Source organism: Oncorhynchus kisutch, linkage group LG18 (genome assembly GCF_002021735.2).
Source record: "Oncorhynchus kisutch isolate 150728-3 linkage group LG18, Okis_V2, whole genome shotgun sequence".
In the NCBI taxonomy this organism is placed as follows: Eukaryota; Metazoa; Chordata; class Actinopteri; order Salmoniformes; family Salmonidae; genus Oncorhynchus; species Oncorhynchus kisutch.
The window spans coordinates 76,731,185-76,850,015 of NC_034191.2; the positions used below are offsets into that span (position 1 = coordinate 76,731,185).

The following is a 118,831-nucleotide window of genomic DNA, read 5'->3' on the forward strand; positions in this document are numbered from 1 at the left end:
ATGTATATACTGTACTCTATATCATCTACTGCATCTTTATGTAATACATGTATCACTAGCCACTTTAACTATGCCACTTTGTTTACATACTCATCTCATATGTATATACTGCACTCAATACCATCTACTGTATCTTGCCTATGCCGCTCTGTACCATCACTCATTCATACATCTTTATGTACATATTCTTTATCCCCTTACACTTGTGTCTATAAGGTAGTAGTTTTGGAATTGTTAGCTAGATTACTTGTTGGTTATAACTGCATTGTCGGAACTAGAAGCACAAGCATTTCGCTACACTCGCATTAACATCTGCTAACCATGTGTATGTGACAAATAAAATTTGATTTGATTTGATTTGATTCGATTTAATGATAAGCAGTAGGGGATGAATACAAACATGAGTTTTGCAAAGGAGTGAAAATTCCTTACACAGATCAATGCTACAGTGGTCTAAGTGACATTAACATGACCAAGTGTTCAGCAACAGAGAAAACAAAAGACACAGTGTTAATAATTAGCTTTATACAATATATGTTTGGAGGGCCAAATATACTGTCAAAGCAGTCCATTGATTTAAAAGGAAAACAGTTTCACTGATTATCAGTGGTTGGTGGTCAGGAACGAGTCTGGGAAGATGTGAGTAGCTACTGCCATCTAGGGGTTAAATGACAAACAACTTTAATTTCTGCCTTAGAAAATACAGTACTTACTGTATCTGTGTATGGGAAAGGGGAATTCCTAATCAGTTGTACTAGAAGAGGTAAATGTATGCCTGTAAATATTAGAGCGAGCAATGTCAGAGTCTGGAATATATATGGACAGGATGGTGTGTATAGACATTATGGACAGTATATATATATATACAGTGTATCACAAAAGTGAGTACACCCCTCACATACGTTTGATCTCTGTAATTGCAAACAAAGGTTTCTGTACCAAATATTAAGTTCTGCTTTTCTGATGTATCAAATACTTATGTCATGCAATAAAATGCAAATGAATTACTTAAAAATCATACAATGTGATTTTCTGGATTTTTGTTTGAGATTCCATCTCTCACAGTTGAAGTATACCTATGATAGAAATTACAGACCTCTGTATGCTTTGTAAGTAGGGAAACCTGCAAAATCGACAGTGTAACAAATACTTGTTCTCCCCACTGTATATACACACATACATATGAAGTGGAGAGCAGTAGTTATATAGGATGAACCAGGACTAGAATACAGTATATACATATGAAGTGGACAGCAGTAGTTATATAGGATGAACCAGGACTAGAATACAGTATATACATATGTAGTGGACAGCAGTAGTTATATAGGATGAACCAGGACTAGAATACAGTATATACATATGTAGTGGACAGCAGTAGTTATATAGGATGAACCAGGACTAGAATACTAGAACATTTGAACATCTTGGCCATGTTCTGTTATAATCTCCACCCGGCACAGCCAGAAGAGGACTGGCCACCCCACATAGCCTGGTTCCTCTCTAGGTTTCTTCCTAGGTATTGGCCTTTCTAGGGAGTTTTTCCTAGCCACCGTGCTTCTACACCTGCATTGCTTGCTGTTTGGGGTTTTAGGCTGGGTTTCTGTACAGCACTTTGAGATATCAGCTGATGTACGAAGGGCTATATAAATAAATTTGATTTGATTTGATTTGAATACAGTATATACATATGAAGTGGGTAAAACAGTATGTAAACATTATTAACGTGACATAGGATACCAGGTCAGACAGGAGAATTATACCAGATAGGACAGACTGACCCTGTCCCCCCGGCACAGACTATGACAGCATAGATACTGGGGACTGACGGGGGACACTGTGGCCCCTTCTAAAGTTAACCGGGGACGGGGTCAACCGGGCAGGATGTAACCCCACCCACTTTGTAAAAGCACAGCCCCCATATCACCAAAGGGATATCAAGAGACCACTAACCTAATACCCTGAGACAAGGCCGAGTATAGCCCACGAAGATCTCCCCACAGCACAAGGGAGGGGAGGGGGTGCAAAACCAGACAGAAAGATCACATCAGTGACTCTACCGGCATGGGAGAGCGAGAGCAAGCCAGTGACTCAGCCCTGGTGATAGAATCTCAGTGGCGAGAGGGGAGCCAACCAGGAAGCGTTTATTTTTGTTCATTATTGAGTCAGTACAGAACCTTTAAATTGTGTTTTTATTGTTTTAAATATATGTAGTTCTGTCCATGAGATGTTCTTGTCTACTAATGCTCTGTATTTAGTCATGTTTTATGTTTTGTGTGGTACCCAGGAACAGCTAATGGGGATCCTAAAAAAAATACCAAAAAAAGAACAGGGAGATTAGCATGTCTTGGGGGTATGATCTTTAACACTGATTCAGGATTATCCGTAATCATGGTAACATCCAGATTAATGGAGGAGTGTTTAGAAACATATTCTATTCTTATTTACAATAAAAGTGACTCCAAAATGACACAATACATTATTTACCATTAATTTCTGTGGGGCATAAAATAATCTGAAACACGACCAAGATACAAACTGCAAATGAATCCAACAAGTTTGTAGAGTCACAAGCTTAATGTAATTATTGCGTGCTAGATATATGTGACCAAATACTAAACTTTTGACTACTTTAAATGGGGTGTCAATAATTCTGACCTCTACCTTTTTGAGAAAAAACTAAATTTCTTTCTCTGAGCAATTGTATAAATATAAAATAATATAATTTCAAAAAAATGTTGAGCATACGATATAGCTCAGTATTTTAATTATTTATTTTATACAGTCTTTATTGCTCATCTTCGTCAAGGGCGTCTCGGACCCCACTGTACCTCTCTTCCCTCGCACACAGGAAGTCTGAGAAAATCTTAGTCTGTTTCAGCCTTTATTTTCTAATAATAATAACATCTTTATTATAAATTTTTAAAAGTTCAGACAGTCCTCCTCTGGGTGCTAACAGGCTGCATGAACCTGCTTGATTTAAAAACTAATATCAATGTAGATTAAGGATTAATAGGACAGGCTGATTAGTATTTCTAACAAAATGATTGGTCAAATGATTGACAATCATTACCCAACTATATTACTTGGTAATCTATGAACACCTTGACCATGTTCTGTTATAATCTCTACCCGGCACAGCCAGAAGAGGACTGGCCACCCCTCATAGCCTGGTTCCTCTCTAGGTTTCTTCCTGGGTTCTGGCCTTTCTAGGGAGTTTTTCCTAGCCACCGTGCTACTACATCTGCATTGCTTGCTGTTTGGGGTTTTAGGCTGGGTTTCTGTACAGCACTTTGAGATATCAGCTGATGTAAGAAGGGCTTTATAAATACATTTGATTTGATTACTTCTTACATTGTATTTCCTTTTAGAGCCAGCCACTCACTGGTCGTGGTGAAAAAGGTAACGCTCCCTAAAAGCATTTTTCAGCAAAAGGTTGTTAAACTGATTTCATCAATATTCTAAAACTCCCCATTGTGACGTCAGCACTTCCAACTGAAGTTCTTTGTATATTGGGCAACACCCCTGGTTATATCTCTCTGTGTTGACCCTCTACTACACCCGTGGTTATGTCTCTCTGTGTTGACCCTCTACTACACCCCTGGTTATGTCTCTCTGTGTTGACCCTCTACTACAACCGTGGTTATGTCTCTCTGTGTTGACCCTCTACTACACCCCTGGTTATATCTCTCTGTGTTGACCCTCCACTACACCCCTGGTTATATCTCTCTGTGTTGACCCTCCACTACACCCCTGGTTATGTCTCTGTGTTGACCCTCTACTACACCCCTGGTTATGTCTCTCTGTGTTGACCCTCCACTACCCCTGGTTATATCTCTCTGTGTTGACCCTCTACTACACCCGTGGTTATGTCTCTCTGTGTTGACCCTCTACTACAGCCCTGGTTATGTCTCTCTGTGTTGACCCTCCACTACAGCCCTGGTTATATCTCTCTGTGTTGACCCTCCACTTCACCCCTGGCTATGTCTCTCTGTGTTGACCCTCCACTACACCCCTAGGCAGAGCCACTGGGCCAAGTGGATAACAGTCTTAGACAGCATGAGGGATGGCACTGGGTCAAGTAGATAACCGTCTTAGACAGCTTGAGGGGAGTATTCTCTTCACACTGAAGAGTTGAGTCTAAGTCTAGAATAGGTTCCTGTTAATATTAGCCACATTTTATCCGTCAATATGAGTCACACGTGGGAGTCCCACATATGTCTGAATGATGAGTAACAGTTAATGCATGGGTGACATATCCTGGTGGAAATCATTCAACAACAATCAACACGACATTAAGATGTTAACCAGTAACACAAGTTTTCCACAAGTGTAGGGTCATCATCACAATCTATGCCCGTTGACTTTAAATGTGGGGGTGTGAAAGAGAGTACGGTTTCCTGTCTTATGGAGGCAAAATAATACCCTTCGAGGGAATCAAATGTCACCTTTTTGTGAACCTCAGAGGAGGGTAAACCATGGCAAAAGTTAAAAGACTGCATAGTCACTGAGGAACACGCAGTACCAGTCAAAAGTTTGGACGCACGTAATCATTCAAGGGTTTTTCTTTATTTTTACTATTTTCTACATTGTAGAATAATAGTGAAAAAATCGAAACTATGAAATAACACATATAGAATCCACATATTCTTCAAAGTAGCCACTATTTGCCTTGATGACATCTTTGAACACTCTTGGCATTCTCTCAACCAGCTTCATGAGGTAGTCACCTGGAATGCATTTCAATTAATAACAGGTGTGCCTTGTTAAAAGTTCATTTGTGGAATTTCTTTCCTTCTTAATGTGTTTGAGCCAATCATCTATGTTGTGTCACGGTAGGGGTTGTATACAGAAAATAGCCCTATTTGATAAAAGACCAAATATATGGCAAGAACAGCTCAAATAAGCAAAGAGAAACGACAGGCCATCCTTACTTTAAGACATGAAGGTCAGTCAATACGGAAAATTTCAAAAACTTTGGAAGTTCAAGTGCAGTCGCAAAAACCATCAAGCGCTATGATGAAACTGGCTCTCATGAGGACCGCCACAGGAAAGGAAGACCCAGAGTTACCTCCGCTGCAGAGGATAAGTTAATTAGAGTTACCAGCCTCAGAAATGGGCAATTAACTGCACCTCAGATTGCAGCCCAAATAAATGCTTCACAGAGTTCAAGTAACAGACACATCTCAACATCAACTGTTGAGAGGAGGCTGCGTGAATCAGGCTTTCATGGTTGAATTGCTTCAAAGGAATCACTACTAAAGGACACCAATAATAAGAAGAGACTTGCTTGGGGCAAGAAACACGAGCAATGGACATTAGACCTGTGGAAATCACAGGTCTAATGTCAGGTTCTCACCGTGAAGCATTGAGGAGGAGGTGTGATGGTGTGGGGGTACTTTGCTGATGACACAATCAGGGATTTATTTAGAATTCAAGGCACACTTAACCAGCATGGCTACCACAGCATTCTGCAGCGATATGCCATCCCATCTGGTTTGTGCTTAGTTGGACAATCATTTGTTTTTCAACAGGACATTGACCCATAACACACTTCCAGGCTGTGTAAGGGCTATTTGACCAAGAATTACCCGACCTCAAAGCAATTGAGATGGTTTGGGTTGAGTTGGACCGCAGAGTGAAGGAAAAGTAGTATATGTAGGAACTCCTTCAAGACTGCTGGAAAGGATTCCAGGTGAAGCTGGTTGAGAGAATGCAATGGGTGGCTAACAAAGGGTGGCTAACAGTTTTTTTTGGTTACTACATGATTCCATATGTGTTATTTCATAATTTTGATGTCTTCACTATTATTCTACAATGTAGAAAATAGTAAAAAATAAAGAAAAACCCCTGAATGAGTTGGTGTGTCCAAACTTTTGACTGATCCTGTATCTAAAAGTTTAATATTTAATAAAAAAAACGTTTCACTTACACGTTTGTCTAAACAGGAACATTTTTGTCCTCCAATCATGACTCTCAAAATACTTTCTTAATCTTAATCTTTATCTCACCGTGACATAAAGATGAGGAATAGAATCAGCTGGGAGCACTTAGCAGAGTCATGGATGCAAGACTGGCTGGCAAGTGGCCAGGAATGTATTATTTTAATCTCTACACTAATCTGATGTCCATGTAAGTAAGCATCAACAAGTAAGCTTGAGACACTTCGACAGACGCATGACAATTATTTTGATAGCAGTGTCACGCCACGACTAGCTATAAAAGGCCTATATGTGACACTCAAGTGTATATGCATACTGCATACTGTACGTGCATAGATATGGTAACTGGTTTCTATGTACAGTGTTTAAGCACGATCAATATGTCAACATGTGAGGAGAGAGAGGGGACGGGGTAGTGTGGGACCATGCTGTGCTCTAGCAGCCCAGTGCTGCCTCCATGCAGTAGGGTTGGGCAGCCTGTCTGTCTCCCCTGGTATGTCAACCATCCAATTCCTCTTTGTCCACCTCTCAAAATAACCCAGAACAGCTGAGACAAAGCCTGAGAGAGCCAGGCAGGCAGAGTCCGGTCCAATCCACTCCGCAGGGGCGGAAAATGGAAACAAAGACCCCCAGGGTAGTGATCTTAGAGGATCTATTAAATCAATAATGCTCGAGGGGGTGTGGTATATGGCCAATATACCCCATGGCTAAGGGCTGTTTTTATACCACAAACCCCCGAGTTCCCTTATTGTTTTTTAAATCTGGTTACCAACGTAATTAGAAACAGTAAACAAGTACCCGTGGTATATCAGCTTTCAGCCAATCAGCATTCAGGACTTGAACGACCCGGTTTAAAACTAAGCGATAATACATGAGAGGCCATGTGTTATGACATTTCTATCATGGTTGTGAAGTGGTCATAGCAACGAGGCGAAGCCGGCTATTACACTGACATGAATGGTTAGAGACCCTTTTTACACAGTACATGACATACAGTAGGTAAAAACAAATGGTTTTCATTAACATGCCACACACTGTAAAAGAACATAGCCAGCACCTGGCATTCATTCCCCCAGGAGTTATGAGAGCTTGGGGGCATGCACGTCAGTGAATTTGGAAACACAGAGAAGGGTTGAGCCCTATTGCATCATTTCCTCCACCCCCAAAGGTTGTTTTGATCCATCTTCCAGGCCTCTCTTTTCATTGTGACCGGGGCCATCACCGCTGTCACACAGCCCACAGAGAGGCATCGGGGCTGGGGACATCACCTCTGTCACACAGCCCACAGAGAGGCATGGGGGCTGGGGACATCACCGCTGTCACACAGCCCACAGAGAGGCATGGGGGCTGGGGACATCACCGCTGTCACACAGCCCACAGAGAGGCATGGGGGCTGGGGACATCACCGCTGTCACACAGCCCACAGAGAGGCATGGGGGCTGGGGCCATCACCGCTGTCACACAGCACACAGAGAGGCATGGGGGCTGGGGCCATCACCGCTGGCACACAGCCCACAGAGAGGCATGGGGGCTGGGGCCATCACCGCTGTCACACAGCCCACAGAGAGGCATGGGGGCTGGGGCCATCACCGCTGTCACACAGCCCACAGAGAGGCATGGGGGCTGGGGCCATCACCGCTGTCACACAGCCCACAGAGAGGCATGGGGGCTGGGGACATCACCTCTGTCACACAGCCCACAGAGAGGCATGGGGGCTGGGGACATCACCTCTGTCACACAGCCCACAGAGAGGCATGGGGGCTGGGGACATCACCTCTGTCACACAGCCCACAGAGAGGCATGGGGGCTGGGGACATCACCGCTGTCACACAGCCCACAGAGAGGCATGGGGGCTGGGGACATCACCTCTGTCACACAGCCCACAGAGAGGCATGGGGGCTGGGGCCATCACCGCTGTCACACAGCCCACAGAGAGGCATGGGGGCTGGGGACATCACCTCTGTCACACAGCCCACAGAGAGGCATGGGGGCTGGGGACATCACCTCTGTCACACAGCCCACAGAGAGGCATGGGGGCTGGGGGACAACAGCCCACACTGACCCTACTGCTGCTGCTGATGTGGCTGCACCAGAGAGGAAACATCTGAGGACCCTGAACCACCACATTTCATAACCTAATGATGGAGGATGCCTGCTCATGCATTTACATAGCCAGTCAATACAGCCATTGGAGCACGAGTGCACACACACACACACACACACACACACACACACACACACACACACACACACACACACACACACACACACACACACACACACACACACACACACACACACACACACACACACACACACACACACACAGCAGTCCCCTCTGAATAGAGAACACCCCTGGGATTCAGTTACAGACAGGATCCCATCTGCAAGTAACCTCCCCTCCCCACAGCTGTGTGTTGTGACAGAGAAAGCACAATGGCAGAGCAGTGTGGGGGGGGGGGGGGGCGTGCTGAGAAAAGGTGCCTTTCAGGGTACTGTAGTACTGTATACCGCTGACCAACATTTATACATCATATCTCAGGTTATTACACTGACATGAAAGGGCAACCTTAGAGGTCAGAGACCCTTTCTACACCCGACATACACAGGATTGTGTCACAGTAGTAGGTACGTCAGATAGGAGTCTGCTAAGATTCCCAACCTATTTATAGAATCTACATAGCAGATATGCTATAGCAGGGAATTATGGCGATGTCCTACCTGTTTTAGATTAGAGGATAGAGTATGGCAAGTATTTCATAACCAATTCATCCTAAAACTAAAGCTGTACAAAGACAAGCCTGAGCTATGTATCACAACAACAGAAATATTGCATTTATGGTAAAGCATAAATCCCCATATAACCCGATAACAACTCACTCCTCTTAACAGTAGAGTGAAACTAAAGTGCCGGGGTAAGTAGGACAAACGCATCCTCCAAACCACCTAACAATCCCCTATTAAGTGACTGTCAGGAAGCCAATTTGTTTTATTTCCTTCTCTGAAGAGTCGAGTCACTATGACAACAGCCATCGGAGAGCACTAGAGTGTCAAGAGAAAATTAAGGGGTAGCAACCATGTTAGTTACGACTCCTCAGTGGGCAGCGCACAGTCTGGTGCTGTTATGAATTGTGACAATGAAATACACAGTAGGATCTACAGAGGACAGCATAATGTCTTAGGCTAGATGTTCTTACCAACTTCTTTCCAGTGTTGTAATCTTTCATCCCGGGTTAGCACAGAACTAAAATCTGGTGTATTGCGGTCAGTCTCTCCTAGATAGTCTCTGCTCTTGTAGGTTTTTCTTTGGCCCTATACCCTACTGTCTCATCCTCAAGGTACAATTAGACTTGATTTCTGTTAGGCGACACAGATAGCTATGCATTGCATACAGTATAATTTCCCTAAATAATTGTGCCTTGAGCTACTGTAATTTGACCATAGAGATGCATTTCACACTTTCATCTGCCACATTGGGTGTAGCCGCCCTGCAACCACTGGCACGCCTGTTCCTTACCCGTGTTCTAATCTCTATCACAACTATCTTAAATAAGAAACACTTTACAGCCTACAGTAATTGATACCAGCTACCACTTAAGTTTAATTGAGTAAACTGGGAGTAAATTTAGCATCCTAGGAGGAGTGATGAAGGACAAGCTACCAAAATGAAGGCCTTCACTGAGACCTGGACTACTGGATCCACCCAGTAATACAGCCAAGTGTTTGAGGAAGGAACTCACGGAATAAAACCACATAAAATGTATCACTGTCTGGATTGTGGGTGGATTGATTCCCTTTGTGTATTAGATCCAAATGGATCTGTCTATTTCAGACATTTTAATGATATGCCCTAGCAGTGTCTCCTTCTGAGTGGTCTACTGGAAACCTTCCCCCAAAAATATTCAAAATGATATAGTCCCTAGGCATAGTTTACAAACAGTCTACATGCACATGACTCAAAAGACAAATAAAGGCCTCCTTCACTCCTTCACTTGTAAACTCTAGTCTCGTGGGCCTAGTTAAGAGTATAAAACACACTGTTAAAATGAAGGCAAAATGAATAGGTTAAACCCCCAAAGAAAGGCTAAATGAAAAGTATCCAAATCCAGTAGGCTAAACCCCCCAAAAAAGACTAAATGAAGTCTCCAAATCCAGTAGGCTAAACCCCCCCCCCAAAAAAAGACTAAATGAAAAGTCTCCAAATCCAGTAGGCTAAACCCCCCCAAAAAAGACTAAATGAAAAGTCTCCAAATCCAGCGGGCCAAACCCCCAATGAATGCTAAATGAGTAGTCTCCAAATCCAGTAGGCTAAATGTCCAATGAATGCTAAATGAGTAGTCTCCAAATCCAGTAGGCTAAATGCTCAATGAATGCTAATTGAGTAGTCTCCAAATCCATCAAATCCAGAATTTCTTAACTTTGGTCCCACCTTTCATGTAACTTGGTTGTAGAGCGAGGTAGCGGTCTCAGCACTCATCTACTGTACTTTCAGCAGTAGCCCTATGATGGAGACTAAGGAAAGGCTACACTCAGCTAACATGTTGTGGTGGCGTAAAGTTGCTCTCTGTATTGGGAACACAGGATATGAGAGGAGAGTGCTACAGCAATATCTTTAGGCTCTCTGTATTGGGAACACAGGATATGAGGTCAGTGCTACAGCAATATCTTTAGGCTCTCTGTATTGGGAACACAGGATATGAGAGGAGAGTGCTACAGCAATATCTTTAGGCTCTCTGTATTGGGAACACAGGATATGAGGTCAGTGCTACAGCAATATCTTTAGGCTCTCTGTATTGGGAACACAGGATATGAGAGGAGAGTGCTACAGCAATATCTTTAGGATCTCTGTATTTGGAACACAGGATATGAGGTGAGTGCTACAGCAATATCTTTAGGCTCTCTGTATTGGGAACACAGGATATGAGGTCAGTGCTACAGCAATATCTTTAGGATCTCTGTATTGGGAACACAGGATATGAGGTCAGTGCTACAGCAATATCTTAATGCTCTCTGTATTGGGAACACAGGATATGAGGTCAGTGCTACAGCAATATCTTTAGGATCTCTGTATTGGGAACACAGGATATGAGGTCAGTGCTACAGCAATATCTTTAGGCTCTCTGTATTGGGAACACAGGATATGAGGTCAGTGCTACAGCAATATCTTTAGGCTCTCTGTATTGGGAACACAGGATATGAGGTCAGTGCTACAGCAATATCTTTAGGCTCTCTGTATTGGGAACACAGGATATGAGGTCAGTGCTACAGCAATATCTTTAGGATCTCTGTATTGGGAACACAGGATATGAGGTCAGTGCTACAGCAATATCTTTAGGCTCTTTGTATTGGGAACACAGGAAATGAGAGGAGAGTGCTACAGCAATATCTTTAGGCTCTCTGTATTGGGAACACAGGATATGAGGTCAGTGCTACAGCAATATCTTTAGGCTCTCTGTATTGGGAACACAGGAAATGAGAGGAGAGTGCTACAGCAATATCTTTAGGATCTCTGTATTGGGAACACAGGATATGAGAGGAGAGTGCTAATGTCTCCTAAACCTCACACTTACTATTTAATATTTGATTAAATGCCACTCAAACTTGTTTGTCGTGTTTTAGAGCGGCAGTTTTGTTGTTAGGACTTTGTTAGACCCAAGGGAGAATTAGCCTATCATGAACGCGAACAAAAAAACCTGACAGACGTGGTTTATTTATGTAGCCTATCCGTTGAATGAGTACTGAACAAAACATATAAACGCAACATTCAATACAATTTCAAAGATTTTTTCGGAGTTACAGTTCACATTCGCCTCACTCCCCTCTATCTGATATACCTACTGCAGCCCTCATCCTCCACATACAACACCTGTTCTGCCAGACACATTCTGTTAAAGGTCCCCAAAGCACACACATTTATTTTATATTTATTTAACTAGGCAAGTCAGTTAAAAACAAATTCTTATTTTCAATGACAGCCTAGGAACAGTGGGTTTAACTGACTGTTCAGGGGCAGAACAACAGATTTGTACCTTGTCAGCTTGGGGATTTGAACTTGCAACCTTCCAGTTACTAGTCCAACACTCTAACCACTAGGCTATCCTGCTGCCCCAAATCCCTGGGTCGCTCCTCTTTTCAGTTCGCTGCAGCTAGCGACTGGAACGAGCTGCAACAAACACTCAAACTGGACTGTTTTATCTCCAACTCTCCATCATGGACACACTTACTGACAGTTGTGGCTGCTTCGTGTGATGTTTTGCTGTCTCTACCTTCTTCTTCTTGCCCTTTGTGCTGTTGTTTGTGCCCAATCATGTTTGTACCATGTTTTGTGCTGCTGCCATGTTGTGCTGCTGCCATGTTGTGTTGCCGCCATGTTGTGTTGCTCCCATGTTGTGTTGCTACCATGTTGTGTTGCTGCCATGTTGTGTTGCTACCATGTTGTGTTGCTACCATGTTGTGTTGCTGTCATGTTGTGTTGCCACCATGCTGTGTTTTCACATCTTGCTGCCATGTTGTGTTGTTTTTCTTAGGTCTCTCTTTATGTAGTGTTGTGGTGTCTCTCTTGTTGTGTTGCTGCCATGCTGTGTTGTTGTCTTAGGTCTCTCTTTATCTAGTGTTGTGGTGTCTCTCTTGTTGTGTTGCTGCCATGCTGTGTTGTTGTCTTAGGTCTCTCTTTATCTAGTGTTGTGGTGTCTCTCTTGTTGTGTTGCTGCCATGCTGTGTTGTTGTCTTAGGTCTCTCTTTATCTAGTGTTGTGGTGTCTCTCTTGTTGTGTTGCTGCCATGCTGTGTTGTTGTCTTAGGTCTCTCTTTATCTAGTGTTGTGGTGTCTCTCTTGTTGTGTTGCTGCCATGTTGTGTTGTTGTCTTAGCTCTCTTTATCTAGTGTTGTGGTGTCTCTCTTGTGTTGCCACCATGCTGTGTTGTTGTCTTAGGTCTCTCTTTATCTAGTGTTGTGGTGTCTCTCTTGTGTTGCCACCATGCTGTGTTGTTGTCTTAGGTCTCTCTTTATCTAGTGTTGTGGTGTGTCTCTTGTGTTGCCACCATGCTGTGTTGTTGTCTTAGGTCTCTCTTTATCTAGTGTTGTGGTGTCTCTCTTGTGTTGCCATCATGCTGTGTTGTTGTCTTAGGTCTCTCTTTATCTAGTGGTGTGGTGTCTCTCTTGTTGTGTTGTGTGTTTTGTCCTATATTTTTATTTTATTTTACATTTTTAATCCCATTTTGCTCATACGATATTTTTCTCATAGGGCCTGCATTCATTTATATCAAGTTATTTACGTGTCAATAAAAGTAGGGTGGATATAGCTGTTCTAATTGCCCCAAACATGACAAACAATACTTTGTGTTATATCAATTCATCAACAAAGACATTAACAGGTCTTTCATAACCAATTACCCAATTCTGAATTATATTTCGCACCGGTTTGCGAGCCCCCCCAGCCAATGAGAGAACACGAAGGGATGGACACGCCTCGAGTGTAATCAATCGAAAGGATTAGCGCGTGTCCTGTACATTGTCATCCTGCTAGTCGACCGGACTGGGAGTTTCAATCACAACGGAAAGCCGGTTTCAGACTGAAGTTTTTCTCCACGGTGAGAAGTGTCATAAGGGCAGACGCAGGAGGGTCATGAGCGAGAGGTTTGTGGTCGTCCGTGTCGGTCAGGATGACGACGGGGTCAAAAATGATCCTGTACCTGATAGCGGAGGGGCTGAAGGCGACTCCATAGACCCACAAGATTCTGTTCCTATCCTCGAGTACAGTAGAGAGCCCAACAGATACGGTAAGATTTTACCTGTCCCCGACTCAGCCCGTTATTATCTAGTGGGGATTAGCTATGTATTTCACTTTGGGTTGTTTATGGTTACGTAACCCCGGGTGTCCTTACAGAACTTTATGTACCGCACTTTCCAGATACATTAGGCGCGAGCTGAAATTACGTCTGTTTATCGTCCAGGGTACAGCACGCGCAGAATTTACCTATTCGATTTTCTGAGTGATCATAGCTAATTCAAGATATCACTAATGAACCTACTTCTCCATGACATCAATGCTCTTTTTGCTACATACGTGTTTCTGTTCTCCTTTTAATGCACAACTGTAGTTGATGATAGTCATAATTAATAATTTTGTCACATTTAATATTATCATAGCAATTATGTATAACATTAGCTTTGCCTGTTTGCGTCTCACCTACCACACGGCAGGTGTTGCATGGCAACAGGTTGTAATGAAATTGTCACTCCTCTAAAATTAGACTGAAATGTCAAAAAGCATCACCAGGGATAATCATGTTGAGGAATAGATCATTTACAACCCTTACCCTATTTCAGCCAGTAGTTGTCCTCCTGAATATAGAAAACTGCTATAAGTGACCATATTCCCACAAATAAACTGAATCACTAGTCTAATTTTGGGAACCCCTGCAATGTCTGGACACCTACAACCTCTTGCCTGTTCATGAGGAGACTATCCACTGTTTCTGGAAATAGAATCAAAAGTAGTGAGTTCAGTATTTTAATTGGCTTTCCTGAGTGTATTTGGGGAGTGCCCAAGACTATCCAGAGTTATTGTGGCATGGGGAACATGCTCATAGAGCTGTTATTAAAAGGGCAAGTTGGAACCTGGTTGCTGAACATGTTTTTGATATGAAGATATTGACAGCCGTGCAAATGAATTCAAACTGTCAAATGAAATGTCATGAAATGTCAAGAGAGAAAGAGAACGTGTGTTTGTGTTTCAGTGTGTGAAGCACATATTGAATAGTTTATGTTATCTCGGCTCGTATTTTCCAGTTCCCTTCTATTCGGGAATCTGTTTCCTCTATCTCCTTTCATCAATAAACTTGATATTTTAATCAATGCTTTAATAATAACTCCATTCCAACATTTAATATATTCTAATGCCTTTAGTGATAAGGGGTAAGTCTGTAAATCAAATCACCCTCTAAAGAAGATATGACAATGGTGGATTGGGGACAAGATGATCCCTTGGCATTAAAATCATTTATCTTTGATAGATCAGTGTTTTCCCACATTACACTGATAGGAAATGGTCTTCAGAGTTTCAGCAAACAAACCGTAAGCCTATTTGGTTAAAAAAAACAAAAACAATATGACAACAAAACAGAACCATAACTTTTTTTTTTATCCTCAAAACATTTCAAGGAGTGTTGCTTACTCCGTTGACATTGGAATTTGGAAATTTAGAAAAAAATTGCTCTATAAAATATACCACGTCAAAGACAATTTACCACGTCAAAGACAATTTACCACGTCAAAGACATTCTAACCCACGAAAAACAATCTACTCTGTCAAAGACAATTGCTTAAAACAACTGAACTCTCTTGAACCCAATCTACTGTGGTAGAAAAAGGGTTTTGACCTGCAGTTGCAGATTATACAGCAGTTATCCATGTACTTATAGATTTGAAATGGAATTGGTCCTAAGTGTCTTCTGTCCTCTGTAGCTCAGTTAGCGGAGTGGGGTGCTCTGTAGCTCAGTTAGCGGAGCGGGGTGCTCTGTAGCTCAGTTAGCGGAGCGGGGTGCTCTGTAGCTCAGTTAGCGGAGCGGGGAGCTCTGTAGCTCAGTTAGGGGAGCTCTGTAGCTCAGTTAGCGGAGCGGGGAGCTCTGTAGCTCAGTTAGCGGAGCGGGGAGCTCTGTATCTCAGTTAGCGGAGCGGGGAGCTCTGTAGCTCAGTTAGCGGAGCGGGGAGCTCTGTAGCTCATTTAGCGGAGCGGGGAGCTCTGTAGCTCATTTAGCGGAGCGGGGAGCTCTGTAGCTCATTTAGCGGAGCGGGGAGCTCTGTAGCTCATTTAGCGGAGCGGGGAGCTCTGTAGCTCATTTAGCGGAGCGGGGAGCTCTGTAGCTCATTTAGCGGAGCGGGGAGCTCTGTAGCTCATTTAGCGGAGCGGGGAGCTCTGTAGCTCATTTAGCGGAGCGGGGAGCTCTGTAGCTCATTTAGCGGAGCGGGGAGCTCTGTAGCTCATTTAGCGGAGCGGGGAGCTCTGTAGCTCAGTTAGCGGAGCGGGGAGCTCTGTAGCTCAGTTAGCGGAGCGGGGAGCTCTGTAGCTCAGTTAGCGGAGCGGGGAGCTCTGTAGCTCAGTTAGCGGAGCGGGGAGCTCAGTTAGCGGAGCGGGGTGCTCTGTAGCTCAGTTAGCGGAGCGGGGTGCTCTGTAGCTCAGTTAGCGGAGCGGGGTGCTCTGTAGCTCAGTTAGCGGAGCGGGGTCCTCTTTAGCTCAGTTAGCGGAGCGGGGTCCTCTGTAGCTCAGTTAGCGGAGCGGGGTCCTCTGTAGCTCAGTTAGCGGAGCGGGGTCCTCTGTAGCTCAGTTAGCGGAGCGGGGTCCTCTGTAGCTCAGTTAGCGGAGCGGGGTCCTCTGTAGCTCAGTTAGCCTAGCTTGCAACGCCAGGATAGTAGGTTTGATTCCCAGGACCACCTGTACATAATGTTTTGTAAGTCAACTTACCTGGTAAAATAAGGGAACAATAAATACATACATGACTGTATAAGTCGCTTTTGGCTAAAAGCATCTGCTAATTGGCATTATTATTATGATTTATTATTATTGTACATTAGGGACACATGCTACAGATGTCTGGGACGCCAGGCATTACAAAAGTTTTGATGAGGGCTCGCTGGTCTGGATAGAGTACTTCTGATTCCTGTAATTTATACACACTGTTGTCCCTGATCATGGAGAGGGAGAGAGAAAGCAACAAGTCTTGAGTGTTTTGAAATTAACTTATTTTCCACAGCCTGTGACTGCCTTCTCACAGTAGCTGTGTCTCTCCTTCAGTTTAGTCTCTTTTTTTTCCTCCACGGGGATGGCATTACAATCAAATAAATAAATAAATATTTATTAGATTTATTGTAAATTGTACCTTTTTATTTAACTAGGCAAGTCAGTTATAAACAAATGGTTATTTACAATGACGGCCTACACCGGCAAACACCGACGACGCTGGGCCAATTGCGCGCTGCCCGATGGGACTCACCCAATCACGGCCCGTTGTGATGCAGTCTGGATGTCAGGTTACTATGTGATGATTTGTAATCTTCACTAAGGGGGAAATCAATTTCGAAGCCACACATCTCAGTCAGCATTTGTTTCGGCTAAATGGCAGCTTCTAATGCTGGAACTAAATGTTCTGATCCACTGCTTCTCTAACAACCGCAGCTTATCAGTTATGTTGCCTGAGGTGTCGGGTGTCTAAAATATGTTGAGGGAGATACGTGGTGTCGGTGTAACGTCACACACATCCCTATGTCTGGAGTATGTATAGGATAAGGCTACCCTGCTTTCTACACCCGGTCAAAAGTGGCTTGTTGTAGGAATGCAAAAATGATGGGAACTTTCAATCAATTCTCTGGTTTTCCTGAAATCCCGCTTGTTTGGTTCCCGGAATCAGGAGGGGATAGGCAGGAAATCTGTAATCCTCCAACCAGGATTTCAGGAATTTATTGAACGTCTGAAATTTTGCAACCTTACCTGGGTGCCGCTATTAACACTCTGGACGTGTAACTGGAGGACCCCCTCCCCACCCCCCACCCCCACCTACACAGGTGTCCACTTTTTGAATATTTTCCAAACAGAAAGCTCAGTGGTTTAACTTTGAGGAACATTACATCTCTAAGGTGATATGCTGTGAAGGTCACTAGGAAGTGACTGCCCCCCCCCCCCAGCCTTGTAGTTTTTACAGCTTTTTGAATGGTCTTCAATGGGCATAAACGTAGTGCAATGGTCTTTTTAAGCTAAAAAAATAAAAGGCAATTGGCAGGAGTAAATTCATCCACAAACACAAATATAATTATATATAGTACCAGTCAAAAGTTTGAAGAACACCTGCTCTTTCCATGAAAGCTATGATCCCTTATTGATGTCACCTGTTAAATCCACTTCAATCAGTGTAGAGGAAGGGGAGGAGCCCAGTTAAAGAAGGATTTTTAAGCCTTGAGACATGGATTGTGTATGTGTGCCATTCATTGGGTGAATGGGCAAGACAAAAGATTGAAGTACCTTTGAACAGGGTGTAGTAGTAGGTGCCAGGAAACATCCCTGTGGAACGCTTTCCATACCTTGTAGAGTCCATGCCCCGATGAACTGAAGCTGTTCTGAAGCTCAAAAGGGGTTTCAACTCAACATTAGGAAGGTGTTCCTAATGTTTGGTCTACTCAGTGTATGTCTTAAATTACTGTGTTTTCACAAATGTTTTGATGTCATTGTGAAGCCCATTCAAAAGACTAGGGGATGTGATCCGGAAGAAAGGTGGAAGGGATGGTTGCGTTCACAGGGTATTGCCCGTCCCGCTCGCCTAATTCAAAATGGATACCAAAATGCTCATTTTGGTTTTTATGAATTTGTACGAATTAGCGAATTCTATTGAACCAGGGCCTACCTTCCTATAATCGGTTGACGATCAGATACTTCCGTTGTAACTGTGGCTCTGTTGCGCTCACATTTTACAGGTGATAGAAAACTTCTGTTACAAATGTACTCTTTTTTTGTGTGGTCAAATGTCTCTGATGCTGTCGCGTGTCCTGCCGAGTTGTCTGGCCATCGATGACACAGGCTCTGACCTATTTCATGGTCCACTTATATCAACATCTCTGCTCATTAATGCTGAGTTAGGCTAAAATAAATAAACAGAAAAGGCCTCATTTTTAAAAGAACAGTGATGTAGGAAATTAAATATGCTGGGCAGAGCATGCCCAGAGCTCATGGCTGAGTGCCACTGGAATAAAATTGGAGCAAAATGTAATCGAAAGAAAAGACCGACGCCCCCCCCCCCCAAAAATGTAATCCGCTCCAGCCAAATTATGCTCCGTTCCTCACTCCACTCTGTTCTTATTCTCTAACAAGTGACAAGTGGTCTGTGAGAACTGCAGTTGATTAACCAGATCCTTTCTCAAATGTCACCACACACATGGTATTTACTCAGCTGTCCACTTGACACGGAAGAAATTCAACTTTCTTCTATTTTGTAACAGTAGAGTCACATACGTGGAGAATTTAGTGTTCTCTGAATGGAACATTGTTCCATTGTTCTATCAGTGTTCTATCCTGAGCTAGAGAGGGAGAGAACAGAGATGTGAATTCCATTTAAAGCCCAGAGCCACTTCCTTTGCTTAGTGATTCCCAAACTGTGAGGGGCGTGAGTGGTCGGGGGGGGGGTGGGGGGGGGGGTGGACTGACTGTGTAGTGAATCATCAGTTCCTCTTGTCATGTTAGTCATTGAACACCTTAGAGAGCTATTTATAACTTGTCAGAAATGTCCAGATCACCGAGCCCGTGTCCAGATCACCGAGCCCGTGTCCAGATCACCGAGCCCGTGTCCAGATGTATTTCCTGTCATGGCCAGAGGGTACCAGCAGTGTATTTCCTGTCATGGCCAGAGGGTGCCAGCAGTGTGACGCCATTCATCTCAAACCCTGCTCTGATTCTATTTACTCTTGAGGAAAGGGGGAGGCTAATACCAGCAGCGTAACGTTTCATGGGAGATTTGTTGTGAAACGGAGAGCCACCCATGTCTGAACAGTTTGAGTCCTCTGTGCTGGTTATGTTATGTGCTAACTGACACGCTGCTGTCACAGCATGTACTGTCTGTGTTGTCAGGGCAAGGATCCTCTTCCCCAATATCAACATGGTGATTGACTTGGACTGTAATCTTCTCAGTGGGGCAGGAAGGAAGGGTAAATAAACATTGAGAAAGCTGAACCTATAGCCTTGTCTCACTGTCCCCGGGCTGTACGTTGTGACGTGGATCCATTAGAAACCATATAGCCTTGTCCCTGGGCTGTACGTTGTGACGTGGATCCATTAGAAACCATATAGCCTTGTCTCACTGTCCCCGGGCTGTACGTTGTGACGTGGATCCATTAGAAACCATATAGCCTTGTCTCACTGTCCCCGGGCTGTACGTTGTGACGTGGATCCATTAGAAACCATATAGCCTTGTCTCACTGTCCCCGGGCTGTACGTTGTGACGTGGATCCATTAGAAACCATATAGCCTTGTCCCTGGGCTGTACGTTGTGACGTGGATCCATTAGAAACCATATAGCCTTGTCTCACTGTCCCCGGGCTGTACGTTGTGACGTGGATCCATTAGAAACCATATAGCCTTGTCCCTGGGCTGTACGTTGTGACGTGGATCCATTAGAAACCATATAGCCTTGTCTCACTGTCCCCGGGCTGTACGTTGTGACGTGGATCCATTAGAAACCATATAGCCTTGTCCCTGGGCTGTACGTTGTGACGTGGATCCATTAGAAACCATTAGAAACCCTATCTGTCCGTGTTTCTGATGTTTCCCCATGGCTCGATATTTTCTATTCCGGCCTGGGCAAGCAATGTGATACAATCAGCTCTTCCAGGAATTGGCAGTAGATAGAACTAAGAATCCTTACTCTAAAGGTAGTAACTTTATCTTGAAGCCCCATCCCCTACATTTTTCCCCTCCATCCCATGCATATCCATACTGCATCAATAATATCTGGTATGCTGTTTACATAGCCTAGAAAACCACCTACTGTACCTAATTAGCACTTTTACCATATTGACCAGGGCTCACATGGAAAATACATGTCAATCTCATTGACTTTTCCTGGTTAAATAAAGGACACAAAAAAAGACATGAATTCAAATCTCTAGAATTGTTACCGGAGAGCAGGAGCAATTCATAGTTTATTTCAAACACAAATCAACGTGTTGCAAAACAAGTCATTGATAGCTTGCGTGATAGCATGCGCTGCCTTTTTTAAAGGAGACACTACTGACACCACAATGTTGTTAATACACAAGTAATAAAATACCTGAGGAAACACGCCTTACAGAGTTACTTGTTGACCTTCATGGGAAAGATGGCATGATGTGACCTCACTGTTTAACCTTTTGGTGACCTTTGGCCCTGGTTAATTGTTTCTCAAAGCATTGTAGAATGTTTGTTTCCCAGGTGTTATCGAATATCCACCTTGATTGCTTTTCCTTACCCGATCAAACCCCGCTGGAATGACTTCAGAAGAGGGATTCTTTGCGTAACCAAATCCTTCATGATTAGACATTCCTGTTGTCTCTCCAAGATTACTCGGATATGATCTCCCTCACTACCCCTCAGGCTGTGGCAGAGTGTGGGAACTCTGGATGTCTGGAGCTCTAGCACTCAACACAACCTTGGGTAGTCTGCATTAGAGGTCGACCGATTATGATTTTTCAACCCCGATACCAATTATTGGAGGACCAAAAAAGCCGATACCGATTAATCGGCCGTTTTTCTTTTTTTTAATGTTTAAAAAAATCTAAATAAAAAAATATATAATAATAATTTTAAAATAATGTATGTGTGTGTGTGTGTGTGTGTGTGTGTGTGTGTGTGTGTGTATATATATATATATATACACATTGTTTTCATTTTTTTTTTTTATAATAATATTTGTAATAATGACAATTACAACAATACTGAATGAACACTTATTTTACCTTAATATAATACATCAATAAAATCAATTTAGCCTCAAGTAAATAATGAAACATGTTCAATTTGGTTTAAATAATGCAAAAACAAAGTGTTGGAGAATAAATTAATGTGCCATGTAAAAAAGCTAACGTTTCAGTTCATTGCTCAGAACATGAGAACATATGAAAGCTGGTGGTTCCTTTTAACATGAGTCTTCAATATTCCCAGGTAAGAAGTTTTAGGTTGTAGTTATTATAGGAATTATAGGACTATTTCCCTCTATACCATTTGTTGTATTTCATTAACCTTTGACTATTGGATGTTCTTATAGGCACTTTAGTATTGCCAGTGTAACAGTATAGCTTCCGTCCCTCTCCTCGCTCTTCCCTGGGCTCGAACCAGGAACACAACGACAACAGCCACCCTCGAAGCAGCGTTACCCATGCAGAGCAAGGGGAACAACCACTCCAAGTCTCAGAGTGAGTGACATTTGAAACGCTATTAGCGCGCACCCCGCTAACTAGCTAGCCATTTCACTTCGGTTACACCAGCCTTATCTCGGGAGTTGATAGGCTATCATGAACAGCGCAATGCTTGATGCACAACGAAGAGCTGCTGGCAAAACGCACTAAAGTGCTGTTTGAATGAATGCTTACGAGCCTGCTGCTGCCTACCACTGCTCAGTCAGATACTTGTATGCTTGTATGCTCAGTCAGATTATATGCAACGCTGGACACACTAGATAAACTAGTAATATCATCAACCATGTGTAGTTAACTAGTGATTATGATTGATTGATTGTTTTTTATGAGAACTTTAATGCTAGCTAGCAACTTACCTTTGCTTACTGCATTCGCGTAACAGGCAGTCTCCTCGTGGAGTGCAACGAGAGGCAGGTGGTTATAGCATTGGACTAGTTAACTGTAAGGTTGCAAGATTGGGTCCCTCGAGCTGACAAGGTGAAATCTGTCATTCTGCCCCTGAACGAGGCAGTTAACCCACTGTTCCTAGGCCATCATTGAAAATAAGAATGTGTTCTTAACTGACTTTCCTAGTTAAATAAAGGTACTAAAAATATTAAAAAATCGTCCAAATCGGTGTCCAAAAAATACAGATTTCCGATTGTTATGAAAACTTGAAATCGGCCCTAATTAATCGGCCATTCTGATTAATCGGTCCACCTCTGCATGCTATGATACAGTCAATTCCCACAGTGGACATTGAGTCCTCAATAACACGGGATTCCTTGAAAAGAGGATCTGTTCAGGTTTTCTCAGCATTTTCAGACACGGATGTGGATGCATATGTATGTGACCTTGTACTGGTGGAAAACACTTGTGAGATGAAACCAATGCCTTTGCTGTGTTATCTTCTGCCCACTTCCATAGCCTAGGCTAACTCCCAGATGCTTTATTTACCTGGGTAGCTACCGAACTGCTGAGTGACTGAGGAATCTTCCTAGATGAGGAGGGATATTATCAATTTATGAACACACTTGACAGAGCCTGTCTGCTTAATGCAATTTGCAATCACTGATTCCCAGAACCTGTATCAGACCTGTCGGACAAGAGCCCTTGTGCAGGTCAACTCACAATTGTGAAGAAGACGAGCTGAACAGCTCAATGTTCAGTCGATATTCTACATGCTAAGACGGGGAAAACTTTGTATTACCTGCATACACAGTAGCTGCAGCACTTTACAATGGACAAGTAGTTTGAGGTAACACCAAGCGCATGGGACAGATTCTCATTCATCGTGTTGTGGCTAGCTGAATACAACGGCACAGCTTGACCTGAAGAAACACAATAACAGGACCCTGAGTGGCCAATGTGTACACTACCCTTTTGTGTGATTACTTTTTATATCCTGGAAACGGACATGGGCTGCTGCTTGATATACAAGCGAAAGTGCGTCTCTTGAAGGAAACCCTTTCCCTAACATTACTGTTGTCGTCCGGAGGCCGCATGTTTTTGAGCCAGATTGATCCTGCTAAACATCGGTGAAGTCATCCTGAGGAGGGGGTAGGGATTGTATTCGACTCAGCTGTGAGAGAACAGGGCAGCTGTGTCCTTGTAGCCAGAACACTCTCCATCGGCCCGCTTTGGGGATTATACTGGTCCAGGGTTGTTATTCTGCCTGTGGAGGAAAGGGCTGTCAAAATACTACAATGATTTAACAGTAACACAGTACTTTGTGCTGTGGTCATTGATGTTCTCTGTGAAGTGAAAATCAGGTGAAGAAGAAAAATACTAAAATGATTTAACAGTACTTGGTGCTGTGGTCATTGATCAAATCAAATCAAATGTATTTATATAGCCCTTCGTACATCAGCTGATATCTCAATGTGCTGTACAGAAACCCAGCCTAAAACCCCAAACGGCAAGCAATGCAGGTGTAGAAGTTGATTGATGTTCTCGGTGAAGTGACAGTTCCCATCCATGCGGCAACGTTGGGGAAGGAACACATTCATTGGACCAGTGTGGTTGGTGATTCTACAGGATTAGCCTTGAGAACGTTGGGGAAGGAACACATTCATTGGACCAGTGTGGTTGGTGATTCTACAGGATTAGCCTTGAGAACGCGACCAGAATGTCGGGACATCAAGTCATACAAAAACATATTTGGTTATTAAAAAAAATGCCAAATTCTCCTTTAGGTCAATGTGCAACCCATTTTTCTTTGTGACTTGGCTATTGATTTTCCCCAACATACTATGTTTTTGTTTTTCTGTCACATCTTTTCTTTTGATCAGGTCTTGCCCGTGTGGTAATTAACTTTTAACTAGGTCTTTGTCGTGGCCCTGTATGATTTTTGTTGTGGCTGTTGATAATTTGAAAAAATGGTTTAATGGATTTGAATGACCGTAAAACAGTTATATGTGTTTGTTGAGATGATAACTGAAATTCATTCACGATTTGGTGTTTTGATGTCAAACTTTATGTACTGCTAACATTCACTTCCAGTCTTTGGTCCAATTAATTTGTTTATTTTTTTTGAACGCTTTTGCATGGAATTCTTACGTTGTCTTAACTGTTGTTATCTTTAAAGGCTGTAGACGTGGAGTCACAATCACATGGTTACACTATCAAAACCTTTCAGGCACCATTGGGGGAGAGGGTGCCTGTTAGTCACTTCCTGAAGGGGCTGTCTGGGTGACAGTGCCAACCCGTCTGAATCACACTGGAGAGATAAGCAGAGGACAAATACAGTTTTACCGGTGGTTACCCCTCTCACTGGGACTGATAACTGCACTTGGGGCGGCAGGGTAGCCTAGTGGTTAGAGCGTTGGACTAGTAACCGGAAGGTTGCAAGTTCAAACCCCCGAGCTGACAAGGTACAAATAAATCTGTCGTTCTGCCCCTGAACAGGCAGTTAACCCACTGTTCCCAGGCCGTCATTGAAAATAAGAATTTGTTCTTAACTGACTTGCCTGGTTAAATAAAGGTAAAATAAATAAATAAAATAAACAGACAGGAAAACTTAAATCTGTTTTACCTAATTTCTACCAGCATGTCACATGTGCAAATAAAAACGCTTGATCACCTCCACACACAGCAAGGCTCGCTCTCCATTTGGCAAATCTGACCATAACTTCTCCTGATTCCTGCTTACAAGCAAAAAGTCAAGCAGGAAGTACCAGTGACTCGCTCAGGTTAGAAGAGGTGCGATAAAGCGGATGCAGAACTATAGGACTGTTTTGCACAGACTGAAATACAATGCATTTGGAAAGTATTCAGACCCCTTAACTTTTTCCACATTTGGTTACGTTACAACCTTATTCTAAAATGGATTAAATTGTTTTTTCCCTAATCAATCTACAAACAATACCCCATAAACTATTCCCCCCCCCCCATTTATAAAAAATAAACATCTGAAATCACATTTACATAAGCATTCATACCTTTTACTCAGTACTTTGTTGAAGCAGCTTTTGGCAGTGATTACAGCCTCGAGTCTTCTTAGGTATGACGCTACAAGATTGGCACACCTGTATTTGGGGAGTTTCTCCCATTCTTCACTGCAGATCCTCTCATGTTCTGTCAAGTTGGATGGGGAGTGTCGCTGCACAGCTATTTTCAGGTCTCTCCAGACTAGAGGTCGACCGATTATGATTTTTCAATGCCGATACCGATTTATTGGCGGACCAAAAAAAGCCGATACCGATTAATCTGCCAATGTAAAAAAAAAAAGAAAGTTTCTATTTATTTTTATATATTTAATAATGACAATTACAACAATACTGAATGAACAACGAACACTTTTTATTTTAACATAATATAATACATAAGTAAAATCAATTTAGTCTAAAATAAATAATGAAACATGCTCAATTTGGTTTAAATAATGCAAAAACAGTGTTGGAGAAGAAAGTAAAAGTGCAATATGTGCCATGTAAAAAAGCTAACATTTAATAGAGCTCCCCCCCTACTTTGTGCAATTTCCACCTGAAGACATACCCAGATCTAACAGCCTGTAGCTCAGGCACAGAACCAAGGATATGCATATTCTTGGTACCATTTGAAAGAAAACACTCTGAAGTTTGTGTAAATCTGAATTGAATGTAGGAGAATAAAACACAATAGAGCTGGTTTAGATAAAACATGCGTTTTTTATTTTTGTATTTTTGTATCTTTAAAATTAGCAAGCTAAAACAAACATTCAGATAGGACGATGAGGACAATTTCAGTGAAAAATATAAGAGGGCAACAGTACTTGTGCAAAGTTTCAGAATGATAACTTCCAAAATGAGTGTGCTACATGACATTTTTCATGAAGTCACCCAGGTGTCCCACACAAGTAGCCCAAATGTACCCAAGTGGTATACATTTTGAAACATAACTATATCCAAAATACCAAAATGGTATTATAACACACGCCCCCAAAAAATGTAGAAAAATAAATGATTTTTGTTAATTGAAAAAATATATATATTGATAAAAAAAATATATGTATGTATGTATGTATGTATGTATGTATGTATGTATGTATGTATGTATGTATGTATGTATGTATGTATGTATGTATGTATGTATGTATGTATGTATGTATGTATGTATGTATGTATGTATGTATGTATGTATGTATGTATGTATGTATGTATGTATGTATGTATGTATGTATGTATGTATGTATGTATGTATGTATGTATGTATGTATGTATGTATGTATGTATGTATTGTATGTATGTATGTATGTATGTATGTTATGTATGTATGTATGTATGTATGTATGTATGTATGTATGTATGTATGTATGTATGTATGTATGTATGTATGTATGTATGTATGTATGTATGTATGTATGTATGTATGTATGTATGTATGTATGTATGTATGTATGTATGTATGTATGTATGTATGTATGTATGTATGTATGTATGTATGTATGTATGTATGTATGTAGGTATGTATGTATGTATGTATGTATGTATGTATGTATGTATGTATGTATGTATGTATGTATGTATGTATGTATGTATGTATGTATGTATGTATGTATGTATGTATGTATGTATGTATGTATGTATGTATGTATGTATGTATGTATGTATGTATGTATGTATGTATGTATGTATGTATGTATGTATGTATGTATGTATGTATGTATGTATGTATGTATGTATGTATGTATGTATGTATGTATGTATGTATGTATGTATGTATGTATGTATGTATGTATGTATGTATGTATGTATGTATGTATGTATGTATGTATGTATGTATGTATGTATGTAGTATGTATGTATGTATGTATGTATGTATGTATGTATGTATGTATGTATGTATGTATGTATGTATGTATGTATGTATGTATGTATGTATGTATGTATGTATGTATGTATGTATGTATGTATGTATGTGTGTGTGTGTGTGTGTGTGTGTGTGTGTGTGTGTGTGTGTGTGTATATGTTACCCATGTTATTTTGTAACTATTTACACACTTTCAATATTTGGAAGACGCTCAGTCCTCTATCAAATCTATTTATATAGCCCCAGCCTAAAACCCCCAACAGCAAGCAATGCAGGTGTAGAAGCACGGTGGCTAGGAAAAACTCCCTAGAAAGGCGAAAACCTAGAGAGGAACCAGGCTATGAGGGGTGGCCAGTCCTCTTCTGGCTGTGCCGGGTGGAGATCACAGTGGTTGTAGAGAGTGCAACAGGACAGCACCTCAAGTAAAAATGAACAGTTTAGGGTTCCATAGCCGCAGGCAGAACAGTTGAAACTGGAGCAGCAGCACAGCCAGGTGGACTGGGGACAGCAAGGAGTCATCATGGCAGGTAGTCCTGAAGCATGGTCCAAGGGCTCAGGTCCTCTGAGAGAAAGAGAAAGCAGACTTATATTCACACAAGACACCGGATAAGACAGGAAAAGTACTCCAGATATAACATACTGACCCTAGCCCTCACCCACTTTGCCATATAACCCCACCAACTTTGTCAAAACTCTAGACAATATTCTGCTGCTGATGCCAGATGCCATAGCAGTCTTTCTGATGTAAAGCAGAGGGTCACTGAGCATGTGGTGCATGTGATGGGAGACTTCATCTTGCAAACAACACAGCAATGCCTCCATGCTGTGCCCTTAGGCACATCCATGCCTGCACAAATATATTTGGGCAGATGAACACTTGTGGCAGGAGCAGAAGGGACAGGGCTTGGTGCAGTGGTGCTGTAGACAGCAAGCTCCTTGATGCTCCCTCTAATGTAGACTGATTGGAGGAAGCATGCTGGCTGTGTTGAGATGTACGTTGGATGTTACGTCAAAAATTAAATGACACGAAATTCAACAAGATAAGCGTTCACAAAATGTTTCGTGTTAGGTGATTAAAAAATGGATTTAACCGAACAAAAGACCATTCATTGTGTAACAATGAGCCTTGGGATTGCAACCAGAGCAAGATCTTCGAAGGTAAACTATTTATTTCAATGCAATCTGTGATTTTGTTATGCAAGTGCTGGCTGAATAAATAGTTTGATATGGGGGTCTGTGCTTAGATAATCGCAGCGTATTCTTTCGCAATAAATTATTTTAAAAATCTGACAACGCAGTTGGATTAGCAAGATTCTTGGCTTTCGAACCATGTGAGACACTTGTATTTTCATGAATGTTTAATATGACTATTTATGTAGCGATCACCGTATGTTGTCAAATTTAATCCCGCTAACGGGTTCGGTGCGCAGAGAGGTTAATCCAACCGCTGTGTCAGATTTCAAAAAAACTTTACGGAAAAAGCATAATCTGAGAACAGAGCTCAGAACCCAAAACAGCCAGAGGAATATCCACCATTTTGGAATCAACAAAGTTAGAAACAACACCATAAATATTCACTTACCTTTGATCTTCATCAGAAGGCACTCCCAGGAATCCCAGTTCGACAATAAATGACTGATTTGTTCCATCATTTATGTCCAAATAGCCACTCATTGTTAGCGTGTTCAGCCCAGTAATCCACCTTCATGAGGCACTAGCTTTTCGTCCAGACAAAATCTCAAAGTTCTGTACAGTCCTTTAGAAACATGTCAAACAATGTATGGAATCAATCTTTAGGATGTTTTCAACATAAAACATCAATAATGTTCCAACCGGAGAATTCCTTTGTCTTCAGAAAAGCACTGGAACGAGAAGTAACTCTGTCATGATACCAAGGCTCTCTGCCAGACCACTGACTCAAAGAGCTCTTATGAGCCCCTCCTTTATAGTAGAATCCTCAAACCAGTTTCTAAAGACGGTTGACATCCAGTGGAAGCCCTAGGAAGTGCAACCTCATCCATATCTCAATGTGTATTCGGCAAGCCAAGCTTTGAAAAACTACAAACCTCAGATGTCCCACTTCCTGGTTGGATTTTTAGCAGGTTTTCACCTGCCATATCACCAGGCAGGTGCGCCACGAAAGTCAGAAATAGCGATATAATAAATGCCTTTCCTTTTGAAGGTCTTCTTCTGTCGGCACTCCAAAAGGTCCCAGCTACATCACAAATGGTCCTTTTATTTGATAAAGGCCTTTATATCTAAAACGCAGTTTAGCTGGCACGCTTCATTCAATAATCCACCGGTTTCCCTCCTTCAAAATGCATACAAAATGAATCCCAAACATTACCAATAAACTTCTCCAAACAACGTTTATAATCAAATCTCAGGTACCCTAATACATAGATACATTTTATAGTCTAAGACGGAGAATCGTTATTGTCTTTACCGGAGATAAATAACAAAACGCGCTCTCCTCCACACGCATGAAAACACTACAGCCAAAATGGGAGCCACTCCAAAAACAAGTACTGGCCGCCTTTCGTTCCAGTACTCTGCTGCCTGTGACTGGAACGAATTGCAAAAATCGCTGAAGTTGGAGACTTTTATCTCCCTCACCAACTTCAAACATCAGCTATCTGAGCAGCTAACCGATCGCTGCAGCTGTACATAGTCTATTGGTAAATAGCCCACCCTTTTCACCTACCTCATCCCCATACTGTTTTTATTTATTTACTTTTCTGCTCTTCTGCACACCAATATCTCTACCTGTACATGACCATCTGATCATTTATCACTCCAGTGTTAATCTGCAAAATTGTAATTATTTGCCTACCTCCTCATGCCTTTTGCACACATTGTATATAGACCCCCCCTTTGTTTTCTACTGTGTTATTGACTTGTTAATTGTTTACTCCATGTGTAACTCTTTGTTGTATGCTCACACTGCTATGCTTTATCTTGGCCAGGTCGCAGTTGCAAATGAGAACTTGTTCTCAACTAGCCTACCTGGTTAAATAAAGGTGAAATAAAAAGCCTGAAACTCTTTCTAAAGACTGTTGACATCTAGTGGAAGCCCTAGGAACTGCAATTTTGGAGGTTTTTGCCTCATAATAAACATGACAGCCATTGGAAACAGTGGTAGGCCAACATTTTCTTTTTGGGGGGGGGTTGTCCTCAGGTTTTCGCCTGCCATATCAGTTCTGTTATATTCCCAGACATTATTTTAACAGTTTTTAGAAACTTTCGAGTATTTTCTTTCCAAATCCACCAATTATATGCATATGCTAGCTTTCGGGCTTGAGTAACAGGCAGTTTACTTTGGGCACGCTTTTCATCCAGACGTCAAAATACTGCCCCAAAGAGGTTAACTGTATTGGAAGTTCTGGGGACAGGTCATCAGGATACTGGAAAGCCAATAAATTGGGAGATGCATTGATTAACATTAAATTGATTAACACTTCCATTGTTTATACTAATTTGAAATGCAGACAGCCCCCATGGTTTAACAACACCTTCCACCTCTCCTAATTTGAAATGCAGACAGCCCCCATGGTTTAACAACACCTTCCACCTCTCCTAATTTGTCAGTTACCCACTGATATGTGTAAAAGGGTTATACCTGCAAGAAAGTGATCAATAAGGGGCTGTTTGAAAGGGGCTCATATAAACATATATTTTACAGGTCTTATGTCTGAAATGGGTAAAAAACACCACAACCTGATGTTAGTGTGTGTCAAGCCAAGTCTGCAAGGGGTGGGGCAGTTCAGTGCTTCCTTATTTGGAGAGGGGGGCTGGTCACATGGGGCCCACGGTAACCAAGCGATAGGGGAGAAAACTGAGAACCTTGAACCGACGGCAGAGCACGAGCACACAGGGACAGAGAGCGAGAGAGGGAAGGAGGTACAGGGAAGGAAAGCAGACCACAGAACACGGAGAGAAACAGAACAGAACAAGGAGCGAGGGAGAGATAAGCGAGGGACTGGCAGAACACTGATAAGCACATGGTGTGAAAATGCCTACAAACTTCACAGTGGTTCCTGTGAAGGATGTCAGGAAGTCCCGGGAAGAAGAGGAAGAGGAGGAGGATGAAGATGTGGATGACAACAATGTCTTCAGAGAGGAAGACGAGGCTGCCCACTTCCCAGGTGAGAGGCAGAAAGTCTGGGGCTTTCATTCTCCACATAACTTACTCCCTCTGCCCTGCGAAGAAGATGAGGACATGACTTGTGGGCTGGAGTAGCTGTTGCTAAGTTGTGACTGGGCATGGCTCTGTAATTTTGTTTTGTCATTAGGTGACTCTGTCGTTTTGGGTTTTGCTGTGTTTTGTCAGATCAGGTGTATTGTCGGATCAGGTGTGCTGTCAGATCAGGTGTATAGTGAAGGGATGTGGTGGTGTGTTGTCAGATCAGGTGTGTTGTCAGATCAGGTGTGTTGTCAGATCAGGTGTGTTGTCAGATCAGGTGTATAGTGAAGGGATGTGGGGGTGTATTGTCAGATCAGGTGTTTGATCACGACGGAGGTGGTTGGTGATGGAAAGGTCAAAGCAACTCACTTCCTTGACCCTAACAAAGATGATGGCCAGGGCTTTATAGGGCTGCTTTGGCTTTACATTTTGTGATAAGCAGCTTTTTCCTTTCGTTTTTGTTTCTCGGGTAATACAGATGGGAGACAGTAGACAGGGTCATGTTACAGAAGTGTTTCCACTTCCTCCGAGGCTTTTTGGTTTGTTTTGTCCCGACTCCTCTCTTCCTCCCACTCTCTTTTTCTCTTTTTTTTGTTGCCGTTTTGCTACCACACTTCCTGATCTCATTGCTCCCTTCCCTCAGTCTCTCCAGTCACACTGTCAGAAATAATTAGCCTTAGCATCCAGAGACATCATGATACATCTTCTCTAATTGAGACGCCAGTGTCTTTCTGTTCCGTTAGCATGCTGCTACACACTACAATACAGTTTACCACTGCAAATCATCATCATCAATTCTCCCGTGAACCAGAGCCAATTCTGAATAACAAGCCCTAACATGGGAATGTCATTAGCTGAGTCTTCCCACAAGTCTGTGCTAACAGACTCCACACAGCCCCCATTGTTGTGCCAAACCGTTGCTGTTATTTTTGTTTTTCCACTGTTTCACAAGGCGAGGGACAAACGGGTTCCACAGCGGCGCGCAATTATGGCCGCCCACTGTGTGAGATTTGACAGACTGGGAAGAAGAGTGGTGGCTGGTTATATCAGCTCTCTGGCAGGGGTCTATCTGTGTGGTGCAGAGGGTCGGGTAGGGTTTAAAACCCATGTATTGACTTTGTTTACTTGGAGACTGCCAGAAAGAAAGGGAGAGTCGGATAGCGGTCAATGTTATTGGCTTCCTATTGGTTCTCTGTGGGGAGAGTTGAGATTCCACCTCCTCAGAGTGATCTGTAATCGGTCTGGTTCCTGCTTTGTAGTACCTGTATAATACTGAATCACTCCCCATAATAACAATACTAGACTTTGGTTAGAAGAAAACCTGGTGCAGCGGTCTAAGGCACTACATCTCAGTGCTAGAGGTGTCACTACAGACACCCTGGTTCGAATCCAGGCTGTATCACAACCGGCCGTGATTGTGCACCTCCCTATGGGACTCCCAATTGGCCCATCGTCGTCTGGGTTTGGCCGGTGTAGGCCGTCATTATAAATAAGAATTTGTTCTTAAGTGACTTGCCTAATTAAATAAAGGTTAAATAAAAAAAGTTGTTTAGGTGTCTATTGTCTTTACCCCAATACCTTTTTGTGATCAATGACCCAGCAGATATTGGAGGGAAGGCAAGCAACTCCTCATGTATGTCTGTCACTGTGTCGGTCGGTCGGTCTGTCTCGGTCGGTCGGTCTGTCTCGGTCGGTCGGTCTGTCTCGGTCGGTCGGTCTGTCTCGGTCGGTCGGTCGGTCGGTCTCTGTCTGTCTCTGTCTGTCTGTCACTGTCTGTCTGTCACTGTCTGTCTGTCTCTGTCTGTCTGTCACTGTCTGTCTGTCTCTCTGTCTGTCTCTGTCTGTCGGTCGGTCGGTCTGTCTCTGTCTGTCTGTCTCTGTCGGTCGGTCTGTCTCGGTCTGTCTGTCTCTGTCTGTCTCTGTCTGTCTGTCTCTGTCTGTCTCTGTCTGTCTGTCTCTGTCGGTCGGTCGGTCTGTCTCGGTCTGTCTCGGTCGGTCGGTCTGTCTCGGTCGGTCGGTCTGTCTCTGTCTGTCTGTCTGTCTCTGTCTGTCTGTCTGTCTGTCTCGGTCGGTCTGTCTCGGTCGGTCTGTCTGTCTGTCTGTCTGTCTGTCTGTCTGTCTGTCTCGGTCTGTCTGTCTGTCTCGGTCTGTCTGTCTGTCTCGGTCTGTCTGTCTGTCTCGGTCTGTCTGTCTGTCTCGGTCTGTCTGTCTGTCTCTGTCTGTCTGTCTCTGTCTGTCTGTGTCTGCAGATAATTTGTCCTCTGCCTTCCCTCTGTCTTTAGGAGTATTTAAACCTGAACTGGAACGAAACAAAACCTGAGATCTGTGTCAAATTATTCCTGAGCGTAAAAACACCCCATTGAATAACAGGGTAGGAGTAAACCATTTCAGATGTATGCACTGAAGCATCTCACTCACAGGTTTACAAAGCTAAAGTCATCGTGCTTTTAGCATATTGCGCTAGCCAGTCAAACTAAACAGCCGGTCTAGTTCCATTCAACCTTTGCTTGGAAAAGACTTAGCTATTTCTATAAACAGGTAACTTTTTGAAAATAATAAATGGTTGTTGACATTTCAAAAACTGATTTTAGACGAAACTGTCCTTCCGTGTCCTGTGGTTTAGTACACAACTTTAATTAAATCGGAATTTTGAGCTGAGCTGAATTTAGCGCTCTCTGAATGAGAAGCAGAGCTTTTCCTTTGTTTGTCCAACTGGAATTCACATTACTTTTGGTCAATCTGTGCCGATGGCCTGTTTGCTCAGTGGACTTGGAAAAACAATGCAGTTGGATGAATGGAACGTTAGGTTGCAACTGGTTGATTTTTTTATTATAATTTTTTTTACCATGTATGACCTTTGACATGAATAGGCTATAATGGACACAGTTGAAAATGTTGTAACAGACAAATGATACATAAAGCTAAGTCAAGGTGTTCAGTTTGCTGCTGTGTGTCTCTGCAGGCCAGGTGGTCACTGTACTGGGGACGTGGCATGCGTTTCCTGTTTTTTTTCCTCTCCAGGCCCGGTATTGTTTCAAACCAGGCTGTGGTAGTGGTGTTGTTTTTTTTGTTTTTTACCTTTTATTTAACCAGGCGAGTCAGTTAAGAACAAATTCTTATTTTCAATGACTGCCTAGGAACAGTGGGTTAACTGCCTGTTCAGGGGCAGAACGACAGATTTGTACCTTGTCAGCTCGGGGGTTTGAATTTGCAACCTTCCGGTTACTAGTCCAACGCTCTAACCACTAGGCTACACTGCCGCCTGGTAGTAGTAGTAGTAGTAGTAGTGGTGGTGGCGGCGGCGTTAACTCTACCAGCTCTCGTGCTTTTCTAGTTGCGCAGTGATCGTTAGCGGTTAATAAGCAGATGGCATCAAATAGCGCTCTAGATCATACTCTAGATCATACTCTAGATCATATTCCAACCCGTTTCTTCTTGCTCTCATACGTACACCGTGTGTCTAAAGTCCTGTGTAGTAAACCATGTGCCTGAAGTCCTGTGTAGTACACAGTGTATTTTCACTACTAGCACACTCAAGCAAATTATAGACTGTGAGCAGTCTGTACAATCTAGTGGTTACTATTTGAAACCTGCAGAACCTGTCCAGGATTTTTTTTTTTTTTACCTGAATGTTGTTATCTTTTGATACTACCAGACGAATTCAGAAGGAATCATAAGATTCTGCTCCATTTATGGATTATTCTAGTTGTAAACCTGGAAAATCCTAACAATACAGTAGTTATCTTATTACGTACAGTAGATCTTATGTACGTTACCATTCCATGGTATATCGACTGATTAAAAGAATGCCTTCACGAGCATATTGCAACAACTCGTGTGAAGGAAGCGGAACATGGATGTAGGAACTACGATCACTTCTGCCTCATACTGACCCTGACCTCCCTGAGTTCAGCATGATATCTCCTCTGCCCTGCGGTGTTGCTCAACACTTAGTTGTTTTTACTGAACTGTGTACTGAGGTCAGCTTGCTCCGACAGCAGGTCCTAGGTGTATTCTGAGGCAGGTTCCGTTGCAGTACAGCCCAACTCCACAGACGGTGTAGACCGACTGTGTCTCCAAGTCCACGCCCACTGGGAGTCATGGAGCACGACGTGTTTTCTAAACACGCTCGCACATCTCTGGAATTCCTGAAGACGGTTCAGCTGAGTTGTTCCTCTGAGCGCCTGTCCTGGACTGAGGATTGTGTAATCTGTGTTCATTGGGAATGTTTACAGTCGGAGGGAGTCACATGTCAAAAGAGGAGCATGGCCTCTTTCACTCCTTTGCCTTAGGGGAAGCGTTTGCTCTGCACAGGAAGCCGGTTGTGTGAGCTGGTTGTGAATGAAGAGTCTCTCTGGGAATCTATGTTCTCTGAGTAATGGCAGCCCACCCTCAAGCCTTCGCCCACACACCAGCAGCACTCGTGTTTTCACACTCATTTAATTGACAGGCTCTGTATCACTGGTATGTTTGTAAAAAGCCTAGTTGGTCAAATAAAATCGGTTAAACGGATTGGTTGAGAGCCTGGGACGAGTCGGAGCTACATTGACCACCTCCAATCACACGTCCTGTTTCCAAGCCCTATGAACCCTCCCCACACAGCCCCTCTCCTGGGTGCTTGACCCTCAATGTGGCACCACTGATAAGCACCCTGCGTGTTTCCCCCTCAGCCCTCACACATGCACAGTACTGCGTAACACAAGATGGTTTCATGCTATTTCCTCGGGCAACGGCTCAGTACCAACCTGCCCTGAGGAGAAAATATTCAACAATAGCTTTTGTTTCATTGACAGAGCATCTATATTTGATAACACTTGAACCCTCTGTCATAAGGCCTACTACATACAGCCTACATAGAATTATTCTGTCATAAGGCCTACATAGAACCGTTATATCATAAGGCCTACTACATACAGCCTACATAGAATTATTATGTCATAAGGCACACAAATAGCCTACGTAGAAGTGTTATTATAAGGCCTACGTAGAAGTGTTATTATAAGGCCTACGTAGAAGTGTTATTATAAGGCCTACGTAGAAGTGTTATTATAAGGCCTACGTAGAACTGTTATAAGGCCTACATAGAACTGTTATAAGGCCTACATAGAACTGTTATAAGGCCTACATAGAACTGTTATAAGGCCTACATAGAACTGTTGTTGTAGAACCAATAATATGATAATTAGGCCCCTCATGGAATCTAGGCATTACAGCAGAATTCAACAATATAGAAACATGCCTTCGTAGCGAATCAACTAAATGTAACAAAGTATTTATTTGCCAATGTTTGACTTAAGACATGAACAGAATGCATCAGTAATTTGTATTCCCTGTGTACTAAGCTATGGGATTGTTTTAAGATGGTCATACCATGGATAATTTAGCTATTTTATAAAGAAATGTAGGACCCCTTTTTTAGGTATAAAAAAAACATCTATAAAATATTGAATTTGGCCTTTACTACTATAGCCCATAGAAACGCATTGAATAAAACATAACTGGCAAAAAGACAGACAAGAAATGTATTGTAAGGAGTAATGTTTTTAAGTGTCTGTCCTACAGTGCTTTAGGAAAGTCTTCTGACCCCTTTACTTTTTCCATATTTGTTATTATTCTGAAATGGATTGAATTGATTTCCCTCATCAATCTACACACAATACCCCACAATGATAAAGCAATTTTTTTTAACCAAATGTATTAAAAATGGAAAGCAGAGATACCTTATTTACATAAGTATTCAGACCTGTTGCTATGAGACTCGAAATTGAGCTCAGGTGCATCCTGTTTCCATTAATCATCCTTGAGATGTTTCTACAACTTGATTGGAGTCCACCTGTGGTAAATTCAATTGATTGGAGATGATTTGGAAAGGCACACAACTGTCTATAATTGATCTCAGGTGTGGACCTTACAGTGAAACGTTTACTTTACGAGCCCCTAACCAACAGTGCAGTTTCAAAAGAATAAGAGATGAAGGTAACAAGTCATTAAAGAGCAGCAGTAGAAAATAACAATATATACAGGGGGGTGCCGGTACAGAGTCAATGTGCGTTGGCACCGGTTGAGGTAGAATGTACAGTTGAAGTCGGAAGTTTACAAACACTTAGGTTGGAGTCATTAACTTGTTTTTCAACCACTCCACAAATGTCTTGTTAACAAACTATAGTTTTGGCACGTTAGTTGTGTCATGCACAAAGTAGATGTCCTAAGTAATTTTCCAACAATTGTTTACAGACAGATTATTTCACTTATAATTCACAGTATCACAATTCCAGTGGGTCAGAAGTTTACATACACTAAGTTGACTGTGCTTTTAAATAGCTTGGAAAATTCCAGAAAATGATGTCATGGCTTTAGAAGCTTCTGATATGCTAATTTACACCTCCAATTGACTCAAATTATGTATCTGTGGATGTATTTCAAGGCCTACCTTCAAACTCAGTGCCTCTTTGCTTGACGTCATGGGAAAATCAAAAGAAATCAGCCAAGACCTCAAAAGATATTGGAGACCTCCACAAGTCTGGTTCATCCTTAGGAGCAATTTCCAAACGCCTGAAGGTACCACGTTCATCTGTACAAACAATAGTACACAAGTATAAACACCATGGGACCACGCAGCCGTCTTACCGGTCAGGAAGGAGACGCGTTCTGTCTCCTAGAGATGAATGTACTTTGGCGCAAAAAGTGCAAAAGACCCTGTGAAGATGCTGGAGGAAACAGGTTAGAAAAGTGTCTACATCCACAGTAAAAATAGTCCCATATCGACATAACCTGAAAGGCGCTCAGCAAGGAAGAAGCAACTGCTCCAAAACCGCCATAAAAAGCCAGACTACGGTTTGCAACTGCACATGGGGACAAATATCGTACTTTTTGGAGAAATGTCCTCTGGTCCGATGAAACAAAAATAGAACTGTTTGGCCATAATGACCATCGTTATGTTTGGAGGAAAAAGGGGGAGGCTTGTAAGCTGAACACCATCCCAACCGTGAAGCACGGGGGTGGCAGCGTCATGTTGTGGGGGTGCTTTGCTGCAGGAGGGACTGGTGGACTTCACAAATAGATGACATCATGAGGTAGGAAAATGACATCAGTCAGAAAGTTAAAGCTTGGTCACAAATGGGTATTCCAAATGGACAATGACCCGAAGCATACTTCCAAATTTGTGACAAAATGGCTTAAGGACAACAAAATCAAGGTATTGGAGTGGCCATCACAAAGCCCTGACCTTAATCCTATAGAAAATTTGTGGGCAGATGTTAAAAAGCGTGTGCAAGCAAGGAGGCCTATAAACCTGACTCGGTTACACCAGCTCTGTCAGGAGGAATGCACCAAATTCCCCCAACTTATTGTGGGAAGCTTGTGAAAGGCTACCCAACGCAAGGCAATGCTACCAAATACTAATTGAGTGTATGTAAACTTCTGACCCACTGGGAATGTGATGAAAGAAATAAAAGCTGAAATAAATCATTATCTCAAATATTTTTCTGACATTTCACATTCTTAAAATTAAGTGGTGATCTGAGCTGACCTAAGACAGGCACTTTTAACTATGATTAAATGTCAAGAATTGTGAAAAACTGAGTTTAAATGTATTTTGCTAAGGTGTATAAAACTTCAGACTTGAACTGTACATGTAGGTATAGTTAATTAATGCATAGATGACGACAGAGAGTGGCAGTGGTGTGGAGAGGAGAAGGAAGAGAGGAGGGTAATGCAAATAGTCTGGGTAGCCATTTGACTAGATGTGCAGGAGTCTTATGGCTTGGGGGTAGAAGCTGTTTCGAAGCCTCTTGGACCTTGACTTGACGCTCCGGTACCGCTTGCCGTGCGGTAGCAGAGACCACAATCTATGACACGGGTGGCTGGAGTCTTTGACAATTTTTAGGGCCTTCCTCTGACACCGCCTGGTATAGAGGTCCTGGATGGCAGGAAGCTTGGCCCCAGTGATGTACTGGGCCATTTGCACTACCCTCTGTAGTGCCTTGCGGTCGGAGGCCGAGCAGTTGCCATACCGGGCAGTGATGCAACCAGTCAGGATGCTCTTGATGGTGCAGCTGTGGAACGTTTTGAGAATCTGAGGACCCATGCCAAGTCTTTTCAGTCTCCTGAGGGGGAATAGGTTTTGTTGTGCCCGCTTCACGGCTGTCTTGGTTGCCTTGGACCATGTTCGTTTGTTGGCGATGTGGACCAAGCAACCTGAAGCTTTCAACCTGCTCCTCTACAGCCCCGTCGATGAAAGTTGGGGCGTGCTTGTTCCTCCTTTTTCTGTAGTCCACAATCGTCTCCTTTGTCTTGATCACGTTGAGGGAGAGTTTGGTGTCCTTGCACCACATGGTCAGGTCTCTGACCACCTCCCTATAGGCTGTCTCGTTGTTGTCGGTGATCAGGCACTGGTGTGTCATCAGAAAACTTAATGATGGTGTTGGAGTCATGCTTGGCCATGCAGTCATGAGTGAACAGGGAGTACAGGAGGGGGCTGAGCACGCACCCCTGAGGGGCCCCTATGCTGAGGATCAGCGTGGCGGATGTGTTGTTACCTACCCTTACCACCTTGGGGCATCCTGTTAGGAAGTCCAGGATCCAGTTGCAGAGGTAGGTGTTTAATCCCAGGGTCCTTAGCTTATTGATGAGCTTTGGTGTTGAATGGTGAGCTGTAGTCAATGAATAGCATTCTCACATAGGTGTTCCCTTTGTCCAGGTGGTTAAGGGCAGTGTGGAGTGCAATAGAGATTGCATCATCTGTGGATCTGTTGGTGGTATGCAATTTGGAGTAGGTCTAGGGTTTCTGGGGTGATTGTGTTGTGACCGATGACCAGCCTTTCAAAGCACTTCATGGCTACAGACGTGAGTGCTACTGGTCGGTAGTCATTTAGGCAGGTTTCCTTAGTATTCTTGGTAGAGGTCGACCGATTATGATTTTTTTTTTTTATGCCGATACCGATTATTGGAGGACCATAAAAGCCGATACCGATTTAATCGGTCAATTTTTATTTATTTTATTTATTTATTTGTAATAATGACAATTACAACAATACTGAATGAACACTTATTTGAACTTAATATAATACATCAATAAAATCAATTTAGCCTCAAGTAAATAATGAAATGTGTTAAATTTGGTTTAAATAATGCAAAAAACTAAGTGTTGGAGAAGAAAGTAAAAGTGCAATATGTGCCATGTAAGAAAGCTAACGTTTCAGTTCCTTGCTCAGAACATGAGAACATATGAAAGCTGGTGGTTACTTTTAACATCCAAGTCTTGTTGTCTTAGTTTACCCAGTTCATACACTGAAAGACCAAATGTATGTGGACACCTGCTCGTCGAACGTCTCATTCCAAAAATCATGGACATTAAGATGGAGTTTGTCCGCCCTTTGCTGCTGTAACAGCCTACACTTAGATGTTGGAACATCGCTGCGGGGATTTGCTTTCATTCAGCCATGAGCATTTAGTGAGGTCGGGCACTGATGTTGGGCGATTAGGCCTGGCTCACAGTCGGCGTTCCAATTCATCACGAAAGTGTTCGATGAGGTTAAGGTCAGTGCTCTGTATAGGCCAGTCAAGTTCTTCCACACCAATCTCACAAACCATTTCTGTATGGAACTTGCGTTGTGCACGGGGGCATTGTCATGTTGAAACAGGAAAGGGTCTTCCCCTAACTTGCCATAAAGTTGGAAGCACAGAATCGTGTAGAATGTAATTGTATGCTGTAGCGTTAAGATTTCTCTTCACTGGAGCTAAGGGGCCCTTACCATGGAAAACAGCCCCAGACCATTATTCCTCCTCCACCAAACTTCACAGTTGGCACTATGATTGGGGCAGGTAGCGTTCTCATGGCATCCGCAAAACCCAGATTCATCCATCGAATTGTAAGATGGTGAAGCGTGATTCATCACTCCTGAGAACGCGTTTCCACCAATTCCAATGGCCGTGAACTGTACACCATTCCAGCCAACGCTTGGCATTGTGCATGGTGATCTCAGGCTTGTGTGCGGCTGCTCGGCCATGGAAACCCATTTTATAGACGAATAGTTATTGTGTTGACGTTGCTTCCAGAGGTAGTTTGGAACTTGGTAGTGCGTGTTGCAACCGAGGACAGGTGGTTTTTACGCGTTTTAGCCCGTTTTAGCCCTTGCCGACCCTGTTCGTTTTAGCCCTTGCCGATCCTGTTCTGTGAGCTTGTGTGGCCTACCACTTCCCGTCTGAGCCGTTGTTGCTCGTAGACCTTTCCACTTCACAATAACAGCACTTACAGTTGACCAGGGCAGCTCTAGCAGGGAAAAATTTGACGAACTGACTTGTTGGAAAGGTGGCATCCTATGACAGTGCCACTTTGAAATCAATGAACTCTTCAGTACGGGCCATTCTGCTGCCATTGTTTGTCTATGGAGATTGCATGGCTGTGTGCTCGATTCTATACACCTGTCAGCAACGGCTATGGCTGAAATAGCGGAATCCACTAATTTGAAGGCGTGTCCACATACTTTTGTATATGTAGTGTATCTCTTGGTGAAGAGCATCCCCTTTCCCATCTGTGATAACCCCAAAACCAATTATCTTAGAGAAGAGCATCCATTAGAGTCCTGGTACATTAGCTGATTCACTCCGTCCTGGGTTTTGCGGATGCCATGAGAACGCTACCTGCCCTGTCCGTTATTAAAGTGGTCAGCCTGCAGCTTGTTTTCCTACGTTTATTGTTTGGCTGCTAAACATAACCATGGGTTCTGGCATTTGTAAATGGGCAACTGGAAAACACCTGGTTCCTACTTGAGCTGTTCAATTCCCTGTTCATAGCTTTGGCAACTGCGGTTAGGAAGTGCACTTTGTTCTTATTGAGTGGGCAACTGTGGCCAAAAAGTATTGTTTTGTGACAGATGGTGCGATCATACTTTTCCTCGCTATCACGCAAAGGAGGAGCTCTAATTAAAAAGTGTGTTTTTTGTGAAAAACGTTGCTTGTTAACATCTCCAACCTATCTAACAGTGACACCCTCTGGAGAAGCCTGGACTTTCTCCTTCAGTCAATTACTCTTTTTACAAGATGTACTGTAGCTATGTGTCAATTCCTCCCTTAACACTCTGAGTTCATGTCAAATCTATAAATAAGCTATTGAAATAAAAAATGTGTTTTTTATCATGTGATAACTGTGATTGTACCAGAGATTGTTTTGGTATGTTTAAGGAACCACAAATGCAACATTTCAGAAATGTTTTCCTTTTTTTTGTTTCTTCACATTTTCAGTCATTGCTTACTAAGGGCTTGGTTATGACATACATTTTTACCGGAGGAGGCGAACAGTAATCAGTGTTACTGTTACTAAACGGTAGCCTAAAACCAATACTTTATTAAAATATTACGAGCAGCCAAACAGTCAACAGACATTCCATATTATTTTTGTCCGTGCAACTCGTGTGGACTCATTAGGCCTATGTGCGATGCCCATTGAATGAAAGGTTTTAGTGACTGTGGGAAGTCTGTTTAGGAACATCAAGTTATAACAATAGACTGCTTATTGTTTTTCATTCATCCATCTGTTGGACCTAATTTCTCAAATGCAGTGCATTTTCAAAATACGAATGCAATGTGTGTAGATAGATATAGATAGATATATTCATATATATATATATTCATATATATATTCATATATATATATATTCATGTTGAAGCCAATAAAAATTAGATTGGCTACATGTTTGTTCAAACTAGGCCTATTGTAGGATTACCATATAATAGTTTTATTAAATATCTTCAATGGCTAGGACAAACATCCATGCCTCCTGCCGAAACGCTCTTAGGTCTCCGTGTGCACACATTGCCTTTTGTTTATGGAAGGAGATATGAGATTTATGAATCCGTGCTTCTGATCCAATACTATTTCAAAATGTTAAAACAATTTAAAAAAATGTTTAAGTTTTACTTTGATTAAACAACAAACTTGTTAGAAGTATTCAACTCACTGAGTTTAGAATGTGTGTTTCTGTTGAGATTGTGCATGGCTCAGATGCAATGCAATTTCATCTGCTATTTCTGGAGAAGGGCAACTATGGTCTGTAAGATGGTTCCATGATGTTTATAAAATATTACATTTGGAACCATAGAGAGTATAACCATAGAGATCATATTCAATTAATATGAGTGTAATGGAGAGTGGACTCCTGTGCAAAGTTTGGATGTGCGTAAAACCCGCCATAGTCTAAATTGCCTGTAATTGTATTTAGACATTGAAGTTTTTATTTAGTTTGTTTAGCCTATTTAAAACAAGTTGTTTCATTTTTATTCAGAATTTATTTGAATTATACAGTGTCTTTTTAGGCCTTATCAATAGCCTAGTGAATTTAATCTTGCTTATTGACTATGTTTGGCATGTCCATGTCCTGACTGTATTTTACAGTCGGCCTAGTCCCTATATCAGTGGCTATAGCCTATGTTTACCAACGTATTTCAATATTGAAGCAATGCAACTAGAACAATGGGACTGGAAACATGTTCAACACATAGTAAATATGGGGCAGGCTATTTAATGAACTAGGCTTTAACGGACTAAGATTCGAATTGGAGTTGATGACAACGCAATTGTAGCAACCACATATTTTAGCAATGGAGCACATTCTGATTGGCCAGTGGAGCGTTGACACACCTTCAACCTGTTTATTCATCAAAACCCAGCCCTTCCGTGCCACTGCCAGCTACTGCGCCCATAAATCTGGATGTGAAAATAGCACAAATATTTCTGACACACCTGACTCTTTAGCACTACCGCCAGCCCTTAGATTTTGCGGTGCGTTAGGTTTGTTCAAATAGAGCCTTAAAGGTCAGTTGAGGTTGCAGCCATTCCTTTCTGTCTTATGTTTTCCTAGTCAGCCATGACTTAAAAGAATGTTGGTAAAGTTGGACCATATTATTGGTTTTTTTAAAACGTTTTATTCCTGTGAATGTGTGTGAGATATGTAAGTACAGTGTGTGACGAACGATCAACATCTCTTGTGACATTAATAAAACAGTATTTTTAATTTAACAAATATTAAAATAAAATCCTGCAATGTTCTGTACGATGTGTTCTTCTCTAAGAGGAAACTATAGCAACAGTGTGGGCCAGAGTTACCTACAGTGAAAGCTTGTAGCGTCATACCCGAAAAGTCTCGAGGCTGTAATCGCTGCCAAAGGGGCTTCAACAAAGTACTGAGTAAAGGGTCTGAATACTTATGTAAATGTCATATTTCAGCTTTTTTATAACTTTGCAAACATTGTAATAATGTGGTATTGTGTGTAGGTTAATGAGGAAAAACACATATTGAGTCCATTCTAGAATAAGGCTGTAAATGTGGAAAAGGTGAAGGGGTCTGAATTATTTCCAAATGCACTGTATGTGAGCAGAGAAGAGAGGACCATTAGGCCAAACAAACCAATAGACATTCTCCTCTTTACCAGAATTGTGGCTGATCAGAAGAGGAGTGCTTTCTATTCTACCTGACTTGTGGTGATTGGTACAGTCTGTTGAAAGTGTTCTGGTTAAATGAAAATCTCTCTCTGACAGAGAGGTATGAAAACAGACAGACTAATAAAACCACCTTGAGACAACTCCTACTGCCTAGGATCCATTCAGGTGCATCACCATGTTAACTTTACGAACAAGAGTTGTGGGATGATGCAGTAGCCTATGTAGCTACTTTATAGTAGAAGTTGCTGTTTCTCTCTCTCACTCACCTTTCTCACCTCACTCACTCCACCTCCCCCATCCACCCTGTTACCTAATGGACAACGGTGATGTTTACGTGAAGGTCTTAAAAGCTTATGGCTACACGGACTACAACAAACCTGATTGAGCCTCAGTGAGCCTAGCTCCCATCCCCTCTAGTCACGGTAGATCTGACTGAGCCTAGCTCCCATCCCCTCTAGTCACCGTAGACCTGACTGAGCCTCAGTGAGCCTAGCTCCCATCCTCTCTAGTCACCATAGTATCCGTTTAGAGACTGGACTGTATCCCTCTTTAGACTCTCTTAGGACTTGGCTGTAAATTTGAATCAGAATGCAACACAACCTATGCTTAAGGCTGGCAATCAAACTCTCCTCAGCTTTGCTCCAATGACAAAATGTAGCTAGTTTATCAAAGGTCACTTTTAGAGGGGACATTTTGGGGCGGCAGGCAGCCTAGTGGTTAGAGCGTTGGGCCAGTAACTGAAAGGTTGCTTGATCGAATCACCGAGCTGACAATGTAAAAATCTGTCATTCTGCCCCTGTTCCCAGGCCTTCATTGTAAACGGCTGACCCCATTTTTAGTTTACTAGTTGATTGTTTTTGTCGATAGGTTGTTGATTTCTTTAGTCGAGCAGTCACTTTTTTTTTAATGGTGCACAAGACACTTGTCTGAATCTTACCTGTCTCAATGGTCTAATCCATTAGAGGCCACAGGATGGTACAGTCCATCACTCTAAGACGTGATACTGAAATTGTATATGGATATTGTCACGAGAATTTTCAATCCCATTGATAATAACTAACTATCAATAAGCTTTGACCAATCCCAGAGGTTTGTAAGACCCTGGGTTTAATAATAATTAGGCAAAGACTCTGCTTATGCAAAAGGTTTGTACAATTTATTCACGAGAACGTTCTAAAGTCCACAATACAAAGACATCCATTTTATAACTCACTCCCTACTTACGCACATACCTCCACACAAACAGTAGATAGCCTACACACATACATACACACGAACAGTAGGTGGGTTGTATGCTTCTCCATAGTTCTCACCACTGTTTATCACTACCCAGACAACAGTTCCATTCCCCCGAGATTAGAGGAACCTTGAAAGGACTCCCTGTTCTATCGTAAGTTTCTCAGAGTTCTAGACAGGTCAGGTCACACACAGTTTAATTGTTCTCGGTATCTTCTTAGTCACACACACATTTCTACTTGTCTCGACCAAACCTTATTAGACTGAAGTTTACCATTTTAATTCATTATACATGTTAAAGAATCGAATGATTACTAATAGTTAAGTTTGTCTAATTATTCATTATATCTGTTACATAATGTCATAATTATGTTTCAGGGTGGAATTGTTTAGTCATTACCTTTTATAAATTCCCTTATCAGTTATATCATGTAAAAATCATGGTGCAGCACTAATAAATATATTTTATAACAAATGTGCTTTCTCCTGCGTTGGATACGGTCGCTGTCCGCGGTTCTGAAACATAAGTGTGCTGTGGAATTGGCAATTTTGCCCATGTTGCTATGTGCATAATAGCAAAGTTAACCAGCATATTGGGATTAAGATTATTTTTTTTTGAATGTATTTTACCTTTACCTAGGCAAGTCAGTTTAGAACAAATTCTTATTAACAATGACGGCCTAGGAACAGTGGGTTACCTTCCTTGTTCAGGGGCAGAACGACAGATTTTTACCTTGTCAGCTCGTGGATTCGAGCTTGCAAACCTTTCGGTTACAAATCCAACGCTCTAACCACTAGGCTACCTGCCACCTCTACACTCGAACCACTAGGCTACCTGCCACCTCTACACTCGAACCACTAGGCTACCTGCCACCTCTACACTCTACACTCTAACCACTAGGCTACCTGCCACCTCTACACTCTAACCACTAGGCAGAAGCAGAGATGATTAAACATCCCTTGACTTGCCTAATTGTCTAAGAATATTGAGGAGAGAGGAAACACCAACTCAATTAAGTCTAATCAATAGCCTAACTGTTAAATGTGCCTGGCTTTATAAATCATCCATATAGCCTTATCACTGCAGTAGGGGTGAGAGCGAGACAGCGTGCGCCAGTCACACAGGCACTCGCCATCATTTTTCTGTTTTTTTTACACAGCGTTTACCATCGGGCTCTTTCCTGAGTCATTTGTGTGTCTTAATGATTTAATCAAATAGTGTGCTTTTAAAGCATCAGATAAGCTCAGTGCATACACTACCGATCAGAAGTTTTACAACACCTACTCATTCAAGGGTTTTTACATTATATTTACTATTTTCTGCATTGTAGAATAATAGTGAAGACATATAAACTAATGAGTAGGTGTTCTAAAACTTTTGACCGGTAGTGTATGTAGTTGATTGTATTCAAAAATAAGTTTCAAAATTTCGACCAATTGATTGTCGGCAATGATTATTTTATTTTTTTGTCCGGACAGCCCTAGGACATTAAGATGTTGTCATTTCTATCCCAGTGACTGGATGGCATTGGCAATACGGGGACGTAGTACTAGTGTTAGTCTCTGACCAGCGACCACCATAGGCCATTGCCTGTCCTACCAAAGGACAGAGTTCTGCGGTGTGTTTTATAAAAGGGGCAGGATTTGGATAATCTGGTTAAGTGATTTACTGCCCTAGTTCACATGGTCTTAGGGAGACAATATATCTCACTGGTCACCCCCAAAGCCAATTCTTCCTTTGGCCGCCTTTCCTTCCAGTTTTCTGCTGCCAATGACTGGAACAAACTTCAAAAAATCACTAAAGCTGGAGACGCTTACATCCCTCACTAGCTTTAAGCACCAGCTGTCAGAGCAGGTCACAGATCACTGCACCTGTACATAGTCCATCTGTATATTGCCCATCCATCTACCTCATCCCCATACTGTATTTATTTATCTTGCTCCTTTGCACCCCAGTATCACTACTTGCACATTTCATCTTCTGCACATTCTACCATCCCAGTGTTTAATTGCTATATTGTAATTACTTCGCCACCATGGCCTATTTATTGCCTTTACCTCCCTTATCTCACCTCATTTGCTCACATCATATATAGACTTGTTTATACTGTATTATTGACTGTATGTTTGTTTTACTCCATGTGTAACTCTGTGTTGTTGTATATGTCGAACTGCTTTGCTTTATCTTGGCCAGGTCGCAGTTGTAAATGAGAACTTGTTCTCAACTGGCCTACCTGGTTAAATAAAGGTGAAATAAATAAAAATGTAAAATAAATGAATGGGCAGTGGACATGGGCATTTTTCCAGTCACCATGCTTTCTCTCTCTCTATACCTGGACATCGGTACAAAGCTTGGCAAGTCAGTCCACCATGTTGTCATCGCAGCACCCATTTTGATTCTAAATCTTAAACCAGATTTGTCAAAACGCTTTCTAGGAGCTCTGGGCTCTTACATCACATTGACTGCCATTGTGCTTGTCAGATGAAAAAGACCTTTTAGAGAGTGAAAGTTATTTATAATAAGGTTTACTTGGAGAAAATCGGACCTCCTGAAATTAAAATGGATGGCCCTCCTTTCAGTAAAATATATTTGACCTAAACCCACACCTGAACGCTTTAAATAAAACAAGTGACCCTCCCCTACACCCAAGCTGATCATTTCAACATAAAATGGATAGCAGAGAACTTGCCAGTTTACCGTCACTTCTTGGACAGACCTGAAACTCTAAGGTAGTTTTGAAATGTCTTTGTCCTGTAAGTGTTGCATGGCTACGCAGAAATTCTGATGGCGCACAGGGCTGCAGGTCACAAGGTTGTGGGTTCACAGACCACCGTGGACAACAGTACGGATTGAAAGATCTCCTTCATAGTAAAAGCGTTGCATGAATCTATCATTGTATTTCAGCAGAATCTTAATTTTTGTTTATTTTTAATACCACTCAAATTACCGAAATGTACAGGCTAAGAATGGACAGAGAGAGAGAGAGGTCTGTGTGCTTCTTATCGTATTTATCCATCGCCAAATCAGTGTGTCTTGTTTGCAACGAAACTGTCCCTGTTTGCAAATAATACAATCTGAGACATCATTAGGAATCTGAGCGTGGTCCTTTTTAAATGTAGGTCTACTGTTCCACCCCAGGGAGAGTAGCCCTACCGACGCAGAAAAATGTCAGCTTTAGCTGCTGGCTACACTTCTTCTGTGGCTTAACTCAACACCAAAAGCTGGGGTTTAATAAACATCTTCTTTTGTACAGAAAGTGAATCGCTTAATCAATTGATGGTAACATAATTAGATTACTTCCTAAGCAAAGTCAAATATTTGTTGTCTCAGCTACAGAACGTTGTAGCTCAGCCTCTGAATGTCAAAGAAATTAAACTGATATCCCATAATGCATCAGAGTTACGTCCATTATAGATCACTTTATAACAGTGCCTTCAGAAAGTATTCACACCCCTTGTCATTGTCCCTATTTTTGTTTTTACAGCCTGAATTTAAAATGGATTACATTTACATTTTTTGTCACTAGCCTAAACACAATACCCCATAATGTCTAAGTGAAAATATGTTTAAAAAAATTAGTTGTGCAAATGAATAAAAATAAATTAAACTGAAATGGCTTGTCAGTAAGTATTCAATCACAAAGACTAGGGAGGTTTTCCAATGCCTGGCAAAGAAGGGCACATATACCTGTAGGATCTTAATTTGATCACCCTGTTGCATCCATTTAGGACAGAACAGAATGTGTTTTGTGGAGAGTGTCTGTACTGCACTGTATTGTACATTATTGTATTGTACAGTCTGCAGTGTATGTGTGTGTTGTAAATCCTTTGTGTTTCCTCTGATGTAGAGCTACATTCGCTCTGTTCAGAGGCTTGGGATGTAATGGAGTGCTGGATGCTCACAGGTAGAGGATCAGCTGTACATCTCTCTCCTCCTACTTGTGTCTCTCACTCATCCTCTCTCCTCTCACTTTCTCCCGCCCTCTCTCACTGCTCCTACCCCATGAGAGAGAATAGAGAGAGAGCGAGAGAGAGAGAGAGAGAGAGAGAGCGAGAGATTAGGTGATGATTGGGAGGGGAGGGGGGCTGTGAAGTGTGGCTGCTCCCATCTTCTTTGGCCAGTGTCTCACTCACACACACACACACACACACAGAGCTGATCCTCGCTCGGGCGACATTGCGTCTCTACTGTAGCCACACAGCGCTAGCAGCTCCCGGCCTCTCCTCCTTGACCTCTGCACTTGGGACCTCCCTAACAGCAGCAGCACTACAGGGACGTCTCCCTCCTCAACCCCCCTCCCCCCACCCCACCCCCGCCTCAGCCCCTCTTCACTCTAGCATGGAGAAAGGAGAAGGCTCGCTGTCGCGACGGAGGGGTAAGTGCCTGGCGACTCTCACCTGGAGGTTTGTTTTCAAACCCCCTAGAGTCTTCTATCTCTCTACCCTGGGATTTCTTAGTCAGAGCCAGGCTGCTACCTCGTTATCCTGCACAGCTCGGAACTAATATATATATAATATTTAGCAGTCTATTTTATCCAAAGCGACTTAGTCATGTGTGCATACATTTAATGTATGGGTGATCCCGGGAATCGAACCCACAAACACCCTGGCGTTTCAAGCTCAAACCACCTGCGCTACAAAGAACATTTCTAAAAACACAATTCCATTGTGACGTTGACTTATTCCAAATGTTGTTGTGTTTAAAATGTAAAATGAATTAAATTAAAGATTTTTGTGTCACTGATCTACACGCAATACCCCATAATGTCACAATGGAAATATGTTTTTAGAAATGTTTACAAAATTTATTAAAAATGAAAAGCCGAAATGTCTTGAGTCAATAGGTATTCAACTCTTTTGTTATGGTAATCCTGAGTAAAAATGTCCTTTACAAGTCACAGGTTGCATGGACTGTGTGCAATAATAGTGTTTAACATGATTTTTAAATTACCACCTCATCTCTGTATCCCACACATACAGTTAACTGTAAGGTTCCTCAAGTCGAGCAGTGAATTTCAAACACCGATTCAACCACAGAGCAGGGAGGTTTTCCAATGCCTCCCAAAGAAGGGCACCTATTGGTAGATGGGTAAAAATAATATCAGACATTGAATATCCCCTTAAGCATGGTGCAGTTATTAATTACACATTGGATGCTGTATCACCCAGTCACTACAAAGATACAGGTGTCCTTCCTAACTCAGTTGCCGGAGAGGAAGGAAACCACTCAGGGATTTTACCATGAGGCCAATGGTGACTTCAAAACAGTTAGTTTAATGGCTGTGATAGGAAATAACTGAGGAACGATCAACAACATTGCAGATACTCCACAATACTGACATAAATGACAGAGTGAAAAGAAGGAAGCCTGTACAGAATACAAATATTCCAAAATGTGCATCCTGTTTGCAATAAGGCACTGAAGTAATACTGCAAAAATGTGGCAAAGAAATTACCTTTTTGTCCTGAATACAAAGCGTTATATTTGGGGCCAATTCAACACAACACATCACTGAGTACCACTCTTCATATTTCCAAGCATGGTAGTAGCTGCATCATGTTATGGGTTTGTTTGTCATCGGCAAGGATTTTGGAAGTTATTTAGGATGGAAAATAAACGTAATTGAGCTAAGCACAGGCAAAATCCTAGAGGAAGTCCTGTTTCAGTCGGCTTTCCAACAGACACCGAGAGACAAATTCACCTTTCAGCAGGACAATAACCTTAAATACAAGGCCAAATAAACACTGGAGTTGGTTACCAAGACGACATTGAATGTTCCTGAATGGACAAGTTACAGCTTTGACTGAAATCTAAGACTTAAAATGGCTGTCTAGTAATGATCAACAACCAACTTGACAGACCTTGAAGAATTGTTTTAAATAATAATGTGCAAATATTGTACAATCCAGGTGTGCAAAGCTCTTAGATTTACCCAGAAAGACTGACCGCTGTAATTAATGTCAAATGTGATTCTAACATGTATTGGCTCGGGGGGGGGGGGGGGGGGTTGAATACTTATCTAATCAAGATATTAGTTTTTTTCATTCGTCTTTATTTATGATATTAAAAATGTACTTTGACGTTAGTGTTTTGTGTTGACGAAAAATGACAATCCGACTTTGTAACAAAACATTTGGACAAAGTGAAGGGTTGGGAATATTTTCTGAAGGCACTGGTAGAAGGTTAGTGTGCGTTTTTATTTATTATAATCTTGTTCCGTCTTTCCAAACTTGGTATTTTAAGTGGATTTCTGGACTTGGGGGGATTTTTGTTGTCTTTATTGGGCTTGAGTTGTAGTTAGACGAGCTGAAGGAAATACTTCGTCTCCCACTCTGTTTCTCTCGTACCGTGAGCCGGTCAGGCTGACTAACGTTGGGAGTGCTAGGGAGCTTAATGTGCACAGCTGCCACCGAGGGGAGCTTAGTGGATATAAATACTGTGTGTGGCCATTTATTACCATAGAGACTGAGATGCTTGGCTTCCCCATTAGTGCACAACTAGCTGATGTGCTGTCACACATGATTTAGGGTTGCAAAATTCCAGGAATTTTCAATAATTCCCTGGTTTTCCTGAAATCCTGGTTGGAGGATTCCCGTAATCAGGAGGGAAGGAGCAGGGAATCTGGAATCCTCCAACCAGGATTTCTGGAAAATGTCACATCCTCTCTGTCTCTCAGGCTATTGTCTTCTCATGCGTGCCTGCTAGAGGTCAGGTTCAGAACGAGCCTCGCTCACACACCTGCAGTCATTCATCAACACAGACAGGACATGCCTTCCTCTAGCGCGTTACTCTTCAATCACACTCATCTACAGATGGAGGATAAATTAATTTGACCCGTTCTCACAACATGAACATAATCCTGCAGGAAATATGAATCGTTTGTTTGGATTATAATGCATGAAAACGCCTGTGCGAAAGAGTTGATTCTGATTCTGCTTTGTTGGCATATACACTCAGTATACAAAACATTAAGAACTCTTTCCATGACAGACTGAACAGGTTTAAGCTATGATCCCTTGTTGATGTCACTTGTTAAATCCACTTCAATCAGTGTAGATGAAGGGGATTTTTAAGCCTTGAGACAATTGAGACATGGATTGTGTATGTGTGCCATTCAAAGGGTGAATGGGCAAGACAAAAAATGTAAGTACCTTTTCAACAGGGTGTAGTAGTAGGTGCCAGGAGCACCAGTCTGTCAAGAACTGCAACGCTGCTGGGTTTTTCACGCTCAACAGTTTCCTGTATAAAGCATGGTCCTCCACCCAGAGGATATCCAGCCAACTTGACACAACTATGGGAAGCATTGGAGTCAACCAGCATCCATGTGGAACGCTTTCCACACCTTGTAGAGTCCACGACCCGACGAATTGAGGCTGTTCTGAGGGCAACGCAACTTAATATTAGAAAGGTATTCCTAATGTTTGGTATACCCTGTGTATCTGGACAGTTTTCTCTTTAATCCTCCAATGAGGAGACTGCAGTGGCTTCCAGGAAGTTATGTTTTATGAATAGGTGTCTCCTGTTAGAGAATTTTGATTTGATCTACAACCATTTACCGCAGCAATGATCTTGTGGATATATATTATGGTCTCTAGAAGAGTCATCTCTGTAGTGGTACTTCCTGTTGGCTCCTCATTGGCTACTCAGAGCCTCCAACTCAACCACATTTTGGAGGGTTATTTTTATGCACAGCATTGCTTCAAGCAAACACGCATTACTGCACATTTACTATTGGGTAAATTGAGCTTAATTATGGCCTCTTTATGTTGTTGTGCTGTTTGGTAACACAAGTCTACTGTATTCCTCAGAATATATCATTGGTTAGGGTTTAGACATCCTTCAGCAATGGCACAACAGAAAGACTAGTGAGCAACGTGACAATGAGTCAACCCAAGAAACAGCCTGTTATTTCCAGAACCTGGTCCTTCAGGTCTGGCACTCGGGTCGTTGTTCCGAAAAAGAATGTGTTCTTAGCAAACCTGGTTGAATAAAGGCAATGCTTCATATTGGGAGTCTGATGCCAAAACTTTTGGGAAAGTTGTTAAAGTTAAATGGCCATGGCAGCCACTGCTATTATCCCTGGATGTCATTAGCCAAGTACAACTTCTCTAGTTGGATGGACTGGGATTGTGTGTCTGCCTGTGTGCACCATTGAGAGCATCTTGACTGGCTACTTCACCACTTGGTATGGCAACTGCATGACATTTGACCGCAAGGCGTTACAAAGGGTACTGCGTACGACCCAGTACATCACAGGGGCTGAGCTCCCTGCCATCCAGGACCTTTATACCAGGCGGTGTCAGAGGAAGACCCACATTTCTTTCAGACTCCAGTCATAGTCTGTTCTCTCTGCTGCCGTACGGCAAGCGGTACCGATGCATCGAGTCTGGAACCAACATGACCCTGAACAGTTTCTAACCAGAAGACTGCTAAATAGTTTGTCTGGGTAGGAATTAGTTAACTATTTAACTGTATGCATGAACCTTTTTGCCCTCACGTTTTTGACTCCTCACATACACCTCTGGTACTGTTTATCTATCCTGTTGCCTCGTCACTTTGTCCTTAACTTCCCAAATGCACAGTAGAGGTTTCTTCCCCTCATCAAACTACACACCATACACCTTAATGACAAAGCAAAAAAAAGGGTTTTATTTTTTACTCTGTACTTTGTTGAAGAAACTGTGGCAGCGATTATAGCTTTGAGTCTTCTTGGGTATGACTCTACAAGCTTGGCACACCTGTATTTGGGGAGTTTCTCCAATCCTCTCAACCTCTGTCAGGTGGGATGGGGAGCGTCGCTGCACAGCTGTTTTCAGGTCTCTCCAGAGAGTCTGGGCGCTGGCTGGGCCACTCAAGGACATTCAGAGACTTGTTTCCGAAGCCAAACCTGTGTTGGTTTGGCTGTGTGTTTAGGGTCGTTGTCCTGTTGGAACATGAACCTTCGCCCCAGTCTGAGGTCCTGAGCACTCTGGACCAGGTTTCATCAAGGATCTCTCTATATTTTGCTCTGTTCATCTTTCTCTCGTTCCTGACTAGTCTCCCAGTCCCTGCCTTTGAAAAGTATCCCCACAGAATGATGCTGCCACCACCATGCTTCACAATAGGGATGGTGCCAGGTTTCTTCCAGACGTGACACTTGGCATTCAGGCCAAAGAGTTCAATCTTGGTTTCATCAGACGAGAGAATCTTTTATCTCATGGTCTGAGAGTCTTTAGGTGCCTTTTGGCCAACTCTAGGTGGGCTGTCATGTGCTTCTTACTGAGGAGTGGCTTCCGTGTGTCCACTTTTTAAATAGTATTTTTATTTTTTACCTTTATTTAACCAGGCAAGTCAGTTAAGAACAAATTCTTATTTTCAATGACGGCCTAGGAACAGTGGGTTAAGATGCCTGTTCAGGGGCAGAACAACAGATTTGTACCTTGTCAGCTCGGGGATTTGAACTTGCAACCTTCTGTCCTTTGGTCTGAGTCCAATTTTTTAAATTTTTGGTTTCAACCGCTGTGTATTTTTTGAGACACAGAGTATGTGAACAGATCATCTCCACATGTGTGGTTCCCACCGTGAAGCATGGAGGAGGAGGTATGATGGTGTAGGGGTGCTTTGCTGGTGACACTGATTTTATTTAGAATTCAAGGCACACTTAACCAGCATGGCTACCACAGCATTCTGCAGTGATATGCCGTGCCATCAGGTTTGTGCTTAGTGGGACTATCATTTGTTTTTCAACAGGACAATGACCCAACACACCTCCAGGCGGTGTAAGGGCTATTTGACCAAGAAGGAGAGTGATGGAGTGCTGCATCAGATGACCTGGCCTCCACAATCACCCGGCCTTAACCCAAATGAGATGGTTTGGGATGAGTTGGGCCGCAGAGTGAAGGAAAAGCAGCCAACAAGGGGTCAGCATATGTGGGTACTTTTTCAAGAATGCTGGAAAAGCATTCCAGGTGAAGCTGGTTGAGAGAATGCCAAGTGTGTTCATAGTATGTTCATAGTTTTGATGTCTTCACTATTATTCTACAATGTAGAACATAGTAAAAATAAAGAAACACCCTGGAATGAGTAGGTGTGTCCAAACTTATGACTGGTAGTTACCTCGTACCCCTGCACATCGACTCGGTACTGGTATGTGTATGTACCCAAGTTATCGTTACTCATTTTGTATTTATTCCATGTGTTATTTGTCATTTTTATATCATTTCTCATTATTGTTCTCTCTGTATTGATGGGATGGGCCCTTAAGATAGCATTTCACTCTTTACACCTGTTGTTTACAAAGCATGTGACAAATAACATGATTTTAGTTAAATTAAACTGCGTCAATTCACCTTTGACTTTAAAGCACTGTTGCCTTACTGGGGAATACGTTCCTTTGTTGCTGCCTAATGATTTGGGTGAAGCTGGGTTGGTTTATTTTGTGGACAGTGGTTTGCTGTTGCCTGATACTGATGGTTATCCTATTGTTTCTGAGGGGCTGTTTAGAATGGAAGTTTAGGTAAGGGAGCATTGGTTGTATGCCTGCATCCACAGCATCAGTAAGATGTCTGCTTCACTAATGAGAGTTTTGACTGGGATAGGCCTAACTGTTGGGTCTTTCTCAGTACACACACACACACAGAGAGAGAGAGAGAGGGCTCTATGTCAGAATCTTACATTACGATGAGGAAGATACTCAACCATTTAACAGCCCACGGCTTGTTTAGTACATGGCGATTCTCTGGGGTTGTTTTGACCTTTATACTATGACGTAGAGAAGCATCAATGAAACTATACAGTCGGAGACCAAGAGAACACACTGAAAATGGCACCGCGTGGTTCCCGTATCTTCTATCAGAGCTGACCTGGGTCAGTGTGAATGTTTGTTGTGTACAGATTTAGGGAAGAATGACAAGAATTTGGGTATTCTTCTTGAGCAGCCGGCCGAGGCAAAACAAGATGGGTTTAGGCAAAACAAGATGGGTTTAGGCAAAACAAGATGGGTTTAGGCAAAACAAGATGGGTTTAGGCAAAACAAGATGGGTTTAGGCAAAACAAGATGGGTTTAGGCAAAACAAGTTGGGTTTAGGCAAAACAAGTTGGGTTTAGGAAAAACAAGTTGGGGTTAGGCAAAACAAGTTGGGGTTAGGCAAAACAAGTTGGGTTTAGGAAAAACAAGTTGGGGTTAGGCAAAACAAGTTGGGGTTAGGCAAAACAAGTTGGGTTTAGGCAAAACAAGTTGGGTTTAGGAAAAACAAGTTGGGTTTAGGCAAAACAAGTTGGGTTTAGGAAAAACAAGTTCGGGGTTAGGAAAAACAAGTTCGGGGTTAGGCAAAACAAGTTGGGGTTAGGCAAAACAAGTTGGGGTTAGGAAAAACAAGTTCGGGGTTAGGCAAAACAAGTTCGGGGTTAGGCAAAACAAGTTCGGGGTTAGGCAAAACAAGTTGGGTTTAGGCAAAACAAGTTGGGTTTAGGCAAAACAAGTTGGGTTTAGGCAAAACAAGTTGGGTTTAGGCAAAACAAGTTGGGTTTAGGCAAAACAAGTTGGGTTTAGGCAAAACAAGTTGGGTTTAGGCAAAACAAGATGGGTTTAGGCAAAACAAGTTGGGGTTTAGCAACACGCAACGTCGCTGCAGAGAATAACGACTGTCAGCCCAATCAGCAGCGGACTCTTTTCGCACCCTTTCAGAACGGTGTGTGTTTTTGTCTCTCTCGTGCTCTCTCTGGCCTTCTCACCCACTCTGATGCTCACCCACCCTCTCTCTCTCTCCAGCTAGTTATCTAATTTGAAGAGGTCCATTGTCTGGCCCGGAGTAGCTGCCTACCTTGAAAAGGGATGAAAAGGCACCTATGACGGCAGCAATGACTCGCCCACATGTCTGTAAAGTAGGTCACCATCTTGGCCGTGGTCGGCTAGCCAATATGAAACTGGACCATGTCTCCAGAGACTTTTCCCGTAGTGCTCCCTCGACCCCCCCCCCCCCCCCCCCCCCCCTCCTTCACACATGTACACACACTCGGGCATGTTGCAATACACACACATTCGTTCACTCTCAAATACACGCGCATACACACCCACACACTTTTTATTTACTGTGAAGGCTAGACACACTAACCTCCTCCCCCTTTTAGACCCATTGAGAGTACCACGCTAACGAATGTTCAATCTCATTGTCATCTGAGCGATGCTCCCGTGGCCTTTTCAGCTCCTTGCATAACAACATGTCTCTGGTTAGCACATGGATCCATCCTGTGAGTGACAGAGATCAGTGTGAGGAGGTGTTGATGCTCATTTGGTAGACTTTGGCTCTCTTCACCTGCTGTGTTGTCGGATGATAGGGCATGATCCAGGGATTCTGCAGCTTCATTGGCATAGATCGCAGCTGCAGTACATTTATGGCTCTGGGAAACCTGAGAATTGGATTGTTGACCTGAAACATTGGCTTGAATAATAAATATGTAATTGTCTCTCAGCAATAGGTCAATGCAATTTCGTACTTTCACTTTCCATAGATCGTAGGATTACCTGCTATTGGTGCCATAAATATTGTCTCCAGTTGAAAAGGAATCCAGACCAATGAATTCTGTTGGATCATCCTTACACTATGTTCCACTTACACACATGGTAATGCTGCAATTACTTCAGCACCGCACTAAGACTAGACCCAGCACACAGGAATTAAACCTTGGTTCAAAGGGGATTTGATGACGTTGGGATTTAGCGTCATTAAAGCCAACGATTACCTGTAGCGTGTACTGTTTCAGACTGTTTCAGACGTGGAGTTGCTACCCCTTGCCTCGCCACATATTTACTCACATTCCCTATATTTATGTTATCCCTTCCCCACACACACTATCAATTCATTCACCATAAGCTCTCTGCTCTTTGCTCTGCGTGTAACCCAAGGACGTTCTGACTCTCTATACGATTACCACAGGGCTGCAAGCCTTTTATTCCCAGCAGCAGGATCAAGCAGCAAAAGTTACACAGCAGTCAAATGTCACATTCCACCAGAATCCATATGAATGAATGGATTTGGCTGACTTGTATAATCACTTCAATGGGTGGGGATAGGAGACACTCTGGTTACCGGGTGTGTTGAAACAGGAGACACTCTGGTTACCGGGTGTGTGGAAACAGGAAACACTCTGGTTACCGGGTGTGTGGAAACAGGAGACACTCTGGTTACCGGGTGTGTTGAAACAGGAGACACTGGTTACCGGGTGTGTGGAAACAGGAGACACTGGTTACCGGGTGTGTGGAAACAGGAGACACTCTGGTTACCGGGTGTGTTGAAACAGGAGACACTCTGGTTACCGGGTGTGTTGAAACAGGAGACACTCTGGTTACCGGGTGTGTGGAAACAGGAGACACTCTGGTTACCGGGTGTGTTGAAACAAGAGACACTCTGGTTACCGGGTGTGTTGAAACAGGAGACACTCTGGTTACCGGGTGTGTTGAAACAGGAGACACTCTGGTTACCGGGTGTGTTGAAACAGGAGACACTCTGGTTACCGGGTGTGTTGAAACAGGAGACACTCTGGTCACCGGGTGTGTTGAAACAGGAGACACTCTGGTTACCGGGTGTGTTGAAACAGGAGACACTCTGGTTACCGGGTGTGTTGAAACAGGAGACACTCTGGTTACCGGGTGTGTTGAAACAGGAGACACTCTGGTTACCGGGTGTGTTGAAACAGGAGAGACTCTCACATTGTATCTCGGTAGTGCTATACGTAGACTATGTTAGAGGCTGTCTACTTCTCCGTTTACTCAAAACATTTGTTTTGCAGAATGCCGATGAAGTGCCGACTCGGCTCACAGTTTGGTGCTAGAATGTTGTGGTCAGACACATGACTTACGCCACCTTCCAGTGTGCTGATATGAGCCCTCACAAGAGGAAAGGTTCCACTATTAGTCTCTGGAAACTGCATTATCATTAGCTAAGGTAGCATTTTCAGGACTTCCTCCTTTTTTAGATTCAAGATATGGGATGAATTATGCCTGCATATTTAAGATATTTAATTTTTGCCTGGCGAACAATGTAGAGCATTGTATTGCAAAAATATTAAGTGACCTAAAGCAAATGATTAACAATTTCTGAGGAAATGTTATTTAGCATTAATCAATCAAATGTGTAGTGGCAAGATAAAGTATATGAACCTGGAGTCCTGCATAAATTGGTCATAACATTTTATCTGATCTTCATCTAAGTCACAACAATAGACAAACACAGTCTGCTTAAACTACTAACACACCAACAATTAAGTTTTCATGTCTTTATTGAACACACCATGTAAATGTTCACAGTGCAGGGTGGGAAAAGTATGTGAACCCTTGGATTTAATACTCAACCAAACATTTTCTGTAGTTGCGGATCAGACCTGCGCAACGGTAATGAAGGATTTTGGACCATTCCTCTTTACAAAACTGTTTCAGTTCATATTCTTGGGATGTCTGGTGTTAACCGCTCTCTTGCGGTCACGCCACAGCATCTCAACGGGTTGAGGTCAGGACTCTGACTGGGCCACTCAGGTTGAGGTCAGGACTCTGACTGGGCCACTCAGGTTGAGGTCAGGACTCTGACTGGGCCACTCAGGTTGAGGTCAGGACTCTGACTGGGCCACTCAGGTTGAGGTCAGGACTCTGACTGGGCCACTCAGGTTGAGGTCAGGACTCTGACTGGGCCACTCAGGTTGAGGTCAGGACTCTGACTGGGCCACTCAGGTTGAGGTCAGGACTCTGACTGGGCCACTCAGGTTGAGGTCAGGACTCTGACTGGGCCACTCAGGTTGAGGTCAGGACTCTGACTGGGCCACTCAGGTTGAGGTCAGGACTCTGACTGGGCCACTCAGGTTGAGGTCAGGACTCTGACTGGGCCACTCAGGTTGAGGTCAGGACTCTGACTGGGCCACTCAGGTTGAGGTCAGGACTCTGACTGGGCCACTCAGGTTGAGGTCAGGACTCTGACTGGGCCACTCAGGTTGAGGTCAGGACTCTGACTGGGCCACTCAGGTTGAGGTCAGGACTCTGACTGGGCCACTCAGGTTGAGGTCAGGACTCTGACTGGGCCACTCAGGTTGAGGTCAGGACTCTGACTGGGCCACTCAGGTTGAGGTCAGGACTCTGACTGGGACACTCAGGTTGAGGTCAGGACTCTGACTGGGACACTCAGGTTGAGGTCAGGACTCTGACTGGGCCACTCAGGTTGAGGTCAGGACTCTGACTGGGCCACTCAGGTTGAGGTCAGGACTCTGACTGGGCCACTCAGGTTGAGGTCAGGACTCTGACTGGGCCACTCAGGTTGAGGTCAGGACTCTGACTGGGCCACTCAGGTTGAGGTCAGGACTCTGACTGGGCCACTCAGGTTGAGGTCAGGACTCTGACTGGGCCACTCAGGTTGAGGTCAGGACTCTGACTGGGCCACTCAGGTTGAGGTCAGGACTCTGACTGGGCCACTCAGGTTGAGGTCAGGACTCTGACTGGGCCACTCAGGTTGAGGTCAGGACTCTGACTGGGCCACTCAGGTTGAGGTCAGGACTCTGACTGGGCCACTCAGGTTGAGGTCAGGACTCTGACTGGGCCACTCAGGTTGAGGTCAGGACTCTGACTGGGCCACTCAGGTTGAGGTCAGGACTCTGACTGGGCCACTCAGGTTGAGGTCAGGACTCTGACTGGGCCACTCAGGTTGAGGTCAGGACTCTGACTGGGCCACTCAGGTTGAGGTCAGGACTCTGACTGGGCCACTCAGGTTGAGGTCAGGACTCTGACTGGGCCACTCAGGTTGAGGTCAGGACTCTGACTGGGCCACTCAGGTTGAGGTCAGGACTCTGACTGGGCCACTCAGGTTGAGGTCAGGACTCTGACTGGGCCACTCAGGTTGAGGTCAGGACTCTGACTGGGCCACTCAGGTTGAGGTCAGGACTCTGACTGGGCCACTCAGGTTGAGGTCAGGACTCTGACTGGGCCACTCAGGTTGAGGTCAGGACTCTGACTGGGCCACTCAGGTTGAGGTCAGGACTCTGACTGGGCCACTCAGGTTGAGGTCAGGACTCTGACTGGGCCACTCAGGTTGAGGTCAGGACTCTGACTGGGCCACTCAGGTTGAGGTCAGGACTCTGACTGGGCCACTCAGGTTGAGGTCAGGACTCTGACTGGGACACTCAGGTTGAGGTCAGGACTCTGACTGGGACACTCCAGAATATGTATTTTCTTCTGTTGAAGCCATTTAAAAATTAAAAAAATGTACTTCTGTGTTTTGGGTCGTTGTCCTGTTGCATCACCCAACTTCTGTTGAGCTTCAATTGGTGGACAGGTAGCCTTACATTCTCCTGCAAAATTTCTTGATAAAATTGGCAATTCATTTTTCCGTCGACTATAGCAAGCTGTCCAGGCCCTGAGGCAGAAAAGCAGCTCCAAACCATGACTCCCCCGTCACAGTACTTTACAGTTGGGATGAGGTTTTGACGTTGGTGTGTTGTGCCTTTTTTTCTCCACACATAATGTTGTGTGTTCCTTCCAAACAACTCAACATTTGTTTAATCTGTTCACAGAGTATTTTTCCAGTAGCGCTGTGGAACATCCAGATGCTTTTTTGCAAACTTCAGACGTGCAGCAATGTTTTTTTTTTGGACAGCAGTGTCTTCTTCCGTGGTGTCCCATGAATATTCTTGTTTAGTGTTTTGCGTATCGTAGACTCGTCAACAGAGATGTTGGCAAACGTGCTGAACTTTCTCCATTTATAGACAATGTGTCTTACTGTGGACTGATCAAGGCTTTTAGAGATAATTTGGTAACACTTTCCAGATTTATGCAAGTCAGCAATTCTTAATCTTGGGTCTTCTGAGATCTCTTTTGTTTGAGGCATGGTTCACATCAGGCAATGCTTCTTGTGAATAGCAAACTCAAATTTTGTGAGGTTTTTCTTTTTTGCGCCAGGGCAGCTCTAACCAACATCCCCAATCTCGTCTCAATGATTGTACTCCAGGGTAGCTGACTCCTGACTCCAATCATTAGCCTAGGGGGTTCACATACTTTTCCAACCTACACTGTGAATGTTTAAATGATGTATTCAATATAGACAAAATAAATACAATAATTTGTGTGTTATTAGTTTGAGCAGACTGTTTGCCTGCTGTTGTGATTAAGATGAATATCACATCTAATTTTATGACCAATTTATGCAGAAATTCAGATAAGGGTTCACCTACTTTTCTTTCCACTGTATTTATTAAAGCCCGTTTTACATCAGCCGATATCACAAAAGCAGATGTAGAAGCACAGTGGCCAGGAAAAACTCCCTAGAAAGGCAGGAACCTATCAAGAAACCTAGAGAGGAACCAGGCTCTGAGGGGTTGCCAGTCCTCTTCTGGCTGTGCCGGGTTGAGATTATAACAGAACGTGGCCAAGATGTTCAAACGTTCATAGATGACCAGCAGGGTCATATAATAATAATCACAGTGGTTGTCGAGGGTGTAACAGGTCAGCACCTCAGGAGTAAATGTCAGTGGGCATTTCATAGCTGAGCATTCAGAGTTAGAGACAGCAGGCGCGCAAGAGTCAAAAACAGCAGGTCTGGGACAGGTAGTACGTCCGGTGAACAGGTCAAGGTTCCATAGCCGCAGGCAGAACAGTTGAAACTGGAGCAGCAGCACGACCAGGTGGATTGGGGACAGCAAGGAGTCATCAGGCCAGGTCGTACTGAAGCATGGTCCTAGGGCTCAGGTTCCCCGGGAAGGAGAGAATTATAGGGACCATACTTAAATTCACACAGGACCGGATAAGACAGGAGAAATACTCCAGATATAACAGACTGACCCTAGCCCCCTGACACAAACTATTGCAGCATAAATACTGGAGGAGAATCATAAGCTTGAGTCATTTGCTACAGTTGCCTCTCATTTTCTTTGATTGTTATAAAAAAGTTTGCTTTAAAGCCGGGTTGCTGTTTTTAACACAGACCAAACAAACTCAATTCCCCTTGTTTTGTTTAGTCTTCATTCCCTGTCTTTGTCTGTAGTTTCCTCTCTGTTGATACAATCGGCTAGCCAGACTGACGCTAACACTAAAACACAGCAGGTTTGAAATGAGAGACTACAGCAGCTCAGTAGGAATAATCTCCACTTTCCAGCACTACTGCCCTCTGTAGCAGTGGCAGTTATAGTATTTGATTGACATTCTCTTTTTCTTCTGGGTTTTAAGCATTAGTCGAGGCTAGTCTATTTATACCCTGCGACCCAATGGATATCAATGGAAATGACATACGAGATGTTTTTGAACCATATCAAACCGTGAGGGGGATGTTTGTTTTACTCCGTCTATTTATAGCCTGCGACCCAATGGATATCAATGGAAATGACATACGAGATGTTTTTGAACCATATCAAACCGTGAGGGGGATGTTTGTTTTACTCCGTCTATTTATAGCCTGCGACCCAATGGATATCAATGGAAATGACATACGAGATGTTTTTGAACCATATCAAACCGTGAGGGGGATGTTTGTTTTACTCCGTCTATTTATAGCCTGCGACCCAATGGATATCAATGGAAATGACATACGAGATGTTTTTGAACCATATCAAACCGTGAGGGGGATGTTTGTTTTACTCCGTCTATTTATAGCCTGCGACCCAATGGATATCAATGGAAATGACATACGAGATGTTTTTGAACCATATCAAACCGTGAGGGGGATGTTTGTTTTACTCCGTCTATTTATAGCCTGCGACTCAATGGATATCAATGGAAATGACATACGAGATGTTTTTGAACCATATCAAACCGTGAGGGGGATGTTTGTTTTACTCCGTTGCAAGTTTTAATAGCTGGATCAATGAACAATTCCCACCAGAGTATAGACATCCATCACCGTGATGGTCCTTCATGTCCCAGTAGAGAACGACTCAGGGGATGACCTGAAACTCATTGAAGGGACAGTTGGAGTAGTTGAGTTGTCTTTTAAAAAAACTGGTTGGTTTTAGCTTTTGCCATATTTTCTTCTGATTTTAAGGTTCACCTCTCAGTTAATCTTTTTAATTTTTAATTTGACCTTTTATTTAACTAGGCAAGTCAGTTAAGAACAAATTCTTATTTTCAACAGTGGGTTAACTGCCTTGTTCAGGGGCAGAACAACATTTTTTGTTTTACCTTGTTAGCTTTGGGATTCGATCTTGCAACCTTTAATCTACTCTCATCCATTTACTTCCATCAGCCGAACAGTCACTTCAATGACTGCAATGGAGGTTTGTTTTCTCAAAAACTGTCTCTTTTGCTTCCACAGGCGATGGCATGCCAAAGGAAAGCAGTCCCTTCATTAACAACACAGACCATGACAAAGGGAATCTATATGATGGGAAGAACATGGCCCTCTTCGAGGTAACTGTCAACATCCAATAATGACCTTTGACATAGGCGTTTGACCTGGGATTCAATGTTAAAAGTGAAGAAAGGGGCTTTCCCTCTTTTATACTCATCCACTTGTCACTGTCTAATGCCATTTGTCTGCCCTCTGACCTCTCTGTGCTAGTGATCCCTTATACCGAATGAATAATGGAAATCCATTTCTACTGTCTAATGCCATTTGGCTGCCCTAACTAACCTCTGTGCTAGTGATCCCTTCTACTGGGAAATCCATTTCTACTTCTCTACTATAATTCACTTCAGCAAAACTATTCCAATCTACTTTGATTTGTGTACAATTTTGAAATTCCTCTTGATGGTTTCACCCACCACTCCGGTTATCGGGTTATTTGTCTGACCTGTAGACAGCATCCAAGATGTGTTATGGTTATCGGGTTATTTGTCTGACCTGTAGACAGCATCCAAGATGTGTTATGGTTATCGGGTTATTTGTCTGACCTGTTGACAGCATCCAAGATGTGTTATGGTTATCGGGTTATTTGTCTGACCTGTAGACAGCATCCAAGATGTGTTATGGTTATCGGGTTATTTGTCTGACCTGTAGACAGCATCCAAGATGTGTTATGGTTATCGGGTTATTTGTCTGACCTGTAGACAGCATCCAAGATGTGTTATGGTTATCAGGTTATTTGTCTGACCTGTAGACAGCATCCAAGATGTGTTATGGTTATCGGGTTATTTGTCTGACCTGTAGACAGCATCCAAGATGTGTTATGGTTATCGGGTTATTTGTCTGACCTGTAGACAGCATCCAAGATGTGTTATGGTTATCGGGTTATTTGTCTGACCTGTAGACAGCATCCAAGATGTGTTATGGTTATCGGGTTATTTGTCTGACCTGTAGACAGCATCCAAGATGTGTTATGGTTATCGGGTTATTTGTCTGACCTGTAGACAGCATCCAAGATGTGTTATGGTTATCGGGTTATTTGTCTGACCTGTAGACAGCATCCAAGATGTGTTATGGTTATCGGGTTATTTGTCTGACCTGTAGACAGCATCCAAGATGTGTTATGGTTATCGGGTTATTTGTCTGACCTGTAGACAGCATCCAAGATGTGTTATGGTTATCGGGTTATTTGTCTGACCTGTAGACAGCATCCAAGATGTGTTATGGTTATCGGGTTATTTGTCTGACCTGTAGACAGCATCCAAGATGTGTTATGGTTATCGGGTTATTTGTCTGACCTGTAGACAGCATCCAAGATGTGTTATGGTTATCGGGTTATTTGTCTGACCTGTAGACAGCATCCAAGATGTGTTATGGTTATCGGGTTATTTGTCTGACCTGTAGACAGCATCCAAGATGTGTTATGGTTATCGGGTTATTTGTCTGACCTGTAGACAGCATCCAAGATGTGTTATGGTTATCGGGTTATTTGTCTGACCTGTAGACAGCATCCAAGATGTGTTATGGTTATCGGGTTATTTGTCTGACCTGTAGACAGCATCCAAGATGTGTTATGGTTATCGGGTTATTTGTCTGACCTGTAGACAGCATCCAAGATGTGTTATGGTTATCAGGTTATTTGTCTGACCTGTAGACAGCATCCAAGATGTGTTATGGTTATCAGGTTATTTGTCTGACCTGTAGACAGCATCCAAGATGTGTTATGGTTATCGGGTTATTTGTCTGACCTGTAGACAGCATCCAAGATGTGTTATGATACTTTTTGTGTTATGTTTTTTAAATTTGTTATTTTTTTTACAGGAAGAGATGGACAGCAACCCCATGGTGTCCTCGCTGCTCAACAAGTTGGCCAACTACACCAACCTCACTCAGGGGGTCAAAGAGCACGAGGAGGCAGACGATGAGGAGGGGCCAGCCAGGAGTAAGAAACCAGTCAAGGTGAGCCTGTTGTCTCCACAGTGTGTGGACAATAACGTTTTTCAATTCCAGATATACTTTTAGTGACACAAGCCACTTCTAAGCACAACAGACTCCTACTGTCTGATATTGGTGATAATGACAAGGCAAATGTAATCCTCTCAACGTGTGGGTGTTCTCAAGACTGGAGGAAACGGCTTTGTTTAGACTGTCAGTATTTAGGACATATCATTGTTTCCAGGTTTTAAAATGTCTTCACTTGGTTAGTGTATCCCATCATACATATTTACTGTTGATTAATGGTGCCTTTAAAAAAAAAAAGTTCTGAATAAATAATTCCAGAACAGGGTCTTTGACCAGAGAAAACGTTCCACCACAACGCCCTCCCCTAAAGCCACCACCACGCCCTCCCCTAAAGCCTAAAGCCACCACCACGCCCTCCCCTAAAGCCTAAAGCCACCACCACGCCCTCCCCTAAAGCCTAAAGCCACCACCACGCCCTCCCCTAAAGCCTAAAGCCACCACCACGCCCTCCCCTAAAGCCTAAAGCCACCACCACGCCCTCCCCTAAAGCCTAAAGCCACCACCACGCCCTCCCCTAAGCCTAAAGCCACCACCACGCCCTCCCCTAAAGCCTAAGCCACCACCACGCCCTCCCCTAAAGCCTAAAGCCACCACCACACCCTCCCCTAAAGCCACCACCACACCCTCCCCTAAAGCCTAAAGCCACCACCACGCCCTCCCCTAAAGCCACCACCACGCCCTCCCCTAAAGCCACCACCACGCCCTCCCCTAAAGCCACCACCACGCCCTCCCCTAAAGCCACCACCACGCCCTCCCCTAAAGCCACCACCACGCCCTCCCCTAAAGCCACCACCACGCCCTCCCCTAAAGCCACCACCACGCCCTCCCCTAAAGCCTAAAGCCACCACCACGCCCTCCCCTAAAGCCTAAAGCCACCACCACGCCCTCCCCTAAAGCCTAAAGCCACCACCACACCATCCCCTAAAGCCTAAAGCCACCACCACACCCTCCCCTAAAGCCTAAAGCCACCACCACACCCTCCCCTAAAGCCTAAAGCCACCACCACGCCCTCCCCTAAAGCCACCACCACACCCTCCCCTAAAGCCACCACGCCCTCCCCTAAAGCCACCACGCCCTCCCCTAAAGCCACCGCCACCACCACGCCCTCCCCCAAAGCCACCGCCACCACCACGCCCTCCCCTAAAGCCACCACGCCCTCCCCTAAAGCCACCACGTCCTCCCCTAAAGCCACCACGTCCTCCCCTAAAGCCACCACGTCCTCCCCTAAAGCCACCACGTCCTCCCCTAAAGCCACCACGTCCTCCCCTAAAGCCACCACGCCCTCCCCTAAAGCCACCACGCCCTCCCCTAAAGCCACCACCACCACGCCCTCCCCTAAAGCCACCACCACCACGCCCTCCCCTAAAGCCACCACCACGCCCTCCCCAAAAGCCACCACCACGCCCTCCCCAAAAGCCACCACCACGCCCTCCCCTAAAGCCACCACGCCCTCCCCAAAAGCCACCACCACGCCCTCCCCTAAAGCCACCACCACGCCCTCCCCTAAAGCCACCACCACGCCCTCCCCAAAAGCCACCACCACGCCCTCCCCTAAAGCCACCACGCCCTCCCCTAAAGCCACCACGCCCTCCCCAAAAGCCACCACCACGCCCTCCCCCAAAGCCACCGCCACCACCACGCCCTCCCCTAAAGCCACCACGCCCTCCCCTAAAGCCACCACGTCCTCCCCTAAAGCCACCACGCCCTCCCCTAAAGCCACCACGCCCTCCCCTAAAGCCACCACCACCACGCCCTCCCCTAAAGCCACCACCACGCCCTCCCCTAAAGCCACCACCACGCCCCTCCCCTAAAGCCACCACCACGCCCTCCCCAAAAGCCACCACCACGCCCTCCCCAAAAGCCACCACCACGCCCTCCCCAAAAGCCACCACCACGCCCTCCCCTAAAGCCACCACGCCCTCCCCAAAAGCCACCACCACGCCCTCCCCAAAAGCCACCACGCCCTCCCCTAAAGCCACCACACCCTCCCTTAAAGCCGCCACCACCACCACGCCCTCCCCCAAAGCCACCGCAACCACGCCCTCGCCCAAAGCCGACCGCCACCACCACCACGCCCTCCCACAAAGCCACCGCCACCACCACCACGCCCTCCCCTAAAGCCACCGCCACCACCACCACGCCCTCCCCCAAAGCCACCACCACCACGCCCTCCCCCAAAGCCACCGCCACCACCACCACGCCCTCCCCCAAAGCCACCGCCACCACCACCACGCCCTCCCCCAAAGCCACCGCCACCACCACCACGCCCTCCCCCAAAGCCACCGCCACAGCAAGAAGTGAATGCAGGTCTGTGTCTGAAATGTATCTGTATTAGTACTCCACCAGAGTTCGACATGGGAGAGAGTGCCAGGTGTTGGTCTGGGTGTTGTGCAATAAGCCAAGCAGGGTACCTCCTCTTGAGTCAGTGTGATAGTTGAAGGGACCTGTGTGGTCCTTGGGATGAAAGCATGATTGCTAATCATTCAAACAATCTTTTTTTCTACTGGGCTGAATTTATTTGCTGTTCAGTTGCTTTATCTGATGCTGTTAATCAGGTACTGTCCTTTTTTGAAGAACAGAAGGCCTCATTCTCTTACATGTGTCTGGCATACAACCCTGTCCTTTATACCTCTTTTCCCACAGTTCCAGCCTGGAGAAACCTTTTTATTAAGTTGTTGTTGTCCTACCCCAGTTGGTTGCTTAAAATCTAAAGGAAATACCCACCGTCCAACATTGTTTTCCAAGTGTTGCGGCAATTCCATTGTAACCACAAACCCTTTCCCATGCCAATGACATTGGTCTCAGAGTGCTAAGGATGGCTCAAAGGGAGAAAAGTTGACACCTCTTTCCTGTCCTCCCCTCTCAGACCACAATCAGTGGGACTTTCCTTTGGGTTTAGATTGAGAGATGGTCAAAAAGGTAGCTACCACTTTGGACAAATAGGGGATGGTACTCTATTGGGACAATTTTTTACAATTGTGGTGCCTCCTTTTTGAGCCCTTTTGATGGAATGTACATGTGAGGGTTATGCCTGTGATCAAATGTCTTGAAGGGTCCATCACGGTACAGGGTGGGCCTCTTTGCTTCACTGTGCGTTTGTTGGAGTATCTGTGGTGGATTCGGGATGCCTTGCCCTTCAGATTTAATTCTAAAAGTCCATTTTCCAACACAGTTACCTTGAGGTTAAAGTACAAACTGTCAGCTTTAATTTGAGGGTATTTCCATCCATGTGTAACAGTATAACTTTAGACCGTCCCCTCGCCCATACCCGGGCGTGAACCAGGGACCCTCTGCACACATCAACAACAGTCACCCATGAAGCATTGTTACCCATCGCTCCACAAAAGCCGCGGCCCTTTGCAGAGCAAGGGGGAACTACTACTTCAAGGTCTCAGGGCAAGTGACATCACCGATTTGAAACGCTATTCAGGATTAGCCGTAACCGTGGTAGCATCCACATTTAATGGACAAAAGTTCTGAATTCACGATATGGCAGAGGTTGAAAAGCCACAACACACATGTTTTGCCAAAAACACATAATGTCCAATCATGTCAAAAGGTTGCACTGAAATCTAACAGTACAGCTCCCACTGTCTTATTATCATACATTTTCTTTCAGCCAATCATCAGTCATTTGTGTCATGGCATTACATATCGAGTGCCCTTCTCTAAAAGCATGCTGAAAGCCTGTTGTTTAATGGTTCAAGAAAAGAAACCTGTGTTCCCAAGCTATAATGACTAATGAATCCCTTTTTTTGTAAAAGCGTTTTCTGCAAAAAAAAATGTATCCTTGTGTGTTTTGTTCTAATAGGCAGTGGGTGGGATGTTGGCTAGCCCAGCATTCTGAGCAATGTGATATTTAGGTGGTACACCATGGTGGCGGATGGGAACACCAACATACAGTGCATTCAGAAAGTATTCAGACCCCTTCACTTTTTCCACATTTTGTTTATTTTATTCTAATCCTGTTCTAGGTAAAAAATAAATAAAAAAATCCTCATCAATCTACACACAATACCCCATAATAACAAAGCGCAAACAGGTTTTTTGAAATGTAAATGCAAATGTATTACAAATTTAAAGTATTTACTCTGTGACTCGAAATTGAGCTCAGGTACATCCTGTTTCCTTTGATCATCCTTAAGATGTTTCTACAACTTGATTGGAGTGCACCTGTGGTAAATTCAATTGATTGGACATGATTTGGAAAGTCACACACCTGTCTATATAAGGGTCCACTGTTGACAAAACCAAGCAATGAGGTTGAAGGAGACCGGATTGAGTCGCGGCACAGATCTGGGAAAGGGAACTAAAACATTTCTGCAGCATTGAAGGTCCCCAAGAACACAGTGGCCTCCATTCTTAAATGGAAGAAGTTTGGAACCACCAAGACTCCAAACTGAGCAATAGGGGGAGAAGGGCCTTAGTCAGGGAGGTGACCAAGAACCCGATGGTCACTCTGACAGAGTTCCTCTGTGGAAATGGGAGAACCATCTAGAAGGACAACCATCTCTGCAACACTCCACCAATCAGGCCTTTATGGTAGAGTGGCCAGACGGAAACCAAAAGGCACCTAAAGAACTCTCAGACCATGAGAAACTAGATTCTCTTGTCTGATGAAACCAAGATTGAACTCTTTGGCCTGAATGCCAAGCATCACGTCTGGAGGAGACCTGGCACCATCCCTACGGTGAAGCATGGTGGTGGCAGCATCATGCTGTGGAGAAGTTTTTCAGCAGCAGGGACTGGGAGACTAGTCAGGATTGAGGGAAAGATGAATGCATCAAAGTACAGAGTGATTGTTGATGAAAACCTCCCAACAGGACAACGACCCTAAACACACAGCCAAGACAACGCAGGAGTGGCTTCAGGACAAGTCTCTGAATGTCCCAGCCAGAGCCTGGACTTGAACCCGATCAAACATCTCTGGAGAGACCTGAATATAGCTGTGCTGCAACACTCCTCTTCCAACCTGACAGAGTTTTAGAGGATCTTTAGGGAAGAATGGGAGAAACTTGGCACACCTGTATTTGCCGATCTTGTAGCATCATACATAGGCTGTAACTGCTGCCAGAGGTTCTTCAACAAAGTACTGAGTAAAGGGTCTGAATACTTATGGAAATGTCATATTTAAAAAAAATTTATATACATTTCCCAAAATTAAAAAATAAAAAGTTTTTGCTTTGTCATTATGGGGTATTATGTGTAGATTGGAGGGGGAGGGGGGGGGCAATTTAATAAATTTTAGAATAAGGCTGTGACAGCAAAATATGGAAAAAGTCAAGGGGTCTGAATAGTTTCCAAATGCTCTGTATGTGTCATGACACCTAATGAAAGGCAAAATCTTAAATGTAATCTGTTTATAATTTACAAATAAGAATTTGTTATTAACTGACTTGCCTAGTTAAATAAAGGTAAGAATAAAGAAAGAAATCATTTCTGGTTGACCCTTGAAACCCAATCACGTCGTCTGTGGGTTGAATGATTTGATATAGTGGAACTTACTACCTAATGACCCCTTTGTTACGGTTTTCTTCCGTTGAAAGAGAGTCGGACCAAAATGCAGCGTGGTTAGTTCGATACATCTTTAATAGACGAAAAAACACGAACAATACAAAAACTAAACGTGAAAACCTAAACAGTCTATCTTGTGCAAACACACACAGAGACATGAACAATCACCCACGAATCAAAGAATATGGCTGCCTAAATACGGTTCCCAATCAGAGACAACGAGAATCACCTGCCTCTGATTGAGAACCGCCTCAGGCAACCATAGACTATGCTAGAAAACCCCACTAAGCCACAATCCCAAAACCTACAAAAAAAAACATACATAAACGCAACACAAAATAAACCCATGTCACACCCTGGCCTGACCAAATAAAGAAAGAAAACACAAAATACTAAGACCAGGGTGTGACACCCTTGCCTTCTCTCCCTCTCATTGTTCCCTCTCACTCTCCTCTTTCCCTCCACAGAGTCCCGCGTTGGGCACATTAATTGGGGTGTACCTGCCCTGCCTCCAAAACATCCTGGGGGTCATCCTGTTCCTGCGTCTCACCTGGATCGTGGGAACCGCCGGCATCATGGAATCCCTTGCCATTGTGGTCATGACCTGCTCCTGTGTAAGGAATATCCTATAATATGATTATTGCTATTTTGTGTCCCACCATCTGGATTGGTTCCTTTTGTTGTGTAATATGAAATAGTGTTTTTAACATTGGATAAAAGTAGAGACTCCGAGCTAGAAAATGGTCTATCATACACTTCGGGTGAGGAACAATGGGAAATTAATTCTGCTTTCAAAGTTGATTTAACTTGTAACTCCACTTTGGTACACCTACTGGAGAGCTCTTCTTTGTCTACACCCATTCAGCATCGTTCACACCCTCTTAAGCCTTAGCCCCGCCCATCTCTTTAAGGATTCACAGTGTAGTGGTGAAGGTAGTAGCAAAACGTAGTCGTAAAAATTAACTTCATCTATTCCTTAGCCTGCCTTGGGGCGGCAGGTAGCCTAGTGGTTAGAGCCAGTAGCCGAAAGGTTGCTAGATCGAATCCCCGAGCTGACAAGATACAAATCTGTCGTTCTGCCCCGTACAAGGCGGCCTAACCCACCGGGTATATTTGTCACAGGATACAGGTGTAATCGGCACAGTGAAATGGTTGCTTGCATAGAGGAGTCTATTTGTTTAGACAAATATGAACCATAATCCCAACTCTAATGCCACGTTCAAAACACCAGGGATCTCGGGAATCTCTTGACTTCCGAGCGTTCAACTCTGGGGGGGGGGGGGGGGAACGAGCTCCGACTGGGGGAAAAACGAGCTCCGACTGGGGGAAAAATGCATTTGAACGGTCATCCAATTTGGAATTCACAGTCGAACTCGGTCCTCTTTCTAGAGCTCCGACTTTCTGACCTGAAGATCACTGACATCATGATTTGACCTCGTATTTTTCCAATTTCCCCTTTTGTTCTGAATGTGGCAATACTACCACGCTTGAATCTGCAGGTGGCTAAAGTTAACCTACTAAGTTAATAGGCTAAACTAGCAATGGAAATGGTTTCTTCTTTCTGGGTTCTCTTTTTGGACTTTCCGCATCTCTCTGCTGGGTTTCAGGTACAAAGCTGAAATTCTTCAGCCTCCTGAGCTTGAAGAGGTGCTGTTGCGCCTCTCAGATCATCAGTGATGGGTACGCCGAGGAACTGTAAGCTTTTCACCTTCTCCACTGCGGTCCCGTCGAAGTGGATGAGGGCGTGCTCCCTCTACTGTTTCCTGAAGTCCACAATCAGCTCCTTCATTTTGTTGACGCTTAGGGTGAGGTTATTATCCTGGTACAACTCCACCAGAGCCCTCACCTCCTCCCTGTAGGCTTTGTCCTCATTATTGGTAATCATGCCTGCTTTTGTTGTGTTTTCAAACTTGATGATTGAGTTGGAGGCGTGCGTGGCCACGCAGTCATGAGTGAACAGGGAGATCAGGAGGGGGCTGAGCATGACCCTTGTGGGGCCCCTGTGTTGAAGATCAGAACAGTGGAGGTGTTGTTTCCTACCTTCACCACCTGCGGTCGACCCGTCAGGAATTCCAGGACCCAGTTGCACAGGGCGGGGTTCAGACCCAGGGCCTCAAGCTTAATGATGAGCTTGGAGGGTACTATGGTGTTGAAGGCTGAGCTGTAGTCAATGAACAGCATTCTTACATAGGTATTCCTTTTGTCCAGATGGGATAGGGCAGTGTGCAGTGCGATGGCGATTGCATCGTCTGTGGACCCATTGAGGCGGTATGCAAATTGAAGTGGGTCTATGGTGTCAGGTAAGGTGGAGCTGATTATGATCCTTAATTAGCCCCTGAAAGCTCTTCATGATTACAGAAGTGAGTGCTATGGGGCGATAGTCATTTAGTTCAGTTACCTTTGCTTTCTTGGGTACAGGAACAATGGTGGACATCTTGAAGCAAGTGGGGACGACAGACTGGGATAGGGAGAGATTGAATATGTCCGTAAACACTCCAGCCAGCTGGTCTGCGCATGCTCTGAGGATACGCCTAGGGATGGCATCTGGGCCGGAAGCCTTGTGAGGGTTAACCCATCTTAAATGTTGGCCACGGAGAACGAGAGGCCGCAGTCCTTGGGAACGAGCCACATTGGTGGCACTGTGTTATCCTCAAAGCAGGCAAAGAAGGTGTTTAGCTTGTCCGGGAGCAAGATGTCTGTGTCTGCTGGTTTTCCTTTTGAAATCCTTGATTTTCTTGAGTCCCTGCAACATACGTCTCGTGTCTGAACAACTTCACTTTGTCTCTATACTGATGTTTTGCCTGTTTCAATGCCTTACAGAGGGTACATAAATGTACTGTTTGTATTCAGCCATATTCCCAGTCACCTTGCTGTGGTTAAATGCAGTGGTTTGCACTTTCAGTTTTGCGCATATGCTGCCATCTATCCACTATTTTTGGTTTGGGTAGGTTTTAATAGTCACAGTGGGAACAACATCCCCTATACACTTCCTGATGAACTCAGTCACTGTATACGTCAATGTTATTCTCGGAGGCAATCAGGAATATTTCCCAGTCCGTGTGATCAAAACAATCTTGAAGCATGGATTCCGATTGGTCAGACCAGTGTTGAATAGACCTTAGCATGGGTACTTCCTGTTTGAGTTTCTGCCTATAGGAAAGGAGGAGCAGAATGTAGTCGTGATCTGATTTGCTCAAGGGAAGGCGGTGGGAGGTCCTTGTAGGCATCACGGAAGGGAGAGTAACAATGGTTGAGCGTTTTTGATGCACGAGTACTACAGGCAATGTGTTGATAGAACTTCGGTAGAGTTTTCCTCAAATTTTCTTTGTTAAAATCCCCAGCTACAATAAATGCGGCCTCAGGATATTTGGTTTCCAGTTTGCACAAAGTCCAGAGTAGTTCCTTGAGGGCCGTTGTGGTATCTGCTTGAGGGGAATATACACGGCTGTGGCTAGAACCTAAAATAATTATCTTGGGAGGTAATACGGTCGGCATTTGATTGTGAGTTAATTATTCTAGGTTGGGTGAACAAAAGGTCTTGAATTCCTGTACGTTGAAACAATCACACCATGTGTAGTTAATCATGAAACAAACACCTTTCTTCTTCCCGGGGAGTTCTTTATTCCTCTCTGCGCGATGTACTGAGAACCCAGCTGACTGTATGGATGGGACAGTATATCCAGAGATTTCCTTATTCCTGTTTGTGTAATGTACTGAGAACCCAGCTGGCTGTATGGATGGGGACAGTATTTCCTGACCATGACGATTTTCAGAGTCAATTATGCTCCAGAAAGTAGTCAATCACATCTTTCCCCCTGAGCTTTGTCGATAGCACAACTTCAGGGCAGCAATGTTGAGAGCAGTAGCAAAACCTTTTCAGTTCTTAATGATGTCTTAAATAAAAAAGCTGTGGTAGGAAGGATTATCCACACATTATAGACAGATGCATGCTACATGGTAGACCAATCAGAAACTCATCTCTCTGCATGCCCAGCCAATCCATTATCTCAGCCAATCATGGCTAGTGGGAAGGTTCCTTGGCTAAACCAACTAGGCTCATAATTTAACAATTGTATTCGTATTTACAGGTGACATACACGTTTGTTATTAAGGCACATGAAAGTTCACATATTCCAGAAGGCATTTCTAGAGAAAAAAAGAATGCGTTTTCATAAAAAATAAAAAAATGCCTCTCCTGTGAAGTAGTGCCATATGCCTAGTTTTTAAAACAGGTCACATTTATCCAGAGCGACTTGTAGTCATGCATGCGGGTGGTCTCGGGAATCGAACCCACTATCCTGGCGTTGCAAGCACCATGAGCTACCAACTGACCTACAGTGGACCACTACCCATCCTGAGTCTGAAGACCATGATCGGTCGAACAATGGCCTACACACACTGCACGCCCGCCGTGGGCCTGCACACACTGCACACCCGCCTTGGCCCTCCACGACGCCCCCCGTGGCCCTCAACGACGCCCCCCGTGGCCTTCCACGACGCCCCCCCCGTGGGCCTCCACGACGCCCCCCCCCGTGGGCCTCCACGACGCCCCCCGTGGCCTTCCACAACGCCCCCCCCGTGGGCCTCCACGACGCCCCCCCCCGTGGGCCTCCACGACGCCCCCCAGTGAGCCTCCACGTTTCCCCCCCCGTGGGCCTCCACGATGCCCATCGTAGCCCTCCATGACTACAGATGTCTGTCCCTTTGAACTCTATGGACCAAATGTTGATTGTGACACTATTCACTATTCAAAACCTCTCATTATGCAACATTTAAAAAATCGTATCAAAGTTTGAATTGTTGCGTACACAGATTAGCAGAGACATTTGAAATGCCTGTGTTTTTAGTTAGAAGGCCAGCAGCCTGAAATCACCTCTTCGCTGTCGACGTTGAGACGGGTGTTTTGCGGGTACTATTTAATGAAGCTGCCAGTTGAGGACTCCTGGGCCAATACCCTCTGTCTTGACAGAAGGGTAGTGTGTTCTTATAGCCGTGCAATGGGATGGTCTGTGTGGACAATTAAGTTCCCCTCTTTGAACCAATCAGAAGATAGTGTCTCTGAATTATCCTTGAGGCTTCTTTTTGTATTTATTCCATGCAGTGATATTTTTGTGTGTATAAGGGGTACTGTACTCTGATGACCTCTGCACAGGGGGAAGCTGTTTCTCCATTTGGGTGGGGGAGGCTGTGATGCTCTGCTCTCATTGTTGGGCTCAACGGCTTTCACACCTATCCCTTCCACACCTCGGTGCAAATTGAAAATTGAAGTTGCAGCCGGGACGTCAGTCCTATCCTAGCAAGCTTGGTAGCTTTAACTTAGCATCAAGTATTTATATATAACTCTATTTAACTTTTTGGCTTCAGACTGAACATTGCCCTATTTCAGGTAAAAAGGGGCTCATATCAATTACCCAGATGCCTGCGATGGTGTTCCTAAAGATTTATAGGCCACAGCTGAGTCGTTTAGCCACTAAATATGGGATAAGCTCCCCCCTGATTTTATTATTCTTTGGATTCCATGCATTTTAGATTCACAAATATTGCCTATGCTTAACGTAATCTAAAATGTAGATATTTTTTTTCTCTCTCTCTCCTTCACAGACAATGCTGACAGCCATATCAATGAGTGCCATCGCTACGAATGGTGTAGTTCCAGGTAGGTTCACTGTGGATAATGGTCCATTTCTACTAAATAGAATTGGGCTGACATTTCCTTCAAGAATTTGAACTGAGAATTAAGATGAAAATCGTTTAGTGATTTGGGTTCCAGCACAAGAGGGAACAATATGTACCACTCCACCTCAAAGTGAGTTTTCTCCACGGCTGTGGTTGTGACTGGCTCTGTCCCCCGTTGTTGTTGGTCTGTAGCTGGAGGCTCCTACTACATGATCTCAAGGTCGCTGGGGCCAGAGTTCGGCGGGGCTGTGGGGCTCTGCTTCTACCTGGGGACCACCTTTGCTGGCTCCATGTACATCCTCGGTACTATAGAGATTCTGTTAGTGAGTATCCTTTGCAAAGATACTGTCGTTTTTACCTCATCTGTAGACATTAATACATGAACCGATAACAACACCTGATGAGGCTGTTATCTGAACCTTTCATAACGCTGTACCCTACTGAACGTCTCTGATGACCCCCCCCCCCCCCCCCCCCCCCCGGTCTCCTCCCAGACCTACATTGTGCCTAGTGCGGCCATCTTCAAGGCAGAGAAGAAGGAGAATGAGCCGGAGGCACTGCTCAACAACATGCGGGTGTACGGCACCTGCTGCCTCACCCTCATGTCCCTGGTGGTGTTTGTGGGGGTCAAGTACGTCAACAAGCTGGCCCTGGTCTTCCTGGCTTGTGTCATCCTCTCCATTCTGGCCATCTACGCCGGAGTCATCAAGACCGCCTTCGAACCGCCAGACTTCCCGTGAGTCTAGTCTGAACTCACGGCCTTGTTGAAAAATACAACCAGAAACCACTAGAAGCGAACACCCTCACACATATATGCGCGCGCGCGCACACACCCACACACACAAATTACTCTTGGTTTTACCTCCGATCAGGAAGACCAGGGTCAGAACATCAAAAACAGTTTTTTTTCCCCCTGTGAGATTTTAAAAAACTGTTTTGTTCTATATCCTCCTCCCAGTATTTGCCTGTTGGGGAACCGCACGTTGCAGAACCACAACTTTGACCAGTGTTTGAAGACGATGGAGGTGGACAACGTGACGGTCACCACCAAGCTGTGGTCCCTGTTCTGTGACTCTCCGGACCTCAACGCCACCTGCAACGAATACTTCACTCTCAACAACGTCACTGTGATCCAGGGAATCCCCGGCCTGACCAGCGGGGTCATCAGAGGTGAGAGACCCCCCCCCCCCCACACACACACACACACACACACACAATTTTTGTGATTAAATTATGCAACAAACTTTAATTGTGGGGTGAATGTTCCCATGATGTAAAGTCTGCCCTCACTGCTAAAAGCAATGCTCTTTCCCCCCCCGTCCTGACACCCTATCCTAATGGAAACCAGGATTGCAATCATTCGTTTTTATTTGTAGTAGAGCATAACGCTGTGTCAGTTCTTCTCAGACTATTTACTACATTACCCTTGAAGCTCTTATGAGAATTAGATTAGGAAGATTCTGTGTGGCTCAGTTGGAAGAGCATGGCACTTACTACGCCAGGGATGTGGGTTCGATTCCCACGGGGGGACCCGTGCTAACAAATATGAAAATGTATGCAGTCGATACTGGAAGTGGCTCTGGATAAGAGTGTGTGCTAAATGAGTAAAATGTTAAACGAAGATGTACATCGTGACATCCAATAGAGAGTGATGTTTTTCCCTTGCTGGGAATACTGACACCGAGGATGAGCTGTACACCCCTCTCTGTCTGCGGTTGGTTATCTGCTTTACACTATTGAGATGGACCCCTATAAAGAAGAATGCATCGGGTCCATCTCGATGGTGTTAAAAAAGTAGCAGAGACCGGGGGAAGTTTTCGGGACCATGCTCCATGTCTAGTTTATTTACTGACGGGATCTGTTTTTATTAAATCCAATGATGGAGGGAAACTGTCTTCACTTCAATCAGCATAGTATCATCTACTACCATCCTAGATTTAGGCTGATATGAAGGGATACCACGGCCGGCAGAACAATTGACATACTCTTGTGTTATCGTAACATATTCAAGACATTCCCGAACTCTGACATTGATGTCCACTCCCCCATCATCACTTCCAAATTGCTCAAATTCCTTAAGTTATGGAATCAGGCGTGTGGAGGCAGGTGATTTGACGAATCAGGCGTGTGGAGGCAGGTGATTTGACGAGTCCCATATGTACTCTGTGTTCTTCCTTCAGAGGATAGTGACTAGTGATTGTCCTCCCTCCCTTCCTCTCTCTCTTTTCTCCCTTCTCATCTCACTCCCTGTCTCTTAACCACCCCTACGCTCCCTCTTCCAATCCCTCCACTTCATCCTCACCCTTCACCCTTTCACAGACAACATCTGGGGGGACTACGGTCCTAAAGGCATGTTGGTAGAGAATAAGCACCAGGTGTCAGAGCCGGCTGCAGACACCTCCCAGGATATATACATGCCCTACGTGGCCAATGACATCACCACCTTCTTCACCCTGCTGGTGGGCATCTACTTCCCCTCCGTCACAGGTATGTTCAAATGGACATCTACTTGTATAAACAGGAGGAAAAGGAAGTGCTGCTAAGGTACATAATAACGTGTTGGTGAGAGCCTCACCTTACAATAATGAATCTTTGTAGATAAGAAACATTAGCCATTTTTTGATGTATTTATGTATGGCAATAAACGGTCTCCACATATACTTCCATAAAAACATTTCAACTGGCACCTGGGGACCTTCAGAGGAGTCTTGTGAGACCTGTGGGCGTCCTAGAGAAAAACAACATGTACGTGTTTGCTAGAGTCTCACCTTTCCACAGAGGGGTTATGTTAGTGTTTAGCCCAAACTGTTCAGACGCTACAGACAGAAGATCATCGGCTGTACTTACTTAAGACGAGTCCTAAGACGCTTGTGGGGGTCGTAGAGCAATGTGGAGAACACTTTCGTGTTTTTGAGAGTCTTCTCTTTCCATAGAGGGTTCGTAATAGTTTGCAGGCCAAACCGTTCGGACGTTACAGACTTGTGTTTTCGGGAAGTGCGACATCTGCGGATGCGATGGATTGAGATGCATCCAATGCAAAAATCTCTCTACCTTTTAAAACTGACAGATTTTTATGGTCGCGGACATCGACTAGGGGGTAAAATAAGAAAATGGAGCCGGAGGAGATGGCCGCCGTTTTACGGTCTGCTATTATATATATTTTTTCACGATATTTGTCAATTATTTTGTACATAATGTTTCTGCAACCGTATCTTACGGCAGAAAAGAGCTTCTGGATATCAGGACAGCGATCACTCACCTTGGATTAGACAAAGAGCTTCTGGATATCAGGACAGAGATCACTCACCTCGGATTAGACAAAGAGCTTCTGGATATCAGGAGAGAGATCACTCACCTCGGATTAGACAAAGAGCTTCTGGATATCAGGACAGCGATCACTCACCTCGGATTAGACAAAGAGCTTCTGGACATCAGGACAGAGACTCACCTCGGATTAGACAAAGAGCTTCTGTATATCAGGACAGCGATCACTCACCTCGGATTAGACAAAGAGCTTCTGTATATCAGGACAGCGATCACTCACCTCGGATTAGACAAAGAGCTTCTGGATATCAGGACAGCGATCACTCACCTCGGATTAGACAAAGAGCTTCTGGACATCAGGACAGCGATCACTCACCTCGGATTAGACAAAGAGCTTCTGGACATCAGGACAGAGATCACTCACCTCGGATTAGACAAAGAGCTTCTGGATGTCAGGACAGCGATCACTCACCTCGGATTAGACAAAGAGCTTCTGGATATCAGGACAGCGATCACTCACCTCAGATTAGACAAAGATTTTTTTCAACAACAACAACAGCAGCAAGCAGGACTCACACGATATTCTCCAAACAACCCACAAGGCAGACATTACAATTATTCACAAAAGGAAGCGACGCAGAGGAAGAAGAGCCGGATGCCTCGTCCGGACCCGCAGAAGGCAACTAGGAAAGCTGCTGTTACCATCAATATTACTCGCCAACGTGCAATCATTGGACAATAAACTAGACGAGGTACGATCACGAATATCTTACCAACGGGACATCAGAAACTGTAATATCCTATGTTTCACGGAATCGTGGCTGAATGACGACATGGATTTTCAGCTAGCAGGATACACGCTGCACCGGCAGGATAGAACAGCACACTCCGGTAAGACGAGGGGGGCCGGTCTGTGCATATTTGTAAACAGCTGGTGCACAAAATCTCAGGAAGTCTCTAGAATTTTCTCGCCTGAGGTAGACTATATTGTGATAAATTGCAGGCCACACTACTTGCCTAGAGAGTTCTCAGCTATACTCTTCATGGCTGTTTATTTACCACCACAGACAGATGCTGGCCTACGACCGAACTCAGTCAGCTGTATAAGGAAATAAGCAAACAGGAAACCACTCACCCAGAGGCGGCGCTCCTAGTGGGCGGAGACTTTAATGCAGGGAAACTTAAATCAGTTCTACCAAATCTCTATCAACATGTTAAATGTGCAATCAGAGGGAAAACATTCTAGATCACCTGTACTCCACACACAGACGTGTACAAAGCTCTCCCTCGCCCTCCATTTGGTAAACCCGACCACAACTCTATCCTCCTGATTCATTCTTACAAGCCAAAATTAAAGCAGGAAGCACCAGTGACTCGGTCTATAAAAAAGTGGTCAGATTAAGCAGATGCTAAACTACAGGACTGCTTTGCTATCACAGACTGGAATATGTTCTGGGATTCTTCTGATGAAATTGAGGAATACACCACATCAGTCACTGGCTTTATCAATACGTGCATTGAGGACGTCGTCCCCACAGTGACTGTACGTACATACCCCAACCAGAATCCATGTATTACAGGCAACATTCACACTGAGCTAAAGGGTAGAGCAGCCAGTTTTCAAGGTGCGAGATTCTAACCCGGAAGCTTACAAGAAATCCTGCTATGCCCTGCGACGAACCATCAAACAGACAAAGCGTCAATACAGAGCTAAGATTGAATACTACTACACCGGCTCCGACGCTCATTGGATGTGGAAGGGCTTGCAAACTATTACAGACTACAAAGGGAAGCACAGCCGCAAGCTGCCCAGTGACACGAGCCTACCAGACGAGCTAAATCACTTCTCTGCGCACTTCGAGGCTAGCAACACTGAGGCATGCATGAGAGGATCAGCTGTTCCGGATGACTGTGTGATCATGCTCTCCGTAGCCGACGTGAGTAAGACCTTTAAACAGGTCAACATTCACAAGGCTGCGGGGCCAGATGGATTACCAGGACGTGTGCTCCGGGCATGTGCTGACCAACTGGCAGGTGTCTTCACTGACATTTTCAACATGTCCCTGATCGAGTCTGTAATACCAACATTCTTCAAGCAGACCACCATAGTCCCTGTGCCCAGGAACACAAAGGCAACCTGCCTAAATGACTACAGACCCGTAGGACTCACATCTGTAGCCATGAAGTGCTTTGAAAGGCTGGTCATGGCTCACATCAACACCATTATCCCAGAAACCCTAGACCCACTCCAATTTGCATTCCGCCCAAACAGATCCACAGATGATGCAATCTCTATTGCACTCCACACTGCCCTTTCCCACCTGGACAAAAGGAACACCTATGTGAGAATGCTGTTCATTGACTACAGCTCAGCGTTCAACACCATAGTACCCTCAAAGCTCATCACTAAGCTAAGGAACCTGGGACTAAACACCTCCCTCTGCAACTGGATTCTGGTCTTCCTGACGGGCCGCCCCCAGGTGGTGAGGGTAGGTAGCAACACATCTGCCATGCTGATCCTCAACACTGGAGCTCCCCAGGGGTGCTAAGTTCGCTCCTGTACTCCCTGTTTACCCGCGACTGCATGGCCAGGCACGACTTCAACACCATCATTAAGTTTGCTGACGAAACAACAGTGGTAGGCCTGATCACCGACAACAACGGAACAGCCTATAGGGAGGAGGTCAGAGACCTGGCTGGGTGGTGCCAGAATAACAACCTCTCCCTCAACGTGACTAAGGCGATGATTGTGGACTACAGGAAAAGGAGCACCGAGCACGTCCCCATTCTCATCAACAGGGCTGTAGTGGAGTAGGTTGAGAGCTTCAAGTTCCTTGGTGTCCACATCACCAACAAACTAGAATGGTTCAAACATACCAAGACAGTCGTGAAGACTGCACAACAAACCTATTCCCCCTCAGGAAACTAAAAAGATTTGGCATGGGTCCTAAGATCCTCAAAAGGTTCTACAGCTGCAACACAGAGAGCATCCTGACCGGTTGCATCACTGCCTGGTACGGAAATTGCTCAGCCTCCGACCGCAAAGCACTTCAGAGGGTAGTGCGTATAGCCCAGTACATCACTGGGGCAAAGCTGCCTGCCATCCAGGACCTCTACAGGTGGTGTCAGAGGAAGGCCCTGAAAATTGTCAAAGACTCCAGCCACCCCAGTCATAGACTGTTCTCTCTACTACTGCATGGCAAGCGGTACTGGAGTGCCAAGTCTAGGACAAAAACGCTTCTCAATCATTTTTACCCCCAAGCCATAAGACTCCTGAACAGGTAACCAATGGTTACCCGGACTATTTGCATTGTGTGCCCCCCATCCCCTCTTTTACGCTGCTGCTACTCTCTGTTCATCATATATGCATAGTCACTTTAACCATACCCACATGTACATACTACCTCAATAAGCCTGACTGACTAATAAACCTCCCCCCCACACACACACACACCTAAAGAACAAGCAGCAGGACAGTAACCCGGCCTAGACCCACACCCCCCACACCTAAAGAACTAGGGGTGGTATCCTAGGTTCTACCTGGGCACGCGGAGAGAAGATCATATTTAATAATGTAACCAACTTCCTATTTCCCCTCCTCACAGGAATCATGGCTGGATCCAACAGGTCTGGTGATCTCAGGGACGCCCAGAAGTCCATCCCCATAGGAACCATCATGGCCATCGCCACCACCACCTTCATCTGTATCTTTAATGACGGCGACAACAGACCAACCATACAAGTGTCTTAATAGGACAAATACAAGCACCCAGGGGTGGAACTTTCACTGGGGGCATGTCCCCCCCCACATTCCGAAATATCATTTTTATCCCCCACAGTTTTATCATTGGAATGTGATACAAAACGAGGCGACGGTGTGCCTTTAGGACCTTTTGGACATCTCTGAGTGATCGGGTAGGCTGTTTGGAGTGTTTATCAGACTGGGAAATACAAAAAAACTAAGTTGTGCCCCTGCAAGCACCTACCAAATGATTATAATACATGATAAGTCAGTGTGTTGTTATTATGTAGACTTTAAACTGTAAAGGTCGTGTTCATTTGGGTTCTCCATAGCAAAACGTAGCAATGGTAATCGCAAATGACAATTCCTTATTGGACAAGTTCAGGTAGCCTTACCGAACTTTACTCTGTTTGGCACTCAAATGAATGTGATCATGGTTTTGTTTTTCAACTCTTGCCGTCCCGATGCTAATTTCCTTAACGGTGCCACCCAGACATTAGTTCTGTCATACTGTTTGGCGCCTGCATCGAGGGGGTGGTGCTGAGAGACAAGTAAGTGCTGTTTCACTTTTCACACTTGGTATGAAAGCAATACAAATGTCTTGTTTATTTGTTTCGCCCCCATATGGGCATTGAGAGAGAAATGATCATCTGGATTGAAAACATCTGTTTGCCTTCATAAAGCTGTTTGTCTGAGCCACATAGTAGGCCCTTGTAACACACATCGTTATAAGGGGGAGAGTTCGAGTTAATTATACTGGATACACAATGGTCAAAGCTAGTGAGTGTCTTTCTGGCTAGTCTTTTCTCTGTTTAAGAAATGTGGTTATGCATATCCCAGTGTGAGCGTAGTATCTGAGGACTTTTCTAGTGAATACGTCTGTTTGTCCTAGGTTTGGGGACTCTGTCAAAGGGAACCTGGTGATTGGCATCTTGGCTTGGCCCTCCCCCTGGGTGATTGTGATTGGCTCGTTCTTCTCATGCTGTGGAGCAGGTCTACAGAGTCTCACTGGAGCCCCCCGGCTGCTGCAGGCCATCGCAAGGGACGGCATCGTGCCATTCCTACAGGTCAGACACACACATACTGTAGATGCACGCACGCACGCACAAACAAACAAACAAACTCTCTGGCTGTCCCTGTCTCCCAGGTGTTTGGTCATGGAAAGGCTAATGGAGAGCCCACCTGGGCCCTGCTGTTGACTGGTGGGATCTGTGAGATCGGTATCCTCATCGCTTCTCTGGACGCTGTCGCCCCCATCCTCTCAATGTGAGTACCCCTCTCTACCATCCTCTCTATGTGAGTACCCCCTCTACCATCCTCTCCATGTGAGTACTCCCCTCTATGTGAGTACCCCTCTCTATGTGAGTACCCCCTCTACCATCCTCTCCATGTCAGTACCCCCTCTCTACCATCCTCTCCATGTCAGTACCCCCTCTCTACCATCCTCTCCATGTCAGTACCCCCTCTCTACCATCCTCTCCATGTCAGTACCCCTCTCTACCATCCTCTCCATGTCAGTACCCCTCTCTACCATCCTCTCATGTCAGTACCCCTCTCTACCATCCTCTCCATGTCAGTACCCCTCTCTACCATCCTCTCCATGTCAGTACCCCTCTCTGCCATCCTCTCCATGTCAGTCCCCTCTCTCTACCATCCTCTCCATGTCAGTACCCCTCTCTACCATCCTCTATGTCAGTACCCCCCTCTACCATCCTCTCTGAGTACCCCCCTCTACCATCCTCTCCATGTCAGTACCCCCTCTCTACCATCCTCTCCATGTCAGTACCCCCTCTCTACCATCCTCTCCATGTCAGTACCCCCTCTACCATCCTCTCCATGTCAGTACCCCCTCTCTACCATCCTCTCCATGTCAGTACCCCCTCTCTACCATCCTCTCCATGTCAGTACCCCTCTCTACCATCCTCTCCATGTCAGTACCCCTCTCTACCAGCCTCTCCATGTCAGTACCCCTCTCTACCATCCTCTCCATGTCAGTACCCCTCTCTACCATCCTCTCCATGTCAGTACCCCTCTCTACCATCCTCTCCATGTCAGTACCCCTCTCTACCATCCTCTCCATGTCAGTACCCCTCTCTACCATCCTCTCCATGTCAGTACCCCTCTCTACCATCCTCTCCATGTCAGTACCCCTCTCTACCATCCTCTCCATGTCAGTACCCCTCTCTACCATCCTCTCCATGTCAGTACCCCTCTCTACCATCCTCTCCATGTCAGTACCCCTCTCTACCATCATCTCCGTGAGTACCCCTCTCTACCATCCTCCCAACTTTTCTCCACCTACACATCAACCTCTCTCTACCTTCCTCTCTTTCTTTCCCTTCTTCGTTTCATCCTTCCATCCCTCCCTCTCACACTTGCTTTCCCATCTGCTGTAATGTAACCTAATCGTAGTGTTGCAGAACTGGTCTCTGGATGTTAACTGACAGATTGTAGTGGTGTGTAATCTCACCTCTCCGTCATTGTATATCTCTCTCCCCGTCAGGTTCTTTTTGATGTGCTACCTGTTTGTTAACCTGGCCTGTGCCCTCCAGACCCTGCTCTGCACCCCCAACTGGAGACCCCGCTTCAAGTTCTACCACTGGTAAGGGGAACGCCCTCTCTATTACTTTATATCATGGTGCTGGCTGTTCTAATGCCCTCTCAAATTAGCAGTCTAAGCTTCACTGTCTTCTCCTGCTTCATCAGGTACTGTAGTAGTCTCTTGGGACTCTGTTATCCTAGGAACTAACCAGCTAACTTCACCTGAGGAGGTTGTTATTGAGCTCAGTGACAGGACCTCTGAGGACAGATACAGATACACATCACACGTACACACACACACACACACACATCTGGCACAAACACCCTATCCCTGGAGCCGGGGCTTGTGGCAGCTATATGCCAGGTGTTTCTATAGCCTAGCTAAGGAGCTTTGGCTCTGCTCCCCATGGGCGACTCCAGAAAGCAGGTCTCTGCTGGGCCACTGGTGTGTCTGAGGGGGCAGCTATCTACCCGTCCTTACTGGGGGGGCAGCTATCTACCCGTCCTTACTGGGGGGGGCAGCTATCTACCCGTCCTTACTGGGGGGGCAGCTATCTACCCGTCCTTACTGGGGGGGCAGCTATCTACCCGTCCTTACTGGGGGGGCAGCTATCTACCCGTCCTTACTGGGGGGGCAGCTATCTACCCGTCCTTACTGGGGGGGCAGCTATCTACCCGTCCTTACTGAGGGGACAGCTATCTACCCGTCCTTACTGAGGGGACAGCTATCTACCCGTCCTTACTGAGGGGACAGCTATCTACCCGTCCTTACTGGGGGGGCAGCTATCTACCCGTCCTTACTGGGGGGGGCAGCTATCTACCCGTCCTTACTGGGGGGGGCAGCTATCTACCCGTCCTTACTGGGGGGGGCAGCTATCTACCCGTCCTTACTGGGGGGGCAGCTATCTACCCGTCCTTACTGGGGGGGCAGCTATCTACCCGTCCTTACTGGGGGGGCAGCTATCTACCCGTCCTTACTGAGGGGGCAGCTATCTACCCGTCCTTACTGAGGGGGCAGCTATCTACCCGTCCTTACTGAGGGGGCAGCTATCTACCCGTCCTTACTGAGGGGGCAGCTATCTACCCGTCCTTACTGAGGGGGCAGCTATCTACCCGTCCTTACTGAGGGGGCAGCTATCTACCCGTCCTTACTGAGGGGGCAGCTATCTACCCGTCCTTACTGAGGGGGCAGCTATCTACCCGTCCTTACTGAGGGGGCAGCTATCTACCCGTCCTTACTGAGGGGGCAGCTATCTACCCGTCCTTACTGAGGGGGCAGCTATCTACCCGTCCTTACTGAGGGGGCAGCTATCTACCCGTCCTTACTGAGGGGGCAGCTATCTACCCGTCCTTACTGAGGGGGCAGCTATCTACCCGTCCTTACTGAGGGGGCAGCTATCTACCCGTCCTTACTGAGGGGGCAGCTATCTACCCGTCCTTACTGAGGGGGCAGCTATCTACCCGTCCTTACTGAGGGGGCAGCTATCTACCCGTCCTTACTGAGGGGGCAGCTAGCTACCCGTCCTTACTGAGGGGGCAGCTAGCTACCCGTCCTTACTGAGGGGGCAGCTAGCTACCCGTCCTTACTGAGGGGGCAGCTAGCTACCCGTCCTTACTGAGGGGGCAGCTATCTACCCGTCCTTACTGAGGGGGGGGGGGGGCAGCTAGCTACCCGTCCTTACTGGGGGGGCAACTAGCTACACGTCCTTACTGCCATCACCAAAAGCCCTACTGGGCAGCCTAAATCTCATGATCTTAAACTGGCCAGTTAGTCAAGGTCTACGCTAGAGGTCATATAAGCTTGCATTGTGAATATACAGGCACACATCTCTTATCGTGTCCACAGGTAAATGGATCTGAGTTAAAGGTCCAATGCAATGTTTTTATCTCAATATCAAATAATTTCTGGATAACATTTAAGTACCTTACTGTGATTGTTTCCAATTAGTGGTAAAAAATAAACAAAAATCTTAGCTAAGAGTGAAAACAGGCAAAAATGTCAAGCTGTCTTCTCTAACAGCTTTTACTGTTATAGGGAAAATGTCATCGTTTTCACAGTATTGTTCCAACCTCCGTACTGTGGAAATGTATATAAAACACAGGAAAATCATGTTTTTTACTGCACTGGGCCTTTAAACAAGCAAGGGTATTTGCTGTCTGGTACTGAAGTCCAGAGAGAGCACGTGATTGGCTTTGGTTATCCTTAAATGAGGTCTAAACAGGCAAAAATTTGAATGACCCCTTTAAGACGAGTGACATTTACCTCCATTTTGTCTGTCTTTCTCTCGTCCCCCACAGGGCTCTGTCTTTCCTGGGCGCCAGTCTGTGTGTCTCCCTGATGTTCATCTCCTCCTGGTACTATGCCCTGGTGGCCATGCTCATCGCTGGCTGTATCTACAAGTACATTGAATACAGAGGGTAAGAGCTCATTTATTCTACATTTTGTTCTCTCAACACAAATAGGATATACGTATTATAATAATGGTGAGATCCTGGTTAGTTGTAGCTCTCTCTGTTTGTCCTGGACCTCCTGGCACTCCTCTTCTCGTTCTCTCCATCTCCAGGGCGGAGAAGGAGTGGGGGGACGGTATCCGTGGTCTATCGCTCAACGCTGCCCGCTACGCCCTCATTCGCCTGGAGGAGGCACCGCCCCACACCAAGAACTGGAGGTGCGCGTGTGTTTAGGTTTATGTGCATATACGTTTGTTTGCTACAACAGTGACACCACATTTCTGAACAACCAGCAGTAGACAGATGTGGGACTCTGCAACAGCGGCTAGACAACATGGTGTATTCTTACCATTAACTGAGTAATCCATAGAATGAGAGAGAATTACTATTTGATTAATCTCTGAGCCTTCTCCGTAATCTCACTGTGAAAAAAAGATACCGGTAAGCCTAAACAGCATAGCAGCCCCAGGACAGTGCCTGCCCAAAAAGTAGAGCATTTACATCAGGAAAGATTGAGGTCAAACTTGAGTATTGGGTCCTCTCCCGTCTGCCACTGGCATCATCCACAGTGCCATTCCCAGGGCATAGCCTAATCTACAGTGTCAAAATCAAGATTTCTCCCTGTGCCATCTGGCGCGGCGGGGCGGGATACAGAGTACTTACACCCACCCAGCGCCCACGCTCAGCTCGCGACATACCCCCCTAAGCCTCTTTACACAGTAGCTGACGTGCCACCAGCCTTCGACAGCAGGAACCGTGTACCGGGACTGTTAGGAAGCAGGAGCCATGTACCGAGACTGTTAGGAAGCAGGAGCCATGTACCGAGACTGTTAGGAAGCAGGAGCCATGTACCGAGACTGTTAGGAAGCAGGAGCCATGTACCGAGACTGTTAGGAAGCAGGAGCCATGTACCGAGACTGTTAGGAAGCAGGAGCCATGTACCGAGACTGTTAGGAAGCAGGAGCCATGTACCGAGACTGTTAGGAAGCAGGAGCCATGTACCGAGACTGTTAGGAAGCAGGAGCCATGTACCGAGACTGTTAGGAAGCAGGAGCCATGTACCGAGACTGTTAGGAAGCAGGAGCCATGTACCGAGACTGTTAGGAAGCAGGAGCCATGTACCGAGACTGTTAGGAAGCAGGAGCCATGTACCGAGACTGTTAGGAAGCAGGAGCCATGTACCGAGACTGTTAGGAAGCAGGAGCCGTGTACCGAGACTGTTAGGAAGCAGGAGCCGTGTACCGAGACTGTTAGGAAGCAGGAGCCGTGTACCGAGACTGTTAGGAAGCAGGAGCCATGTACCGAGACTGTTAGGAAGCAGGATTGGATGTATAGTTTTGATCTGGTTGTTTATCATCTGTCCAGTTTGTTTTGACTCCAAATGACCTTTAGTGAGAGTGTATACAGGGTTTCTCTTCACTATTAAACCTGTGTGTTGTGTGTGTGTGTGTTGTGTGTGTGTGGTGTGTGTGGTGTATGGTGTGTGTGTGTGGTGTATGGTGTGTGTGTGGTGTATGGTGTGTGTGTGGTGTATGGTATGTGTGTGGTGTATGGTGTGTGTGTGGTGTGTGTGTGTGGTGTATGGTGTGTGTGGTGTATTGTGTGTATGGTGTATTGTGTGTATGGTGTGTGTGGTGTATTGTGTGTGTGTGTGGCTAACAAAACCATCGGACAATAGACAAGTTTAGATTGTTATTTGATGTGTTCCATCAAATTTACTCTGAGCCATCCAGGCTGAATGACTCTCATACAGATCTCTGGTTAACTCTGAGCCATCCAGGCTGAATGACTCTCATACGGATCTCTGGTTAACTCTGAGCCATCCAGGCTGAATGACTCTCATACGGATATCTGGTTAACTCTGAGCCATCCAGGCTGAATGACTCTCATACTGATCTCTGGTTAACTCTACAAAGCATTTTGACCTCTGACCTATGGACAGAAATGAATGATCTACATGAACAGCCAAGTTACGCTTAGATACTGTTATAGGCTAATGCAGTGTAATGTAACTTATAACACAGTATGTTCACCCCTGTCTTCCCTGGTCGTAGGCTATAATACAGTATGTTCACCCTTGTCTTCCCTGGTCGTAGGCTATAATACAGTATGTTCACCCCCGTCTTCCCTGGTCGTAGGCTATAATACAGTATGTTCACCCTTGTCTTCCCTGGTCGTAGGCTATAATACAGTATGTTCACCCTTGTCTTCCCTGGTCGTAGGCTATAATACAGTATGTTCACCCTTGTCTTCCCTGGTCGTAGGCTATAATACAGTATGTTCACCCTTGTCTTCCCTGGTCGTAGGCTATAATACAGTATGTTCACCCCCGTCTTCCCTGGTCGTAGGCTATAATACAGTATGTTCACCCCCGTCTTCCCTGGTCGTAGGCTATAATACAGTATGTTCACCCTTGTCTTCCCTGGTCGTAGGCTATAATACAGTATGACTTGTCTTATGTCTCATTACCCTTGTCTTCCCTGGTCGTAGGCTATAATACAGTATGTTCACCCTTGTCTTCCCTGGTCGTAGGCTATAATACAGTATGACTTGTCTTATGTCTCATTACCCTTGTCTTCCCTGGTCGTAGGCCCCAGATGCTGGTGCTATTGAACCTGGAGTCTGACCACACGGTGAAACACCCACGCCTGCTCTCCTTCTGCACCCAACTCAAAGCAGGGAAAGGCCTGACCATCGTGGGCTCTGTGCTGCAGGGCACCTACATGACCAAGGAGGACGAGGTCAAGAAGGCTGAGCAGGTACTGTAGGCGCCGTCTCAGATTCTACACTGTGGATGTGTTTCAATAGTCCTTCTTCTTCTTCGTCAGTAATGACGTGAAATAACCTGGTAGGTGAAAGGAAAATGGTGGGAATCTCTCTCCTAACGTCTTTAATGTAGCAGGGATTTATGGAGGAACGGAGCTGAGGGAAGAAATACCCTTTAGACTACAGTAGATGTGTCCTATGTCTCTGAGACACCTGTTCAGAGAAGCAACTCAGCGTGAGAGGAGTTTAAATGTTGCTGCAGGTTATTCCTTTAAAGAGACTGTCATCTACTGGTAGACCAAAGCCATTTTCAGAGAGCAGTTCCTCAGAATACCACGAGGATGCTACAAATATCATGCCTCAACGCCTAAAAAAAACAAACATAGGTATTGAAGACAAGGGTAATGATAACCAGGGTTTGAGTCCATTACGATTCTTTCACATCAGGAAATCATATTATTGTCCTTCTTTTCTCACTCTTTCTCCATCAGAACGTCAAGTCGTCGATGGCGACGGAGCGTACCAAGGGTTTCTGCCATGTGGTGGCATCGTCCAACCTGCGCGATGGTTTCTCCCACCTCATCCAGACGGCAGGCCTGGGGGGCATGAAACACAACACAGTCCTCATGGCCTGGCCCGGCACCTGGAAACAGTCTAATGACCCTGTCTCCTGGAAGAACTTCATAGGTTAGTTAGTGTGGCCCACTGGGATTTGAGACTGCGCCAAGCTGAAATGTATTTTTCAGAATACAGTGGTCACCATTCACGTAATACATTAAATATATAGATATGTCCGAGTTTACAAAAGAAAAATACAAAAAAATGCATGTTTTTCTTCTTTGTATTATCCTTTACCAGATCTAATGTGTCATATTCTCCTACATTAATTTCACATTTCCACAAACTTCAAAGTGTTTCCTTTCAAATGGTATCAAGAACATGCATATCCTCAGTTCCTGAGCTACAGGCAGTTAGATTTGGGTATGTCATTTTAGGATATTCTTTTTTAAAGGGTAAAAAAAAATTTTTGGGTTAAATATATACATCTGAGTTTGCAAGCGACGTTGTGTACTTCTTCAGAGTGGACCGGCGAGCAACAACATCACCTCACCGGAGTCATCCATGACTTCTTCAAGTTTAGCACCAGATCTACACATTTTTGAATGATGATGATTTATGATGATGAAGAGGGTGATTTGAATTGACAATATACAACGAGGGTTGGCAACTAGGTTGTGGAATTCCACCGAGCTTGTAGTAGTCGGTGGGCCAGACTATAATTAGCCAATAGCCTACTAGCTTCCCAGTTCATAGCCCTACGCTAGACATTTAACGTTGTTAGTGGGATAATCATCATTTCAATAACAAAAACATTATACTGTGTATCTGATTACAGTGGTACAATCACCAACGGCTCTATTAATAGTCCTACCTACTCTATTCAAATATATTAATCTGACCTTATTTCTCCAATGCCAAACCAGTGTGTCTTGTTTGCAACGAACCTGTCACTGTTTGCAAAGAATTCAATTTGATTTTCCGTCCGACGCAGAAAGGAGGTGGGCCTCTTTAAGGAATGCAAGGTGACTGTATTGGAGGAAATAGCTGTCCCGACAAATAGGCTATATGGATAACATAATTGCATCTGTCAAACAGGTAAGCCTACCTCCTATGTCTTAGTGTTCTTGTTGGTGCGTTTGCCTTCTCAACATTCATATGGATTTTAGAAACGCCGATCTACACTTGATTGATGGCTGCATCTCATCTCGTCTTTCCACACGGGATTGATGGCTGCATCTCATCTTGTATTTCCACACGGGATTGATGGCTGCATCTCATCTCGTATTTCCACACGGGATTGATGGCTGCATCTCATCTCGTATTTCCACACGGGATTGATGGCTGCATCTCAACTTGTGTATTTCCACACGGGATTGATGGCTGCATCTCAACTTGTGTATTTCTACACGGGATTGATGGCTGCATCTCAACTTGTGTATTTCTACACGGGATTGATGGCTGCATCTCAACTTGTGTATTTCTACACGGGATTGATGGCTGCATCTCAACTTGTGTATTTCTACACCGGATTGATGGCTGCATCTCAAACTCATTTTTTTTCCTAATGGATCCAATTATATTCCATTCTCTTGTTTTTATCATGGACATAATATTGAGAATTCACATGACAGTTTTACACATTTTATCAAGCTGTTGGTATCAAACCATTTGACCCACTGTAGGTTGAGATTGTTGGTTCCTCACATTTATTTCTTTACAATTTTCTGTAGTGAATCAAAAAAAATACCCATCAAATCCCACATTATGTTAATGAAGTCCTGTGTGTAACTCAAATGTGTGTTTTTGTGTCTGGATTGGGAAGGTGGGAAACATATCAACGAGAGAAGGAAGTCAATCAATCTTACAAATTCTCTTCCGTTTATGAGCTGCCACTCCTCATGCCACGAAGGAGAAAATAACCCCAACATTAAACTTTGATTCATTGATTGAATGAAACCATATCAAAGCTTGTGAATCATGACGGTCGTTATGACTGGAAAAGTTCAAACAATTCAAAGATTGACGTTTGTGAATGGACCTTACGAGAGGAAATCTTAGCACTTCTCACACATAGGTCTAAACAAAACATAGAAAACACTGCCAGAAACACACAATAGGACCAGTCAGACAGATACCTTTCGTCCCACCCCACACCTGCCCATATATCAGATACCTTTCCTCCCCTCCCACCCCACACCTGCCCATATATCAGATACCTTTCCTCCCCTCCCACCCCACACCTGCCCATATATCAGATACCTTTCCTCCCCTCCCACCCCACACCTGCCCATATATCAGATACCTTTCCTCCCCTCCCACCCCACACCTGCCCATATATCAGATACCTTTCCTCCCCTCCCACCCCACACCTGTCCAAATATCAGACAGATACCTTTCCTCCCACCCCACACTTGCCCATATACAGTGCCTTGCGAAAGTATTCGGCCCCCTTGAACTTTGCGACCTTTTGCCACATTTTAGGCTTCAAACATAAAGATATAAAACTGTATTTTTTTGTGAAGAATCAACAACAAGTGGGACACAATCATGAAGTGGAACGACATTTATTGGATATTTCAAACTTTTTTAACAAATCAAAAACTGAAAAATTGGGCGTGCAAAATTATTCAGCCCCTTTACTTTCAGTGCAGCAAACTCTCTCCAGAAGTTCAGTGAGGATCTCTGAATGATCCAATGTTGACCTAAATGACTAATGATGATAAATACAATCCACCTGTGTGTAATCAAGTCTCCGTATAAATGCACCTGCACTGTGATAGTCTCAGAGGTCCGTTAAAAGCGCAGAGAGCATCATGAAGAACAAGGAACACACCAGGCAGGTCCGAGATACTGTTGTGAAGAAGTTTAAAGCCGGATTTGGATACAAAAAGATTTCCCAAGCTTTAAACATCCCAAGGAGCACTGTGCAAGTGATAATATTGAAATGGAAGGAGTATCAGACCACTGCAAATCTACCAAGACCTGGCCGTCCCTCTAAACTTTCAGCTCATACAAGGAGAAGACTGATCAGAGATGCAGCCAAGAGGCCCATGATCACTCTGGATGAACTGCAGAGATCTACAGCTGAGGTGGGAGACTCTGTCCATAGGACAACAATCAGTCGTATATTGCACAAATCTGGCCTTTATGGAAGAGTGGCAAGAAGAAAGCAATTTTTTAAAGATATCCATAAAAAGTGTCTTTTAAAGTTTGCCACAAGCCACCTGGGAGACACACCAAACATGTGGAAGAAGGTTCTCTGGTCAGATGAAACCAAAATTGAACTTTTTGGCAACAATGCAAAACGTTATGTTTGGCGTAAAAGCAACACAGCTCATCACCCTGAACACCCTATCCCCACTGTCAAACATGGTGGTGGCAGCATCATGGTTTGGGCTTGCTTTTCTTCAGCAGGGACAGGGAAGATGGTTAAAATTGATGGGAAGATGGATGGAGCCAAATACAGGACCATTCTGGAAGAAAACCTGATGGAGTCTGCAAAAGACCTGAGACTGGGATGGAGATTTGTCTTCCAACAAGACAATGATCCAAAACATAAAGCAAAATCTACAATGGAATGGTTCAAAAATAAACATATCCAGGTGTTAGAATGGCCAAGTCAAAGTCCAGACCTGAATCCAATCGAGAATCTGTGGAAAGAACTGAAAACTGCTGTTCACAAATGCTCTCCATCCAACCTCACTGAGCTCGAGCTGTTTTGCAAGGAGGAATGGGAAAAAATTTCAGTATCTCGATGTTCAAAACTGATAGAGACATACCCCAAGCGACTTACAGCTGTAATCGCAGCAAAAGGTGGCGCTACAAAGTATTAACTTAAGGGGGCTGAATAATTTTGCACGCCCAATTTTTCAGTTTTTGATTTGTTAAAAAAGTTTGAAATATCCAATAAATGTCGTTCCACTTCATGATCGTGTCCCACTTGTTGTTGATTCTTCACAAAAAAATACAGTTTTATATCTTTATGTTTGAAGCCTGAAATGTGGCAAAAGGTCGCAAAGTTCAAGGGGGCCGAATACTTTCGCAAGGCACTGTATCAGACATATACCTTTCCTCCCCTCCCACCCCAAACCTGTCCAAATATCAGATACCTTTCCTCCCCTCCCACCCCACACCTGTCCATATATCAGACAGATACCTTTCCTCCCCTCCCACCCTACACCTGTCCATATATCAGATACCTTTCCTCCCACCCCACACCTGCCCATATATCAGATACCTTTCCTCCCACCCCACCCCACACCTGCCCATATATCAGATACCTTTCCTCCCCTCCCACCCTACACCTGTCCATATATCATACCTTTCCTCCCCTCCCACCCCACACCTGCCCATATATCAGATACCTTTCCTACCCTCCCACCCTACACCTGTCCATATATCATACCTTTCCTCCCCTCCCACCCCACACCTGCCCATATATCAGATACCTTTCCTACCCTCCCACCCTACACCTGTCCATATATCATACCTTTCCTCCCCTCCCACCCCACACCTGTCCATATATCAGATACCTTTCCTCCCCTCCCACCCCACACCTGTCCATATATCAGATACCTTTCCTCCCCTCCCACCCCACACCTGTCCATATATCAGACAGATCTGATGGAAGCAGTGGTGGAGTGGATGGTCTGGACAGGAGGTCATGTGACGTGCTTTTCACTGTATAATGTGTTTGTTCTATAGATGAGGGGGGTGGGGGGGGTCGTCAGTTTAGATGCCGTGGACAAATGACATGGTAGACCTTCAGGCTACTCCAGTGATATGTAATAGCCTATATACTTTATGTGTCTATAGAAACCTTGAGATCCTCTGATTCTCACGGTCAAGGTAATGATACAATACCTCGTCAGTGTACTCTGAAGAGGGAACAATGATATGTAGTTTAAAAACATTGTTCCAAAAACAGCACAAATGTGAGTTTCATTTTCGCAATAGAATCTCACTGGTCCTCATTCCAAGTTGCACATCAAAATATTTATTTGTTCTGCCATTCCTCCCCATCACACCAGGGCTGCCCAGAATATCGGGTTGCTATAAGATGTAATGGGAAAATAATGGACCTGTGAAAAAAACCGATGAAATATCTTCCCACTACCATGAGATGTATATATTTAATGTATTCATTTAATGATTGCCACAGCCCTTCCAAAAAAATACATTTAAATCGTGTTTTAATGAGAGAGAGAAAATCAAAATCAATCATTTCAAATGTGGCTCCCAGTGCGACTCCTTCCTGGCTATTGTGAAGCATCTGACAATTACATGTGTTTTTTTAAATGAACATGATGCACAATCCTCTATAATAACATTACTGAGATAGGGGCGTGTGTGTACGTTTTTAACCGCCTTTCTCTCTCTGTCCTCTCCACAGAAACTGTGAGGGAGACCACGGCTGCAAATCAGGCATTACTGGTGGCCAAGAACGTGGACAGCTTCCCCACCAACACGGATCGCTTGGGCGAGGGCACCATAGACGTGTGGTGGATCGTCCACGACGGAGGACTGCTCATGCTGCTACCCTTTCTCCTCCGCCAGCACAAGGTATCTACGGTTAGCATTTCACCAGGTTGTAATACAAAAAAAAAACACGCCCTGGCCAGTTTATTAGGTACGTCTATCTAGTACCTGTGTCGGACCCCCTTTTGCCTCCAGAACAGCCAGAATTTTTCAGGCCGTGAATTCTACAAGGTGTGGCGTTCAAACGTTGCTCAATTGGTATCAAGGGTCGTAACGTGTGCCAGGACAACATTCCCCACACCATTACACCACCACTACCAGCCTGTACTGTTGACACAAGGCAGGATGGGGCCATGGACTCGTGCTGCTTATGCTACTTCCTGACTCTGCCATCCGCATGACACAACAGGAACCAGGAGTCGTCAGACCAGGCAATGTTTTTCCACTCCTCAGTTGTCCAGTGTTGGTGATGGCGTTGCCCACTAGAGCCTCTTCTTCTTGTTTTTAGCTGATAGGAGTGGAACCCGGTGTGGTCGTCTGCTGTAAGTAGCCCCTCCGCGACAAGGACTGACGAGTTGTCAGTTCCGAGATGCTGTTTTTTTACACCACTGTTGTACTGCGCCAATATGTGTCTGTTTCTTGCCGTTCTCCTTCCTCCTCTCATCAACAAGCTGTTTTCGCCCACAGGACTGGCGCTGACTGGATGTTTTGTGTTTGTTGCACCATTCTCTGTAAACCCTTAAACACTGTCGTGCGTGAAAAGCCCAGGGGGCCGGCTGTTTGAGATACTGGAACCGGCGTGCCTGGCAACGACGATCACCCCACGCTCAAATTCACTTAGGTCACTTGGTTTTGCCCATTCTAACGATGCCTGTCTGCCTGCTTTATATTGCAAGCCATGGCCTCGTGACTCGCTGTCTGTAGGAGCGAACCATTTTGATGAAATTGAGGTTGAACATACTGTACAGTACTTTAATTTTTAACACACTTTATAGGCACACATTATTATACTATGTAATTGACACATTGTATTGGGTTACACACAGATCAAATGGAGAGTTTCATTCGTCTTTTTCCCTCTTATCTCTTCTACTCTTTTCTTTCTCACTCTGTTTCCTATACCATCCTCGCTCTCTCCTGGCTCTCTCCTGGCTCTCTCCTGGCTCTCTCCTGGCTCTCTCCGCGCTCTCTCCGCGCTCTCCTCGCTCTCTTCGCTCTCTCTCCGCGCTCTCTTCTCACGCTCTCTCTCTCTCTCCAGGTCTGGAGGAAGTGTAAGATGCGTATCTTCACGGTGGCTAATATGGATGACAACAGTATTCAGATGAAGAAGGACCTGCAGATGTTCCTCTACCACCTCCGTCTGGACGCTGAGGTGGAGGTGGTGGAGATGGTGAGCTTACCTGTACACCTCTGGGGCACTGACATGCCTGACATGCCCCATGTCAGTGCCCCAGTAATAACTGACATGCCCCAGTAATAACTGACACGCCCCAGTAATAGCTGACACGCCCCAGTAATAGCTGACACGCCCCGGTAATAGCTGACACGCCCCGGTAATAGCTGACACGCCCCGGTAATAGCTGACACGCCCCGGTAACAGCTGACACGCCCCGGTAACAGCTGACATGCCCCTATAGAACCATTAATAACTGACATGTTACAATAATAACTGAAATGTCACTATAGAACTGATAATAACTGACATGTCCCATTCATAACTGACATGTCCCTATAGAACCATGCGTAACTGACATGTCCCATTCATAACTGACAGGTCCCTATAGAACCATGCGTAACTGACAGGTCCCTATAGAACCATGCGTAACTGACAGGTCCCTATAGAACCATGCGTAACTGACAGGTCCCTATAGAACCATGCGTAACTGACAGGTCCCTATAGAACCATGCGTAACTGACATGTCCCTATAGAACCATGCGTAACTGACATGTCCCTATAGAACCATGCGTAACTGACATGTCCCTATAGAACCATGCGTAACTGACATGTCCCTATAGAACCATGCGTAACTGACATGTCCCTATAGAACCATGCGTAACTGACATGTCCCTATAGAACCATGCGTAACTGACATGTCCCATGCGTAACTGACATGTCCCATGCGTAACTGACATGTCCCATGCGTAACTGACATGTCCCTATAGAACCATGCATAACTGACATGTCCCATTCATAACTGACATGTCCCTATAGAACCATGCGTAACTGACATGTCCCATTCATAACTGACATGTCCCTATAGAACCATGCATAACTAACATGTCCCTATAGAACCATGCCTTACCCTGCATAATAATGTGTGTGTGATCAGCACGACAGCGACATCTCAGCCTTCACCTATGAGAAGACCCTGGTGATGGAGCAGCGCTCTCAAATGCTGAAACAGATGCAGCTGTCGCGGACGGAGAGGGAGAGAGAGGTAACGCCGCCCCCTGTCTGCAGGGCACACTCACTACAACAGTCGGCCTTTTAAGGTTCCGTACCAAATGGCACCCTATTCCTTTTATAGGGCACTGCTCTTAACCAGGACCTATAGGCTCTGGTCAAAAGGAGTGCACTAAATAGGGCCATTTGGTACGTTACCCATGTCAGGGTAGGTATTTTGTTTCTATAAAGAAATATAATCTGTTACTGATTTTCAACACCTTCATCGGAAAATTCATGTTATATTACTTTAGTACTTTTATCTTGAAGGATTTTAATTGCAGTGCTCGTGTTATGTGGTTTCATGTTTCTTTCTTGAATGTACTTATTGTGACTTGCAAGTCAGACTTGATGATACAAAAATGTGCATAATGCCATTGGAATGTGGGTACATTTCTGACTTGGGTCACATTTGAGCTGTTGTTGGTCCCTGGATGGACATCACCAATGAGGTTAGATATCCAGGGTTTTATCTATGGGAGGTTGTATAAACACAACCTAGATATGTCATTGGATTGTGGGTATCAGAGCTCTCCTAGCCCCTCCCTTACCCCTACTGTTCGTTGTATGACCTTTGGCCCCCTGTACTGTCTGGCTGCTGATGCGGGGCGGCACGGTCCTCAGATTCAGAGTATCACCGACACGTCGCGTAGCTCCATCCGGAGGAAGAACCAGACCGGAGCCTCGGGCTCCGAATCTGACCCCAGTCGACAGCTGGAGGGCACACAGGAGGACGAGGTAGCCAACACCCCCTCATCTGTAACCCCAACACCCCCTCATCTGTAACCCCAACACCCCTGTGACTGCAGGCCCCTACCACTGCAGAGACCAGCATTACCATTCACCAACCACCAGAGACCAGCATCACCATTACCCCCCCCCAGTCATCAACCACCAGAGACCAGCATCACCATTACCCCCCCAGTCATCAACCACCAGAGATCAGCATCACCATTACCCCCCCAGTCACCAACCACCAGAGACCAGCATCACCATTACCCCGTAGTCACCAACCACCAGAGACCAGCATCACCATTACTACCAATCACCAACCACCAGAGACAAGCATGACCTATACCCCCAGTCACCAACCACCAGAGACCAGCATCACCATTACCCCCCAGTCACCAACCCTCAGACCAGCATCACCATTACCCCCCCAGTCACCAACCACCAGAGATCAGCATCACCATTACCCCCCAGACACCAACCACCAGAGACCAGCATCACCATTACTCCCTAGTTACCAACCACCAGAGACCAGCATCACCATTACCCCCCCAGTCACCAACCACCAGAGACCAGCATCACCATTACCCTCCCCCAGTCACCAACCACCAGAGACCAGCATCACCATTAGCCCCCCAGTCACCAATCACCAGAGACCAGCATCACCATTAGCCCCCCAGTCACCAACCACCAGAGACCAGCATCACCATTACCCCCACCCAGTCACCAACCACCAGAGACCAGCATCACCATTACCCCCACCCAGTCACCAACCCTCAGAGACCAGCATCACCATTACCCCCCAGACACCAACCACCAGAGACCAGCATCACCATTACCCCCCCAGACACCAACCACCAGAGATCAGCATCACCATTACCCCCCCCCCCCCCCCCACCCAGTCACCAACCCTCAGAGACCACGCTTACACAGCCACAGCTGCTAGAAGTCAAGGACCTGAAGTAAGATCAAGTCTAGTAAAAATGTCCAATTTAAAGTCGCCCCCCGGATAGACCCACTATGGCAGATAGTGACTGTGGCTGTGTAGGTTACTCACCGTAGTGAGCCTATGGACATCATGGACTCACCTCTTTTAGCATGCGTCATCAAGTGCACTGTGGTGTCATCCTTCTTTGGTTTATCTCTCCCTCCTCCGTCCACCCCCCCACCCCACCACCTGGTTCATTCCCCGTGGATCTTCACTCTGTCTCAGTGTCATAGCTCCAACTAGCATGTTCTCTCACTCCTTACCAAAGGGCTATTGGCCTGTGTAAAGAACACTTTGCACATCATAGATTTGGGTATGACTGTAACCCTGTGTACTTTCCATGTCATTCATGTTTATTGTGAAGTAACATGTGTTTTTGCTATGTGAGTTGACTGCATGAGTGGTGTCTTTCTGACTACCAGGTTTGTGGAACTCTATAGTTTAGTCTCTTCCACTCTGGAAATATCGCTCTCTTCCTCTGTCTCGATCTTCTTCCGTCTCTCTCTCTCTTTGTCTCTCTGTCACTGTCTTTGTCTTTTGTTCACTCTCTCTCTCTGTCTCTCTCTCTCTTATTTGATACATCAGAAAAGCAGAACTTAATATTTGGTACAGAAACCTTTGTTTGCAATTACAGGGATCATACGTTTCCTGTAGTTCTTGACCAGGTTTGCACACACTGCAGCAGGGATTTTGGCCCACTCCTCCATACAGACCTCCAGATCCTTCAGGTTTCGGGGCTGTTGCTGGGCAATACGGACTTTCAGCTCCCTCCAAAGATTGTCTACTGGGTTCAGGTCTGGAGACTGGCTAGGCCGCTCCAGGACCTTGAGATGCTTCTTACGGAGCCACTCCTTAGTTGCCCTGGCTGTGTGTTTCAGATCGTTGTCATGCTGGAAGACCCAGCCATGACCCATCTTCAATGCTCGTACTGAGGGAAGGAGGTTGTTGGCCAAGATCTCGCGATACATGGCCCCATCCATCCTCCCCTCAATACGGTGCAGTCGTCCTGTCCCCTTTGCAGAAAAGCATCCCCAAAGAATGTTTCCACCTCCATGCTTCAAGGTTGGGATGGTGTTCTTGGGGTTGTACTCATCCTTCTTCTTCCTCCAAACACGGCGAGTGGAGTTTAGACCAAAAATCTAAAAAAAATTGTCTCATCAAACCACATGACCTTTTCCCATTCCTCCTCTGGATCATCCAGATGGTCATTGGCAAACTTCAGACGGGCCTGGACATGCGCTGGCTTGAGCAGGGGGACCTTGCGTGCGCTGCAGGATTTTAATCCATGACGGCGGAGTGTGTTACTAATGGTTTTCTTTGAGACTGTAGTCCCAGCTCTTCAGGTCATTGACCAGGTCCTGCCATGTAGTTCTGGGCTTCCTCATGATCATTGATGCCCCACGAGGTGAGATTTTGCATGGAGCCCCAGACCGAGGGTAATTGACCGTCATCTTGAACTTCTTCCATTTTCTAATAATAGTTGTTGCCTTCTCACCAAGCTGCTTGCCTATTGTCCTGTAGCCCATCCCAGCCTTGTGCAGGTCTACAATTTTATCCCTGATGTCCTTACACAGCTCTCTGGTCTTGGCCATTGTGGAGAGGTTGGAGTCTGTTTGAGTGTGTGGACAGGTGTCTTTTATACAGGTAACTAGTTCAAACAGGTGCAGTTAATACAGGTAATGAGTGGAGAACAGGAGGGCTTCTTAAAGAAAAACTAACAGGTCTGTGAGAGTCGGAATTCTTACTGGTTGGTGGTGATCAAATACTTATGCCATGCAATCAAATGCAAATTAATGACTTAAAAATCATACAATGTGATTTTCTGGATTTTTGTTTTAGATTCCGTCTCTCACAGTTGAAGTGTACCTATGATAAAAATTACAGACTTCTACATGCTTTGTAAGTAGGGAAGCCTGCAAAATCGTCAGTGTATCAAATACTTGTTCTCCCCACTGTATGTCTCTGTCTCTCGGTGTGTCTGTCTGTCTCTCTCTCGGTCTGTCTCTGTCTCTCTGCCTCTGTCTGTCTGTCGGTGTGTCTCTGTCTCTCATAATTTCCGTCTCCTTCAGGCCCAGCTGATCCACGACAGAAACACGGCGTCCCATGCCGCGCTCAATGACAAGCCCGACACCGGCCCTGACAGAGTCCACATGACGTGGACCAAGGATAAGTTCCTCTCCGAGCGCAACCGCAACCGCTCCGAGGTCAACATGGGTGTGCGCGACCTCTTCAACATGAAGCCGTAAGTCAACCACTACTCTTATCCTTCATCCTTTCAGATCCAAAATGGAGTAGCCAATGACTCTTCAGCAAGTATCTCCACCATCTGTAGAACCCCCTTTTTTAAATGGTTACACGTTCTGCATGGTGTGTGTTCAGGCTGCATTGGCATGTTGACTGTGTAACTGTGTGTGGACACATCCAATGCATGGCTCCACCACACAGAGCATCACATGCACCGTTTGGACTAATGACCATCATGTCTTTGTCTCTCTGAACCCACCATCTCAAAGGGCAGATAGAACGTCTAGTTGAATACACAGCCTAAAATCAAACAAGCCCCAACATTATTACGACACTATACTGGACCTGACCCACAGAGGCTAATAATGGAGAACATACATTTTAAAAGAGAGGGTTACTTTGTCCGATTTGTTCCTCTTGACTATAGTACATTTTGAGCTGTGAAAACATCTGACTGGAACCATCCCGCTAAAATTAGGGAAGCACTGTGTTTAACTGTGCTACAGTAGATACACCAGGGGTGTCTGTGTTTAGCTGTGCTACAGTAGATGCACCAGGGGTGTCTGTGTTTAGCTGTGCTACAGTAGATACACCAGGGGTGTCTGTGTTTAGCTGTGCTACAGTAGATACACCAGGGGTGTCTGTGTTTAGCTGTGCTACAGTAGATACACCAGGGGTGTCTGTGTTTAGCTGTGCTACAGTAGATACACCAGGTATGTCTGTGTTTAGCTGTGCTACAGTAGATACACCAGGTAATCTGTGTTTAACTGTGCTACAGTAGATACACCAGGGGTGTCTGTGTTTAACTGTGCTACAGTAGATACACCAGGGGTGTCTGTTTAGCTGTGCTACAGTAGATACACCAGGGGTGTCTGTGTTTAACTGTGCTACAGTAGATACACCAGGGGTGTCTGTTTAGCTGTGCTACAGTAGATACACCAGGGGTGTCTGTGTTTAGCTGTGCTACAGTAGATACACCAGGGGTGTCTGTGTTTAGCTGTGCTACAGTAGATACACCAGGGGTGTCTGTGTTTAGCTGTGCTACAGTAGATACACCAGGGGTGTCTGTGTTTAGCTGTGCTACAGTAGATACACCAGGGGTGTCTGTGTTTAGCTGTGCTACAGTAGATACACCAGGGGTGTCTGTGTTTAGCTGTGCTACAGTAGATACACCAGGGGTGTCTGTGTTTAGCTGTGCTACAGTAGATACACCAGGGGTGTCTGTGTTTAGCTGTGCTACAGTAGATACACCAGGGGTGTCTGTGTTTAGCTGTGCTACAGTAGATACACCAGGGGTGTCTGTGTTTAGCTGTGCTACAGTAGATACACCAGGGGTGTCTGTGTTTAGCTGTGCTACAGTAGATACACCAGGGGTGTCTGTGTTTAGCTGTGCTACAGTAGATACACCAGGGGTGTCTGTGTTTAGCTGTGCTACAGTAGATACACCAGGGGTGTCTGTGTTTAGCTGTGCTACAGTAGATACACCAGGGGTGTCTGTGTTTAGCTGTGCCACAGTAGATACACCAGGGGTGTCTGTGTTTAGCTGTGCTACAGTAGATACACCAGGGGTGTCTGTGTTTAGCTGTGCTACAGTAGATACACCAGGGGTGTCTGTGTTTAGCTGTGCTACAGTAGATACACCAGGGGTGTCTGTGTTTAGCTGTGCTACAGTAGATACACCAGGGGTGTCTGGAAAGTGTCTAAGCCTGTTTGTTGTTTTGTCTCCTTCTAGAGAGTGGGAGAGTCTGTAAGTCACATTTCATTTTGCCATAGTCGGTGTGCATGTGTATGCCTGTTGCTCTGTAACCTCCCAGCCATATCCCATTCCTCCCAACATTTGTCTCGTAAACTGGAAGGACCTCCCTAGAGTTAACCTGGAAGGACCTCCCGAGGGTTAACCTGGAAGGACCTCCCTAGAGTTAACCTGGAAGGACCTCCCTAGAGTTAACCTGGAAGGACCTCCCGAGAGTTAACCTGGAAGGACCTCCCGAGAGTTAACCTGGAAGGACCTCCCGAGGGTTAACCTGGAAGGACCTCCCGAGGGTTAACCTGGAAGGACCTCCCGAGGGTTAACCTGGAAGGACCTCCCGAGGGTTAACCTGGAAGGACCTCCCGAGGGTTAATTTGCATGTGATTGCATCATGTTATGTAGCAGGTGCAACCAAAAATGGTGCTTTCCATACACAGACCTTAGTCATAGCAAACAATACTGTTAATGCCTTGTTGTCTAGTATAGAGACCAGATCCAAAGGCTATTAGGGGTTCAAAATCCATTTCAATTGGTAATTACAATCAGTCTGATATTGTCCTTATACTGTCAAATCTCAACTGGATGGAAAACAGCAGTTTTTTGGAAGTGCCTCGTTGTATTAGTGATGTGTTTATTCAGCTTCAAGCCATTCATATCATGCTCTGCATTTTATTTCCTTTACTTTGCTGTTCGCTCTAACTCAAGAAGGGCTTTTCAATATTGCACCCAATCTCATATTGAACTGGTCAATTAAAGAACAAGTTGAATACTGGAGTGCTGTGTATACAACACAGTATTATACTGAAGCAATAAGTTCCAAGGTGTGGTATATGCCCAATATACCAAGGCTCAGGGCTGTTCTTAGTCACGATGCATCGCAGAGTGCCTGGACACAGCCCTTAGCCGTGGTATATTGACCATATATCACAAACTCCTGAGGTGCCTTATTGCCATTATAAACTGGTTACCAATGTAATTAGAGCAGTAAAAATACATGTTTTGTCATACCCGTGGTATACGGTCTGATATACCACGGCTGTCAACCAATCAGCATTCGGAATATTTCATACCCACAGGCTTACCCATTGTGTTAGTCAGTACACCAGACCCCTCCTGCCACGGCTACTATGTGAAGTATGACGCTGCTTCGACTACCATCCTGATCTCTAATAATGATAACGCCTAAGGCTTCGCTATCATAGCCACCCAGCGGTCCTGCTTCGTGTCCTGCTTCGTGTTCTCATCTCTTTGTGTTAAAGGCTACCAATCTCACGATACAAAACTATTTGCTCAATATTATCAAGAAGTGTTTTATCAATCATCACTGAATGCTTTTATTTTTGACAAATCGCATTTTCTTACCAATATATAGTGTCAAGAGAACAATTACAGATTTTTAGATTAGCTGTGTTGGTTGAGTCCTAATTTTAGACCTTGTTTTATACATTGATGACATACACCGAGGATCACTGGTCAAAGTTGGAGCTGAGCATCGTATTTCTAGTCAGGATTCAATGTCAATATTGGAAAAGTCGGGGTCGAAGGTCAGGGTTGAGGTGTGTTCAGCCTGCTCTCTTCACTGTCACCATTGTGTGGTATAGGAACCAGTCCAACGTGCGCCGGATGCACACTGCGGTCAAGCTGAATGAGGTGGTGGTGAACAGGTCACAAGGAGCCCATCTGGTCCTGCTCAACATGCCGGGACCGCCCAAGAACAGAGGGGGTGACGAGAACTGTATCCTTTTTAAAGACAAATGTCAGTTTTATTCAACTTTCACTATTTATGTCAGTAGAATTGTGCATTGCTTAGTTGGACATGTTTACCCAAAGTTAACTTCAAATGCATCGTCATCAATCTGACACAGTTGAGGATGATCTCTTTACAGAGGTTGTTAATAGTTGAGTTGTATCTCAAACTTTATCTGTCGAACTGCTTTGCTTTATTTTGGCCAGGTCACAGTTGTAAATGAGAACTTGTTCACCAACTAGCCTACCTGCTTAAATAAAGGTGTTCACCAACTAGCCTACCTGCTTAAATAAAGGTGTTCACCAACTAGCCTACCTGCTTAAATAAAGGTGTTCACCAACTAGCCTACCTGGTTAAATAAAGGTGTTCACCAACTAGCCTACCTGCTTAAATAAAGGTGTTCACCAACTAGCCTACCTGCTTAAATAAAGGTGTTCACCAACTAGCCTACCTGCTTAAATAAAGGTGAAATACAATATTTTAAAATATATAACTAATAGCTTTTACAAGTGAAGCTTTCCTCTTGCCAGTCACGTGACCTGTATCCACCCCTGTCATTTTTTAATTTGTCATTTTTTTAATTTAACATTTATTTATACAGGTTTTTTCTCATTGAGATAATCTCTCTTTTCCAAGAGAGACCTGGTCCAATAGCAGCGGGGGGAACAACGTTTCAGACAAAACAACTTACATACACTAACAAGACATTAAACAAACTTATAAACACACATACAGTACAACAATTACATATTATATTAAAAACACAAACATCTTGACTAATAACAGCTGTCCTAAAAACAATCACACTCTTCTATGATATATACATCGATCAAGTGTTTAAACTCCACCAACGAAACTAGATCATCACATTTTAAAATGTTCAGGAGAGAATTCCAGGACCACGGAGCTAAGTAACTGAAACTATTTCTACCGTGACCTGTTCTAATTTTTGGTACTGTTAGAAGCAAATCTGAATGGGACCGTAATTGAAATGTATTTACTGAACTGACTAAAAAAGAACAGAGAGAAAATGGCATTTTACCCAATATGGCCTTATAAATCAGTGTATACCAGTGTTTAAGCCTACGAAAGGTCAATGACAACCAGCCAACAGAGCTGTAGAGATCACAATGATGTGTTAGACGTTTCTGATTTGTAATGAACCTGAGGGCTGCATGATACACTGAATCAAGTGCTCTCAGGGTAGTGGCTGAGGCCTGCATATATATAACAGCACTCAAATCTAAAACCGACAGTAATGTACATCGTACCAGCTCCTTCCTGGCATCAAAAGAAAAACAAGCCTTATGCTGGTAATAAAATCCTATTTTCAGCTTGAGCTTCCTTATCAAGTTCTCTACATGCACTGTGAAGCTCAGCTTATCATCAACCCACACACCCAAATATTTGTACACTTTAACTTGCTCTATAGTATGTCCAGCCAATGTAGCAATGACATGATTTGTAACATGCCTGGCATTTGAAAATACCATGCATTTGGTTTTTACCGGAATTTAGAATCATATTTAAATCATGCAGATTCTGTTGTATGATGTTAAATGCTCTTTGGGCATTTTCAAAAGCCAAAGATAAACTACTACTATTTTAATAAAGAACAGTTTCTGCATAAAAATGAACATCCTCTGTTTCATTATGATCTCCAATGTTGTTGATATACAAAATGAACAACAATGGGCCCAAAATAGAACCTTGCGGAACACCTGAGCACACCTCTATAGACTCATTGTACACATTGGTTTAAAAATTACCTATGAAATTGTACACAATCTAGAGCATGACCAGTAATTCCACAACATTTTAACAAACCTTTATACTAACACAGCATGGTCCACAGTGTCAAAAGCTGTCATTTAAAACCTTCAATGTTGCTGAAACAGTGCTGTGGCCAGACCTAAAACCTGATTGCATTCCATTTAAGATGTTGTTTTCTTGGAAGTAGGTCTTTAGCTGCCTACTAAGGACTCCAGTACCTTTGAAAGTACAGACAATTTTGATATGGGTCGATAGTTGTCAAGTAGCGAAGGATCTCCACCTTTCAGGAGAGGCTGTACAAAAGCAGATTTCCATAACATCAAGCGTAAGGTTAAAAATACATGTTAAGGGGGAGCAATGATGTCTGCGGCTAGGTATAGGAGGGGGTCTAGATCATCAGGGCCAGAGGATGTTTTAAAATCCATTTCTTTCAGGGCTTTATAAACTTCTGAAACAGAGAAGGATGAAAAGGAGAACCTGGTGAAGGAGTGCACAGGGGTGGCAGGTACATTTTATAGGGGGCTCAATTAAACCTTTGACCTTTTCAAATAAACTGCCTGCATCTAGAAAATGCTGGTTCAAGGCTTTCAGAATGGAGGTTCTCTCAGTTACAATCTGTGTGTCGACCAACAATTAGGAAGCTATGCATCTTTTCTGCACTCCAAACCTTTCACTACTTGGCAAAATTTGGATGGATTATTTACATTTTGTGAAGTAGATTTCAGGTAGTGGTCTGCTTTCAATTTACGGATCATAGCCACACCCATATTTCGAAGATATTTAAAAGCCATCCAATCATCTGCCAAACCAGTCCCTCTTGCTTTAGCCCACATAGCATTTTGTGTCATGTAATGTGACTGGTTTCTTCCTTGACCCCTGGCGTCTCAGACATGGAGTTCCTGGAGGTTCTGCTTGAGGGTCTCAACCGGGTCCTCCTGGTCCGCGGGGGCGGCCGCGAGGTCATCACTATCTACTCTTAAATGCTCATTCCCACGAAATGGCCACGGCAATAGATGGCATTTTAGGGAGAAATAATCCTTTGGGTTGCTGTGGGATTGTCGGAGGGGGGTGGGCATGGTATTGGACAGAGGACTTCTTGACCTCGGAAGGGACGACCAGTCAGGGTTGTGTGATGTGATAGCATCGCCCTGATTCGTGGAGAGCACAGATGTCCTGGGGCCTGCCTATCACACCCAAGCGACTGGAGGATACAGTATTCATACACTTTAACTTTTAATTTGACACGTGTTGATGTTTATTGTTCAGATTTTCTTATTCTCTCCTCACTCTCTGTCTCTCTGTGTGTGTGTGTTGAGTTGTCATGTATGTTCATGGTAATTGTGTACCATGGATCCTAGTCATGTGTAATGCACTATGTAGGGAATCATCATTTAGTTTGTCCTCATTTTGGTTCAAATTGATGTCACCCGGCTGCCTCTAAGGTATCTCTCAGCTCAGAAATACATCTCCTATGAACCCTGAAATAGATTAATATTTCCTGGTCCATCTAATATCGGTATGAACCAAATAGAAACATTTTGCCTTGGAATATCATGCTTCAGTGAATCGTTGCAGTATCCTAGCCCACAGCAGAGCTCTGTTAGAGTGGATGGAGGTGGCAAGTCCAAAACAAAGCATACTTTTATTTCAAATCTGTCCCACACATCAAGTTGTTGCTATAGCTTTCCTGAGCTCCGTTGTCCCTTGATTATTAAAGGTGGGGGTCACATTAGGAGCTCTTCCGTCCTACTGGTACATTCTTATTTCTCTGAATCTACTCGCAGAGGAGTTCTGTCAACCTCACTTCCAATTGAGGAAGTGAGGAGGTTTAGCTCATAAGTGGATGGGTCCACCAGTTTGGACTAGGGTTCATTCATTTATTTCAATTGTCAAGGGATTAATTGTTAATGTTGCTTGTGCTAATTGTCAGCTCGTTGTTGTTGAGTGCAGCACAATGTCTGAAAGAGGTGTGTGTGGTGGGGAGGGGGGGCTTTGGCATGGGATAGGCCAAGGATTTGGCTGTGCAATAGATGCTGTTGATGTGGTGACTTGCAGACATCTCACTAAGCCCTGAGACACTGAAGGTGGTCCACCTTGCCTGGGAGGTCTCCTAAATGGACCCTGTGGTATTGGCTCTGTAGCATTGGTCAAAGCCCCCCAAGTACAGCCGTTGCATTGGGAAGATAGCCATACTATATACTATTGTAGTTAGCCCTTGTTGACTGTATGTTACAAACAGTACACCGCATTACGCATATTTATATAAAGATTCACAAAGTTGCTATTTATTGGAAATTGTATTCAAGGGTGCAGGGTATGGAAATGACTTTTTTGTTGTAAAGATCCTATGTTCAGGAGTGCTGGTTTAAATTCACGTGCTGTTCCACAGCTTAACAAGTCTAGGACAACTGGGGTCATTAAGGTACTTCCCCTACCAGAGCCCTTTAGATCTATGCATCAACGTACAGGGCAAATCATGAGCTGGTTTGACACTACAGCTCAATCTGACCTAATCATCAACTAAAATAATTGGTCAATTGTCTTCGACCCTCAATCAGAAACAAAAGGTTGTTGTTGGAGCCATCGTGCCAAACAGTGTGCCCCCCCCCTCCGGCCAAATAGATATAGCAACGGATGCTAATGGTTTAGAGGGGCACACTATTTGGCATGACAGAACCACTGTTTTGTCCGTTTTAGGTGTCATTAGGGACATCGTCAACACACAGCATTTTGCTCCGTCTTTTTGATTTTCTGTTCACTGCATAGTTTAGCTCTGCTAATAGACGTCTTTAGGCTGGGGATGCTATCACAGGGGTTGGGTTAAATGCAGAAGACACATTTTAAGTTGAATGCATTCAGTTGTACAACTGACTAGGTATTTCCTCCCTTTCCTTGTAATACAGTGACCACTACATTCACATGGTTGGGATTTGTAAGTATCACTTGTCTATCGCAGGACACCAAACCAAGATTCTGTACTGGAATAGAATAGACGGGAAGAGTGTCATTATGAAGTAGCTCTGAACCATCACTGTTTTCTCTCTCTGGAGATGAGCATGCAGAGTGGGGGGCCATAGGATGTGGGGTCCATATAAATCAGCTGATCACACTGTTCAATGTCAGCCTTTGTTCTCCTATTATTTGTATGCTTATTCTCTAGGTTTCATGTCAGCTGACCCCGATGAATCGACTTTGTATAGGAAGAAGCAAAATAGACTGTGAAAGTATATGTTTGGCAATGTCAGCCACAGCGTTAACAGACTGAGGTGCTTTTAGGGCGGGGCGAGATCACTTTCATCTGTAAATACATTATAATGCATTGTAACCACTTAATTATTTTGATTTGGAAACACAGATTTACACACATTTGAACACAAATTATTAGCTAAAAGAAAATGTTGAGTTTCTGGTTACAAAATTGAAAAGGCACTCTCGCACATCTGAGCTCTCTTTGTAGCAGGTGCATGGTAACAGTTGAATAAGATGAGGGGGAAATAAAAGAGAGCTCTGACGAAGGCCTTGAGGACGATACGTAAAGCTTAATAAAGAGAGCAGTGATACCAACGAGCAGTATGCAGGTTCCTAGTTACAAAATTACTTCCTTGTAGGCTGCATATTAACAGTGGGAGGCAATGGCATCTGTGATTTCTAGGGCACATGAAGGCTACTTCTATAGGCAACTGACGCCAGATATAGGAAACTATTGGGACAAAGGAATTAACCAATCCCCCTGGGGCGGCAGCGTAGCCTAGTGGTTAGAGTGGAGGGGCGGCAGCGTAGCCTAGTGGTTAGAGCATTGGACTAGTAACCGGAAGGTTGTGAGTTCAAAAACCCCCGAGCTGACAAGGTACAAATCTGTCGTTCTGCCCCTGAACAGGCAGTTAACCCACTGTTCCCAGGCCGTCATTGAAAATAAGAATGTGTTCTTAACTGACTTGCCTGGTTAAATAAAGATAAAATCAATCCCCTAACTCCTGTATATATACCTCCGCATTTTATTTTGAACTTTTTTTTTGTAGCTGTGCAGTATTTTGTAGCCAGAACATTGTATATTTCAACAGTATGTCTCAATTAGTGTCTCTGTTTTTGTAGAGTCTACCATCGGTTAGACAATGTTGTGTCTAGTTAGTCGTAGTTTCTGTCTGCCCTTAACAGTTACGTTATACCGGACTCTGTGACTTTTCAGGACTGAAGTCTTGTGATTTTAAGGAGGGGTAGGGGTTATATGTCAAGACATTTGCAGGTATGTTTGTGTTTTTTCCTAACCCATGGGAAACACGACATGGACAAAGTTTTTGAAGACCTCTGCTTGGACTCTGGTGGAGATTTCACAGAAAGGATTTTAGAGGAGCCAGTCGGAGAATGGGTTATGTTACTAATATGATTTTAGAGGAGCCAGTCGGAGGGTTATGTTACTAATATGATTTTAAGTTAATTTAACATGTTTTATTATTTTAAGGTTTCTAGCCCCCCCAAAGATCAAATCTTTGAGTCTGATATGAAATATCACATTGTTAGTAGTGTAAAAAACCTTAGAGGACACAAAGCTAAGGCTTCTGGGTAACTGTATAGGACGTGTAAGCAGCATATGTTCCACCATTCTGGTTCAAGTGACGAGAGAATGTATCTCGAGGTGAATACCGTGGATACCGTTGTCAAAGGAGAATTAAACTTGTTCGAATCGCTTTCTCTTTTTTTCTTCGCTCTCTCTGTAAATGGTAACAATCTTTTATATGAAGCGATTGAGGAGTGAGCCTCCGCTCATTCTGAGGGAGAAGCAGTGTATCCGCGTGTGGTGGTACTGCTTCTGTCCCAGCTTAGTGGATACACGTCACAGACTCCAGTAGGAAGTCACTTGTGGGCACACGTAGTGGAGGGGGTAGCCCTTTTAAATTGTATCCGTGCCTCTGAGTAGATATAAATAAAAGTGCTGAATTATGTCAGAACTGTATAGCCTACTGTGTCATTTTGTTAGGTTTGTCATTGAATAAAAATGTTTATTTCAGCAGTAATATCTCCTATTCCAACATAATCCTGGGCTACATCGTTGGACACAACTGAATGTAGTGTTGAGCTATACATTATATTCTGTTGAGGTAAATACAGTATATTGTGAAGGATATACAGTGCATTCGGAAAGTATTCAGACCCCTTGACTTTTTCCCCATTTTGTTACGTTACAGCCTTATTCTAAAATGGATTAAATTATTATTTTCCCTCACCAATCTACACACAATACCCCATAATGACAAAGCAAAAACAGGTTTTTAGAAATGTTTGCAAATGTATAAAAAAAATTAAAACGTACCTTATTTACATAAGTAGTCAGACCCTTTTCTGTGAGACTCGAAATTGAGCTTAGATGCATCCTGTTTACATTGATCATCCTTGAGATGTTTCTACAACTTGATTGTAGTCCACCTGTGGTAAATTCAATTGATTGGACAGGAGTTAAATAAAACACATTTGAAAAGGCACACACCTGTCTATTTCAAGGTACCACAGTTGAGAGCTTCGTTTTTTGCTCTGACATTTACTATGAAGTGGAAGGAAATGTCCGTAGAGCTCTTGACAGGATTGTGTCGAGGTGCAGATCTGGGGAACGGCACCAAAATAAATTCTACATCTTTGAAGGTACCCAAGAACACAGTGGCCTCCATCATTCTTAAATGGAACAGGTTTGGAACCACTTAAAACCAAAGGTTCATTGTGTTAAATTGACCGCAGGATAGGTATGCAAGTATATTGTTATATTGAGAAGTGGCAAATAAATGCATCTACTTACATAAGTGATATGAAGGCTCTATTGTTTTTTTTTTTTAAAGGTACCTTTGATTCATGTAACTGATCCCATGATATTGCATCTGTCATAAGGGGGTAAAACATTGTAGAATCTCTCCACCAGGGGGCAGCCAATGAGAGAGCGAGAGAGAGCTGTAGAGTCCATTACATCACAGAGCTCATGGAGATGCTGCATGTCATATCGGAATCTCAGGGAGCTTACACTAGTAACCCCATATGTTATAGTATTAAAATGAACGCGTAACATGCCAGTCGGTGTGAATTGCTGAATTCAAACAAGGGTTATAAAGATGCACCTTCTATAGCCTCCTGAATGACTTTTTATCTGGTTAAACAAGACCGTAGTGTTAAAGCAGTGCCCTCTGTGTGACTCTCTCTGACCTTAGTCACCTCTGATAGGTACTGCTGAATTGCAGTTTAATTTAGTTTTGGCATTAAACACCCCTGCTGTTTAGCAACGGAACAAAAATGGATGAGGATGGTTTGGATCATTTCAGTCAGTGGAGTCTCCTCAGAGGAGGAAGGACCACTTCAGTGAATTTCATAATTGTAAAACATTTAAGATAAAACTATCCTAAATATAATCACGTCACCAAATAATTGATTAAAACACACTATTTTGCAAAGAAGGTCTACAGTACTGTAACAGTATAGCTTTCATCCGTCCCCTCGCCCCTACCCGGGCTCGAACCAGGGACCCTCTGCACACAGACAGTCACCCACGAAGCATCGTTACCCATCGCGCCACAAAAAACAACTACTTCAAGGTCTCAGAGCGAGTGACGTCACCGATCGAAACGCTATTAGCGCGCACCACCGCTAACTAGCTAGCCATTTCACATCAGTTACAGTAGCCTCAGCAGCACTCTGTAGGGTAGCACCATGGTGTATCTGGGGGACAGCTAGCTTCCATCCTCTTCTGGGTACATTGACTTCAATACAAAACCTAGGAGGCTGATGGTTCTCACCCCCTTCCATAGACTTACACAGTAATTATGACAACTTCCAGAGGATGTCCTCCAACCTATCAGAGCTCTAGCAGCGTGAGCTGACATGTTGTCCACCCAATCAAAGGATCAGAGAATGAATTTAGTACTGAAAGCATAAGCTACAGCTAGCTAGCACTGCAGTGCATAAAATGTGGTGGGTAGTTGACTCAGAGAGAAAAAGACAGTAGTTAACAGTTTTGAACAAATTCATTTCTTCCAAAATTAAAGAAAAGCAAGAGCTAGAGAGATGTCATTTCCCCCCCTTCAGTTTTACTTACTTAACTAGCAAATGCAACTAGCTAGTTTAGCCTACTAAAACACCCTGCTCAAACAGGGGGATGCTATGTTGGCTAGCTGTCTATAACAGAGGGATGCTATGTTAGCTAGCTGGCTATAACAGAGGGATGCTATGTTAGCTAGCTGGCTATAACAGAGGGATGCTACGTTAGCTAGCTGGCTATAACAGAGGGATGCTACGTTAGCTAGCTGGCTATGACAATCCAACATAACACTGGAACTCTTTCAAGTCAAGGTAAGCTTTTAGTTTTACTAATTTATTGCCACCGGGGCCCGCCGGTGTAACTGCTTACTGACTTAACACTAACGTTACTGCATGATTGTAGTGGGTTTACTAACGCGTTAGTTCTATTAGCTATGCTGACTATGACATTACTTTAGATAATATGGTGACAACGATGCGAGAAGGAATACAACTTGGCTGTGTGTTTACATGTGATCATTCATTCCGCCAATTAAACGGAAAAAGCAGGGATAAGCATACTTGAATCTGAGTATCATGTAGTAACCTAAACCTATTGATGTTACATTGAACTGAGTGAATGGAATATGAATGACAGTCATCCAATATGCTGTAATAGAAATAAGGCCATGCTCATGAATAGAAATGGTCCTCCCTCATCTTAAACAGCATCTGACAGCCACTGATTTCAGTGCATATTCCGTCTTGCTCTTGCTAACATATAAATACTCATTTCGGAACATATATTTGTGTATTTAGTGTTCTATGTAAAGTTAACCTACCTACAGTTTTAACACGAGTTTTATATAACA

At 44.4% G+C, this 118,831-nt stretch overlaps 1 protein-coding gene across 6 annotated transcripts; it reads left to right on the forward strand.

The window, feature by feature from the left end:
* Positions 1–13,399: 13,399 nt before the first annotated feature.
* On the forward strand, positions 13,400–116,762 carry LOC109909613 (solute carrier family 12 member 7). 6 transcript variants are annotated; one of them, XM_031796845.1, is made up of 26 exons: positions 13,400–13,716; positions 65,251–65,345; positions 67,102–67,239; positions 73,284–73,430; positions 78,418–78,472; positions 78,685–78,815; positions 78,987–79,228; positions 79,451–79,662; positions 80,812–80,979; positions 85,362–85,460; positions 85,992–86,049; positions 86,391–86,565; positions 86,646–86,764; positions 88,002–88,100; positions 90,338–90,457; positions 90,604–90,708; positions 93,081–93,249; positions 93,748–93,943; positions 99,210–99,379; positions 100,554–100,685; positions 101,626–101,733; positions 102,363–102,476; positions 105,525–105,697; positions 107,432–107,446; positions 109,051–109,184; positions 111,858–116,762. In XM_031796845.1, exons 1-26 carry the CDS (start codon positions 13,563–13,565, stop codon positions 111,947–111,949), a joined length of 3,420 nt encoding a protein of 1,139 aa, XP_031652705.1. In that variant the 5' UTR covers positions 13,400–13,562; the 3' UTR covers positions 111,950–116,762. The 6 variants fall into 6 exon arrangements, with proteins under 6 accessions (XP_031652705.1, XP_031652706.1, XP_031652709.1 ...); XM_031796847.1 differs by lacking the exon at positions 13,400–13,716 and adding an exon at positions 30,987–31,281; XM_031796846.1 differs by lacking the exon at positions 107,432–107,446.
* The last annotated feature ends 2,069 nt before the right edge of the window (positions 116,763–118,831 follow it).

Coding starts and splice junctions, on each gene's coding strand:
- LOC109909613 (XM_031796845.1), top strand. CDS start 13,563: ATGAGCGAGAGGTTTGTGGTCGTCCGTGTCGGTCAGGATGACGACGGG. Junction 100,686..101,625: donor AGGTGGAGGTGGTGGAGATG/GTGAGCTTACCT, acceptor GTGTGTGATCAG/CACGACAGCGACATCTCAGC. Junction 102,477..105,524: donor AGGGCACACAGGAGGACGAG/GTAGCCAACACC, acceptor CGTCTCCTTCAG/GCCCAGCTGATCCACGACAG.